Source organism: Rhinatrema bivittatum, chromosome 3 (genome assembly GCF_901001135.1).
Source record: "Rhinatrema bivittatum chromosome 3, aRhiBiv1.1, whole genome shotgun sequence".
Lineage (NCBI taxonomy): Eukaryota > Metazoa > Chordata > Amphibia > Gymnophiona > Rhinatrematidae > Rhinatrema > Rhinatrema bivittatum.
In genome coordinates this window covers 276907528-277032353 of record NC_042617.1, presented here as the reverse complement: position 1 = coordinate 277032353, position 124826 = coordinate 276907528, and the positions used below count along the sequence as shown (strand labels likewise).

General features: G+C 47.1%; 2 protein-coding genes across 3 annotated transcripts; one reads left to right on the top strand and one right to left on the bottom strand.

The window, feature by feature from the left end:
* Positions 1 to 14199: 14199 nt before the first annotated feature.
* ZC3H10 (zinc finger CCCH-type containing 10) lies at positions 14200 to 17956 on the top strand. Its single transcript, XM_029594736.1, has 2 exons — positions 14200 to 14428; positions 15713 to 17956. Exon 2 carries the CDS (start codon positions 15771 to 15773, stop codon positions 16959 to 16961), a length of 1191 nt encoding a protein of 396 aa, XP_029450596.1. The 5' UTR covers positions 14200 to 14428; positions 15713 to 15770; the 3' UTR covers positions 16962 to 17956.
* Positions 17957 to 46791: 28835 nt separating this feature from the next.
* On the bottom strand, positions 46792 to 111716 carry ESYT1 (extended synaptotagmin 1). Of its 2 annotated transcripts, XM_029594735.1 has the most exons (32): positions 100437 to 100639; positions 99580 to 99700; positions 92415 to 92456; positions 91978 to 92112; positions 91073 to 91146; positions 90646 to 90718; positions 90201 to 90290; positions 76098 to 76153; positions 74820 to 74940; positions 74551 to 74727; positions 74315 to 74397; positions 73958 to 74006; positions 73760 to 73849; positions 73412 to 73507; positions 73049 to 73117; positions 72787 to 72873; positions 72542 to 72691; positions 71831 to 71998; positions 70890 to 71060; positions 70380 to 70462; positions 67304 to 67352; positions 67112 to 67201; positions 66047 to 66142; positions 65853 to 65924; positions 65642 to 65728; positions 56096 to 56242; positions 55548 to 55714; positions 55332 to 55430; positions 50402 to 50533; positions 49483 to 49588; positions 49185 to 49234; positions 46792 to 48779 (listed from the first exon to the last, which is right to left on the bottom strand). In XM_029594735.1, the coding sequence occupies exons 2-32, from the start codon at positions 99604 to 99606 to the stop codon at positions 48746 to 48748; spliced, it is 2970 nt and encodes a 989-aa protein (XP_029450595.1). In that variant the 5' UTR covers positions 99607 to 99700; positions 100437 to 100639; the 3' UTR covers positions 46792 to 48745. The 2 variants fall into 2 exon arrangements, with proteins under 2 accessions (XP_029450595.1, XP_029450594.1); XM_029594734.1 differs by lacking the exons at positions 99580 to 99700; positions 100437 to 100639 and adding an exon at positions 111221 to 111716.
* Between the last annotated feature and the right edge of the window lie 13110 nt (positions 111717 to 124826).

Below are 124826 nucleotides of genomic sequence, written 5' to 3'. Positions count from 1 at the left end.
GTTACAGAAGCAAGGTGCGGGGCAGTGTCAGTCCCCTTGCCCCCATTTTCTAAGGGCAGGATGTATCTCATTGTTACTTCCCTGTATGTACCCGGATCAGTCCAGACTCCTGGGTTTGGGCCCCCCCCCCCCCCCCCCCCCCCTCTAGCAGATGGAGACAGAAGTTTACAAACAAAAACCACCTATATCTAGGCTGGTGCCACCTACAGTCCGGCAGTATTCTTCTGTCTCCTAGCAGGGGGGAGAGGGTGCCAAACCTACAGTCTGTACTGAGGCCTAGATTTAGGTGGGTAGTTAGTGTGTAAAAAAAAAAAAAGAGAAAGCAGTTTGAGAGTAGGAAGCCGCTGGATTGGGGTTCGGACTGCAGAGGCTTGCCTGCTGGTCACTGAGCTTGCCTCCCAGAGGGTAGTGTGGTCCTGAGGGGACCATCCCCTCTGGTTGAGGCTGCTGTTAGTGGGGGAGCTCCACTGTCAGCATCTATCAGGGCTGGGGATGACATTGGGGTGCCCGATTCCCTCCCCTCAGTTGGACCTGGACCTGATTTACTGGTAACTCTGTGTTAAAGAAAAGAAAAAAGTACTACCTGTTTTTTTTTTCTTCTGTTGTCTGTGCCTCGTCTCCTGTCCTGTTCCTGTGAAGGGGGAGGTAGAGGACCGCTGTCACCGGGGAGATCTTTTCTTTTTTTGTACTGTGCCTACCCTTTTTTCCTTGTCGGGGCCGCGATGCTGCGGAGAGCTGCATGTCAGGCCTGCGCGTCCACGGCCATGCGGCTGTCAAGGGACAGCCTGTTTTCGTCGTGTTTCCGGCGGGGAGGGGGAGTCCGTGACGCCGGCAGGGTCCCGGGGCAGCAGGCAGGTACGTGCTGGTCCCGAGGTTGGCGGGGCCAGCTTCAGGGACGCCAGGTCCAGGCGCCATTTTGTTTTCTTCGGCCGTTTTAGGTCCAAGGGAAGCCGTGGCAGGAGCGTTGCCAGCGTATGAGGGGGAGGATGACCCTCCGCTGAGGTTATCCCCGCAGCGGGGGGGGGGGGTGTCCCAAGGTGGAGTGTCGCGCTTTGCCATGGAGGCTTTCTCTCCACATCCCTCTGAGGGGGGAGGAAGAAGAGGCCTCGGACTAGTCCTTTGGGTCCATGTTTGTTCTGCTTATGCATAAGGCCTTCAAGGCCCGTAGATGGGCCAAGAAGAGGGCATGGGAGACTTCCACTCCAGATTCGGGGCCTCGGGTGAAGAAAAGGTCCAAGCCAGGTCCGGGGTCGGAGGGCCAGAGTAGGGCTCGACCACTCCGGTCCTCGGTTCCCAGGGGGGAGCTGGACCTGTCCAAAGTGTATCTTCATATTTCCATTCGACTAGAACATCAACGCTTTCTGCAGTTCTGGGATGCCATATTCAGTTTTGGGCCCTGCCTCTTGCTCTGGCCACTGCTCCCAGGACCTTTTCCAAGATAATGGCAGTAGTTGTGGCAGAATTGAGAGAGGATGGGATCCTAGTACACCTGTATTTGGATGACTGGCTGATTCGAGCCAAGTCGCTGGAAGAGCTGTCTGGTGACCCACAAGGTGATCTCCCTGTTGCAGGAGCTCAGCTGGGTTGTGAACCTGGTCAAGAGCAGTCTTCAGCCTGCTGAGTCATTGGAATACATTGAGGTTTGCTTCGACATGAAGCAGGGCAAGGTTTTCCCGCAGAAGCTCATATTCTGGTCGCCACATCTCAAAAAAGATATAGTTGCGATGGAGAAGGTACAGAGAAGGGCAACCAAAATGATAAAGGAGATGGAACAGCTCCCCTATGAGGAAAGGTTGAAGAGGTTAGGGCTGTTCAGCTTGGAGAAGAGACGGCTGAGAGGGGATATGATAGAGGTGTTTAAGATCATGAGAGGTCTTGAACGAGTAGATGTGACTCGGTTATTTACACTTTCGAATAGTAGAAGGACTAGGGGGCACTCCATGAAGTTAGCAAGTAGCACATTTAAGACTAATCAGAGAAAATTCTTTTTCACTCAACGCACAATAAAGCTCTGGAATTTGTTGCCAGAGAATGCGGTTAGTGCAGTTAGTGTAGCTGGGTTCAAAAAAGGTTTGGAGAAGTCCATTAAGTGCTATTAATCAAGTTTACTGTGGGAATAGCCACTGCTATTAATTGCATCAGTACATAAAGAACATAAGAAAATGCCATACTGGGTCAGACCAAGGGTCCAGCATCCTGTGATGGCACACCACCTGACCATATGGTCCTACCTGCAGGTACTTGGTTTAAAGGCAGTAACCCTAGAAGTGGTACTGTGGGCGAGAGTGCATATGTGTCCTCTTCAGTGCTCCCTGTTATCTCAGTGGAACCTGCAGTCTCTGGACTACTCAGTTCCCTTCTGAGGAAGGGAATTTCCTTAGCACCATTGGACTAGCTAATACTGACGACAGATGCGAGCCTCTATGGTTGAGGAGCTCACTGTCAGGATCTGACAGCACAAGGGCACTGGGATGCAGAAGAGTCTCTGGAACATCAATTGTTTGGAAGCCAGGGCAGTCTGGCTGGCATATTTGCAGTTCAGCAACAGGCTACAGGGTCGAGCAGTCCGGATAATGTCAGACAATGCAACGACTGGGGCTTACATAAATCGGCAGGGAGGAACCAAGAGCCAACAAGTGTCACAGGAGATAGACCAACTTATGGAATGGGCCAAACTACATTTCCAGATGATCTAGGCCTCGTGTATAGCAGGAAAAGACAATGTAAGAGACTTTCTCAGCAGGGAGAGCCTAGATCCAGGAGAATGGGCACTATCAAATGGGGCGATTCAGCTGATTCTGGACCGCAGGGATCTCCTGTTTCTAGACTTGTTGGCAACTTCTCGCAAGGCAAATGTTCTGCGATTCTTCAATCGCAGGAGAGATCAGAAGTTGTTGAGGACAGATGCCTTGGTGCAGGAGTAGCTGGAAGACAGGTTGCTGTATGCCTTTCCTCCATGGCCCTTGTTGGGCAGATTAGTCCAAAGGATTGGGTGCCACAGAGGGATGGTGCTCTTGGTTGCTCCAGATTGGCCCAGGAGATCGTGGTATGCGGATCTGCGGCGGCTTCTGGCAGAATCACTCCTTCAGCTTCTGGCATACAGACATGATTTTGTCTTACAGTATGGCCCTTGAAAAGGTTCGCTTACTGAAACATGGATACTCTGCGGCAGTGATTTCTTCCTTGCTAAGAGGTAGAAAGTTGTCTACTTCCTTTGCCTATGTGCAGGTTTAGCAAGTATTTGAGGCCTGGTGTGAGGATTGAAGTACTCTTCATTGTTCAATCAAGATCCCGCTCATTTTAGAATTTTTTGCAGGATGGCTTGACTAAAGGCTTGGCACTTAATTCCTTAAAGGTACAAGTAGCGGCTGTTGCCTGTTTCAGAGGTCAGGTGAATGGTGGATCTTTGTCAGTTCATCCTGAGGTGGCCCATTTCCTGAAAGTGAAAAATCTTCATCGTCCTTTGTAGTTTCCAGTGCCCTTATGAAATCTTAATTTGGTATTTGACTTCTTAGCGAGCCCTATGCTTAGACCGATGTGTACCCTGGACGTGCGGTTACTGACTTGAAAATGGTGTTTCTTGTGGCAATTTGTTCTCTGCGTAGGGTTTCCGAATTGCAGGCCTTGTCTTGCTGGGAGCCATTCCTCCAGATGATTCCAGGGGTGGTAAAGCTGTATGCTGTTCCTTCCTTTCTACCGAAGGTGGTCATTGACTTTCACTTGAATCAGGCCGTCTCTGGACAGAAAAAGAGATGAAGAGGAGTATTGTCTGTTCTGACCCTTGGATGTCAAGAGACATATTGTCCAGTATCTGGAGGCTACTGAGCCTTTGCGGAAGACTGATTACCTATTTGTCCTTCATGTCAGAACTCTGCAGGGAGAGCTGGCCTTGCAGGCTACCATAGTTCACTGGATTAAGGAGATAGTCATGGCTACATATGATGATGCTGGGAAGCTGTTACCTAGTCAGGTCAGGGCTCATTCCACTAGCACTCAAGCAGTGTCGTGGGTGGAAGTGAAATTGTCTCCCGTGGACTTTTGCTGAGCTGTGACATGGTCCTCGTTACACACTTTTTCCAGGTATTATCGTCTGGATGTGCAAGCCCAGGAGGAAGCAGCCTTTCCACGTGCAGTTTTGACTTGATTGCGGGCAGCCTCCCGCCCTATTCGGGAGTAGCTTGAGTACATCCCAGTTATTCTGGATTCATCTGACTGGATGCTAAGAAATGTGAAATTCTTTAGGACAGTCAGATGAATCCAGCTTCCCTCCCTTGGCTGCCGAATGGTTGTATTATGGTCCTCCTCCATGGCTACATGTTAGAGGGCTTACTGGTAAGTGTTTGTCCAGGGTCTAGACTAGTGTTAATGCATTGTTGTCTGAGCACAGTGTTGCCTGTTGACTGAGTATTGCAATGGTTAGTTGTTTTAAATCAAGTTTTTTGCTAGTCTGTCCACAGCTGCTTTTGAAGAGAATACGGGCAGGCTCATGTCACTGCAGGGGTATATAATCCTGTGGGGTCAGTTTGCTCCATCTCCATCTGCTGATAGAGGTGCATAACCCACGTTCTGGATTCATCTGACTGTCCTAAAGAAAAAGAAATTATCCTGTAAGTAGTAATTTCTCATTCTACTTTTTTTTTGGAGTAGTGCTGGAAGTTTGGGGATCAAAATTCAGAGGCAGACTATAGGTGCTTATCGAAAGCCTCTCCCACCACTACCAGTTCTGGTTTGGGTCAATGTAGAGGCTGCAAGCAATCTGCTGTGGCAATCCCTCTCCCTCAAGGAGGATAGTGGGTTGGGCTAGGGTGGATCACCAGGCTGCTGTGTTCAAGATTTGTTCCTCCAGCAGTGTTAGGAGTCTTCTGCACGATGCTTGGACACTGTGGTTGGATTTCCCTGTTGCTTCAGTGTAGGCCTTGGGTTGATGGTTTTAGACTGAGTCAGCCACAGGTTTTGTTCTCTCCCTACATTTAAAAGCAGTAAGGAGCATAGTATGGTTTTATTTCAGGTCTCCCAGGAAAGGCTATGAGTTCTGTTGTGTGGGTCATCATGCAGAATGGCAGCCCTCTTCTTAAACTGACCCCACATGGATTGATGTGCATTGCCTCTTATCCTCTGCAGGTGTTGTTGCTAGATATTTGTCAAATGTTATTTTGGATCCCTTACTAACAGCTACAAGACTTCCCCTTGATTTGACCATGGCCCAGATACCTCTTAGACAAGGAGCAGTGAAAGCTTCCCTGTCCAGGCTTATTTAATCGTAAACCTTGACTATTCTGGACTGAAAGAGCAGGAAAGCTTTCGGGCTGCAAGCTGGGTTATACATATGTGCTCTCCGAAAATGGAATAATAATTATATTAAACAGCAATTAGTCTTTCCCAGTCTCTGGAGCAGCGGTTCTCAACCGGTGCGTCGCGACACACCAGTGTGTCGCCAAGCACCGGCAGGTGTGTCGCGTGGCTCCCGGTCCCTCCCGCTGCTCTTTCTTCCCTGCTGCCGTTGCCGCCGGGCTATCAGCACGTTCAAGCCCAGCGGGAACGGCAGCGGTGCAAAAAACAACTGTGGCATCCGCAGCTGGCATTTTCTTCTTCCCGCGCCTGCATTCCACCCCCCGACCCGGAACAGGAAGTGATACGCGGTGCGCGGGAAGAAGAAAGGCCGTGCCGCGGGAATTCTTCCTTCTTGGCCGCCGGCGGCCGAAGAGTGGAGAGGCCCGTGCGCTGCCGCCGAAGAATGGAGAGACCCGTGCACCGCCGGCGGGACTGAAGTCAAGAACGAAGAGACCTGTGCGCCGCTGCTGGAGGCTAAGCCGGAGGGACTGAAGAGCGGAGATTCCCTGCGCACCCCCGGAAGTCAGGTCAGCGGCAGCTGATAAGCGGAGGCCAGGCTTATTGGGGAAAACAATGAGAAGAAACTCCGTGTGTGGTAGAATGTGTGCCTGGGTGCAACTTTGTGTGTGTGTGGTAGAATGGGGGTGTGTGTGTGTGGTAGAATGGGGGTGTGAGTGCAGCTTTGTGTGTGTGTGTGGTAGAATGGGGGTGTGAGTGCAGCTTTGTGTGTGTGTGTGGTAGAATGGGGGTGTGAGTGCAGCTTTGTGTGTGTGTGTGTGTGGTAGAATGGGTGCCTGAGTGGCAGCTTTGTGTGTGTGTATGGTAGAATGGGTGCCTGGGTGCATGAGTGAGAGCTTGTGTGTGTGTGGTACAATGGGTGCATGAGTGGCAGCTTTGTGGGTTGTGGTAGAATGGGTGCCAGGGTGCGTGAGTGGCAGTGCTTTGTGGGTTGTGGTAGAATGGGTGCCAGGGTGCATGAGTGGCAGCTTTTTGTGTGTGTGGTAGAATGGGTGCCTGGGTGCGTGAGTGGCAGTTTTTTGTGTGTGAGGTAGAATTGGTGCCTGGGTGCGTGAGTGGCAGCTTTGTGGGTTGTGGTAGAATGGGAGCAAGAACATTTGTATGTGATTGAGAGAGAGACTGGTCAGAGGTGGTGTGTTTCTATGAGAGAGAGACAGACTGGTCAGGAAGATGACTGGTGTGTGTGTGTGTGTGTGTGAGAGAGAGAGAGACAGACTGGTCAGGAAGATGACTGGTGTGTGTGTGTGTGAGAGAGAGAGAGACAGACTGGTCAGTGAGGTGACTGGTGTGAGTGTGAGGAAGAGATACTAGTTAGGGAGATACTGGTCTGTGTGAGACAGAGACTGGTTGTGACTGGTTGTGGGCCCTAAGGAAGAGGACTGTGAGGACAGAGCTTCAGCAGCCACTGCTGCTTCTGGTGAGTGCTATTGGTCTGCAAGGGAAAGGAGTAGGAGAGTTGCTGGAGAGGGTAAGTAAAGGCGGCTTTTTAAGTTTATTTTTCTTGATTGACTGCCATTTTAATTATTGGGTATTATGTGATGTGTCTGCTGTTTTGAAATATTTTATTGATATTTGGACAATTTTTAATAATTTTTATGAGTTTTTAATTGTTGGATGTTATTCTGTTCATCAGTTGTTTTGTAACATTTATTAGTATAGTTTTACAATTATTTCTAAGTAGGTATCTATCTATAGCAGCTTGGCTTACTCTGTTTTCCTAATAGGAGGTGTATTAGTGTTTAGGGCCTGGTTAAATATTTGTAGTGGTAAATTACTGTCTTTTCATAAGGAGGGGTATTGTGCCTGCCAGTAAAGAGAGTTTGTTTTGCTTTTACTGAGATGTCATCAGAACCAGAATATATTTTTTTGTATGGCGAGTTGTACAGGGTAATGCCCTAGATCTGCTTTGCACCCATTTTTGGGGGTGGAGGGGATTCCTGAGGATGCAGAATGTATATTTACATTTTGCCCCTTGACGGTCACATGTTCAGTGTGTCACGCATATGAGAACCATCTGTCAGGTGTGTCCCGGCCGAAAAAAGGTTGAGAACCACTGCTCTGGAGTATATGGAAGCCCAGAAAAAGAAAGTGTTCATATTGCCTTGAGCATCATGGCCTTAAGACCCTGCTTCCAGTGTCCAGCTCTTTCATTGCTGCGTCTGACCTAAACTTGATCTGTTGTGTAGGTCTTACGCTGTGGGGCAATGGATCTGATAATATTACCTTGGGTGCAAACCTACATGCATCTCACTTGTTTCACACTCCTGTCGATATTCACTGGTCCACTGTTGCAATACCTCGTTCCCTCTCTCTTTTCAAAGTTGTCTCTTGCAGAGTGTGGATTTGGAGTCTCCAGGGTTGGTTCTTTTGCACTATAGCCACAAGCCTGATAGGTTAGGAGGGGAGTTATGAGCCAGGGCAGCTGAAACAGGTACACGTCCTAGTGGAAAATCAAAGGTTCCAGGTCTAGGGTGAGGGTCAGAGCCAACTGTCCAGTACTCCACAAATCCTGGCCTCCAGCTTCGTTGAAGGCAGCTGGAGTGATGGTGGTCAATGTAATGCCATTGGCTGATGTGAGCAAGCTGAGGGAATCAAGTAGCTCTTAGGTGACTTATTAAGTCCTAGGGGAATTCTGCGCTATGGTGGAACGCAGAATTCCCCTGCTGCGCAGAATTTGGCAGGTTCCAGCATGCTGAGAGTGACGGCTGCCCCGCTCACGACGAAGATGTAGCAGGCCCCAAGGAGAAGGAGTCTGTCTGTGGGTGTGACTGCAAGCCTGGGGGATGCGAGAGTATGTGTGAGGGGGTGGGGGGTGTTATGCGCCAAACACGCTTAAGGTGCTTCTCCACGGTCACAAGAACACTGTACTTAGATTTTGTAGAAAGTATAATTTTGCTAGAGAGAGGGAGCCTATGTGAGGAGATTGTAAAGGAGTGTATATGTGTGAGAGATGGGAAGCACGTGTGTGTGTGTGTGTGTGTGTGTATGGGAGAGAGGGAGCCAATGTGAGGGTGGATGTGTATGTAAGTGTGAGAGCCTGGATGTGCAGGAGAGAGAGGGACCCTGTAGGAGGGTGGGGCGAGTGGGGGCCGTGAGGTAGGGCATCTGTAGGAAGGGGGGTTAGATGTGAAGGGGGGTGTGGGCAAGATAGGGACTGGAGGATAGCTAATGTAACCCCAATATTTAAAAACGGCTCCAGGGGCGATCCGGGAAACTACAGACCGGTTAGCCTGACTTCAGTGCCAGGAAAAATAGTGGAAAGTGTTCTAAACATCAAAATCACAGAACATATAGAAAGACATGGTTTAATGGAACAAAGTCAGCATGGCTTTACCCAAGGCAAGTCTTGCCTCACAAATCTGCTGTTGTGTCTGTCGGTCACAGACGGCTGCGACCGCTCTGTCTTACCTCTTTTCTACCCTTTTCCTCCTCCTTGGGCAAGATGGCTGTCTCCGGTGCCGAAACCTTCGGCGTCTCCAAACTCAGCATGGGCGCCCAGTCCGCCATGCTCATTCCCGTGGCCTCCTAGGGCGTGCGCGCGCACGTTGCCCTCGCTTATGTACACGTCAGGGCGGGAACCTCGGGGGCGTCCCCACCGCATGACGTCAATACCTCCGCATATTTAAGCCTCCGTTATGCTACCTACTTTGAGTTAGCAAGGACTTCGGTTTAGCTACTCTGACCGCTCTAAGCTGCTCGCTTAGATGCTTTGCTACCCTCTGGGGAAGCTCACTCCAGACGAAGCTCTAGGCACCCAGTCCTCGGGGGCCTTTCGCTTCCAACAACCCTTTGGGGGTTTCTACTAACTAGACAACCGCTCCTCGGGGGTCTCTCTCTTTATTTCAGGATCTTCTGTACTATCAGGTACTCGCTCCTCGAGGGCCTACCAGTCCAGTGTATCCTGCACCACGGACCTTCTGTCCCACCATCTACATTGCCAGGAAGACACCTGCACTATGTTCTAGTGAGTTCCTCTATGATCTAGTTCTCCAACTCCACCCACCAGGCTTGGTGTATCCCGCACCGCGGGTTCCTATCTACCTTGAACATCTGAGTGAGACTTCTACATCCGAGACTGTCTGAACGTATTGGCACCTTGCCGGACTTCAGTGCCTTTCCTTCCTGCCTCATACCATCTATCTACAACAGTACAATAAAGCTTTCCACCTACAAGTGTCTGCTCTATGAGTTTAGCCTATCGCTGTGGTTTCCCACGGGGCCCCTCCCTGTGGGAGGAGTCATCTCCACTGCGACTAAGGGTCCACACTATGCCACAAACTCAATATCTGCTTCACTTTTTTGAAGGAGTTAATAAACATGTGGATAAAGGTGAACCGGTAGATGTAGTGTACTTGGATTTTCAGAAGGCGTTTGACAAAGATCCTCATGAGAGACTTCTAGGAAAAGTAAAATGTCATGGGATAGGTGGCGATGTTCTTTCATGGGTTACAAACTGGCTAAAAGACAGGAAACAGAGAGTGGGATAAAATGGACAATTTTCTCAGTGGAAGGGAGTGGGCAGTGGGCAGTGGAGTGCCTCAGGGATCTGTATTGGGACCCTACTTTTCAATATATATATAAATGATCTGGAAAGAAATACGAGTGAGGTAATCAAATTTGCAGATGATACAAAATTGTTCAGAGTAGTTAAATCACAAGATCTTGTGAGACTGGAAAACTGGACATCGAAATGGCAGATGAAATTTAATGTGGATAAGTGCAAGGTGATGCATATAGGGAAAAATAACCCATGCTATAGTTACACAATGTTAGGTTCCATATTAGGTGCTACCACCCAAGAAAGAGATCTAGGCGTGATAGTGAATAACACATTGAAATTGTCGGTTCAGTGTGCTGCAGCAGTCAAAAAAGCAAACAGAATATTGGGAATTATTAGAAAGGGAATGGTGAATAAAACGGAAAATGTCATAATGCCTCTGTATCGCTCCATGGTGAGACCGCAGCTTGAATACTGTGTACAATTTTGGTTGCCGCATCTCAAAAAAGATATAATTGCGATGGAGAAGGTACAGAGAAGGGCGACCAAAATGATAAGGGGAATGGAACAGCTCCCCTATGAGGAAAGACTAAAGAGGTTAGGACTTTTCAGCTTGGAGAAGAGACGGCTGAGGGGGGATATGATAGAGGTGTTTTTTTTTTTTAATTCTTTATTTATCCATTATCCAATGATAGTTACATAAAACATATTGTGTAACAAGAAATAATACAGAATTTTGTTAAGTTGGAAAAAATTTGTTAAGTTGGAAAAAATATTTCCAACTTAACAAATCTCTTAGCATCTAATATTATTTCATTATCTGTATTAACACAAATATGAAACTTAGGAGTAGTACTTATATAAGGAGCATAATATAAGATTAAACTATAAAGGAAAAAAGTAGATATCCCTCCTCATTTACTTTCTTCTGCCAGGCTTTCTTTCCCCAAGATGTTCAGGAACTGTAAACACATAATTATGACCTTTATACTTAACAAAGCATTTACATGGGTATTTTAACAAAAATTGTCCCCCCCACCCTCAATTACCCTTTTCCTATAAGTTAAGAATTCCTTTCTCCTTAGTTGTGTAGATTTAACAAAATCTGGATAAATCCAGATTTTTTGCCCATAGAAATTTTTCTGTCTATTTCTAAAGAAATTTCTTAACACATTTTCCTTATCTGATATAAATGCAAAGGAAATCAATAATGTAGCCTGTTTATCAATATTTATATCTTCTTGCGATTTCATCAAGAAGTCTGTTAAATTCATTGATGTATCTACAACTCCATCTTTTGAACCCTCAGGTTCTTTACCTTTAGCCATTGTATTCAAATAGAAAGCTTTCGTTATAGTTGGTATACATTTTTCTGGTATCCCTAATATTTGTACCACATAGGATCTAAATAATTCTGTTGGACTTATTTTTTCCATTTTAGGAAAGTTCATAACCCTCAAATTACAAGCACGAATATGATTTTCTAAAAATTCAATCTTTCTATTAATTTCTCCTTCTGCTTTAATTTGAATGTTTTGAACCCTTTCAATTTGTGTGACACGCTTTTCTATATTAACAATTTGTTTCTTTTGGGTTTCTAACACTTCTGAATTTCTCTTAACCACTACATTAGTTTCCTGTACTACATCAGCAAGTTTCATTATAGACCCATCCAATTTAGCAATATATGTCCATAATGTTTCCATTGTGATGTTCCCGGGTTTTATGATGACATTTTGAGTTCTTTTTTCCAATTTATTTCCCTTCTGTTTAATGCCTTGTTCTGTCCCCTTAATGGTCTTTGGGGTACTCTCTTGATTGGGTGTAAATGGTTGAATACCAATTGCTTCTATTTCTGAAGATATTTCTGTTTCTGAAGATATTTCTGATATATGAGTACTTTCCTGAAGTTCTTGATCTTGCCTCTGCTGGGGTGTACATGGTGAAACTTGGAGGATATCACCTCTATCACCAGGTGGAGATAGACTCTCAGGCGCCCCCGGACTAAGCGAGATGTCTTCAGCCATAAGTTGAAGTTTTTGCTCCACAACTTCAACTATCGCGGCTCCCTCCACGGGGTTATCTTGGGGAGGTTTTAACCATTCCACCACTGACCTCTGAACCGAGTCAGATGAAACACTAAGAGCTGGCCTGATTTTGGCTTTTCTCTTAGTGTGCGGCACATTAAGAAGAGAAAATATCCAAAAAGGAAATGAATCTAGTTTCAGGGTAGTCAGACGGTTAATCTACCAATCAGTACTATCGCCTAGGGGGATTAGAGAGAGAAATTGAGCCTACCTGATTCTCCAGTTTCCGAGATATCTATTGGGGCCTGTCGGCGAGTCCGGTCAAAGCCGGTCAAAGCCGGATTTGCCAATATAAAGGCTCTCCGTCGGCAGCTGCGCGCCGAAGGAGAGCCTTTATATCCACCTCTTCCGGCTCCTCCTTTCAGCGTGGCAGTGGCTGATTGGCTGCTGTTACTGTCGGGGCAGACAAGCTACCCCCGGAAGTCGAAAAAACTCAGTCCTGCAATAAATTCAAAGAAATTGAAAACCACCTCGGAGTATCCAAAGGCAGGTAGGCCGACTCTCTTCTCCCCTTGATAGAGGTGTTTAAAATCATGAGAGGTCTTGAACAGGTAAATGTGAATCGGTTATTTACTCTTTCGGATAATCTAAAGACTAGGGGCCACTCCATGAAGTTAGCATATAGCACATTTAAAACTAATCAGAGAAAGTTCTTTTTCACTCAATGCACAATTAAACTCTGAAGTTTGTTGCCAGAGGATGTGGTTAGTTCAGTTAGTGTAGCTGTGTTTAAAAAAGGATTGGATAATTTTTTGGAGGAGAAGTTCATTACCTGCTATTAAGTTGCTATTACTAACAACAGTAACTTGGAATAGACTTAGTTTTTGGGTACTTGCCAGGTTCTTATGGCCTGGATTGGCCACTATTGGAAACAGGATGCTGGGCTTGATGGACCCTTGGTCTGATCCAGTATTGGCATGTTCTTATGTTCTTCTTATGTTCTTATGTTCTATCTCATGCATATTCATTACCGATATGATGAAAACCCTGAAGGGTTAGGTGTGCCTCCAGGAAAGGGTTGGGAAACAGGAAAGCACTGAGTCTACTTTGGGCTGGGATGGAGGATACTGTCATCGTATAGATAAGAGGTGGCTAATTCTGATCCTCAAGAGCCACTACCAGGCATGGTTGTCAGGATATCCACAATGAGTATGCATGCTAACTATTTGCATACAATGAAGGCAGTGCATGCAATTCTTTTTCATGCATTTTCATTGTGGCTATCCTGACAACCAGAGCTGTGTTTGGTTCTTGAGGACTGGAGTTACCTGTTCATGGAATAGAGAAATGTTTTGAGCCGCCACTAGTGTGACTCTGAAGTATAAGTACTGGCAGAAGTTGTCTTTTGCCCTGCTAGGAATCAAGTGCTACACATCTGAGTAGCCTTTGACTTTGAATGACAAAGCTCAAAGTGGAGCAAGTTCTTCAGCTGAAAAAGGAAAGCAGGAATCAAAAGATTTGGACAGCCTAATAGAACCAAGACCGGCATCCAGCCTTTTAGTCTGTATTCTTAGGATCCCTGACATTCCCTGGACTGCCCTGTGAAGGGTGCAAGTAGGGATACTCCATTTTTTCACCCCAGAGCGGAATCTTTCCTTGAAGATCCCTTGCCTGGATGATTGAATTATGAATGTGTATGAAAGATGCTTAGAGTGACAATAGCCAGCGTTAAAGCCCTGACAATTGATGCTGCTGTTCATAGGTTTCCAAATTTTCAATCCCTTTATTTGTTATTTATTTATAATTTTTTATATGCCACCTTAATGATCCATGCCTACATACTGGTATTTCTGTGTACGAAGGTATACCTGTGCTAATTTAAAAAATGACTCAGGAGTCGGGTAGTACCTAAGCTCCTTCAATAAATTGGTTAGGCTATAAGGTGCCACCCGACTCCAGTCATTTTTTTTTTTTTTTGGTACACCAGACTAACAGGATTATGCCTCTGAAGATTTGTGCTAATTAATTTCCTGTTTGTGACTGTAATACCAGAGACCACGAAAAGGTTCCCACATCGTACCGCTTGCGTAATATGTGGTGCTGCTTTAAAGTAGCAGAAACAGCACTACAGCTCCCACAATTCAAGAGACTGGGGATTCATCGGAATTGGAATTCCTACATCCGGGGCATCTGGTGAGCGACGGCAGGAGTCGCGAGAGGAACGTGTGTCTGGGCTACTTATTGGCCGGGCGGCGGCGGAAGTCCTGCCCGCCGCCGCCCCCCCCCCCCCCCCCCCCCCCCCCCCACTAGCGAGGGACCATAGAGTTGGCATAAGGGGCTAAGGTGTCCATCCGGCGCGGTCTTTATTTGTGTTCCTGCGGTGTCGTCGCTCGGCGTCCGCAGCTGCCGCCGCCGCTGAAAAAAAAAAGGACGCGCGCGTGCGTGCGCCCCTGCCCGCTCCTCCGTTTGCTTTTCCGCCGCAGCGTCTTTGTCTAACCGCCCGCTCCGCCCTCCCTCCTCAGCCGCCGGCAGCGCGCAGCGCGGGGGCTGGAAGGTCAGTGCAGGCCGCGGGGAGGGAGGGAGAGAGAGGGCCGCGGGGTGTAGCAGCCTCCCGGCCTTTTTGCTCGGTTACTGACCTGAGAAATTTAGAGGGCGGTTGAAGGAGTCTTGAGATTTTTAAATAGTGAATGAGAAGAGCGGGGCTGTCAACCTGGGTCGACATTTATGAAAATCTGGGACACGTACAGAGAAGCCTTTAGCGGCGGGGAAGCGAAGGCATAGCTGGAAGCAGAGGAGGTTTTTTTGTTTTGTTTTTGTTTTAACTATTGCCACAATGCAGGAAAAAGGGGCAGCAGGGATCTGTCAGGCTGCATTAAATGTTATTTTTCTGTAGATGCTCCCGTCACAAATCTGGTCCTGTCTCACCGGCGCCAGAATTCCAGGGATTCCCGGTCTCTTCCGATCAGCAGGCATCGAATAGTTCTCTTTTGATCCTCAAAACATCATCCTGGAGTCCCTACATCAGGGCTTCCCAAACCTGTCCTGGGGATCCCACGGCCAATTGGGCTTTCAGGATATCCACAATGAATATGCATGAGATAAATTTGCACATCATAGAGAATTGGTATATGCAAGTTTATCATATACATATTTATTGTGGGTGTCCTGAAAACTGACTGGCTGTGAGGTCCCTAGGGCAGATTTGGGAAGTTCTGCCCTACACATTTCTTGAAGTATAGGCTCTTTAATCCAAACCCCAGAACAAGTAATGGTGGGGGAGGGCACAGAAAGTTAAAACTCACATCCCAAATAATTTTGTACTATTTGCAGGTTATAGACTGATGGCCACCTAGTTAACTAGGCTAATTTAATTCAAATTAAGATTGTGGGGCAAGTAGAAATGCCTAATTTTGCAGTGTCTAGATTGTCCACAGATTGATGGTATATAAAATAAATAAATAAATGCTCCAAGTGCCACAAAAGTGTAGTCTAAATAGAACAGGTAAAACACATAACATAGACATTTTAAACATATTCTGTCTGAGAACAAGCATTTCAACTGAACAGTGAAAAAAATAAGGTGGCTGGCAAAGTGGCCAAGTCTGGTAACTTGCAGGGCTGGGATGTTGTAAGAGAGAAAATAAAACACCTGCAAGAAGCAGTGAGGAGAATTTGGACCTAGATGTGGGCTAAAATACTGCAGGACAGAGACAAACTGAATTGTGCCTAAATGTTGAGTGCTGGAGCAGTAGAGACTCTCCAGAACATTTCAGCAGCTTTATAACCACCTTGTCCTGGTGCAAGTTTTAATAGCTGTAACTGATGTTCTCTCTTACAGCTGTTCGCAGAGCGCTTCTTTTGCCGGTGCTGCGCAGATATTGAGCGTGGGGGGAAAAATGCCAGACAGGGATAACTATGTAAACAGCAGCAGCAGCGATGAAGCAGCAGCCAGCACAGAGGACATCTGCAGAGATTTCCTGCGCAATGTCTGCAAGCGCGGTAAACGTTGCCGATTCCGCCACCCTGAAGTGGCCGAGGTATCTGACCTGGGTGTGCGCAAGAATGAGTTCATCTTCTGCCATGACTTTCAGAACAAAGAGTGTGTGCGCCTGAACTGCAGGTTTATTCATGGCAGCAAGGAGGATGAGGAATACTACAAGAAGTCAGGGGAGCTCCCCCCTCGCCTCCGCCAAAAAGTAGCTGAGGGCTTAGGGCTTGACCCCACAGACCTCCCCAACAGCAAAAGTGAGGTCCCGATATGCCGGGACTTCCTGAAGGGTGACTGCCAGAGAGGTGCCAAGTGCAAGTTCCGCCACCTGCAGAGAGATTATGAGTATGGTTATGAGTATGATGCCAGAAATATGGCTATAATCAACCAAGGTGTCAGATTTGATCGCTATGACCCTTACACTGGGATGTATGAGGCTGAGCGCTATGATGAGCTTGACCCAGTTCTGAAGAGGAGGCGAGTGGACGGGATGCGCTACGAGAGCTATGAGTACAGTGTTGCAGCGCCGCGCTCTGTGGAGTACCATGCGCTGGAGGAGGAGAATGGGATGTTGCGCAAGCGTGTAGAGGACCTAAAGAAGCAGGTCTCAAATCTGGTGGCCACCAACGAAGTGCTGCTGGAGCAGAATGCTCAGTTCCGTAACCAGGCGAAAGTCCTGAGCCTGGGTTCCAGTGCCACTGCTACAGAGCAGACATTAGCACCCACTGTGGGCACGGTGTCCAACTACAACCACACTATTGCGCAAACGCATACCACTCTAAGCAGCCAGGCCTTGCAGCCACGTCCTGTTTCCCAGCAGGAACTGGTGGCTCCAACCGGAGCCCCAGCTGCGCCCCAGGCCAGTGCAGCACCCTTGATGAATCCAGAGATCACCCCACTTTCTGCTGCCCTGGCTCAGACCATTGCACAAGGAATGGCCCCTCCTGTTTCAATGGCTCCTGTAGCGGTGTCTGTGGCACCAGTGGCTGTTTCAATGGCCCAGCCACTGCCAGGAATTACCATGAGCCATGCCACCACACCCATGGTAACCTACCCAGTTGCATCTCAAGGCATGCGCATTACAGCTATGCCCCACTAATTTTTACAAGTTGTGTGTATACTAGTAGTGCAGAAGATTACATGTTAATGTTTTTTTCTTTTTGTATAGATTAAATGATAGCCACTGTGTGTGTGTGGTGATTGGGGATAATTTGGCAGAAGATGTGAAGTGGGAAAGCTATTAAGTGTAAACAGAAGTCAATATAATACTTTATGTATTGGGGGGGGGGGATGGGGGGGTGGCAGGGCTAGGATGACTTGCGATGTAGCATGAGAAGAGTGCCATCTTGTTAAGATTCCTCCCAATTCCAGGCAGTGGGATGTGCCCATCATCTTGGCAGCAGGAAGGCATGAAAGGCGTTGGATCCATCTGTCACCAGTATCCTGAGTTAGCCATTGGTATCTCCAGAGTGAAACCCTAGAATAACATATCTGCCTCCTCAAGCAAGCAATGTTCTTTGATCTCTTGATCCTATACACTGCTCCCAACCATAGTATACCTCAGACCTTTTCAGATGCTTTTGTTAACTGTCATCTAACACCCTAGATTCTCTTCCCTACAGAAAATCCTTTCACTTCATTTGTTTTGGGGCTCTAGAACTGTTTTCCATTGAGCTAAGTATAAAAGTAGAGTCTGCAAAAAGCTGCTGGTTAAGAACATCCTTGGTGATCATTTAATCTGGAACCGGAATGGGTATGCCCAAGGGGAGTCCAATTATCCAGGCTCTCCTCGTACCCTAGGAAGATTATGCTTCTTTAGTCCATTAGCACTTTTTTCATGTGAGAAACTTCCTGCATTAGAGCAGTCAAACTTCTGGATTTCCCTTGGTAGCTGCCTTGCATGATTATCCTCTCAGGAGATTACTAACTGATCCCAGGCCTTTCCCACCCCTTGCTCCCATATGTTACATCATTCTGCCCAGGGACTCTCTTATTTTGCTAGTTTCTGTAAAAAAAAAAAAAAAGCATGAGCCTAACAATGGAGTAATAGCTTAGAAGATTTCTTTTGTTTAATTTAGTTTTTCTGTGTATTACTGAGATCCTTCATCTCACTGTTAGTGCAGGGCTTTGGGACTCGGCCACAAACAGTGCATGAAGTTTAAATTATAGTAAAAGATAAAAGGTTTGCTGTTGAAGTAGTAAGGGTAATTGGGGAGTGGAAGGTTTTGTTTTGTTTTCTGGGGTGTATTTGTGTACGTGTTTTTTGGTTTGTTTTTTTTTTGTTGTACAAATTAACTTTTAAAGCCTGTAATGAAAATCCCTAGAGAATTTTACTGACCACACTGCTACTTTGCCCATTCTCTTGAATGTGAAGCTTTTCTTGCAAGTTATTTCTTTCTCCTTTGGCCCCTTGAAGCATATTATAACACCCCTTTATCCATAAACTTTGCCCAGTTTTTATTTTTAATGCTTACCATCTCAAGTTTGCTCTTGCTTTTGAAGAGTCTTATGTGTGTTATCTTTTGCTTTAAATTTGATATCTCTCCAAAAACGTTGAATTGATACATCTAGTAAAGTAGTGAATTGAATGTAAAGTTTGCAGCCATTATATAAAAAATGTCCCCTCCCAACAAAGCCTCCCTGTATGTTTCTGGATTCTACTTCTGTTTTTTGTTTTTTTTTTATTATTGAATGTGATTTAAAATGTGTATGGCAGAAACTTAGCAAAGATCATCAGAATGCCCACTGAAAAGAAGAAAATCCATGCCATTTGATTATTCAGGTTTTTTTGTTTTTTTTCCAAATTGGGGGAGGAGGGAGCATGAAAAAAATGGGATAAAACTAGCTGCAGCTTGCTTGTGTGTGGAGGGTTTTTTTTTTGTTTGTTTTGGAGTCATGTGTATAATAAAATGGTAATCAGTTTGGGCTGAGCCCAGGCAGTCTTGCATTGGTCTGTGCTATCTTTCATATCAGCTGTGTCTGATCTAGAACTGGTGTATTATCTAGATGGAGAACCAATCCAATCATGTGATAGTTGTAAATGATGGATTCAAAACAAGGGCAGCAACCACCAAAAAGTAAAGCTTCACCTCAAAGCTCACTTGCAAATATGAGGAGCATAGTCAGACCTGCTTCAGAGTATCACAGTCTCTCTTGCACATGCCCATATTTCCCATGGCCCCTGTCCATGGATCATTGTGGAACTATTCTGAGCATGAGCTTACGCAGTAGCGCACTGATGGCATAATGCCCCTGTGTCGCTCCATGGTGAGACCGCACCTTGAATACTGTGTACAATTCTGGTCGCCGCATCTCAAAAAAGATATAGTTGCGATGGAGAAGGTACAGAGAAGGGCAACCAAAATGATAAAGGGGATGGAACAGCTTCCCTATGAGGAAAGGCTGAAGAGATTAGGGCTGTTCAGCTTGGAGAAGAGACGGCTGAGGGGGGGGATATGATAGAGGTGTTTAAAATCATGAGAGGTCTTGAACAGGTAAATGTGAATCGGTTATTTACTCTTTTGGATAATCGAAAGACTAGGGGCACTCCATGAAGTTTTTAAAAAGGGTTCTGGGGTGATCCAGGAAACTACAGCCAGTGAGCCTGATATCAGTGCCAGACAACATGTTAGAAACAATAATTAAAAAGAAAATTACTGAATTTATAGATAATCTTAGTTTAATGGAAGTCTTGCCTTACCAATCTGCTACATTTTTTAAAGGTGTAAATAAACATGTGGCTAAAGGTGAGCCAATTGATATAGGGTATCTGGATTTCCAGAAAGCGTTTGATAAAGTCCCTCATGACAGACTTCTGAAGCAGTTAAAAAGAAATGGGATAGGAAGCAATGTGCTATTGTGGATTGGGAACTGGTTAAAAGTAGGGCTAAATGGTGCAGTTTAGCATACCAGGCTGAAACAGACTTGAGTAATGGATAATAATCTAATACCACTGCAAACTGGTTGAGCGGGAGGTGACAAAGGGTAGTTGTAAATGAAGTTCACTGAGGAAAGGGGCATTACTGGTGTATGCCAATTCTGTTGAACATTGTCATTGCCTATATTGTCTATTTCCTAAATCCAGTCCTGAATATCACTAATAAAAATGTTCAACAGAATTGGATGCCAGATTCTGAAAGTGCCCAAAAATGCTCCCTCTGCTGATTTCTGGGTGTGAAAACCCCCATCCCCAAACCTCTGCCTATGGGCACCATAATCTTAAATCCAGCCCTGGTGATTTTGCAGAAGGGCTATCTGGAAAAGTTGGCCTTGATGATGACAAAGTCTGCAACAGGTGTGGGAAGTGAGGGATCTAACAAAGCTTGAGGAACGGTCTAGAGTCTGGCAACTAAGATTTAATGTTAAAAATGGTAAGATCATGCGTTTGAGTTGCAAAATCCCAAAGAAGCCATGTGGCATAGGAGATGACGTTCTATGCACAAAACAAGAGCATGATTTGGAGGTCATATTTATAATTTTAAGGTGGCCAGTTAAAGCAATGGCAAAAGCCAGAAGGATGCTTGGGTGCATAGGGAGAGGAATAGCCAGCAGGAAAAAAAAAAGGTGGTATTGCCTTTGTACAAGTCATTGGTGAGACCTCTTTTGGAGTATTGTGTACAACTAGCTGAAACTTGTTGAAATTCCCCAGAAGACCCTATTCACAGTGTTCCATCTAGTGTAATCCCTGCACTTTCATCTTTCTCAGCTTGACCCCAGCACATTCTTTCCCTCTTCTCAGTCCATCCCCAGTACACTGGCATCCTCCACCCCAGCACACCCTTCCCCTTCCCCAGTCTGACCCTAGTCACTGTGACATCCCCCACACTCCAGCATGTCCTGACCTCCTGCCCAACCTCAGCCCAGAATTCTTACAATCCCTGTCCCTAACCCAACCCCAGCACACTTTGACCAACCTCTCCCAAGCTTGACACCAGCACACTGATCCCTTCACCAGACTGACTCCAGTACCCCTTTTCCCAATTCCCCACTCACTGGTCCATCCCCAGCCTAAACTCAGCACACCCTGACCCTCAGTAAAAGCTTAATTCCAGCACTTCCTTCTTTCCCGATCTGCCCAGCCCCTGCACACTCCTTAGTCACCTTGCTAACCCAAACCCAGCATGCTCTGATCTCTCTTACCTCCCTAACCTGGACCTAGCACAATTTGACCCTCCATATCCAGGCTGACTCTACATTCCTGCCCCCTCTCTGTGCTCCAGACCCAGCACACTCTGACCCTCCACTCCGCAGCCCAGCCCTGGTACACTGCCAACCTTCCTCAGTCTGCCCCCTCCAGGCCTCCTCAATGTTGCATCCTTGTACCATAGCCCCTTATCTCCATCTTGGCTGGATGGAATATATCAACTTCCCAACATCAAAACCAGTGAGTTTAGGGCTGGCACAACCCACTTTGCAAGCCATGCACTTGCACAGGGCGGCAGCTCTGAGGGGAAGCGGCCTGGGGACACCAGCATACAAAATGGAGCGGAGGCCACATGGCTACTGTACCCTAGTAGAGAAAAGGTTCTGGGCCACCCATGGCATAGAAGACCCTAAGGAAACTTGTGTGCTCAGATTTAAGCAGTGAATTGGGTGGGGGTAACCCAAACCCCTGACCAATCTGATGTAGCAACATGTGGATCCCTTGCGCGAGCCAACAGCAGCAGCAGTGTTTCAGAGAAGCCGTCTTCTACAGTTGAGGGTCTGGTCTTGCGTTAGGAGCTGCAAAATCTCACTGCTCCTTTCATGAGACTGGCTCCGTGGCAACAGGAGCCAGTCTCCTGAAACGTGGCTGCCGGCTCATGCTACATTGGATCAGGCAGGGTTTAGGGTTAACCTTGCCCAATCCTATGCCAAATCTGAGTAGGCAAACCTCACTTAGGCTCTTCTATGTCACGAGCAGCCTGGAGCCTTTTCTCTACTAAAGCTGCTGGCGGGTTGGATTCTGCCAGGCAGCCCCATGGCCTCCACTCCATTTTGACAAGGAGGAAGAGCCTGGGAAGAGAAAAGAGGCAGGAAGTGACTGGGTAAGAAGGCAGGAGAAGGAAGAAATTGGGGAAAGCATAGTAAAGGATGAGAAGGGAGGAAAGAGCAGGTGAGGGAGAGGGTGAGAAGAGTCTCTTGAAGGGAGTGGAGGAAAAGCTAGGATAATGAGAAAAGAGGGTGGGAAGAAGGAAAAGGCTGAGATAGTGACTCACTAAGGGATGAGGGAGGGAAGAAGGGGTAAAAGTGGGGGAAAGAGCCAAGATAGTGAGAGGGGAAGAAGAGCTGAGGTAGTGAGACTGTGGACTGCCCGGTGGCCCCCATCTCTCCAGCAGCCAAAGTGGAGTGGAGACCACCTTGTGATCCCGACCCAATGGAGGACATAGTGAAGAGGTGGGCCCAGGGCTGCTGGGGGAGCAAGTGGAAGAAAAGAAGATGAGGCCCATGTGTGTGTGAGAGATCATATATATATGTGTGTGTGTGTGTGTGAGACAGAAGCAGCATATGAGAGAGCTAGTTTATGTGTGTGGGGAGTATGCGAGAGAGAGCATGTGTCTGTGTGTGAGCATGTGTGTGAGATGGAGCATGTATGTATGTGTGTGTGCACGTGCATGTGTGGAAGAGAGGGATTGTGTGCATCTGAGAGAGGAAGTATGAGGGTGTGAGCATGAATATGTATAAGGGAAAGTAAGTGTGTGTGAATATATGAGAGAGAGGAGAACGTTTGTGTGTCCTCCCATGCCTACTAATCACAACAATATTAGGATGACTGGAAATTGAAATTTCACAGGTATGGAAAGTTTTATTAATCCTTATTAGTTTTAATTATTTGGTGCTATTTGATGTGTCTGCTGTTTTGGAACATTTTGCTGGTGTTTGGGAAATTAAAAAAAATCAATGTATATGAGTTTTTAATTATTGGATTTTTATTTTTATGTCTTGAAATTTTTATTTTTGTTATTAATATGGTTTTTACATTGTTGCACTGCAATCAGAGTCTGGCTTGTTGCAGATTCCAGTTCACTTTTTTCTGTATTTATACACCTATGGTCTCTTCTTTTTATTCGGTATTTCTTGATGGTCTGTCTGTGTTCTGCACGTGTGACCAAGGTGAGGTATTCAGCTAGCGTGTAGTTTCTGTATAGGGATCTATAGCTGTCTGGCTTGCTCTGTTTTCCTAATAAGAGGTGTATTGATATTTTAGGACCTGGTGTAATATTTGCAGATTATCTTTTCATAGGTAGGATTGTTTTTGATTGAGTGCTGGCAGTTAGTGCTGATTTGGCATAGGAGGTTTACTATATTGTAAGTCAGTTTATTCATGGCTTTCTGAGCGTCAAACCCACATCCAGCACGCGTTACAATAGGCCTAATACCATATGGGTATTTTTGCAGGGTTTTCTGGTTGGTGCCACAGCATGTAAACATAATTAATATACAGGTTGCTGTAGTGATATTTTACCTTAGAAGTCTGTTCTCAGAATGTTCTTTTTAATGTAAAATCTGTTGTTATAAATGCAAAATGTTTAAATGTGTGTAGAGGACTGGGGTGGAGGGAGAAGAATGAACTGGAAGACATTGGGGGGGCAGCACAGTAATTGTTCGCAAAGGACAGCAAAAAAGCTAGTACCGGAACTGAGTGAGTTGTATGCACACCACAGCTTGTAGGGCTGTTGGGGGGGCTTCTTTCTTAGGCCTGGATTCACCATTCTGTCGCAGAATGGTGAATCCAGTGAAAATGGAGGGGGGGGGGGGGCGTGGGGGCGAAGGGAGGGGCGGGCCTGCGAAAGCCGGCAGCCTTCGCACCACTGCGGTGTTTTCGCTGCTGGCTATTGGGCGCGCTATTGGTGACAATAACGTTACTAACCTTATCGCCGCCAGTGAAGACACCGCCAAGTTCGCCTCCTCGCCACCCCGACTCCTCCCCTCGCCACCCCGACTCCGCCCTCAGCATGCTAGCGCACGCGAAAAGGGCCTTTTCGCGTGCGATAGAGGCTTATCGCACGTGATAAGCTTTTGAAAATGACCCCCCTTTAGTGAGATGTACTGTTGTTTATAGGCTTGCAGGGTTGGGCTCCTTCAACAACCATTCCAGTCAGCCCTGACACTGATGTGCATTCCTCTCCCCGTGACGCGCAATGGTCAGCACAACCACTGCTGCCAGCTTGTGTCCATGAGTCTGCGGGGACTGAAACTCCACAGGCTCCCATGACCCACAGAACAGCTGCACATATGCTGGAGCTCGATTGCATCACTGGCTCATTGTAGCTAGCTATACTCAGTGTCTACACTTGCAAGGTAGCTGGATAGGGTGGTGATTGGTGGAGTGCACATGTAAGTGCTTAGGGCTGAGAGGGGGGTTGTATGGCTATGGGAGTGTGTGTGCTTCAGTGTATGTGGCTGGGCTGGGGTGTAGCTGGGTGTGCGTTATGGGCTCTGGGTGCCTACATGTGTGTGACCAGGCAGGTATGGAAGGGGTGTGTGAATGGCTGGAGGGCTGTGGTTTGGTGTGAGGGGTTGAATGGATTTGGTGTGAATGACTGGGCAGTATGGAGGCTGAGCAAGTGGCTGGGGAGGGGGTGGATGGGGCGTGGGCATCAGTGGTCATGGGGGCCTGGGTATCTGTGAAGAGCTGTGGGTTGACGTGAGGGGATGAATAGGTTTGGTTTGTAAGACTGGGGTGATACGTAGACTGTTTGTGTGTGGAGAGCTGGGGTTAAGGTGGGGGATATAGAGGGTGTGTGCATGCATAAGTGGCTGGGTTGAAGTGGTTGTGTGTGGAGCGGTTAGGTGGGATTGGTGACTAGGAAGAGGGGAAAGGAATATGGCTAGGAATTTTTATAAGTGGATATGCCTGGTTAGATGGGTTGGATTTGGATAGCCTGGGGGCATATGGAAGGAATGTGCAGTTTAGGAGGTTTTGGGGGGAGGCCATGGTACAAGGCACACAGCTAAGTTTTTGTGACAGGCTCCTCTGATCCCACTCTTCTTTCCCCTTGGCACTTACCTGGATCTGCTAATGCTGGTTGTAGCGTGCACCTCAGTGTGGTGTGCCACAGGTCCAACCTCTAGCTGGCATGCGTTTTGTGGCCAGCAGGACCTGATGTGTCTGCCTGCCACATTGCTGCATGCTGGGATTTTAGCATTGAGTGGGATGCGGAGACTGGGCTTTGCCACAGCTCCAGTGGGGGGGGGGGGGGGAGGGGGGTTCATGGTCCTGTTCCTGTGGACTACGATGATGAGGGCTACTGTGAGTCCAGCCGCCTATGGGGACCTGCACAGTGCAGGTAGTCATGGCATTCCAAGCAGATGTTCGTGGTGCTGGCAGAGGCCAGAGGCTGCCATGTGTACCTGATAAGGTGTGCATGTGCTCCCCACCAGCTATACTTAAAAAGTAGCCAATGTAGGAAGGATACGATGTAGTCAGGTACAGTGGCTGGTGAGTTGCAGATGTATGCCAAAAACACACACACACCTCTCTAACCACCATGTCTGCTCTCTCCTTTATATTCCACGGTAGCTGGATCTCTCAGGGACTGGTGGGCTACACATGCACATTGGGACACACATATGCACCCGGGGGCAGATTGCAGGAAAATATCATCCAGGGGGATTTTTTCAAAACTGGTCCATGGGATATCTGACTCTCTCATGCACTTTCCCTGCAGACCATGTGTCAACAGCTCCCAAAAGCATGTCAGGTCGACCCTGGAACCTAGCAGAATTGACTTAAAATTAGGGATGTGAATCGTGTCCTCGATCGTCTTAACGATCGATTTCGGCTGGGAGGGGGAGGGAATCGTATTGTTGCCGTTTGGGGGGGTAAAATATCGTGAAAAATCGTGAAAAATCTAAAAATCGAAAAATCGCAAAACTGGCACATTAAAACCCCCTAAAACCCACCCCCGACCCTTTAAATTAAATCCCCCACCCTCCCGAACCCCCCCCAAATGACTTAAATAACCTGCGGGTCCAGCGGCGGTCCGGAACGGCAGCGGTCCGGAACGGGCTCCTGCTCCTCAATCTTGTTGTCTTCAGCCGGCGCCATTTTCCAAAATGGCGGCGAAAAATGGCGGCGGCCATAGACGAACATGATTGGACGGCAGGAGGTCCTTCCGGACCCCCGCTGGACTTTTGGCAAGTCTCGTGGGGGTCAGGAGGCCCCCCACAAGCTGGCCAAAAGTTCCTGGAGGTCCAGCGGGGGTCAGGGAGCGATTTCCCGCCGCGAATCGTTTTCGTACGGAAAATGGCGCCGGCAGGAGATCGACTGCAGGAGGTCGTTCAGCGAGGCGCCGGAACCCTCGCTGAACGACCTCCTGCAGTCGATCTCCTGCCGGCGCCATTTTCCGTACGAAAACGATTCGCGGCGGGAAATCGCTCCCTGACCCCCGCTGGACCTCCAGGAACTTTTGGCCAGCTTGTGGGGGGCCTCCTGACCCCCACGAGACTTGCCAAAAGTCCAGCGGGGGTCCGGAAGGACCTCCTGCCGTCCAATCGTGTTCGTCTATGGCCGCCGCCATTTTTCGCCGCCATTTTGGAAAATGGCGCCGGCTGAAGACAACAAGATTGAGGAGCAGGAGCCCGTTCCGGACCGCTGCCGTTCCGGACCGCCGCTGGACCCGCAGGTTATTTAACTCATTTGGGGGGGGTTCGGGAGGGTGGGGGATTTAATTTAAAGGGTCGGGGGTGGGTTTTAGGGGGTTTTAGTGTGCCGGCTCACGATTCTAACGATTTATAACGATAAATCGTTAGAATCTCTATTGTATTGTGTTCCATAACGGTTTAAGACGATATTAAAATTATCGGACGATAATTTTAATCGTCCTAAAACGATTCACATCCCTACTTAAAATATCTCCAAAATAAACTTCACATTTTACCTAAATAACTAAGAAATAGACCACAATCTAGACCAGAGGTGAGCAAACAGAGCCCCGTTCCATCCATGCAAATCTGTTGGGCCCCACAAAAGTCTGCTTATATCTCTATGAAAGGGAAGATTAGAAGCATAGAAACATGATGGCAGAAAAAGATCATATGACCCATCCAGTCTGACCATCCGTCCAATTAATTTAGCATTACAATTCCCATCACTTTCCTAGAGATTCCCTGTATTTATCCCATGCTTTCTTGAATTCAGATACTGTTGTTGTCTGGGAGGTTGTTCTACATATCCACCACCCTCACGGTAAAGAAATATTTCCTAGGATTACTCCTGAGTCTATCCCCTTTCAATCTCATTCACTGACTGCTTTTTGTAGAGCCTCCTTTCCATTGAAAAAGGCTCACCTCCTGTGCATGGAAACCTTTGAGATATTTGAATGTCTCTGTCATATCTCTCCTATCTCTCCTTTCCTCCAGGGTATACATGTTTAGATCTTTAAGTCTATCCCCATATGCTTTAGAATGAAGACCATTGACCAATTTAGTAGCCACCATCTGGACCAACTCTATCCTGCTTATATCCTTTTGAAGGTGTGGTCTCCAGAATTGTACAAAGTATTCCAAATGAGGTTTCACCATGGACTTAACCAGGAGCAATATCACCTCTCTTTTTTCTGTTGACCATTCCTCATCCTATGCAGCCAAGCATATTTCTGGCTTTTACTGTCGCTTTATCCACCTATTTGGCCACCTTAAGATCATCCGATACAATTACCCCCAGATCCTGTTCTTCCTTTGTGCTCAGAAGAATTTTACCTCCAATACTGTACCTTTTCCTTGGTTTTTTTGCATCTTAAATGTATTACTCAGCATTTTTTAGTACTAAATCTTAGCTGCCAGATCTTAGAGCATTCCTCAAGCTTCGCTAAATCCCACCTCATGTTTTCCATACTTTCCTGGCTGTCCACCCTGTTACAGATTTTGATATCATTGGCAAAAAGACAAACCTTTTCTGACAATCTGTTATGCTCAGGCTTGTTAACCCTTGGCCGACGGGAGGATGGTATACCTTTCGGAGGATCCATGGGTTCTCTCGTCGGGTGGCGAGGCAGCGCAGAAGACGGGACCAGCTAACCCTCGGCACTGGAGACTGAGGTGACTGCGGAGGCAGATGAAGAGACGAGAAGAGATGCTGTGTCTTCACCACTGGAAGTCTGTGGTCCCCCCAGGAGGAGCCCATAGGGACCCAGACTGCTGGGACTTAGGCGGACCTTTGAGAGGTCAGGGTGTCGGTGCAAGGGCTGACTGGAGCTTCGCCCTGGAAGCCCGCGGTCCCCCCGGGAGGAGTCTGTAGGGACCCGGGCCGCTGGGACTTAGACGGGCCCTTGGAGACGGTAATCTAGAAGGAGTCCTAGGTCGAGTGCCAGAGGGTCGTCGCTCACCAGTCTGAGGCCACACACTGAAGGATCACCACTTGCCAGTTCGAAGTCACACACCTGAGAATCACCGCTTGCCAATCCGGTCGTACACCAGAGAATCACCATAAGCCAATCCGAAGTCAGGAACTGGGAACACCAAGACGAAACAGGTACAGGATCCAAAGCTCAAGGAACTCACCAAAGCAAGCAGACTAGACAGCGCTGGAGGACGTTGCCAAGTCACTGGATGAGCAGAGAAAGCTTCCTTTTATACTTCCCCTGCCTAGGCTGATCAGGAATAGGTGAAGCCAGTTAAAGGATTAGGTCCCTTTAAATCTGAAGAGGAGGCACGGCCTCGCGCCTAAGGATGGCGGCGGCCATTTTGGATTTTCCCCCGCGGAGGAGAGACGCCGCTGGACACCGCGAGGGGGGAGCAGGACGGCTCCCCCTGCAGCGAGCAGCACCGGAGGCCGCACGGGAGCGACGGCCCGTATCAGAGCCCTCCCCCGGGGCTCCTGCGGCGAGGGAACGTCGCGGACAATGTAGGGGGCCGCTGTCGTGGGGCGCCACGGCCACGGAACACAACACAATCCTTCCGTTATGTCGCTCACAAAAATGTTGAAAATAACCGGTCCAAGGATTGATTCCTGAAGCACACCACTAGTAACATCCCATTCCTCAGAGAAAACTCCATTTACTACTACCCTTTGTCACCTCCCACTCAGCCAGTCAATCACACCAGGATCCATACCAAGGGCACACAATTTGGGCCAGATCTTAAAATCTACACGCGGGCGTAGATTTGTTCGCACAACCCGGTGCGAACAAAATCTATGCCTGATTTTATAACATGCTCACGCTGCCGCGCACATGTTATAAAATCCAGGCTCGGCACAGGTGCACCTTGCGCGCGCTGAGCCCGAGGGGAGCCCCAATGGCTTCCCCCTTTCCCTCCAAGGCTGCTCCAAAATCGGAGCGGCCTTGGAGGGAACTTTTTTCCGGCGCCCCCACCTTCCCCTCCTTTCCCCTATCTAACCCACCCCCATCCCTAACTAAATCCCCCCCTACCTTTGCTCCAAAAGTTACGCCTGCCCGAGGCAGGCGTAACTTTTGGAGCAAAGGTAGCATTGAAGCATTGAAAAGGTGAGCCAGCGGAGCTGCCAGGACATCTCTTAGTACTCTCGAATGTATCCTATCCAGCCCTATTGCCTTATCTACTTAGTTTAGCTAGCGTCTCATGAACACACTGTTCTGAAAATCATTTGAGGTTTATCTCACTTCCAAAATTATTTGTGTTTGTTTTATGTGGTCCTGCTCCAGGCCCTTCCACAGTGAACATCAAACAGAAATATTTGTTAAGCACTTTTGCTTTTTTCTTATCAGCTCTTATATATACCTCCCCTTCACTTTTGAGTCTCACAATGCCACTTTTGCACATCCTTCTATCACTAACATACCTAAAAAAAAAAAGTCGTTCCCTCATTTTACCATATTTGCTATTTTTTCTGCTATTTGAATTTTTGCATTCCTGACTACTTTTCCAGCTTCTCTTAATTTTTCCAGATATTGTCGCTTATCTTCCTCGTTCTGCGATCTCTTGTAGTTTATGAATGCTAACCTTTTCTCCCTTAACTTTTCAGCTACTTCTTATAAAACTATTTCTCTTTTTCCTCTTCCCTTTTCCCTTTATTTACTTTCCTCACAAAAAGAATAGTTGCCCTCATGATATCACTTTTTAGTTTTGCCCACTCCCCTTCTACTTCCCCTATATTTTCCAATCAGCTAACGAATCCTTGAGGTTCTCCTCCCTTTTAAGAAAGTTAGTTTTTCTGAAGTCTAGGACCCTAGAATGAATTTTCATCTCTTGCATCTTAATATTGAACCACACCATCTGGTGGTCACATATCTATAAGCTATTTTATATCATATCTCTCTCTCTCTCTCTCTCTATATATATATATATATATAGAGAGAGAGAGAGAGAGAGAGAGATAGATACAGAAATTTTATTGGCACATACACAGTGAAAAACACAAAGACACACACTCTCTTTCTCAGACATTTTCTCACAGACACACCCACTCTCTCTCAGACATACCCACACATTGAACGTGAGGGTGTATGTGTGTCTGTGTCAGAGAGAAACACACACTCTCTCAGACACAAAGTGTGTGTCTCTTTCTCTGACCCAGAAACACAAGCACTCTCTCTCTGACACCAGAGTCGTAGTTAGCCTATGGCCAATATGGCCTCAGTCATAGACGCCTTTGCTGAAGGGCACCACTGGCCTACCACATGAATACCTGATCCACGGCGAAGGCCAGAAGTGCAGGAAGAATATGGGCTTGACCTTTCATACCCCAATCTGATCTAGCGGTTCCTCTTTCTTCTTCTGGCCCCGTTGAAACTTGAGCTCTGCTATTTTGAATCACAGATCTCTGAATCTACGGAGCCCTGTGCGGTTCAAAACTCAGCTGTTTGTATGTGCAGTTCAAACAGGAGTTATTTGAACAAATGGGCTCCATAGAGTCAGAGCCCCATGATTCAAATAGCTGAGATCCAGTTTCAACCACAAGGCTGAAAGAGGTGCGTGCAGAGGGCAGAAGTAGCCAACAAGCTTCTTTGAAAGGTTGGAGCAAGACAAGGAGGATATGGGGATTTGGGGGGTGAGCAGGAGAAGAACAGGGACTATGTGGGAGAGCAGGGGAAAAATGTGGGCTCAGGGATTTGGGTAGGGGGAGATCAGGTGAAGAATGAGAACTAGTGGGGATAGAGCAGGGAAAGATCAGAGCTGTTAATTGGGGATGGAGGACAGCAAGGGAAGAATGAGACCTGGGGAGAACAGAGGAATAACAGATCTTGAAAGAGAGATGGGAGCTGCATCTTGGGGATGGAGAGAACCAAGCCCAGTTTGATTGTGTATACCATGCATTTGAATGGGTGGTGGCAGCAGAAGAGGCCATGGAGCTGCCAGCAGCTGAAGAGGAAGAGAGCCGCAGGCCACTGGCAGAGTTCAACTTGCCAGCAGCCAAAATATGGAAAGGCTGTGATGTTCCCTTTAATCTGCATGCATGCTCACCCACACACAATTTTTCCCATAGATGCACACAGCTTCTACTTCCCCGCCCCCAGCTCAGAAAGGCTGGTGGGCCGTGGTGGAGCTCATCCCACTATGGCCCAAAATCAGGAAGAGGCTGTTTATGTGTGTATGTGAGTCTGTGTGTATGAGAGAGACAGCTTGTGTGCATGTGTATGTGTCTGTGTGAGAGCTTGTAAGGGGTCTGTCTGTAAGAGCCTACATGCATGTGTGTGTCTGTGTGAATCTGTATATGTGTGTGTCTGTGAGAGCCTATGTATTATGTATGTGTGTTCATGCTCTCATAGGCATGAACACACATACATAATGTGTCTGTAAGGGATAGAGAGCCTGTGTATGTGAGAACATAGGCATGTATATGACAGAGGGAATGTGTGAGAGAATGAATGTGTTATTGTGTGTGTGTGAGTGAGAGAAAGCAAATGAAGTTTGTGCGGCCCTACCTCCCCTAAACTCAACAATCTCAGGGTGACTGGAAATCAAAAGATCCTAGGTATGGAGAGCAGGAGATTTTTTAATCCTTATTAGTTTTAATTGGGTATGATTTGATATTTCTGCTGTTTTGAAATATTTTGGGTTTTTTTTTTTTTAGGAAAAATTGGAACATTTTTAATTATTGAATTTTTTATTCATCAGATATTTTGAAACATTTTATTGGTGTTTGGGAAATTTTGAATATTCTATTCATTAACTATGTTAAGATTAGTTTAGGGAGTTATTTTGCTATGGTTCAAAACAGGCCCCAATAATTGATAAATGTGGATCAAAACGTATATAGCACAGTTTAATACAGCATAAGCATAAGAATTATTAAGACCTAAAACACTGTAGCACTTTGTCTCTGGCTGGTGTTTGTAGCTCATCAGGCAAAAGACATCTGATTTCTCTAACGATTATTTTCTTAAGAGATAATACCGGTGAAAGAGTCTGGTACAGGATACCTCATTAATTGCCATAGTTTAACAAGCTCCAGATGACTAATGTCAAATTAAAACATCTAACTTGCAGACACTGGATTGAAGCCAGAGAGAATGAGATATAAGAAGCTGCAAGTGACAGCATTCTCTAGAACAAATGAAATCAGATCATACAGAAGAAGTAATTGTAGATAATAACAACTGCTACATATAGATTAAAATCTTACATGTTTCCAAAGGATCAGCCTGTGCTATCACATCCAGAAGCACACTTTCCCTCTCTCTTGCCCTGTTATTTCTCCTTAGACACTAACAGTAACATTTTCAAAACCCAGCACGCGCAAATACCAAACGATACGTGCATGGCTGGGCCGAGCGCACACCGACTACATTTTCAAAATAGCCTGGCCGGTACATGCGGAAGGGGTGGGCCGGGGGGGGCCAGCCGGGACAGCACCATTTTACACTGTCCTGGTGAAGCACGTGCTGGCAGCTGGCTAGTACGTGCAACTTACTTCTGCTGAAAGGAGCAGGCAAGTTTTGAAACAAAAAAAAAACCAAAACAGGGTAGGTAGGGTAGGTTTATGGGTTGGGGTGGAGAGGGGAAAAGGGGAGGTGAGTTAGGGAGATAGAGAACTGGGCAAAGGCCCGATCACATTGCCACTCGTGAGTTAAAAAATTCCCCCCCTGTGCGTGAGTCGGCCGATTACTGTTTTTATTTGTTTTATGAAACAATATATTTTTATTTGAGATATAATAACTGATTATCATGATGAAATATTTTTATGATACTCTTAGCTGATACCTGTTTACTTAACTTACTTGCAGATCCTATTATTTTGATTCTCACCTAGATGATAAAAGTCTGAATTGGTGCCGTCTTATTGGATCTTAGTTGCTATTCTCTTGAGTTCATGCTATCTGCGTGTCCATCCAATACTCAGGTAGTACTTTTTCTTTTTTAGAGAGAACTAGGATAGATTTTTGAAACAGGGATTTGTTTTTGTTTTTCACTTTTTGCACCACTGGGTGGGTGGAGGAGTATGTGCTACACCTAAGTTTAACTGTTCCATATACCTAAAAAAAAAAAAAAAGATTAGCAAGCTGTGCACTGCCAGTAGGAGATGTTGATAAGTAAATAGCTGAGACTATACTTCAATGCGGGGTGAAGAGACACCCAAAAACTGCACATGTGGAGCTGTTGTTATGCAGGCTACACTGAGCACAGTGAGCCTGACATTGAATACACAATGAAAGGTAGTCTATGTACTCTGATGAGTGGGTGGCCCCCAAAAAGTTAAACAGGCTGACCATGTGTACAACTTCCTGAATGGAGATCGCAACTGATGACAGAAGACACTGAGACCAAGCCGCGGAAGCTCCTGGCAGATTTAGAGGTATGCCTGCTAAGGATTTGGCAAGATTTATGGGTCAAATAAACCCCAGGTGTACTTGAGTTTAGATGGGGCTTAGGTGATATTGATAAAGGTCATGTGACCAATTACATAGCGAGAAGAATGGATTAATAGACTGCTTTTCATCTTTAGTGAAGGTATTTTGTACATTGCAGACTGAAGATGTGGAACTCTGAGGGAATGCCTGAAGGTAGCCACAGAGACAGGGAGATAGAGAGAGATTAATAATATTTAATGAGAGAATGATACAAAGAAAACTGATAGTGTTAAAGTTTGGATTTCTTCTCCTGAGTTTTATCCTTCATTATATTAGGCAGGAGTCAGTGCTGAAAGATATTGGGACATTATTAGGTCTGCTTGTCATTAGAAATTAATCCACAAGCTCTGATGCAATTAGGGATGCCAAAGAACATCTAGGATGCATATTCTTGTGTTCAACTCTATTTCCTGGACACATTTATGAACATTCTATACAAAAGACTGTTTGGTTTGATTGTTTTAATTTTTTATTGCTTTATATTGCATTTTACATGCTTAGTATTAGAATCATTCACAATATCACACAATATGATAATTATGGTAACATGCATGCACATAGTAAGTGTGAAATAGTATTCCCTCAGAATTTAACCCTTGGGATATTATTGGTCTCTCTTAATATTTCTAATTATACCATCTCATGCTTGGTATATCATAGAATGAATGCCCCATACGGCTAACTGCACACGTAGTAAATTTTCCTTGTCAAGAGAATATAAATGTAAATTATTTTCCCTGTTGACTGGACTGCCAATTTATGCTTATCTACACATTTTTTTCTTTCTTCATGCTTATTTCCAGACTTGTAGTGGGAAATGCATTATCAAGTACATTTTGAAAGCCCTGCGTGCGTGAATTACGGGGGTTACACGCGTGGCCAGGCCCTGCATGCACCATGTACATTTTCAGCAGGGCCCTGCCACACGCGTGACCCCTATTACGTGCCAAAGTGCTGGGCCTTTCAAAAGGGGCGGGCTAGGGGGCAGGGTCTGGGCGGGGTGGGGGTGGGGCAAGCCAGGACAGGGCAATTAGACACTGTCCTGGGAAAGTGCACACCAGCAGCTGGGCCAATGGAGCAGTAAGTATAAAAATAAAAAAATTGGGGCTAGGCAGTGTTAGGTTAGGGGTCAGGGAGGAGAGGGGAAGAGGGAGAAAGGATAGGGTTAGAGTTAGGGATGTTCCCTCCCTATCTGCTCTTTAATTGGAGTGGGCTGGAATGGGACTGGGAAAAAGAGCAATGGCGTCACCGCATGTAATTTGAAAATCCCCCCCCCCCCCGCGTGCACGAGTTGCGGGCCGCTCGCATGTGCATGTTCAGGTTTTAAAATCTGATGTGCATGTCCATGGACATCGTATTTTATAACATGCGCATGGCAATGCACTCAAATGTGTGGCCGATTTTAATCATCTGCGCACGCATGTGCAGGCGGGTGTCATGTCACTCCCGCAATGGGGGGATTTTAAAAAAAATACACGCGGCAATGCGAGTAGGTCTTTCCCAGTTCCCTCTCAGTCCACTCCAATTAAGGAGCGGACTATGAGGGAACTTCCCTATCCCTCTATCTACCCTTCTTATCTTTCCCCCTCTCCTCCCTGACCTCTAATCCCTACCTAGCTAACCAAGGTTTTTTTGTTTTTTTAACTTGCTGCTCCTTCCAAGCAGAAGTAACTTCCATGCGCTGGCTGGCTGCCATCGCGTGCTTCCCCGGGACAGGGCCTAATGGCTGCGGTCCCGGTCAGTCCTGCCCAAACCCTGCCCTCCAGCCCGTCCCTTTGGGATGGCCTGGCATTTTAGCGCATACCGGGAGATACGGGCTTGGCCGGGCCATTTTTTAAAATGCGCTCGGCATGTGCACGGCCCAACCATGCATGTGTCTCTCGGATTTTACACGCACAACCTTTTGAAAATGTGGCCATATAAATGTACTGGTAATTGAGCTTCTAGCCATCAAATTCCGTAGTATGGAGGTTTTTCACTAAAAAAAAAAGGAGCAGGTGAAACTAAGCATGTTTGCAAATGATGTGCTGATGTTTATTGGTTACCTGAGGAACAGCCTGTTTAGAATTTTCGAGTGCATTAAGATTTATAGTATGTTCTCTGGCCTAAAGATTAACTATGATAAATCTGTAGCTTTTCCTATTGATATGACCCTGACAGATAGATGAGAAGTAGAGTTTCCGCTTGCGTGGAGTACGGAAACCATGAAGTATTTAGGTATATGGCTGCATTACTCTCTGGAGGATATGTATCCATGTAATGTGGTGGCTGTTCTCCATAAAGCTGAAGACACCTTGGTTAGCTAGGGTTCATTCCCCTTGTCCCTGATGGGCTGGTGCGCCGCGATTAAGATGGTTATTTTACCCAGACTACTTTATTGTCTGCAAATGGTGCCATTTTGGGTTAGGGCTACAGAGCTTCGTATATTTAAGTCTATAATTAATACACTTTTATAGTGCAGCCGTCCAGCTAGAATCAAGCTGAATAGTTTGATCTGCGAGAAACTGAAAGGGGGCCTTGGTGTCCCGGATTTGAGGATCTATACTGTTGCGACATTACTGAGGCATGTGCAAGATTGGACTTTGTGGAATAGAAAGTATGGCAGGGAAGTTTTACTGGGGGATTGGGTGAGGCCTTATCATATAATTAACCTTCTTCATTCTTCTCATGCTTCCTTATGAGCTTTGAAACTCAATGCTCCCTGGCTTGATGCTTTTGTATGAGCATGGTGTTGGTTGTGCCTCAGAGAGTGTAAACTGACTAATTTTTCACATTTTTTGTTCTTTACTGGTAATAAGGAGTTTCCGGCGAGATTAAGTATCTCTGGTTTTCAGGAGTGGGAACGAAAGGTTTTGAATTGTCTGGGACAATTAGTGAACCCTGGGGCTCCTCTGATCTCTCGGGTGGGGAGACTTGGCCCAGAATGGATCCAGGAGGGTCTGAGCCCCCTGCCCTGCTGCTTCCTGAAGGTAATTATTGAGGCCCTGTGCTGTGCTGAAGGGGGAGGGGGGGCTCTGTGAAACACCAGAGCAAACATCTCAGCACAGAGCTGGGGGGTTAGGGTGGCAGCAAAGTGGAAGAAAGAGCCAAGACAAAGGGACAAAGGCAAACAGAGTTTTCTCGGCTTTCTCAGAAACTGCTTCTTGCGATTCGGTTGCAGGCTGGGACGTTCGCACAGCCTTGCTGCAAGAAGGAAGCGTTTGGGATAGTTCTCGCTTCGTGACGGTTTACGATTATTTGCCAACAGGAGCCCCTAGCAGTGAATTTTGCGGCAAATCTGTCAGTATGTTAAATTGTCAACCAGTTATACTGTTCCATATGTTATACGGTTCCATGTAAAGCTCCGCTCTCTGTTGAGCAGTTCTTCGTTTTATGTAAACCGGAGTGATTTGTAGCCCCTACAAGAACTTCGGTATATAAAAATTAAAAATAAATAAATAAATAAATAAATAAATAGATAGTACCTTGGCAGAAGATTTTCTATGGGCCTGTTCCAGCGATCACATGTTGTGAGAGATAAAAGCCCTCACACGCTGGGGGAGTGGGCTGAGGGCTCCGGCCTACAGTATCATCAAGCACTGAGGGGCCCCGGAATACCCTGCCACAGCCAGGCCACGGGGCCCCTCTGCATGGAAGCACGTGGGCTGGTCTGCACCACTCTTAGCCTCTTCTCTTTTCATTCGAGTCTGTCCAGTTCAAGATTTTTCACGATATCCTCACACAGCACGTTTTCCCTCTCTTTCTCAAATCTCAACAGAGCAATGTAAGTAGCAAAGTGCTTGTGGCCTCTCTCTTCTTATTTCCCACTACATCCCCTCCTCCGGGCCTTTGTTCGTAGGTCAGGCTGCTCTTCTCCTCCCTGGCCAACTCCTAACACTGTCTTTCCTACCTTGCTATGCTGTATGCCTGGAACATTCCCTCCTCTCTGGCCATACTGAATAGGTTAAGTCTAATCCCACCAAAAAAAAAAGAAAAACCACCACCTTTTTGAGGCTGCATTTAAATCATAAACCCAAGCTCTCCCTGATCACAGCCTTGTTGGTTTTAATCCATGGTCACAGAAATGAGCATTTCCTGAAATCTATTTGGCTTGTTTGTCTTGATTAACTTGTAAGCTCCACAGAGCAGGGAGCGTCTCTTCTGTGCATCTGTTCAGCATTAGTAGTGCTACAGAAATAGCAGTATTAGTGCTGCAGGGGTCAGTATTGGGTCTGCTACTTCCATTTGTAATAAACTTCGGGATTCACAGCGGATATAAAGTTCTGTGTTTGCAGCTGATGCAGATCAAATGTAGACAATGATTGTGGCTGGGGTTAGGCGATGACAGATGTCTCAGCTGCACCATAGCACCTGCAGCACGAGGTGCTGGGTATGAACTGTCCAGGAAGGATGCAGGAATCTGGTTGTACAAACACTCTGTCATTTGAAACCTGCACAATGTCCTGAGCACCTGCAGCTTTAGAGGCCGACGCTGTGCATTTAAACTGTGAATGGAAACTCAGAACAGTCTCCTAAAGCCCACGCTAACAAAAATTTTAACTCCTGACGCAGTAAGCTAATGGTATGCTAATGCATCAGGAGTTTTAAAAAGTGCGCAAACCCAGAAATGTACCTTAAAAAGTGCTTAGCACACATACAACCATGTTTTCTGCACATAAAATATGATTTATGCACACAATGGTGTGTTGTGTGTGTACAGAAAGCATGTTTTCTGTGTGATGGCCTCTCTGGGCACATTACCAGGAAGCCTTGGGTAACTCTTTGCTTTAGCAAGTGCAGCGTAGGTCAGTGAGCAGAGGGAGGCAGCATTCTGAGGGAGCTGGAATGGCCGTCCCCTTTGAGAGGATTTATAAGCAGGTTCTCTCCTGAGAGCTCTGGGGGGCAGTGAATTGAGGATTGGAGGAAGGCTGGAGGCTCTTTCCCTGATTTGCATTTTTGGCCCACCTGGGAACTTGGGCACCATCTGGCCTGTGCTCCTTAGGCTGGGTCAGGAACTCCACTCCTGTATCCCACTCCTTAGGTGCAGGGAGGGTGTGTCCTGGGTTGCTTTTGTGATTTGAAGATTTTTATTTGTAAGAAGATTGTGAAACCCCCAGCGTGTTTGCTTGGGAAGAGGTCTTTGGGAACCCTCTTGGATAGGGGAGACCTGTCCCAATGTGACCTTCCCATGAAGCAGAGGAAGGGTGGTGACCTTCTGCAGCATATTCTGGTGTTTTGAATGTTTTTTGGGTAATGGAGTAATTACTTACCTGATAATTTTGTTTTGCTTAGTGTAGACAGATGGACTCAGGACCAGTGGATTATGCTCCCCTCCCAGCAGATGGAGTTAGCTATCGTCACAGTATATATATACTCCTGCAGTGACACCTGCCTGCCAGTATTCTCTTCAAAAGCAACTGTGGACAGACTAGCAAAAAACTTGATTAAAAACAGTCAACCATAACTGTACTCAACCAACAGGAAACATTGAACTCAAGTAAGAACATAGGTACCCCAAGCTAGGGACTAGGTGAACACTTATCAGTATTCCCTTGGGATCCGTATCTCCCCAGGAGGACTATTGACACAATCAATGGCAGCCGAGTGCGGGAAGCTGAGTCCATCTGTCTACACTAAGAAAAACAAAACTGTCAGTAATTTCTCCATTTCCTAGCATGTAGACAGATGGACTCAGGACCAGTGGGAAGTACCAAAGCTACTCCCGAACAGGGCGGGAGGCTGCCTGTGATCCAGTCAACACTGCATGTGCAAAGGCTGCATCCTCCCGGGCCTGCACATCCAGACGATAAAACCTGGAAAAGGTGTGTAAGCAGGACCATGTCCACGTCACAGCTCGGCAAATGTTGATGGGAATCAACAACTGAACCTCCACCCATGACACTACCTGAGCCCTAGTAGAATGAGCCCTAACCTAAGTAGACAACAGCTTTTCAGCATCCATGTATGCGGCTGTGACTATCTCCTTAATCCAGCGAGCTATCATAGCCCGCACAGCTGATTCGCCCTGCTTCCTTCCACCATGAAGGACAAACAGATGATCCGACTTTCGGAAAGGTTCCGAAACCTCCAGATACTGCACAAGTCTCTTAATATCTAAGGAACGCAGGAGACAATACTCCTCCACATCCCTGACCTTATCCAGGGACAGCAAGGAAATGGACTGATTCAAATGAAACTATGAGACCACCTTATGCAAGAAGGATAGGACATTATGCAACTGTAATGCCCCTGGAGTCATCCAAAGGAACGGTTCCCAGCAAGACAAGGCTTGCAACTTGGAAATGCAACGCGCAGAACATATAGCCACCAGGAACATTGTCTTCAGTGTCAATAACCACAAGGAAAGATTACGCAGTGGTCGAAATGTAGAGCCTGCTAAAAAATCTTAGCACCAGGTTAAGACTCCACAAAGAAACTGGAAACTGCAAGGGAGGCCAAAGGTGCTTCACTCCCTTCAAGAAACAGGCTACATCAGGATGGGACGATAAGGAGACACCACTTATCGTGCTTCTGAAACATGTCGGGCGAATTTTCAAAGGGCCATGCGTGTAAAAATCGGGATTTACGCACAAGACTGGACCCTGTGTGCACCGCGCACATTTTCAAAAGGGTCTGGCCACGCGTGTAAGTCCCAAGACGTGTACAAGTGCCGGGCCCTGAAAAAGGGGTGGGCTGGGGGGGGAGGGGCGTGTGGTCTGGGTGGGATGGGATGGAGGCCAGCCAGGACAGTGACCATTAACCCTGTTCCGGGGAAGCGCACGCTGGCAACCGTCCGGTGCGCAGAAGTTGCTTCTGCTCCGATGGAGCAGTAAGTAAAAAAACGGGGATAGTTAGGGTTAGGTTAGGGGTCGGGGTGGAGAGGGGAAGAGGTAGGAAGAGTAGGCCTGATTGTGTCGCCATGCGTAATTTACTAAAATTCACCCCCCCCCTGTGCACGCCGCCCACACATGCACTCACAGATTTTAAAATCCGGTGCACATGTGCGCACAGCCAACGGATTTTATAAAATGCACATGCTAGTGCATGTGTGTTATAAAATCAGCACATCCAGGTGCATGCGCCAAGAACCATGCACACATGGATGCGCGTGCACTCCTTTTAAATCTACCCCTATAAGAGCCACAACCTGAACTTTCAAGGAATTTAGGGCCAATCCTTTATTCAACCCATCCTGCAAAAAAATATAGAATAATCAGGATCCTAAACGAACAAGGAACCTCCTCACACGAGGTCTCAAACATTAACCCATACATATGCTAGAGAAGTGGAAAACTTCCAAGTGAGGAGTAAGGTAGCAATCACTGCAAATTAATATCTACGCTTCAACAAGTGAGCCCTCTCAAGGGCCAAACAGTAAGACAGAACCAAGCCGGATCCTCGGGAAGAACCGGCCCCTGCTACAACAGATCCATGTGTGGTGGAAGACAAAGGGGGTCCTCCACCAGGAGTCTCTGCAAATCCGCATACCACGGATGCCTGGGCCAATCCGGAGCCACCAGGAGTACTAGCCCCCTGTGGATTTCGATTCTGTGAATGACCCTGCCCAGCAAGGGCCACAGAGGAAAGGCATAAAGCAACCGACCAGACTTGTACGAGAGCATCGATGCCTGGGGACCACGGATCTCTCCTGCAGATGAAGATTGGATGAGCCTTCGCATTGAGAGAAGTTGCCAGCAGGTCTAGGGACAGAAGGCCCCAGCAATCCACTATCAACTGAAATGCCTCAGCGGACAACACCCATTCTCCAGGTTCAGACTCTCCCTGCTGAGAAAGTCTGCTTGTACGTTGTCTTTTCCTGTGATGTGAGAGGTCGAGATTATCTGAAAATATCCTTCTGCCCATTCCATAAGTTGGTCTATTTCCTGTGACACTTACTGGCTCTTGGTTCCTCCCTGGGGATTGATATAGCCCACCGACATCACACAGACCACTTGACCCAATAGTGGCTGAACTGCAAGCTTGCCAACCTGACCGTCCGGGCCTCCCGGTGATTGATGTTCCAGAGAGCCTCTTTGGCCGTCCAAAGTCCCTGGGCCATCAGTTCCTGACAGTGAGCTCCCCAGCCATGGAGACTTGCATCTGTTGTGAGCACCAACCAGTTCAGGGAGGACAAGGAAACTCCATTTCTCATATGAGCCTCCTGCAACCACCACTGGAGGCAAGAGCAGATTTCCAATGGCAGGTGGAGCCGAACCAAATTGCCCTGAGACTGCGGGTTCCAACGAGATAAAAGAGAGTGCTGAAGAGGATTCGTATGCACCCTCACCCATAGCACTTCTTACAGGGTTGCTGCCATCAAACCGAGCACCTGTAGATAGCTTCCACACCGCCTTGTGAATAGTGTTCACCAATTAACGCACCTGAGACATCAACTTTTGGATCCGTGAGTCCGGTAGAGAAACCTTGCCCAGCCTCGTATCGAAGCAAACTCCCAGATACTCTAAGGACTGAGAAGGCTGGAGACTGCTCTTGGTCAGGTTCACCACTCAACTGAGCTCCTGCAGCAAGGAAATTACCTTGTTGGTCACTAGACTGCTCTCTGCCAAAGACCTGGCCCAAATCAGCCAGTCGTCCAAGTATGGGTGTACCAGGATCTCATCTTTTCTCAATGCCACTGCCACGATCACCATGACCTTGGAAAATGTTCTGGGGGCAGTGGCCAGACCAAAGGGTAGTGCCCGAAGCTGATGATGACCCAGCACCGAAAAGCATAGAAAATGTTGGTGCTCTGAATGGATGGGAATATGAAAGTAAGCCTCGGACAGATCCAGGGAGGTCAGAAATTCCCCTGAATGTACAGCCATTATCACAGATCGTAAGGTCTCCATGCGAAAATGAGTCAACCAGAGATGACACTCTTGAGGTCCAGGATGGGACGAAAGGAACCTTCCTTCTTGGGAACAACAAAATAAATGGAATAACACCTCGGATTTTCCTGAGATATAGGCACAAGAACAACAGCCCTCAGCCGGAGGAGCCTGAGAAGCGTAGACTCCACTGCCTGCTTCTTCTGCAGGGAGTGCCAAGGAGATACCATGAACATGTTCCAAAGAATGCTGCGAAATTCCAGTGCACAGCCTTCCCATATCACTTCCAAGACCTATGGATCCGTTGTGATCTCAACCCACCTTTGATAAAAGAGAGAAGGGCATCCCCCTATTTCCTCCCCCCGAAGGTGGGTCAACAAACCTTCATTGGGAAGCTCAGGATGGTCCGTCATCCAAGCCTGCTCCTCTCTTAAACTGTCAGGATGAAAAGACTGAGACCTACCAAAAGGCTGAGACCAGGGTTTCTGTAGGGATGAAAATGCTTGGAATCCCTCAGAGAAAAGGAGTGCTACAATTGCTTCTTACCCTTTGGTAACGGGGGAACTGGAGATTCGCCTCACTTACTGGCCAGCTTTTCCAACTTGCTCCCAAACAATAGTGAGCCTTTAAAGAGCATTTTTGTAAGATTAGCCTTGGAGACTGCGTCAGCTGACCAATTCCGCAACCATAGCTGACATCTGGCTGCACTACCAAAGCCACTCCTCTGGCCGAGGTATGGACCATATCACAGCCTGTGTCTGCCAAAAAGGCGGCAGCGAGTACCATAACTGCTCTGGAATTCACCCCCAAATCATCCACCTCCTGAGAGAGAAGCAGGCAGGAACATAGGATATGTCATACTGGGTCAGACCAAGGGTCCATCAAGCCCAGCATCCTGTTTCCAACAGTGGCCAATCCAAGTCAGAAGAACCTGGCAAGTACCCAAACATTAGATAGATCACAAGCTTCTGTTGCTTATTAATTACCGTAATAGCAGTTTATGGATTTATCCTCTAGGAACTTATCCAAACCTTGTTTAAACCCAGTTACACTAACTGTAACCACATCCTCTGGCAATGAATTCCAGAGCTTAACTATGCACTGAGTGAAAAAGAATTTTCTTTGATTTGTTTTAAATAAGCTACTTGCTAACTGCATGGAGTGCCCCCTAGTTCTTCTGTTATCTGAGAGAGTAAATAAACAATTTACATTAACTTGTTCAAGTCCTTTCATGATTTTGTAGACTTCTATCATATCCCCCCTCAGTCGTCTCTTCTCTAAACTGAACAGCCCTAACTTCTTTAGCCTTTCCTCATAGGGCAGCTGTTCCATGCCCTGTATCATTTTGGTCGCCCTTCTCTGCACTTTATCCAGTGCAACTCTATCTTTTTTTAGATGCGGCGACCAGAATTGCACACAAGAGCACAATAGGAAGACATCTGCAAGGTTATTGCCACTGTGTCAAAGGCCTGCTTAAGGGTAGATTTAATCTGTCTATCATGCACATCCTACAAGGCCGCTCCTCCCTCCACGAGGTGCAGACAAAAGCATCTACTTTGGAAAAACGCAAAGGTTCTCTCACAGCTGGATCCAGAGGGTACAGGCCTTCCAGTGCTCGACCCCCTTTGAAATTTGCCTCCAGAGCATCCCATTCAAGATCAATCAGTTCTTGAATGGTGTCCATAGCAGGAAAAAAGCAAGAGGTTTTACGCAAGGAGACCAAAATGGGATTCTTCTTCGGCTCTGACATAGAATCTGCCCCAGGCATTCCCAGCATCTTCAATGTCTGGGAAATTAGGGCCAGAAGTTCATCTCTATGAAAGAACCGTAGCAAGGTCCGATACGGTTCCAAACCAGAAGGAATATCACCATCTTCCAAGGAATCAGGATCCACTTCATCATCCGTGTCATCTGGATCCCCACCGGGGATACCCGTGGCGAACCGAGGTGTGCCACAGTGTTTAACCATAGGAGGGAGCCACCGGCTGAGAGTCCAACCTGACAGGAGTGGGCAAAATGGAGGACTGCGCCTGAAGAAAGGCTTGTAAACCTTAAAAAAACTCCACCCAAGAAAAAGCAGCCGGATCCTGACCAAGCCCAGAAGGTATTGGAGTAGGCCCAACTGAACTGCCATCTCCTGCAGAGAAGCCAATCAAGGAAGCACCAAGATCTGGTGCACATATCGCCGACGTCGGAACCAGGCCATCATCCAGGCTTAGCAAAATTCAAGGAAGACAACGGTCCCTGAGCATCCGAACAGTACTGAGAAGCCCCAATATGACAGGCAACACAAAGAGAAAGGCGCTTAGGCTTCTTGTTTACTGGTGCCATGAGCAGCGATAACTATGCATTCAAATGGCTCGCGCTTAAAAAAGTTGCGCACACAAATTATAGGCGCCCCAGCAATAAGCGTGACAAGGTGCACGCACTACTAGTGCGCCCTGCTGAAACGTATCACCATGCTCAAAAAGGTTATGTGCATAAAAAATGCACCTAGCGTGGTGAGCACAATGAGTGGGCAGAGCCGACACATTGCACACACCAATGTCCTTCAGAGGGCAGTAAAGCACGCACAAGAGTGCGTGAAAACACCGCCGTGGCCTACCAGACAGCATGCAGAGAATAGCCTACCACGGGGTCTAGCCCACCTGGGCTGCTCAACCCGCCAGGCTGCCCAGTTCCCCTAACCCCAACAGGAGCGGGAACAACATTGGGACAGTGCGCTGAGCACGGAGACTGAAGGAAGACCTAAAACCCCATCTCTGTAGGTAAAAAATCTTCTCTCTTTTTTTTTTTTAACCTACCAGAGCTCAATGCTTACCAGCTGAGTACAGAGACGGTCTCTGGCTGCCGGGGGATAGTGCATCTGCTGTCACTGCCGCACTCAAGCCTTCCGCACCCACTGTACAAGCAGCTAAGTCCACGCCAGGAACCGGCTACCGGACCAAGGCACACCTCTGAGGGACCACGGAAATCACCTCAGGAATTCTCAACTGGGGGAGGGACCTTTAGGCATCACCACAGGAGAGTGGTGCTTTCATTTTTCAATATAAAATTCTCCTTTTAAAATTCACAGCAATCCCCAGAGGGAGATGCACGTGCGCCATCTGCTGGAGACGGAGAATACTGGTAGGCTGGGGTCACGGCAGGGTTATTTATACTGTGACGTCAGCTTGCTCTGTCTCCATCTGCTGGCAGGGGAGCATAACCCACTGGTCCTGAGTTCATCTGTCTACACCAGGGGTGGGCAAGTCCGGTCCTCGAGGGCTGCAAACCACACGGGTTTTCAGGATACCCCTAATGAATATGCATGAAATAGATTTGCATACAACTGAGGCAGTGTGTATGCAGGTCTCTCTCATGCATATTCATTAAGGATATCCTGAAAACCCGACTGGTTTGCAGCCCTCGAGGACCGGAATTGCCCACCCCTGGTCTACACGCTAGGAAAAGGAATTTTTGGTTGAAAGTTCTGAGAGGGAGTGTTTGGTTGCCCTTCTTCCTGCCTACTGGAAGGAACATCTGGAGCTGCTTGTGCCTGAGAGGATCCTTTCCATCAGGTGATAACGTGAGAGAAGGATGAAGAACAAACAACAAACTGTTAATAAAGAGCCATTGAGGACACACATCTGGAGTCTTCACCCTGTGGAGAGAGAGGATTTGGACTCTGAGCAGAGACAGTATTGTCACCTTTTACCAGCTCTGGAAGGGGTTATCCTGCCCAGCCAAGGCTACCCTGCCCACCTGGAACTTCACATAGCCAAGTCCTGGAGGGTGGATGATCCCCTGGCCCCGGTTACCGAGACCCATTCACAAATATGAGGGAAAAGGACTGGAGCAAAAGAGAAATTCTCTGCTGCTGAGGACCGAGTTCATTGTGGCATAATGCATATGATTACCCAGCAGTAAAGACTTTCATTTTGGACACTAAATCAGTGGCTCCGGTGTATTCCTTTGGCACGCACCGCGCACATCGTTGGGGAGAAGTACACCTCTTCTGGGGGAAGAAAAGTATAAGGAGGTCTCATCCCTATCACTCTGTGCCCCTGAAAGATATCACCCCCCCCCCCCCAACAAGGTATCCCGACCCCAGGCAGGAGGGGGGAGGGGAGAGAGACTGTGAAAGAGCGAGTCAGCAGTGGTTCCAGCCTGGAAGAGACACTAAATACTTTTATGGCCCCATTGGTGCTTAGCGACCACCCCCCCCCCACCCCCTCACAACAGCTCACTTCATGGTCTCCAAGCACTACAGGTGAAACAAAAGGAGAGGCTGCAGAGAGGACCTCAGAGCGGCCTGCCCCTGCTAGAATCTCTCTCTCTCTCTCTCTCTCTGTGCCCTGCTGTGGGTATAAGGACCAGGCGGGACGTGGGGTGACAATTCACAGCAGCTTTTATTACTGAAGGCATCGGGTGTGCACAGCTTTATTCCAGAGAAGCGGCGGGAGTATATATCCGTACATACAGGCTTCTCCTGACACACGCATGATCTGATCTGAGAACGTAAAGACAATCTCTCCTTCATTAAACTGAGCCCCTTCCTGATTAACAACGAAAAGAATAAAAAAAAATAAAATAAATTCTAGGAAGTCTGCAGTGTGTGTGTGACTCCCTCCCCTACCCCCAAGCCTGGGTGTGTGATGAAAGCGAGCGTGCTCTGCAGCGCCCTGGGGCCAGGTCACTTCCCTTCGTGTACAGTATTTCCTCTTCTCCTTTTCTTTACAGCTCTGGTGCTGCTTTCTTTGTATTAAGTCAGGCTGTGGCTGAAACCTGTCCAACCAGTTGCTGCCTCCTCTGGCAGAAAACAGCCTTAACTATTGTAATAAATGGAACAGCTGCCTTCCACTTCTCAGGAGGATGGCGGCGGGAGCGCAGTTTATATTTTATTACCCGAACCAGCTGAGGTGTGGCAAAACCATTTCGTTGACTAATGGTGTTACAGAAGCTATAATATATATATAACAGAAGACTACTCTGATCCCATACACTTGCGAGATTAACGGGCAATGTCGCACTGCTCCACACATGATTTCCCTCTGGGCCAGAGGTTGGATTGGACAATAAAAACCCAAGGCCTGGAAGAAGTGGGGGGGAACCTCTTGTGAGCACGGTCCTGTGCTGCCACTGGCTCACGCGGCAGAGGGCCTGTCAGCTCTCCCATGACAGTAATCAGCCAGCATAGAAGAAGGGCTTAAAAGCAGGGTTTTATAAAAAAATTAAAAAAAAAGGCATGTCCAGATAAATAAATCAGTGTAAAAACAAGAGGAACCTGGCGGGGTTTCAGCAAATGAGAACAGTGAAAGGTGGCTGTACCTGCTCAAAAGGTCAGGGAGGGGGGCTCCTGAGGGGAAGCCTGAAGTGGGAAGGAAGCAGGTTGGCCGTGGCGGCAGGGAGCAGCACCACCGTTCCCTGCGAGTGTGCACGGCAAAACTCAGCGCGCGCAGGAAACCCCGCTATTATTTGCATTATACTGGCTCACAGCGCACAAATTTGAAGTCGGCTTATAAAAAGTTGCACAAAAAAAATACAAAAAACAAAAACGTTTGCACACTTAGCCTTTCGAAAATTAGAAGGAACGCCGAGCACCGCCAGGGAAGGGGGGCGGCGTCTTTGGCATTGATTGCGCAAATAACCTTCCACGGCAGAGGAGAAGCAGCGGCGGTGGCAACTCTCACGAGCTTGTACAGGAACATCCAGCTCTCTCCCCTAGGAGTGGGGGACTGACAAGGGGCAGCAGAGAGGACATGGGGGGGGGGGGGGCAGCATCCTTGCTCCGGTGACGGTGCACTGCTGTTGGCCAGGCGCACAGCTGTCCGTGCAAGAAGCAGGATAACCCTACGCCTACACAAATCCCTCTCTAACAGCCACACCCACACACCGCACGACTCTGGCACGCAACCCTCAGCACGCGCGGAGCGCACGAACACACGTACACTTCCACCACCCCTTATCCCCTTCCGACCCCACAGGATCCTCCAGTGGCTGGAAGGAGGAAGGGCTCTTTGGTCAATAAAATGTAGCAGGAGGAGGGGGCGAAAGGTCCCCCAGGCCTGCTGCAGGGTAAAAGCATTGGTGAAAAGCCCCCGGATCTGATTTTCCGATCACTCGCACTTGGTCTCTGGCCTTTCCATCACAGCGCGGCGGGACCGGGCGTTCAGGTAGCGCAAGGGCTGGAAAAGCACTGTTGAAACAGGAGGGCAGGTGGGGCAGATCCTGGGAAGCTGAGGAAACGGGGGCGGGGGAGGGGGTAAGCCTTGAGATCAGCTCGGCTGTCAGAGCCCCCGCTGTGCTCCCCCAGCAGGGTGCAGCAGAGGGGAGGAGACGAGAGCTTAGGAAGTGCCCTTGCTGTCCTTCAGCTCATACCTGCAAAGAAAAAAAAACAAGAAAAGGCAATGGAAGGGGTTTGGGTCCCGGGATCCTCGGGTTCTGCAGCGCATGGCGCGCGAGCTCCTTCACCTCCGTCTCCAGGACGTCGGCCCATGGTTCCTTTTGGAAATGTGCTGTGATTTCGCAGGATAATTATATGACATTCCTGGTGAGGCTCCAGGGCTCCCCCCCCCCCTTCCCGCCGCCACACGATGCAGTGCAGCCCGCATTTTTTTTTTGTTTGGGAGAGTGGCTCGGTTACGGCCTGGGTCGGCCCGGGGCGCTGTTCATTTAGCTCCGAGATCGACGCAGACCGGCGCAAAAAAAGAAGCGGGGGGAAGGGGAGCAGACGGGAGCCGAAGGCGAGGCAGGCGGGCACAGCAGCACCCAGGGAATACTCACCACTGAGTCGCTCCTGCAGACAGGTCCAGCCGAGCCAAATCAATGTAGACCTGAGAGAAAGAGACACGGCCAAGATGTCAGCTACAGCAGTCGGGGGAGGGAAGAGGGGCTGACAGAGGTGACAGTAACTTCCACCCGGCACAGTATTAACGTCTCCAACAGATTCTGAGTGACAGAAGAGCAGGGATCGAGGCGATGATATTTACAAAATCTGTACGGGGAGGTGGAAGATATGAGGGGAGTCGGGGAACATTTCCTTTGATGATCGCCTGCACGATGGCCCCAGGTCCCCCGTTACCTTTGCAAGCATCTCCCGCTCCCGGGATATAAAAGAGATGCTGTTCTTAACACAGACTTCCAGCATCTTCATCTGAGCCTCCTCCAGGGATATCTCCCAGTCAAACCTATTGACAGAAAGGGAGAGAGAGAGAGAGAGAGAGAGAGAGAGAGAGGAGTCATCAAGCTCTGCAGGGAGACTCAGCCACCCCTTAGGTCCTCCTAAACCATAGAGAGTGAGAGCCTTCAGCCCCAGTCCTCTTCCCTTCCAAGAGGGATCTGAGCGAGAATGAGCACCTGAGAGAGAGCAGCCTCCCCCGACCCCAAGCAATGATCAACCTCCCCAGACCCTCCCCCAACTTAGGCAATGATGAGACTCCCAGCCCAGACTGTGATCAGCCTCCCCTGATTCCCTCACCCCAGGCAATGATCACCCTCCGACAGGCCCCTCAGAGAGTGATTAGCCTCCACCGAACTCACCCACCCCCCGCACCAGCTCGGACAGTGATCATCCTTCTGTGAACCTCCAACCTAGGCACCGATACTTTCCCCCATGACTCCCTCAGAAAGTAATCAACCTCCCCCGACCCCCTTCCATCCCACACGGTGACCAGCCCCCCCCCCTCGACCCTCCCCGATCCTCACTTACAGGTGAATTTTCAAAGGAGTTAACGCACGTAAATGTAACATACTATCGTAGTGACTATCGTAAAGTGCACTGACGCAGGTAAATCCTACGGGCAATTCGATGGCGTATACTGTAGCAATTTTCAAAAGCCCACTTAACACGGGTAAAGCGCATTTGCCGGTGCAAAACCCAGTTTCAAGCGAGCGACTGCTTTTTAAACTCAGGGCCATAGTGATCGACTTCCTCTGACCCTCCCTCCCGCCCAGGCATGGATCGGCTTCCCCCACCCCTCCCCCAGCGCGCCCTCTCTTACTTCTCATTGTACTCTGGGCTTGCGGTTTTCTTCTTGACTGTCGTTTTTCTTTTGGTGGCCCGATTTTTGTCTGGAAGCAGAACCAGAGACACGTACGGGTCGGGGCTGTCCTTGGACGTCACCTGCAGCTTCCTGTCCCCAGAATGGGAAAGAGAAGCAAGACGTGAGGGACGGACACAGGGCAGGACGGGGTGGGGGGAGAGCGGGGACAGCCAGAGAAAGGGGGGGTGGGGGGAGGGATACAGGGCAGCATGAAAAGAAGAGGGAGGAGAAGCGGAATAAAGAAGATGTGAGCCTGGGAGGGGATTAAAAAATGGAAGAAGGATCTATCAGAAGAAAATAGGATAAAGCATAAGCATTGGCAAGTTAAATGTAAGACATTGATAAGACAGGCTAAGAGAGAATTTGAAAAGATGTTGACCATAAAAGCAAAAACTCACAATAAAACTTTTAAAAATATATCCAAAGCAGAAAGCCTGCAAGGGAGGTGGATGGACCAAAGGGTTAAAGGGGCACTTAGAGAAGATAAGGCCATCGTGGAAAGATTAAATGATTTCTTTGCTTCGGTGTTTACTGAAGAGGATGTTGGGGAGGTACCCGTAATGGAGAAGGTTTTCATGGGTAATGATTCAGATCAACTGAACCAAATCACGGTGAAGATGTGGTAGGCCTGATTGACAATCTGAAGAATAATAAATCACCTATAAATCACCCAGGGTTCTGAAAGAAATAAAAAATGAAATTTCAGACCTATTTCAATTAATTTGTAACCTATCATTAAAATCATCAGATGTACCTGAAGATTGGAAGATGGCCAATGTAACTCTGATATTTAAAAAGGGATCCAGGGGTGATCTGAGAAACTATAGAGCAGTGAGCCTGTCTTCAGTGCCAGGAAAAATTGTGGAAATTGTTATAAAGAATAAAATCACAAAACATTTAGATAGACATGGTTTGATGGGACACAGCCAGCATGGATTAGACCCAAGGCAAGTCTTGCCTCACAAATCTCCTACATTTTTTTGAAGGGGTTAATAAACATGTGGATAAAGGTGAACAGGTAGATGTAGTGTATTTGGATTTTCAGAAGGCGTTCGAGAAAGTCCCGCATGAGAGGCTTCTAAGAAAACTAAAAAGTCATGGGACAGGAGGCGATGTCCTTTCGTGGATTACAAACTGGTTAAAAGACAGGATACAGAGTAGGATTAAATGGTCAATTTTCACAGTGGAAAAGTTAAACAGTGGAGTACCTCAAGGATCTGTACTTGGAATGGTGTTTTTTATAATATTTATAAATGATCTGAAAAGGGGTACGACGAGTGAGGTGATCAAATTTGTGGATGACACAAAATTATGCAGAATAGTTAAATCTCAAGCAGACTGTGATACATTACAGGAGGACCTTGCAAGACTGGAAGATTGGGCTTCCAAATGGCAAATGAAATTTAACATGGACAAGTGCAAGGTGATGCATATAGAGAAAAATAACCCTTGCTGTAGTTACACAATGTTAGGGTCCATTTTAGGGGTTACCACCCAGGAAAGAGATCTAGGCATCATAGTAGATAATACATTGAAATCGTCGGTTCAGTGTGCTGCAGCAGTCAAAAAAGCAAACAGAATGTTAGGAATTATTAGGAAGGGAATGGTTAATACAACAGAAAATGTTACAATGCCTCTGTATCGCTCCATGGTGAGACTGCACCTTGAATACTGTGTACAATTCTGGTCGCCGCATCTCAAAAAAGATATAGCTGCACTGGAGAAAGTGCAGAGAAGGGCAACCAAAATGATAAGGGGCATGGAATTGCTGCCCTATGAGGAAAGGCTGAAGAGGTTAGGGCTGTTCAGTTTAGAGAAGAGATGACTGAGGGGGGATATGATAGAAATCTACAAAATCATGAAAAGTCTATAATAAGTTAATGTAAATCGGTTATTTACTCCCTCAGATAATAGAAGGACCAGGGGGGCACTCCATGAAGTTAGCAAGTATTTAAAACAAATCAAAGAAAATTCTTTTTCACTCAGTACATGATTAAGCTCTGGAATTCATTGCCAGAGGATGTGGTTACAGCAGTTAGTGTATCTGGGTTTAAAAAAGGTTTGCATAAGTTCCTAGAGGAAAAATCCATAAACTGCTATTATGGTAATTAATAAGCAATAGTAGCTTGTGATTTATCTAATGTTTGGGTACTTGCCAGGTTCTTATGGCCTGGATTGGCCTCTGTTGGAAACAGGATGCTGGGCTTGATGGACCCTTGGTCTGACCCAGTATGGCAGTTCTTATGTTCATAGGATAGTTGTTCAAATAAATTGTTTTATATACTCAAGTGTTGCTGCAATGGTCCCTGGGTAATTTGGGTGACTTGTAAGTCACAGTGCTGCCTGCTTGCCACCTGAGAAAGGGAAGCAATAACTTCATTTTATTTGCAAAAGTGTATATCAAAACTGCAAAAAAGGAACACATTTTTGGACCCATGATTAAGCCTGAACTGCTCAGAATGCGCCTATACAGATTTGTGATGTGCATGAGGGTGTTATGATGGACCACTGCAGCAACACTTCAGCTGTGTCTTGCAAATATAAGAAAATTGCATTTGAACAACTATCCTTTGAAGACTTACTTATTTGATGAGTGCTCTATTTTGCTTTCTTTACATCTAACTTGCCAGTGCTTATGCTCTTCCCTATTTTCCTCATTTGGGTCTACTTTCCATTTTTTGAAAGATACTCTTTTGGCTTTAATTGCCTCTTTCACCTCACTGTTAAACCATGCCAGCAGTCATTTGGTTTTCCTTCAGCCTATTTTAATGCGTGGAATACATTTTGATTGGCCTGCATAATGGCAATTTTAAACAATATCCACGTTGTTATGGCCGCCGGCTGCAGCAGTCCGCAACCGGGGTCAGGTGTCATGGCCTCTGGCTGTGGCGGTCTGCGACTGGGGCCGAGAGCTTACCCGAGGCATGGGGCCGCCTTGGGGGCTCCTGAAGAGGCAGGCAGTCCTCATTAATGATATCTTTGTGGCCGCTGCTAGGCATGGCTCCTTCTTGGCCGGGCTGACTCCTCCCCTTCTGGCTCTGCATAGAGCTGCGCGAGCAGCTGAAGATCAGATTTAAAGGGGCCACAACAGAAGTTGTCGTGGCTCCTCTAGGGGACTCCTCCCATGGTTTCAGTATATAAGGCAAGGTCTGCTCCTCAGACCTTGCCTTGGTATCGTGACTTCTGGTCTGATTGGTTCCGGTGTTCCTGATCCTCGCTGTTGGATTTCTGGTTCCTGTTCCGGTTCTTCTGTGTTCTGCTTCTCCTCTCTTGTTGGATGGATTCTTTGGGCTTGATTCTTGACTGGCTTCCGACCATTCTCCTGGATTCACCTCTTGACTGGCTTCCAACCACTCTCCTGGATACACCTCTGGACTGGCTTCCGACCATTCTCCTGGATTCACCCCTGGACTGGCTTCCGACCATTCTCCGGGATTCACCGCTGGACCGGCTTCCGACCATTCTCCTGGCTTGGAATACTGGACTGGACTACCGACCCACTGGAGGCACCAGCCATCTGGATTCTTCGACCTGCAGGAGGCGCCTGCATCCAGACTATCTTCCGTCCTCTTCAAATCACCTAAGTCCAAGCAGCCCGGGTTCCTACAGGCTCCTCCTGGGGGGACCGCAGGCTTCCAGCGGCGAAGTACTGGTGCAACTGCCATTTCTACCAGGCCTTGCCTTCCGAAGGTAGGAATCCAAGAGAGTTGACTCTCTCCTAGGTAGCGCTAACCCTACCTTGGACTAAGGGTCCACCTCTTGGTTCGTAACACATGTTTCCTGCAAGTTTTTAACCTTGTGAATTGCTCCCTTTAGGGTTTTTTTTTATAACAAATTTCCTTATTTTATCATACTCTCCTTTTTTATAATTAAATGCTACTGCAATAGTTTTTCTTAATATTCGCCCTCCAGTGATTATGCCAAATTTATTTACATTATAATCATGGTTGTCAAGAGAACCTTTAGGTCTTACACCAGGTCCTGCATTCTACTGACAACTAAATCTTATATTGTTCCCTCTCTCATTCCTTCTGTGACCAAATGCTCCATGAAGCAGTTTTATGGCATCTAGGAACTTTACCTACCTTGCATGTCCTGATGTGATAATTACCCAATCAATACTCAGATAATTAACGTTTCTCATTATTATTATGTTGCCCAGTTTGCTAGCCAGTCTAATCTCTGTTACCATTTTACAGTCTTTCCTCATCCTGGCCAGGTGGGTGGGTGATAGTATATCCCTACTACTATACTCTTCCCTTTTGCCCTTGGAATATCTATCCATAAGGATTCCAAAGTGTGGTTTGTTTCCTGCAAAACTTTTATCCTGATTGCTCTGTGCCATCTTTAACATATAATGCCACCCTTCCACCATTTTTACCTGTATTGTCATGTCGATATAATTTGTACCCTGGTATCACAGTGTCCATTGGTTATCCTCTTTCCACTAGGTCTCTGAGTTGCCTATTATGTCTACATCTTCCTTTAATGCCATACATTCTAACTCTCCAGTCTTATTTTTCAGAATTCTGGCATTCACATAAAAGACATTTTAAAGTAGATTTATTTGTATTGCTATTTTTATATGTACCCACAACTTGCTTATTATCAGATAATACAGGCAGTTTGGAGTCATTTATATCTGCATGCTCTGTATTTAAATACATCTGGGCTTTTTCAAGTTTTACAAACACCTCTCTGTCAGGACATTCTAACTTGGTTTGCCAGAATCCTTTGAAGATACCTCCTTCCGAACCATATACTGCAGAATGACTGTTGGCTTTTCCCCATCTTCTTATTTAAAAGCTGCTCTATCTCCTTTTTATCACAGCTAGTACTAAAGACATACACTTGGCTATGGTAATGATGGCATACATTTTCATGTTACCTGCAGGAATGCACAATGATTATAAGTTTCTTCTCCTCAACAGGATAATATAGCGTCAGGCGGATGTGTCCATAGGGAGAATCTGCCAGATCTGACCTACTGTAAGGAGAGAGAAAACATTTATTTCAAACTACCGAAGGCATGCCCATGCTCCCTGACAGTGAGCAGTGTGCTGGAAAGCAGAAGACCGTCTGCAGCAGCAGCGGTGGCACACACCTATCTGAGTGGACGAGTCTATGTCGCAGGTCTGAGTTGGTGCCATTGCCCAAGTCAGAGGCAGGGATGGGGCTCACAGGCTCTGGACTCGTCTTTCTCAGAGGCTCGGCGCTTGCTGCAAGGCCCAGGGCGTGGACTTCAGCACTGACTTGCTGGGATACCAGAATCTGTAAGAGGATCAAGATAAAGGCCCCAACAGCATAAAAAGGAAGCCCCCAACTCTGCAACCTGGAGGTAGGATAATGTCTCTTCCAGCACAGGGAGCAGCCCTACCTCCCATCAAGTCTGTAACCCAGGGGTAAAATAATGCCCCATCTCACTCCCAGCTCTGTAACCCAAGGGCAGGATAATTCCTCACCTTGTCTCCTGCTCTCTAACTTGGGGTTAGGATAATGCCCCAACACAGGGAGCATCACTACCTCCATCCCCCAGCTTTGCTACCTGGAGGCAAGGTAATGCCCCCACCTCTCTCCAGCTCTGTAACCCAAGGGTAGGACAATGCCCCTTCCGGCGCAGGTAGCATTAGGGTTCCCCAGTACATCATTTACCCTGAGTTGGATCTTCATCAGAATTTGGCTGTTGGGTCCAGAGTTGGTCAGCTGGAACCACTGATTGAGGGTCAGATCCTCTGCTGTCAGCAGCTGGGACAAAGGCAACTTTAGAGAGCCAAGGGTCTGTGGCCCCTCATCCTTAATCTAGGAAGATCAAGAGAAGCAAGTGGCGGTGGATGTCAAACATTCAACATAATCTCAGGCTCCTGGCAATGTCAGAGAGAGGCTGTAGAGTTTGCTCATGAATGTGCATGCATGTTTATGTATATGTCTGTATGTGTATGTGTGACTATATGGGGGGAGGCATGTTAAAATGCCTCCCCCGATATAGCTCAACAGTTAGACATCCATCATCCAAGATGGATGTCTAACTGTTGAGCTCTCTCCCACAGAACACTGAAACGATCACTTACTCAGTTCTAATCAAGCTTTTTGGAACCCCTTCACTTTATTATTACTACCTGCTTATCTACGATGGTGGCTTAAAGAAAAACAGTGGATTTGAAACATTTTTTCTTTTGGTAAGCATGCAGCGGAGCTTCTTGAGGAGGATGGCGAGCAGGCCGTGAAGGCCGCAGATGGCACGGGTGGGAAGGACTGTGAAGATGCTTCCTCTGTAATTTCTGTAATCGCCGGCTCTGCTGATTTACCATCCAGAGACGAGCGCCGAGAATGGTTTCTCAAGCTGCGATCGGACATGGGACAACATAAGGCTGAATTACTAGCTTCCATTGCTGAGGTACTGGACAACCTGGCTGCACTCGGAACTCAGGTCGATGAGTTGGATGCTCGATAGTCATGGTGACACACTAAATACTCTGTCAGCGCAACAGAAGCTGATAAATGTTGAACTCACTAATTTTACTGACAAAATTGAGGAGGTGTAATCTGCAGATCAGGGAAGACCCTGAAACTGTTTGCAAATGCCGGAGATACTGCTTTGAAGATCTGCACCTTTATACTTTCCGTGGATCAGGATGCCGCTGCGGAGCCAGAACCACCTGTACCGGTTTATCAAAAATGAATGAGCTCAGAGGGCTCTTGGTCCTTGGCTTGACAAGCATCCCCGGGACATTGTTTTTTGCCTGCACAGCTTTCTGCAAAAATCGCTAATTTATGAAGCAGCGAGGAAGAAACAAGAGTGGCTACGGGAAAAGCACACTTTGGCTATTTTTAGCGACTTAGCCCTATCAACCCTGTGTAAGCGATATGAGTGCATGAGGTGGTGGGTTTTTTTTTCGTGCAGAAGGTATTTGATATCGCTGGACCTTCCCTTTTGGACTTCAATTTGAGCTCAAAGTCTCCACTCACCGGAGTAAATCGTTCACCGAAGCGGCAGAGGCCTTCAAGCAGGCTGATCTTGCGATAAATTGTTCAGTTCTCAAGATGGTGCTGGGTGCGCAGAAGATGGACACTCATCCAAGATGGCATCAGGCAAGCAAAGGAGGCCAGAACCTGCAACACCATTCAGGTGACTCTCGCTCTGCCCTGTCTGACCAGGGATGATGGACATTACAGTTGTTAGTGTCTAAGGACATTATTCCTGTGCTGTAGTTTTTTGCTTGCAGCTTTCTCTTATTCTGGTTTAGGGGGTTATATCATGTATTGAGGCAATGGTAATTTCTTTTTCTTCTGAATGTGGTTTGGTGGGGGGAGACTCGATGGGTATTCTTCTTGGTTAGACGATTCTAGAGGAAGCACTCCCAGTTCCTCATATATGTAGAATAACTGGGCTGCCCCTACCTGATAAGGTTGTTCTCTCTAATGAACCCCTAGCAGAAGGAGATTTTTGGTTTACAGATGGGTCCTGTATAAAATCAAACCCAGGATTTGCTGCTGTTCAGTATAACTCTACAGACCAGAACAGTTCTCACTACCATCAGAAATGTCTGCATAGGGAGCAGAATTGTGTGCTGTAGCATGGGTATTCATGAATTGTGCTCTGGTTCCCCTGACAGTTTTCACTGGTTCACATTATATATTTTCAACTCTTAATGAACACCTGAGAAAATAGAATAGGAGAGGCTTTGTCTCAGCTACTGGAGAACCTCTCTCACATTTGCAGTTATGAGAACTTATTTCATCACACTTAAGGGATAGAGGAGAAAAAAGATTACCAACTGCTATATGTTGGGTGAAAGCCCACCATTCTACTGATACTTGGATTCATAGAGGTAGAGGGGTTTAGGCAGATGGAACAGCCGTTTGATCAGCCTGGTATGTTATCTCTGTTTTACCAAGCATTAAAGGTTAGATAATGTACCAGGGCTGGAACATAAGCTGTGGCTAGAAATGTTTCTCAATATTTGTCATTATAGTGATTTGTATATTAGAGAAAAGAGTAAAGTTGCTGAAGATTTAACTAAACTCCAAAATAATTTATGTTCTATGCAGATGGAGGAATTAAATAAGCGAAAAGAGGGAAAGAAATGTAAAGCTTTTCTAGATTGAACCTGATGTGAGCACAGGTGTATTGTGGGTAAATTTGGACATTTTGCAAATAAATGTAGAGCCAATCTTGAAAGAAATTCCTCATATACATTTTTAGCTTTGGCTAATGCATACTACTGTGTGCTTCTGGCTGTGCAAAGTAGGGAATTAACAGCTTACTAGTATAACATACAAACAGGCCGATACAGTACAGTGTGCTCCGATGGAGCGCACTGTTAGCCAGCATTTGGACACACGTTTTCAACGTGCTAGGTAATAGCGCATCCAAAACGCGCGTTCAACCCCCCCGAACCTAATAGCGCCCGCAACATGCAAATGCATGTTGATGGCCCTATTGGGTATTCCTGCTCGATTCAGTAAGTAAAATGTGCAGCCAAGCCGCACATTTAACTTTCAGAAATTAAGGTAGGCACTAATTTCTCCGGGCACCGGGAAAGTGCAAAGAAAAGTAGTAAAAACTGCTTTTCTGTGCACCCTCCGACTTAATATCATGATGATATTAAGTCGGAGGTCCTGAAAGTTAAAAAAAGTAAAAAAAAAAAAAAATTTGAAATAGGCCCGTGGCTCGCGGGTTGAAAACTGGACACTCAATTTTGCCAGCGTCCAGTTTCTGAACCCGTGGCTATCAGCGAGCTTGAGAACCGATGCCGGCAAAATTGAGCGTCAGCTATCAAACCCGCTGACAGCTGCCGCTCTGTCCGAAAAGAGGCGCTAGGGATGCGCTAGTGTCACTAGTGCCTCTTTTTACCGCCGGGCCTAATTTAAATAAATTTATTTATTGTATTGCACGCACAGGAGAGCAGGCGCTCGCCCGCTCTCCCGCGATTTTTACTGTATCGGCCAGAAAGCTATCAATCCCACAAGGTTTTGTAGAAAGCTTACAGTTCACACCCTACTCCCAGCTAATGCATCTGTGATTATGTAAACGATCTGTTAAGGATCTGTTTGCATGCACGCTACAGAGCTACTTTTACAAACCTTAGCATAGGAAATAAATAAAATAAATTCTAACAAAGTACAAAGTTGTCTATCACAGGTTTCATTTTCAGGAATTAAGTTAGAGGTTGATGGTAAAGTATTGGCTGTGCATTGCATGACCCATTAACAGAGGTGGCAGGTTTTCAGATTTTGAATTACAAAGCGCTAATATAAACCATTCCTCAGATATCTTAATAGACTCATTCAAGGTTTAAGGATTTTAAAAATGAACTGAAGGAGTTGTCCTCTTGTAAGAGTGAATGGAGTGAGTTATGATATGGCAATGTGTAAGAGAAGACATTAGACTAAGAATATGAGTCAATTAATTAAACAAATACCAGAAAAAAAAAGATCTACATATAATCAAGACTAAAGAAAAAATGTTGTCATATTATCACCTTAGGAAATGGAACACAAGGGGTTTTAGATTTGCAGAGGGAAAGCAGCTCACACACCACAACTTGTGGTAATGCCTCCTAGTGGCATAACAAAAGAGACAAGAAAGTAGCTTCATGACCGCTATTTGCTGAATTAAAGCATATCAGAATGTTTAGTTTCAATGCAGCTCTAATTTCACTTTAACCATTACCTTAATTTTGTTGTATGCCACATTTTATATCTTTCCAGGTTGAAAACAAAGCCTTCTCTGCCATTTGAGCTGTAATGCTTGAAGATTATATTTTTTCACAGTTTGATTTTTTTTATTTTTAAATAGATCTATTTTTATTTTGACTTTTGTTTTATTGTGGATCGATCCAAACACTTTTTGGTCTAATTTTGAGCTCAAATGTGTTAATTGTTATTTGTCTTTGTGTGTTATTTGTGTGTCATGACACCTGAAGAATGCAATGAATGAATTATGTGTCAGTTTAGTGAAATATATGTTTCTATGTAATGTTTGAGCATTTAAATTGTGTGTGGTCCTGACTATTGCATGATACCTAATAATAAAGATGGAATATTATGCAGATGTAGGGACTACTAGATGCAGGGAGTTAAGGCCATGATGGAATTTGTCTCACTGATTAATTTGAATTTGTTTTACTCTTATATTAGGCTTTAATCCATACCATATGCATCTAATAATGAGTTAAGAGTCTATCCTCCAATGTCAGAAATCCACCATGCTGAGAGAACTGCATACGTCATGTGTCATTGATTTCAGAAATCATCCCATCCTTTGCACAGAGGTCATCTTGCACCTTTCATTATATGGACCTTTATTTGATATGTGATAACTGATTGTCATAGCAAAAATATTGTTATGATACACCTAGTCAATATTTAGTTATGTACACATTTGAAAATGCCACTATTTAGATTTTAAGTTAATGACACAGTCTGAATTAATGCAGTTTTTATTAGTCCCTACAGTCCAAGCGTTTTGTAGCATTATCCAGTCCTATACCTTATAATGAATATATGCATTTACTTGCTGAGTCAGTGAGATGATTATTTGATATGTTCTCTTTTACTGAAGGGAGGCATAACCCACAGTCTGGACTGATCTGGGTACATACAGGGAAGGGGAATTGTTTCTTTCTGCAACACAATTATCACTTTTGGCTACAGGGCTTAAGGATTAGGCATCCTGTGGGCTGTTTGGCATTCTTGGTGTTTTTATTCTTGATTTCTATAAATGGTAGCACAGATAATTTCTTTGAATGTTAAGGGACTTAACACTTTTCGCAAACATCACTTGTTAGCTCAAGAGCTAGCTTCCCATAATGCTTGGAGAGCTCTGATTCAGGAAACACATTTACGGAAACGACATGAGCAATTGCTCTTTCTTCGAGATTATCCACATAGGTTTCTGTCAGCTAGTTCTAAGGAAGCGAAGTATTCTGATGTGGGTATTCTAATTTCTTGCCATCTTACTCACAAACGGGCCGATACAGTAAACCACGCGGGAGAGAGGGCAAGCGCCCGCTCTCCCAGTGCGCGCACAGGCCACTCTCCTGTGCATGTGATTCAGTAACTTAATTTATTTAAATTAGGGCCCATGGTAAAAAGAGGCGCTAGGGACACTAATGCGTCCCTAGCGCCTCTTTTTTGACGGAAGCGGCGGCTGTCAGCAAGTTTGACAGCTGACGCTCAATTTTGCGTTGGTTCTCAAACCCGCTGACAGCCACGGGTTCGGAAACCGGCAAAATTGAGCATCCGGTTTTCAACCCGCGAGCGGCGGGCCCATTTTAAATTTTTTTTTAAAATTTTTAACTTTTTTTAACTTTTGGGGCCTCCGACTTAATATTGCCATGATATTAAGTCAGAGGGTGCACAGAAAAGCAGTTTTTACTGCTTTTCTGTGCACTTTCCCGGTGCACCGGCAGAAATTAACGCCTACCTTTGGGTAGGTGCTAAATTCTGAAAGTAAAATGTGTGGCTTGGCTGCACATTTTACTTACTGTATCGCGCGGGAATGACTAATAGGGCCATCAACATGCATTTGCATGTTGCGGGCGCTATTAGCCTCGGGGGGGGGGGGGGGGTTGGACACGCTTTCTCGATGCGCTATTTCCCCTTACTGAAAAAGGGGTAAAGCTAGTGCGTCGAAAACGCACATCCAAATACCGGTTAACAGTGCGCTCCACCGGATGTATTATGAATGGGGGAAATAAGGCTGGGAGTTACTTAGCTCGGAATTTAAAGGCTTTGGTGACTCACAGCTCTATTACCAAAATCAAAAATGCTCAAGGTGAGGTACTTACCACATCCTCTGGTATACGGCCATACTATAAAGACAGGCATAAAGACTTTTATGCCTGTCTTTATAGTATGGTCAAGGATATACAGGATCCTCACATAGATGCTTATCTGGCTTCAAGTCCCTTCCTACAATTATGACCCACCAACGGCATTTTCTTGATAGTTCCATCAATACCCTTGAAGTCTTAAATGTGATCAAATTGCTCAAATCAGGGAAATCACCAGGTCTGGATGGGCTTTCCAGTGGTTATTATAACTTATCTCATGTTTGATGGACATGTTTAATTATATTAGGGATAGTGATTCCTTCTCTCTGAATTCTAATGTTGCTGGGATCACGGTTATAGTGAAGCCAAGTAGGGATCCCTCCTTTTGTGGATCCTACTGTCCGATTTCTTTGATTGATTTGGATCTTAAAATATTGACAAGGGCTCTTGCTGAGCGGCTGAATAAGATCTTACCCTCATTGGTCCATTCTGACCAAGTAGGCGTTATACCTACTCGAATGGTGGCAGATAATGTTTGCAAAATTGTTGATCTCCTTGGTAGGGCACTTTTCTGTCCATTGATGCTGAAAAAGCATTTGATATGGTGCGTTGGTCCTTTTTATTCAAAACTTTAAGGAAAATGCACTTTGGGCCTTTTTTCCTTCAATGGATAGAAAAGTTATAGCAATTCCCGAGGGCTAGAATTAAAGTTAATGGAGGTTATGGAGAAAGCTTTAGTATAGGATGGGGAGCGAGACAGGACTGCCCCTTATCCCCATTATTGTTTGAATTATTTCTGGAACCCTTTACTGCTAGAGTCCATATGTCCCCCAAGATTACAGGGGTTAGATTGGGTGATTTAGATTTTAAGTTATCTCGTTTCGTGGACGATATTCTGTTTACGCTTACTGGCCCATGCTTCTCTCCAATGGGCGTGGTGGCTGAATTGGACCAGTTTAGTAGGGTTTCTTCCTTTAAAGTTAATTTTGATAAGTCTGAGCTCTTGAATATTAATCTTGCCGTTGCTGCGTCAGCGATATTAAGCGATGGTATCCCTTTAAGTGGGCCAAACAATCTCTTAAGTACCTGGGGTCCACATTGGGGCTCATGTAGCGGACCTATTTGATCTAAAATACATCCCATTGTTGAAAGCCATTAAGAGGGAACTAGGGCAGTGGATAGGGAGAGCTTCTCCTGGCTGGGACGCCATTGTTAAAATGAAAATTATCTCCCGTTTTCTTTACTTTTTCTCTACTCTCCCTACTTTTTTGTTTCCTCGGCCCTATTATGTTTATAGCAAAAGAAGGTTTTTGATTTTATTTGGAAAAAGCGACCAACGAGAGTAGCCCGTGTGGTTTTATTTCAGTCTAAGCTGCGGGGTGGTTTAGGAGGGCCCAATCTATTGTGGTATTTTTGCTGCTGCCCAACTTAAGGGCTTTGGTGGACGTGCATAGGAAGACAGCTGTGGCCTTTGTCCGCCCTTCCTTTGCAGTCTCGGTCCACTTGGCAACCACTGAGTCATTATCCGTTTACTTGGCAGAATATTGTGCTGGCTTGGCATCAGTGGAAGTCTCGCTTGGTTGGTGACATTCTTTCATAACGCCCTCCCCTTTCCTGTTGGCTTACATTCTAGAGAGTTTGCAAAGTGGTCTGATCTTGGTATCACTCGTGTAGGTCATCTTTTCACTCAAGCTAACATTTTTAACATCAGAGTCCTAGCGGATACCTATCACATGGGAACTGTAGACTTTCTAGCTTATGCTCAAATTAAGCATTTCATAGATTCACAGAAGCGAGCTGAAACATTACGCCAGACTAGATTCCTGTTTGAAACCTACTGCGAGCGATCAGATATATTGCGGGGCCCAATATCCAAAATTTATTGCATTCTTAATGGGCGCCCTCATGAGCCATTCAGGCACATCCAAGCCTGGGATTTAGATTTAGGGAATCCCTTAAGAGATGATGACTGGGACCTAGTATTCTTGCACACTGCTAAATGCTTTGGATCCGCTAACTTGCAGGAACACTGTTATAAGATATTGTTTTTTTTGGTTTAAGCAGTTTTTTATTGGTAACTAGGAAGAACAGGTACAACAAGGAAAGGTAATAGGCACACTGAGAAATCCAGGTACCCACAATACAGAAGAGTGGTACATATTGTACTAAATGTAACAAAGAGTCACCAAAATTTTAATAATATTGAGTAACCCCACCCACCCCAGTATTCCCCCCCCCCCCCCATCCACATGGTCATATTCGCTACCGTCTTGAAGTATGGAAACTAATGATACCTTAGCCAGGATTTCAGCAGAAAAAGGAGAACACAAAAGTGATCAAAAGAGGGAATAAGAGTACAAGAGAGGTCAGATTACAACAGAACCCGATTAGGAGGTATCGCTGAGCATACCTGTGGCAAGCGATAGCAGGGACCACAAACCCCCACTGTGGGGAGGGGTTAGCAAAAATCCACAAGGGTGTACCTGAAGCAGGACCTAAATGAAAGCACACAGACAGGCTCCTGCAGTCAAGCATTGACTTAAGGCTGGGGCGGAGAGCAAACCTCACCCTGAGTCCTGTTATAAGATATTGTATTGATGGTATTTGACACTCGTCAGACTCCATAGCATTTTTTCGACTGTATCAGATAGGTGTTGGAGAAACTGTGGTCAACTAGCCACTTATTTTCACATTTTGGAAACAGATTTCAGATTGGATTTCTCAGCTCTTGGGAGGGGGTGAGGTTCATGATCCTTGCTTTAGTTTGCTTGATTTACCAGTTTCTGGCCTCAATAGGCATTCTCAGCGACTGTGCCTCCAAGAGTTTATAGCAGCCCGTTGTGAACTGGCAGGATTTTGGAAGCAAGCACATTGTCCCTTCAGTACAGCTGGTCACCTGACACTTGTACAATCATTACCGCTTAGCTTACCTAACCACTTTGCGACATGATAGATTACCCCCGTTTGAGGCGACCTAGGTCCATTTATAACTTGGTACAAAGCTTAGAGTTCGACTGCTTACTAAGCTTTGTTTTCTTTTTCTTTTTCCCACCCTCTTCATATCTCCCTCTTTTTCTCATGTCTTTAACATATTATGTGCTAGGCTGACGTCTGAACAAGTGTTCTCTGTATGTCTGAGTTTATGCAGAACCAGTACCTATTGTACAGTATGGTATTTGATTCCCAGGGCGAGGATGCCGTTATATCTTACCTTTCCCTTTGCTTGTTTTGTTATTCGACATGTGCTGCCTAATTATTTTAGCGTTTGGGGGGGGGGGGGTGGGTTTCAGGGAGGGACATACTCTGAAGCAATCTGGACGCAGGATCGTCACATCTTTTGCTGTACATGTTTGTTTCTTGGTATCATCCACTAAAATTTTCAATTATAAAAAAAAAAAAAAATGGGTGAGATGTGAGCTACCTGCAGTTCCATGGTGTCATTGTGAGGATTCTTGATGAGGAAGGAGAAACCTTCATCCCACATGGGCGAGTCTGTTTGGAGGCAAATCTGAAAAAAAGCAACATAAAATTATCAGCAGAAGTCTTGGTCTGAGACTCGCAGTTTGACATTCCACCTCTCCCCCTCCCACCGGCAAGAGCCCCTGCTGTAGACAGGAAGAGATTTATCTCACCTTAGTTTTGTAAGAAACCTTCTTCACAGATACCTCTGCCATGGGACTGGGGGGTTTGACTCCTTTCCGCAGCTAGTTTGGTGAAGAAAGAAATCAATTATGAGAAACCATGAGTGTGAGAGAGAGAGAGAGAAAGACAGAGGTCTATGAGAGAGAGGAGGATATGTGCAAAATGGGATCCTCTGAGGACTCACAGGCAGCTCGGAGGCCTGGTCCAGAAACACGGACAGGATGGCCGCTGAGAATTCCTCGCTGTTCTGAGACTGCGTTAGGCTGTTCGTCAACAGAACCTGGAAGAGGAAGAAGAGGGACCCATCAGAACTGGGCCTGTGACCCCACTACCCTAGGTGGGCAGAAGGTACTTTGTGTGGGATTCCGAGACCCCCTCGCTTCGTCCTTACTTTTAACCCATGGTCCGTTAATCCTCCACAGCTATTGCCAAAATTAATTGGTTGTTTCCCCCGAGATGGTCCTAGCAGTGGAAAAAACATGGCTGGAGAGCCCCAAACACCAAACACACAATTTTATATATATATTTTTTCTTTTTTTTTTTTACCTGGCTGAAGACAGGCTGGCTGAGGGTGAGTGAGCCGGGACCCCTGGTATCAGCCTTCGCCACGGCAGTTTCACGGTTCACAACCCTCTGCTCTCCAGCCTCGAATACCAGGGGGGGGTGGTCCCACTAGGACCTGCCAACCCCCTGGGAGGCTACTCACAACTGTCCGATCACTGCTCTAACCAAACTTTTTTTTTTTTTTAATTTAAAGGGATCCTTAAACTAAGCTTCCCTTGTAAAATCAAGTTCTAAGAGACTAAAGTCAGACCAAATCCAACCCTAAACTCAGCACCTCTATCAGACACTAGGTTTTGCACCTCCGTCATCTGCTGGAGACAGAAAAATACTGGCAGACACTAGGTGGCACCTCAGGGGTATAGGACAGAGTCCGCGTAGTCTTTTTCTGCCTCCATCTGCTCTCCATCAGTCCAGGACTGCCTCCAGCAGATGGAGGCAGTCCTGGACTGATCCGGGTACGTACAGGGAAGATTATGGCTCCCATAGATAAAGGACTGGGCGGGGCAGGGGGGAGAGTTTCGCCTCCATCCTCTCTCCCGGAAATCAAAGATCAGCAAGGGGAGTCCCAGTTTTTGGTGCCTTCAGAATTTCACACCCCTAAGCGTTTGCCTTTGGTGCCTATTGCCTAAATCCAGTTCTGCTCCTCCCGCAGCAGGAAAGGATGGATCCAGTGGAAAGCTGTTACCTGCTCCAGCTCTGCAGCACTGCTGACTGCAGACAGACACTCCAGTTTCACGTGCAGGCGGCCCGATTTCACATCCTGCAGGGGGAGCCACTACATCCAGGGCAGAAAGAGAGAACGAGAGAGTTCAGGTTAATCTCTGTCTGCTCAGCTCTTGCGGCGATGCATTGGTACAATATGATCCCACTTTCTTACTTCATCAACGAATTTGCTGTTCAGGAGCCGAGGAAGGTTGATTTTACATCTGGAGAAAAAAAAACACAAAACACCAGTGCTCAGCAATGGCTATTTTCTTTCTGACTGTTGCTGTCTCTTTCTGTCCCTGTGGTTCTCCTCTTAGTACCCAGGGAAATGGGGGGAGGGTCCAAGGGAATTTTCACATGTCAGTCCAGAGATATTGTAAAATTCACATCCCAGAATTATCAGCGAGAGAGATGCCCCTAAAATAATGCATACGGTCAATTCTGGGGAACAGGAATCAGAGGACTAGACAACCAAGCTACAGAAAAACTACAGATAAGCAGACAGAGGTCTGGAGTGCGGTGGCAACCCCTGTCATAAAGTACTGGGGTGCTGTCTTATACTAAAGACAGGCATTAAAATGGGGTTCTAATACCACTATTATACAAAACCGTTCCAGCTACCCTGCAAATAAGCAAAGAGGCAATGCTGGCTACAGATATCACACAGTACCAGGGAGGAAGAGGCGCAGTATCAGCTACAGATATCACACAGTACTAGGGAGGAGGAGGGGCAGTATCAGCTACAGATATCACACAGTACTAGGGAGGAGGAGGGGCAGTATCAGCTACAGATATCACACAGTACCAGGGAGGAAGAGGGGCAGTGCCAGCTGCAGATATCACACAATACCAGGGAGGAAGAGGTGCAGTATCAGCTGCAGATATCCCACAGTACTAGGGAGGAGGAGGGGCAGTATCAGCTACAGATATCTCACAGTACCAGGGAGGAAGAGGCGCAGTATCAGCTACAGATATCACACACTACTAGGGAGGAGGAGGGGCAGTATCAGCTACAGATATCACACAGTACTAGGAAGGAGGAGGGGCAGTATCAGCTACAGATATCACACAGTACTAGGGAGGAGGAGGGGCAGTATCAGCTACAGATATCACACAGTACCAGGGAGGAAGAGGGGCAGTGCCAGCTGCAGATATCACACAATACCAGGGAGGAAGAGGTGCAGTATCAGCTGCAGATATCCCACAGTACTAGGGAGGAGGAGGGGCAGTATCAGCTACAGATATCACACAGTACCAGGGAGGAAGAGGCGCAGTATCAGCTACAGATATCACACAGTACCAGGGAGGAAGAGGCGCAGTATCAGCTACAGATATCACACAGTACCAGGGAGGAAGAGGCGCAGTATCAGCTACAGATATCACACAGTACCAGGGAGGAAGAGGCGCAGTATCAGCTACAGATATCACACACTACTAGGGAGGAGGAGGGGCAGTATCAGCTACAGATATCACACAGTACTAGGGAGGAGGAGGGGCAGTGCCAGCTGCAGATATCACACAGTACTAGGGAGGAGGAGGGGCAGTGCCAGCTGCAGATATCACACAATACCAGGGAGGAAGAGGTGCAGTGCCAGCTACAGATATCACACAGTACCAGGGAGGAAGAGGGGCAGTGCCAGCTGCAGATATCACACAATACCAGGGAGGAAGAGGTGCAGTATCAGCTGCAGATATCCCACAGTACTAGGGAGGAGGAGGGGCAGTATCAGCTACAGATATCACACAGTACCAGGGAGAAAGAGGCGCAGTATCAGCTACAGATATCACACAGTACCAGGGAGGAAGAGGCGCAGTATCAGCTACAGATATCACACAGTACCAGGGAGGAAGAGGCGCAGTATCAGCTACAGATATCACACAGTACCAGGGAGGAAGAGGTGCAGTATCAGCTGCAGATATCCCACAGTACTAGGGAGGAGGAGGGGCAGTATCAGCTACAGATATCACACAGTACCAGGGAGGAAGAGGTGCAGTATCAGCTGCAGATATCACACAGTACTAGGGAGGAGGAGGGGCAGTATCAGCTACAGATATCACACAGTACCAGGGAGGAAGAGGCGCAGTATCAGCTGCAGATATCACACAGTACTAGGGAGGAAGAGGCGCAGTATCAGCTGCAGATATCACACAGTACTAGGGAGGAGGAGGGGCAGTATCAGCTACAGATATCACACAGTACCAGGGAGGAAGAGGGGCAGTGCCAGCTGCAGATATCACACAATACCAGGGAGGAAGAGGTGCAGTATCAGCTGCAGATATCCCACAGTACTAGGGAGGAGGAGGGGCAGTATCAGCTACAGATATCTCACAGTACCAGGGAGGAAGAGGCGCAGTATCAGCTACAGATATCACACACTACTAGGGAGGAGGAGGGGCAGTGCCAGCTGCAGATATCACACAGTACTAGGGAGGAAGAGACGCAGTATCAGCTGCAGATATCACACAGTACCAGGAGGAAGAGGAGGGGCAGTGCCAGCTGCAGATATCACACAATACCAGGGAAGAAGAGGCGCAGTATCAGCTGCAGATATCACACAGTACTAGGGAGGAGGAGGGGCAGTGCCAGCTGCAGATATCACACAGTACTAGGGAGGAAGAGGCTCAGTATCAGCTGCAGATATCTCACAGTACCAGGAGGAAGAGGAGGGGCAGTGCCAGCTGCAGATATCACACTGTTCCAGAGAGGAAGAGGAGCAGTGCCAGCTGCAGATAATACACAATACCAGGGAGGAAGAGGCGCAGTATCAGCTGCAGATATCACACAGTACTAGGGAGGAGGAGGGGCAGTGCCAGCTGCAGATATCACACAGTACTAGGGAGGAGGAGGGGCAGTGCCAGCTGCAGATATCACACAGTACTAGGGAGGAAGAGATGCAGTATCAGCTGCAGATATCACACAGTACTAGGGAGGAGGAGGGGCAGTGCCAGCTGCAGATATCACACAGTACTAGGGAGGAAGAGGCTCAGTATCAGCTGCAGATATCTCACAGTACCAGGAGGAAGAGGAAGGGCAGTGCCAGCTGCAGATATCACATGGGGAGAGGGGCAGTCTTGTCTGCAGATATCACACAGCACCAAGGGGAGGGACAATGGTTGCTGTGTGACATTGCTGTATCAAAGCTGAGGAAAAGATAGGGACCAAGGCATTTGTGTGAGAAGCAAAATATAAGACTAGTGAATAGGGATGTAAGGACACTGTCCCTCATTAAGTCTTGCTACTAACCAACCTGCCAAGGAAATCATCTTTGTCGATGTCCTTATCAAAGAGCTCAAACGCCACCTCTTGACCTGGAACGTCATTCACGATGACCTGGAAAAGGAAATACAGCCCTTGAGATGGAGATAACTAAGGGCAGCCTGGCTTTGCCACTTCTCTCCTCCCAGGACCTCTCTATATAACAGCAGATAGACATTAACCATACCATAACAATGCCAAGACCCCTGCTCATAAAATCTTAATAAGACAGGGCTCAATCCATGAAAATGTTTTCCACAGTTACAAATCCTTCTAAAAATTAGGTCAAGACTCCCTAAAATAAATAAAGTATGGATCTTACTGAAACAGAGCTGGCAGAGTAACAAAGTATATAAAATCCAGAGAGCCACGTTCCAATCCCACCACAGAGACCGTACGTCACTGAAACCTCCTAATGAACCTCTCAGGTGTCACACAGTCTCAGAGCCAGCAGTGTTATGGCTCAGTGATACCTCTGCCCTGTGGAGGGGCTCAGGCTCACCTCGTACACCTCCTGCCACTTGGGGTTCAGCTCCTCCTTGATGACTTTGCTGCGGAAGGTTTTCCCACCAACTTTGGTCACAGTGTAGGGGTCCGATTTCCCCTTCCTCATCATGAAGTTGTCTTTGGCGATCAAGTTCTCTGCCTCCAGCAAGTGAATCCGTATTGTGTGCTGAGGAGAAAAATCTCTCAGTCATGGGCCCCAGGAGACTAATGGTGAATCAGTCACAACCGGTGATGGATTCCCAATGGTTGTGAGATATACCGTATGTAGGTCAGACTGGGTAAATGAATGCCACTAGAAAGATAAGCTCTCCTTGGAATATGTCAGGAACTGTTGGGAACTTTAAGATAAGTGATGCTGTACCTGTTCTGTGGTGGGGCAGCATGTGTGCGAGGGAAGCTTGAACTGCTGCTGCCTGTGCTGTATCTGTGCTGTGGTGGGGCAGTGTGAGAGTGAGGGAAGCTTGCACTGCTGTTGCCTGTGCTGTACCTGTTCTATGGTGGGGCACTGTATGTGTGTGTGTGTGGGAAGCTTGTACTGCTGCTGCCTGTGCTGTACCTGTTATGTGGTGGGGCAGTGTATGTGTGTATGAGGGACACTTGCACTGCTGCTGCCTGTGCTGTACCTGTTCTATGGTGGGGCACTGTATGTGTGTGTGAGGGAAGCTTGCACTGCTGCTGCCTGTGCTGTACCTGTTCTGTGGTGTGACAGTGCATGTGTGAGGGAAGCTTGCAATGCCGCTGCCTGTGCTGTAACTGTTCTATGGTGGGGCACTGTATGTGTGTGTGAGGGAGGCTTGCACTGCTGCTGCCTGTGCTGTACCTGTTCTGTGGCTAAAGGAGGTCTTCTATTTCAGTATTCACAGTCTAACACTTTTAGAGCTTAGAGCAACTTGGAAAACAATAGCTGTTGTCTGAAGATCAACCAAATCCCAATACCTCAGTTCCAAACTGGGTGCCAGGGCTGGCTTTGGTGGGCTTGGGTTCTGCATCTACACTACTGCCATCGTATGCCATCGCTCTGTTCTCGGCGGCATTCCTGGAGGGCTGAGGGGCTGGGCAGGTTCGGGAAGTGAAACAGACCTCAGGGGCATCTAGAGACAAAACCTGTAAGAGAAAACAGATGAGGACACCTAGGTCAGTGTGATCGCTGGGAAAAGAGTTCTCAGAAAAGACAAGCCCTGTTCAGAGGGCGCAGAGATCATTACAGAGGTCCACGGGAGGCTGGGAATACTGTCTGAGATGATGCAGGATGGGGGCTTGATCTGTTCTGAGAATACACACACACACACACACACACACACACACACACACACACAAACACCCAGAATCAAAAACATAAACCTAGTGCTGGGAGTTTCATGTGGGTTACGCCACAATCTCATCTCTACCAGCAGAGGGCAATGCACACAAGACACAGCCAAGTACAAAAGGCAGAAGTGAAGGGGATGAACATACAGAGAGAGGAAGTAAAGAGAGAAAAAGACAGAATGTAGAGGAACTCCGGGGAAGGACAGAGAGAGAGAAAGAGAAAACAGGGATTCTGTTGTTCCCTAGGGTGGATGGACACACACCAGGTACAGAAAGGGCAGAGCACTGACTCATGTTCAGATCTCCTTGCCACCAGAGAGAAGCCCCTCCCCGCCTCACCCTCATGATGATTTTCATGTAAATACGGCTGGCTGAGCCCGAGTGCTCCAGCTGGAACCACTGGTCCAGGGTCAGTTTGTCCTCGCTCAGGAGACGGCTTAGCGGCAGGGTCAGGGAGCCCAGGGTCAGCTGTCGGTCATCGTCCTTCACCTATGGATGCAGATCAAACAGGTGGAGAGACGCTCAATGCCTTCCCCCCTCCCCCCCAATCACAAGAAGTCCTCTCAGGACACAGGAGCGAGTACCTGAATGTCCAGATCCTGCCGGCTAGGGTCCTGCAGGAAGAAACGGAAAGCCTCTTCCCACACAGGAGAATTTGAGTTCAGAACAGCCTGCAGAGGAATAAAATAATCCAGATCATAACAAAAACCCACACAAGGAGGATCAGGTGCCAGTGCAAGAATGGGGTCAGCGAGAGCTTGGGAGGTTGTGGGAATTTGTGGGAGGTTCAGGGGTCATTGAGACATTTGGGAGGGGAGGAGGACAGGGTCAGTGAGAGGTTCTTACCTTGCTCTCCCGGGTCACGTCCTGCACCGAGAGCTGCACCATTGGACTTGGCTCCTTGTTCTTCTTCAGCTGAGGGGGGAAAGAGGGACAGAGTTCAGAAAGCATGACCCAATGTTGAAGTTGTTTATTATATTACTTCAATAAAAATGATTAAATAAAAAAAAAAAAAGGAAGCATGACCCAGAGCAGGGCAAGTACACATGCAGTGGCCTGGTCCTGGCAGTAGCAGATCCCTGCCAGTACTGGGCACTTCCCCGAGCTCTCTTTCCGGGGATTCCCAGATCCACCAACCTGCCCCAAGAGCACCAACCCAAACAAACAAAAGGCCAGCAGAGGTCAGGCCTGCAACCTCCAGTCACATACTGGAAGGTCCTGTGCTTTGTCCAGGTAGACGACCAAGATGGCTGCTGAGGGCTCCTCCTGGGACTTTGAGGAGATTTCTTTGTTCATCTGGATGATCTGGAACAGAAACAGAAGCACCTCCCATAGTATCAGTACCTGCAAGAACCCTTCCCTCCCTCACTGTCCACAGGAGCCCTTACTGTTGATCCCACCTTTCAGGGCACGCTCTCACACTCTGGGTGTGATGCCCACAAGATTTGGTGAGACTGTGGGATGACACATAGAGGATCTGGGGCCTATCCCTCTAAGGTCCCCTGGGATGCTACTCAGTAAAGAGCCTGGAGTATATGGCGATAACCTAATGCCTACCTGCTCAAGCTTGGATGAAGAGGCCAAGAGTGAGAGCCACTCCAGTCTAAGGTGAACACTGCCCCTCTTCACATCTTGTAACGGGAACCACTGTAAGAGAACAAGTAAGGTCACGGCCTCCAAAAGCAACACCCCCCCCCCCCACCCCCATCCCCACGCAACACCCGTCACCCTCCCCAAACTCTTGGATGTTCTTACGTTGTCCACTACGCCAGAACTCTTCACTTCTCCAAGATCCAACTTCATCCTGAAATGGAAAGAAAGGTAAGTACGAGAAGGCAAGGAGGAGATAACATGGAATGAGAGGAGCCAAAGGGGAAGGAGGGGAGAGGTCACACGTAGTGAGAGAATACATATGTGATTGGATCAGAAGCTGTCCCAGGCAGTGGGGAACTGAAAGGAGATACTGTAAATACCCTGGAGGTGGGCACACCTGGCGGACAGGCTCCCTGTCAGACCTGAGCGTGGTGGCTACAGCCTCTTCTTAATGTCCTACCTGAACCTCACGTGCCGAGAGCCTCCAGCCCACTTTTCCCATCCCTGGAAATATCTCACCTGCCCAAGAAGTCATCCTGATCAGGATCCTTGTCAAAGATTTCTACCTCCAGTTCCTGCCCTGGGACTTCATGAACGATCACCTGAAAGAGGAGAGGCATTAGTGTCCAAACACAGTGAGCATGACAGCACAAGAGTGAACGCACGTGTGAGTGAGTAAGACACAGTGTACTAAAAGAAGTTCATGCAAGTAGGTGCTCAGGAATGGTCAGAACTCTGAACCCAGCTACTCCTACCTCATACATTTCATTCCACTTGGGGTTCTGATCCTCATCAATGACTTTGCTGGTTAAGATTTGTGTGCCCACCCGTAGGACGGCATAGGGGTCAGACTTCCCCTTCAGGACCCCTTTCACGTATGTGTCTAAAGAGAGCAGATCCCTGGCTTCTATCAGGTGAATCCGTATGATTCCCTGCAGGAGAGAGAGAAGTTGGGGGTGAGGTCAGAGGAGAGGGTAAGCAGGAGCAGCTCAGACTGGTAAAGTGTGAGTAGTGGTGTGGGTACCCTGGGCAGCGGGGAACGCAGCTCAGCTACATGCAGGCCTGGCACTAGTGGGACGATCAGACGATTGGGCAGCACCAGGTACCCCGACAGGATGTCCATAACCATGGAGTCTGACATAACGCTGAGAAAGAGAAGCAGAAACTGAATGGCACAGTTGCAAACCACATCTGCCACCACCCCACACTCCAAAAGCTCTGCTTTACAAACAGCCAATGAGAAGAGCAGCCCCCTGCCAAACTCCCGCCCCCCCCCCATCTATATACATCAGTAACAGAAGTCATGAGCAACGCTCCCTCCCCAGTCCTTCCACATCTGCATATGCCAACAAAAGGGGTCATGAGCAAGCCTCCCCAGACCCCACCACTTATATACAAGTAAGTGAAGGGGCCCATTATTCAGCTCCTTCAAGTGCTTTATAACCCAGCATGCACTTCCTGTGAGGTGAGGAGTAGAGAGCAGGTGTGGGTGGCTCCCAGTCTCATGCGATCAGGCACTGGGAGAATAGGATCCAACCCTGTGGGTGCAGTAGGTGCTTGAGCACCCCCAATATTGAGCATTCTCCTTCACTGTGTCCAGAGATGGATAATTTGTGTTGAGTTTAGCACCCTCAATCATTTGGAAAAGTTGGCTGGGAGTAGAGTTGCCACCTCATTTAGGTTAACCTGAGCAGGCTGATCCAGTCCTGGTCTTGCCCCAATGAATGCATAGAGATGTAGTCCCTACATTCTTTTTAGGGAAATCAAAACTACAACTCCGTGCATGCAGTAGGGCAAAAGCAAGACTGGATTGACCCCTTTGGGTTAACCAGGATTAGGTCGTCTTTCGAGGCAAGTCATTGTTCCACCATTCTGGAATATATTGAGACTCTACTCATGCAGCAGGAAAAGTACTCACACTCAGGTACATACTTATACTAGTACTCACACTAATACACTAGCTATTTACACCTACTGCGTATGTGTGATTCATGGTAGGCATTTTGATGTAGAATGATTAAATCTGATGTTGACTTTCTGGTTGCAGTTTACCTAGATCATAGTAATGTTTAGGCCTGTACTAAATGTTGATAAATAAATAAATACTTACACTGGCACTCAAACTGACATCCGTACTCTAGCATTCATACTCACAAACCCACACACTAGCTACTCAAACTCTTGCATACACTGGCATGTAGAACTCACACTCATACTTACACTAATATTCATACTCATGGCTACACATTCACTGGTATTTACACTCACACTCATGCTCATACTGGCACTCGCTCATACTCACTTGAGTCCTGGAATGTCCAGTAGGTTTGTGAGTCCTGTCCAGTCTAAAGTCATTGTCTGAGAAGAAAAACAAGAGAGATGGAAATGAGTCTAAGGTTACACTCTGTACCAGCATTGGGGAACAGAGGGATGGGAGTTCTAATCCCACTCAGGAGATGGGGGTACTGATCCCATGGAGTGAGGAGGTTGCTGATCTCATGGCTGATAAGGCTGATGATCCTACAGAGTGAGGGGTCTGATTATCCTATTGGTGGAAGAGGGCTGCTAACCAAAGGAGTGAGGGAAGGTGTGAGAGGGAGGTTCTGGAAGCCAAATTTAAGATTTTAGGTAGAAAGTTGAAATCCAGAATCTCCAGGGTAGCATTCTCTGAAGTGCTGCCTGCTCCATGCGCAGGAACTCAGAGGCAGGCAGAGCTCCGGAGTCTCAAGGCATAGATGAGGCAAAGGTGCAGGGAAGAGGGTTTTAGGTTTGTTAGGAAGTGGGCATCATTTTGGGGAAGGAGGGGCCTTTTCTTAAAGGATCAGCTCCACCTTAACCATGGTGGAACCAGGCTATTGGCACTAACCTTAACAAAGGAGATAGCGCAGCTTTTAAACTACATGATGGGGAAAGCCAACAGTTGCTCAGAATTGCATGGTTCAGAATGATGTATGAAGGATACTATCAAAACAGGGAAGTTAGGGCATCCTGACAGGTTGCAATAAATGCTAACGTAGCCCAGGTGCCTTTAAATAAAGAGCAGACAGATCAGAAAGATTCCAAATTATCCCTGTCAACTGATGAGCAGGTTGTTAATAAAAACAAAATACATACTTTGAAATGTCTGTACACAAATACTAGAAGTCTAAAAAATAAGATGAGAGAGAGAACAGCACTAAACAAAGAGGTAGATATAATTAGCATCTCAGAGATCTGTGACACTGGGGTAAAAATTATATCGCAATGACAGGATGGATCAGACTGTTGGAGGGGGTGGCACTGTATGTTAGAGAGAGCATTGAGTCAAACAGGATAAAAGTTCTGCAGGAAACAAAATGCACTGTAGAATTTTTACAGACAGAAATTCCATGTGAGAAAGGGAATAGAATAACAGTGGGGGTGTTCTAGCATCCACCTGACCAGAATGAACAGACAGACAATGAAATGCTAACAGAAATTAGGGAAGCTAACAAAATTAGCAGCACAGTAATGAGAGATTTCAATTACCCTGATATTAACTGGGCAAATGTCACATCAGGACATTCTAGAGAGGTAAAGTTCCTGGATGAAATAAATGACTGCTTCATGGAGCAACTGGTACAAGAACCAGCAAAAGGGGGAGCTATTCTGGACCTAGTCCTTAGTGGAACACATGATTTGATGCGAGAGGGAACAGTGTTGGGGGCCACTTGGCAATAATGACATAACATGATCAAATTTGACTTGATATCTAGAGGGAGGATACTAAGGAAATCTACTGAGATAGCATTTAACTTTCAAAAGGGGAACATGAGGAAAATGGTTTGGAAAAAACCGCAAGGAGCAGCTGCAAAGGTTAAGAGTTTACATCAGGCATGGACATTGTTTAAAAATATCATCATGGGCCCTGAAAACTTTCTGCTTTCTCTATTCCCTACTGATCTACCTACTAAAAAGGTTAAACTGCTGGCTCAGATTGTATTTGCTGCCAAAAGCAAAAGTGCAGCTTTTTTGTAGGAAACTGTCTGTCTTTGTTGTTATCTTTAACTAAGTGTGAGTGGAATGTGCATTATTTGGAGAAATTAACAGCTTTGCGGAAGGATACATTAGATTCATTTTTAAATGGGTAGAAACCATATGTCAAACGATATCATGAAAAACAGTTTGTTTCTTTGGGTATCCGTATATTCACTTCTAACTGTTGCTAGGTTATTAAAAAGCATAATAGGGGGAGGGTATGGTGTGAGGATGGGAGATGGAGTAGGTGGGAGGGATATTTAAAAAATTCTGAACCACGGTAGTGTCTGATCTTTCATTGATGTTGTTTCTGGAGAGCTAAGGCTGTTCTTGTTGTGTACTATATTTATGGTTCAATAAAAATTACAGTAAACTGGAAAGAAAATACCATCTTGGAAGCCCAGATCAGATGTATTCCATGCATTAAAAAAGGTGAAAGGGGGGGGTCACATGATGTAATGTGAGGAGGTGGACGTGATCCTTCCTTGTTCTGGGGCTCCACTCCCTTTTTAGCTTGATTTTTGTAAGTTTTTCCCTATGATTTACCCTGCATTCTGATCTCTTTCAGTGTCCCATGGCCTCCTCTCAGTTGCTAACGTGTTAAATGTTTCATTTTGACCCAGGAATGGCAACAAAAGCAAAGAAGAAAAAGAAAGATAAGCAGCGCAACGTGGAGGGTAAGACTGCCGACGCAGTGCATGATGCTGCTTTGCATGTGCTGCTGATGGTGGAGTGAACGAGATCATTTTGGCCGTGGTCGCAGCACTAACTAACAATCTAGATGACAAGTTCAAAAAAATGTATGCCAGGTTTGATGAAATGCACACCCTGCTTATGGACACCATTAAGCAATTAAATGACATGAAGTCCCACCTTACAGGGGTAAGCGCCAGAGTGCAGGCACTGGAAACCAAAGTAGTTACCGTCAAATCAGCAAAAGGACTGAAGATAAGTTGGAGGACTTGGAGAACATGTCGCAAAGGAGCAATCTGAGGCTGATCGGCTTTCTAGAGTCAGTAGCAGAACAGGATCCAGCAGGAACTCTGAAACCATGGTTTAAGAAGACCCTGGACTTTTCTGAGACCCCTTTTGCATAGAGCAAGCACATCAGCTAGAGTCAAGGGGCTCTACTCAAGATAGACCTTGGCCAGTTATCACAAAGATCCCAAACTCAATGGCCCGATACTGAAAGCACGTTCAGAACTCAATAGCTGGATAAGTAGGACTTATCTGGCTATCTGGCAATCCACTGAAAATAAGCAGCCACTAGATAAATGGATAAGTCACTTATTTTGTTATCTTTTAGCTGGTCAATTTGTGGGTGGGCAGTGGGCAGATCTGGGCAGCACTACTTATCCAATTAACTTAACCAAATAAGTAGCAATATTTGCTCTTATCCGGTTAAGTTAATCGGATAAGTTAGACCAGCTATAGAGCTGGTCTAACTTATCCGGCTAAGCAGAGCCTTGACCGTGGATATTCAGCGGCATACCCATATCTGACTAAGTTACTTAACCAGCCAGCGCTCGATATCAGGCCCCAGACATAAAGAGGAACTTCTCCGTAAGTCCCGGAGCAGCAGAGGTCTTAAGTATGAAGGTCAATCTATTCTAATTTTCATGGATTAGTCTGTTGCTATTGCTGCAAAGCAAAAATCATTTTCTTCTGTATGTGAAAGGGAACCACGGGTTCTGCTATCTGCATCTGCTGGAGACAGAGAAATACTGGAGGGACACAGGGGGAGCACTATACTGATATAGGATACCTTTCGAGTTTTTATCTGTCTCCATCTGCTGGAAAGGAGGCTCAACCCACTGTCTGGACTGATCCGGGTATGTACAGGGAACACCAGATTCGTTTCACCTTCCAATCCCCAGATAAGCTGAGAGTGATCCACAATAACATGGTAAAAATGTTTGTGTCTTTGGAAGAAGCACAAACCTTTTTATAGACTCTGGTGGCTTCCAGGGAAGAATAACAGCATGCACTGATGGATCAGTTGCTGAGATGCTTTAATTCATTTTCTTAAGAAAATCAAGTGCTTCACTGGCTTATGGCCATGCAGTCCCGAAAGCTCCAAAGCATAATATACATTGCTTTTGGTTGGACATTTATTATAACATCTTTATTTTTTGGATCACATCTGCCTATTAAGTTAACTTTACTTATAGGGATTATTGTGTACTCAGCTTTCAGCCTAGTAATTGACTGGATACTTCAATGAGGATCAGCGTGTTAGGAGCTTTAGTAACTTCTGAAGCAAGGCCTATCTCAGACTCACAGATTAATAAAAGATTTCCTTTTTTTTGGGGGGGGAGAGTGGAGTCCCACACAACAATAGTGGTTTCTAAGCCCCACACTGGGCAACTAAAAATGATACTGGGAAAGGGGGAGGTTAGAGGGAGGCGGAGTTTAGGAAGGGGAGGCGGGACTGGGACTGATGGGTAGTGGGGTTGGCAAGGTGGGGGTGGATTTGGGAGGAGAGTTTCCTCTTGTGAAACTCATGATGTTAATTGATGTATGGCTTTTTTCTCTTTTCTTGGTGCATTGTTGTATCGAGTGTGAGTTCTCTGGCTGAGACCTAGGCTGGGGAGTCTCCAGGTCACGGATACTGAGTTATAGCTTTGTTCAAGGTTTCTATTTACTGATTGGTCTGTCTAAAAAAGAGATTAGAAGGATCCACATGGAATGATTCTGGGCTTGGCTCAGTTGTTAAAAGGTTTAAAATTTTACAAATGATGTAAAGATTTAAAGCTCGGGTCACTGTTTTGCAGGAAACCGGTGCGATATGTATTTTATACAGGAACACCGGTATATAAAAATTAAAAATAAATAAATAAATAAATACACCTAGATGACATTGAACACCAAAAGCGAAAAAAGAAAGTGGGCGGGGAAGGTAGATTCCTCTCAATCAGGAAATAAAAACGCAGGAGTTGCAATATTAATTGGGAAGCAGATTCCATTCCAAGAGACTAAAGGTGATTGAGGAACCGGGGGTGGGCTCTCATAGTCGAAGGTCTTCACTATGATCAGGAAATATTGTTCTGCTCAGAATGAGGTGGATTTTAAAAGCCTTGCCTGTGCAAAAACAGCCACATACGCATGTAAGCAACCAGGGGTGGATTTTTAGACCTTAAAATCAATGAAAATTCTAACAAGATGAGTTGATTTGCACACTGCAGTCTCTGCCAGCTGCATTGTACAAATCAACATCTTTTTATCGCTCATAAGGACTAAAATTCTTTAATGATGTCAATTTTACAATGAGTACCTCTGAATGTTTCTGTAACACCACCCCGCAAACCCCCAACCCACCTCCCAAATCTCACCCCGAATCAAAGTGCCCCCTTACACTGCTGCATATATAGAGTATCAGACTGAGCCCTATAAAGCAGTTCTCTCTCTCTCTCTCTCTCACTCACTCACAGAGGCAATTTTGAGTGTGGCCATGGATAGATCTTCTAGAGTAACAGGTCTATCTAATCCCGGGTCTAAGGGAATTTTCTGTGGAGTTTGGCCCGTTGGCTACATTTTGGGGATTTTCTATTTATATAATGGCCAAGGGTTTCAGGATTTTTTTACATAAAAAGTGGGACTCCTTTTCAAATAAATATGCCGTCCACCAAGATATGCCTGCTCTTTATTGGGAAATTGCTAAGGCAGTCCTGAGGCCAGAGGTCATCTCTTAGGTGGCTGGGAAACATACAGCTGTTTTGAAAGAAATATTGGCCTTCTACAGAGGCATGCTAAGGGGGAGGCGAGGAGGGTAGTCCGCCCTGGGTGACAACAAGGAGGGGGGGGGGGGGGGTGTGTGCCAGCAACTGTATGACCAATCAATCTCTTGTCGTCACCCAGGAAGAAGAAATGTTCCAGCCAGGAGCAGCGGGCCAGCAAGGAGACCAAGCCCTGCCTGCTGAAGAGAACAGGCTTGGAATGGCGTACCTGGGAAGGCAGTGGGTCGCGGCCTCTCCTGCCGCCTGCTGCCATATGGCCCACCGATCTTCCTGCTTGGGGGGGGGGGAGACAGAGTGGAAGCTGTGTGTGGGAGTGCATGAATGACCACCTGCACATAGCTTCCACTCTGCCCCCCCCCCCCAAGCAGGAAGATCGGTGGGCCGTGCGGGCCATGGTGGAACTCATCCCGCCATGGCCTGAAGACAACAGGAGACCGTGATGTGTGTGAGCTTGTGTGAATGAGTGAGAGCCTATTTATGTGTGCATATGTGTGTATCTGTGTGAGAGCCTGTGTGAATGTGGGTGTGTGTATGAGAGAGAGTGTGTGTGTGTATGAGCGGATGCCTGTATATGTGTGTGTGTGTGTGTGTGTGTGTGTGTGTGTGTGTGTATGAGCGGATGCCTGTGCATGAATGAGATGGTAAATGTATTGAAGAGTGAGTGTGTGTGTGCCTGTGTATATATAAGAGAGGGTGCCTGTGTGGGTGCGTATGTGTGAGAGGGTGCCTGTGTGCGGGGGTGGGGGTGAGAAAGAGGAAGCATGCGCGTGTGTGCCTGGGGGAGACAGGAATCTGTGTGAGAGATACAGAGGAAGCGTGTATGTGTGAGGGAGAGAAGGAGGAAACGTGTATGTCTGTCTATTAAACACACACATACACGTCTCTTACCAAACGTGTATGTGTGTGCGAGATAGAGTAAGCATATTTTGTTTGTGTCTCTGTGTGTGTGTGTACCCCTAGTTCACAACAATCTCAGGGTGTCAGGTATGGAGAGTGGGGCATTTTTAAGATTCTTATTAGCTTGAATTACTGGGTGTTATTTGATGACTGCTGTTTTGAAATATTTTATCAGTGTGTAGAAAATTTTAACTTCCATGGCTTTTAGTAGCTGTAACAACATCCCCTCGGTTTTAATTAGTCTAGATGTTGAGAAAGCATTTGATAGGATAGATTGGGGTTTTAGGTTTGAAACTTTGTGGGCCTTTGGAATAGAGGGGTTTTTTTTTTCATGCAGTCCAAACGTTGTATAATAACCTGCGGGCATTAGTGATGGTTAATGGCATATATTCCGAGGATATCATGTTGCAGAGGGGAACCCGACAGGGGTGCACCCTTTCCCCTTTTCTTATAATTCCCCGCCTTGAACCTCTTCTTAGGCATTTCAAGGCTAATGACAGTATAGTGGGGATCACTTTGGAGCATTCTGATTTCTCGCCTTTCAAGATGATCACATTCTTTCTTCATTTGGCAGATCCAGTGACAACTTTGGCAGCCCGATTGGAAGAATTCTCTGTGCTTGAAAGTCTTGCAGATTTTTGTCTGAATCTTCATAAATCTGAGGCGCTTCCTATGACAGAGCCAGTGCAGCATCTATAGGGCCCAGATTTCCCTATGAAATGGGCAGGGGACTCACTTAAATATTTAGGGATACAATTGCATAAAGATCCATCGATAATGTATAAAATTAATTACTATTCCCTAGATAATGTATAAAATTAATTACAATTCCCTATACCACTCCCCAAAATCTTCTTTGCTTAAATGGATGGACTCTCCTTTGTCCCTAGCAGGTAGAATAAACCTATTTCAGATGACAATACTCCTGAAATAACTTTACTTGTTCCAAAGTATGCCCTTTTATTTTCTCAAGTGGAATTTACTAAAATTAGAGAGCCTTATCTGTAGATTTCTAGAGAAGAGCTAAGCCTAGGATAGCATAAATGGAATGGGGGCCTGGGACTTGCACATTTGAAATTATATAATATAGCTTGTTACCTCCAACATGTAGGCGATTGGTTACTAGGCACCGATTTTTATAGGAAAATTAGTTCTTACCTGTTAATTTTCGTTCCTGTAGTACCACGGATCAGTCCAGACCATGGGTTGAACCTCCTGTCCAGCAGATGGAGACAGACCAAAACTGAAAGGGTATCCTATATCAGGACAGAGCCTACCCTGCAGCCCTTCAATATAACCATTGTCAAGGCAGCAAAAGGCATAAGGTCAAGCAAGTAACAGATAACTATTAAAGTTGTTGAACAATCAAACAATAGAACAATTGAATGACTTGCATGACTACCCCTGATCATCTTAAGAGATGCTTCCGGTGCCTTCAATGAAAAACCAAGAGAGCCATGCAGAGACACTTCTATAATGAGGAGAAAAAGAAAAGAAAGGAGTCTGAGCGGACAGACCAAGGAAAAAACACGGGAGGGCGTCTGGACTGATCCGTGGTACTACAGGAACGAAAATTAACAGGTAAGAACTAATTTTCCTTTCCCTGTACGTACCTGGATCAGTCCAGACCATGGGATGTACCAAAGCTTCCCTACAAAGGGTGGGACCGAGACAGTCCCGCTCAAAGCACCTGCTGACTGAAGGAACCAAACACTGGCGCCTGTACGTCAAGGAGGTAATGTCGAGCAAAGATATGCAGGGATTTCCACGTACAGGCCCTGCATATCTCCTGAGGAGAGACTGATTGACTCTCTGCCCAAGAAGTAGCCTGAGAATGCAAGGAATGAGCCTTTAAGCCCTCTGGAACCGCCCGGCCTTTGCAGATATAGGCCGAGGAAATCACCTCCTTCAACCACCGAGCGATCGTAGTCTTAGGAGCTTGGTTGCCCCTATTGGGACCACTCCACAGAACAAAAAGATGATCTGAAACCCGGAAGTCATTGGTAACCTGAAGGTAACATAGGAGAACGCGTTTTACATCTAGACAGTGAAGATCACCCCCAACGGACCCTCTATATCCTCAGGAGAGAACGTGGGAAGCTCCACCGACTGATTGACATGAAAAGAAGAAAATACTTGCTTGAGCTTGCTCCACGAGAAAAAAGGAAACAGAAAAAACCCCCACAGGGAGAGGGCAAGCTAAAAGGGAACCGCAGGGTGAGCTGCCTGGCATCTGCTGGAGACAGACAAATACTGAAGGGCTGCAGGGTAGGCTCTATCCTGATATAGGATACCCTTTCTTTTTTGGTCTGTTTCCATCTGCTGGACAGGAGGCTCAGCCCACGGTCTGGACTGATCCGGATACATACAGGGAAACACCCATTGCCATGGAGCGAGCTCTGTTTTCTCCACTAGATCTTCGCTATCTCTTACATACTTTCCCGAGTAAACTGTCAATACCTCTTCAGGATAGTTTTCTGGCTATAATGTTGCTGAAATCTTGGAAGTGGCTAACTGTGAAATTACAGTTATGAAGTGAGGTCTCTAAATACTTGCCTTTTAAGGGAACTAAGAATTCTCTTCCGGGATTTCATTCAGGGGTCGTCTTATTGTGGGAAACTAAAGGCCTTCAGGTGATTGCACAATTGCTCACTGAGAAGCGAAGGATAAAATCTTTTCTAGAGGTGCAGCAAGACTTTGAGCTTGAGCGAGCTCAGTTTTTTGCTTACCTACATGAGTGAACATGATGTCTACATCATGTTCACTCATCTGTGGAGGAGTTGCAGCTTAAAACAGAGAGTGCCTTTCTGACTTTTTTGATTTAGAACACCCGGTTCACAATACAATTTCTTCCCTGTATTTCATGTTGTTAAAGATGGATGGACCTCAGACATGAGATACATTTTTTAACTCTTTGAAAAGTGAATTGGGATGGATCTTTCCAATTCCCAATATGTGTTTTGCTAAGATATGTCCTGTTACGGGTAACATCCCTTTACGGGGAAACACGACCCGAATTTCTTATGAGAGCTTATTTTTCTCAGAAACTCGCTGGCTTAACTAAGCTTTCTTCAACTGATCATTGCATAAAATGCAACTCGAGTGTTGGCACCTTAGGTCATCAGTTTTGAGTTGCCCTAAGGTTTTAACCTTCTGGGAGAAGGTACTTGGTTATATGAGAAAGGTCATAGAGGTAGCATTACCTAGGGATCCCATTAGTTCTTCTTTTCGAAGGACTATTGAACATAACATTTCGAGACTCATTTGCTAAACTTTGGACCCAAAAAGTAATTCTACTTGCAAAGAAAGCAATTTTGCAGAGTTGGCTAAGTGAGGAGCCACCCTCTCTGAAGCAATGGAGGAACTTACTTCATCAGACGTATCTTTTTGAAAAGTATGCTGAAAAGACAGGTATCTCTAGGAAGCACTGAGGGTTCCTGAAAATATGGGATCAAAAACTACAATTGCTACCGCATAAAGCAAGAAGCCTTGTTTTGAACAATTTTTGTTGATGAAGAGTTTTCCTGGCCTTCAAACTTTATGCTGCTAGTCTTTGCACCAGTGGGCTGCAGAAAACCTACTTGTCCATGAGATACTGCGGGGACTCTTGGACTAGGGTTAGGGTGCGGGGATCTGATGGTGTTTAATTGTAAAACTATTATATCTATAAAGATGGGGGTTTGGGAAGAGCAAACTAGCCCCCCATGTTTTGTTGTATTTTGTGGAATCTTAAAAAAACATTTGAATTAAAGAGGTAGAAAGAAGGCTACATGACTACCAGCATGGTTAAAAGGTAAGATGAGAGATGCTATTCTAGCCAAAAGAACATCCTTCAAAAATGGTAAAGGGGTCTGAACGAAGAAAACAGGAAACAGCATAAGCATTGGCAAGTTAGAAGCAAAGTATTGATAAGGAAGGCAAAGAGAAAATTTGAAAAGAAGCTTGCTTTGGAAGCAAAAACTCATAACAATAACTTTTTCAGGTACATTCGAAGCAAAAAGCCTGTGAGGGAGTCAGCTGGACTATTAGATAATCAAGGGGTAAAAGGGGCACAAAGTTAGGACAAGGCCATAGGAGAGAAACTAAATGAATTTTTTGCTTCAGTCTTTATTGATGAAAATGTAAACAGATAACTATGCCAGAAGGATATTTAAAGGTGATGATTCAGCAGAACTGAAACAAATTGACAAACTAAAGAGTAGCATATCCCCTGTACCAGATGGTATACATCCCAGAGTGCTGAAAGAACTGAAAAATGAAATTGCAGGCCTCCTTTTAGTAATTTGTAATCTATCATTAAAATTAGCTACAGTATCTGAAGACTGGAGGGTTGCCAATATAACGCCAATTTTTAAAAAGGGTTCCAGGGGTGAGCCAGAAAACTATAGGCCTGTGAGCCTAGTGTCAGTGTGGGGCAAAATGGTTGAAACTATTATAAAGAACAAAATGACTGAACATATAAAGTAGGCAGTCAATGTATAATCGGAGAAAACTAACATGGATTTATCCAAGGGAAGTCTTGCCTCACAAATCAGCTATATTGTTTTGGAGTGTAAATAAACAAGTGGATAAAGGTGAGTCAGTTGATTATAGTGTATCTGGATTTCCAGAAAGCATTTGACAAAGTCCCTCATGAGATACTTCTAAGGAAATTAAAAATTCATGGGATAGGGCTAAATAATCAATTTTCTCAGTGGAGAAAGGTGGTGTGTCCCAGGGATCTGTCAGGGATCATTGCTTTTCAACATATTTAGAAATGGGAACAAGTGAGGTGATCAAATGTTCTGACAATACAAAATTATTCAGTTATTAAATTACAAGCGAATTATGAAACATTGCAGAAGGGCCTTGCGAGACTGGGCATCCAAAAGACAGATGATATTTAATGTGGACAAGTGCAGAATAATGCAGAGTAACTCAAATTATAGCTACACAATACTAAGTTCCACATTGGGAGTTACCACTCAGGAAAAGGATCTAGGCGTCATCGTGGATAGTTTTTGAAATCCTCAGTTCAGTGTCGGTGGTAGCTAACTGTTAGGATCTGCTCCTCCAGAGGGGAGGAGTTAGCAATCTGTTAGGAACCTGCTAGGGAGTTAGCAATCTGTTATGAGTGAGCTCCCCAGGAGGGAGGAGTTAGCGATGTGTTAGAGGTTTGCTCCTCCAGAGGGGAGGAGTTGGCACTCTGTTATAATCTCCGTGCTAAGTTGCAATCTGTTATGGTTCTGATGTCTGATGGGCGGAGACATAGATGAGAGCTAGCACTCTGTTATGCTCAGTTCCTGAAGTGGGAGGAGTGAGCACACTGTAGTAAATAGGTGAATCCTTGGGCCGATGGCAGATGACAGCGCCCCCAAGAGGATATCCTGAGAGGGACCACCGGCTAGGCTTGAGTATGGAGACAGACACAGATAATTCTTTTATTAGACAGGTTAGTAGAACCACCAGAGGTGGCAGTAGTGAGCTGGTATGCCCGGCAGGGCTGAAGTCCCTCAGATACTGGAACTGAGATCCCAGGGTTGCTGAGCTGTAGAGAGATTATAGATAATGAGTAGACAGGGTATGCTGTATACATAGCCAGTAGTAGATGATGCACTCACATAGAATCTTAAGAAGGCTCAGTAGCTGGAAAGAGTTAGGCCCTCGAGGAGCGAGTACCTGGTTCCAAGGAAAGCTCTGAGAGAGCGGTGGCAACTCACAATTGTCTGTATTTGTAATAGCTTCCAGGAAATAGAGAATCTTCAGAGTCTTCAGGAACATGGGCCCTCGCGGAGCGAGTACCGGTTCCTATCTGTAATCTGAAATGGAGAAAAGAGAGTGAGGCCCCCAAAGAGCAGGTACCCCTGGTAAGTTCGAGGAGGCAGAGAAGCTTGGAAGAATCCATATACCAAGACCGAGTATGATTCGTAGGCCTTCGTAGTCCGTCGGAGTCTGGAGTCCGTAGTCCGTCGGAGTCCTTAGTCCTTGCTAACTTGAATAGCAAGCGCAAGTGAAGACCTTTATGTTGGAAGCGGATGACGTCAATACAGGGGGACGCCCCTGAGGTTCACGCCCTTGCTGGTACATACTTCAGAGCATGCATGCGCGCGTGCCCTACGTCATCAGGAACATGGCGGATCCACAGCATAGAGCCAGTCTGGGGACGCCAGAAAGAAGCAGCATGGAGACGCCGCGGCAGTAAGCCGTCCATCAGGCTTGGAGGGAGTTGCCTCAGAGGTAGAGAGGGTGGAGCGAGGGCGAAGAGCAGGCCCGAACGCAACACTAACAAACCAACTAGAATGCTAAGAATTATTAGGAAAGAAGTGGAGAATAAAACCGAGAATATCATAATGCCTCTGTATCGCTCCATGGTGCGACCTCTTGACTATTGTGTGCAATTCTGATCATTGCACCTCAAAAAAGAAATAGCAGAGTTAGAAAAGTTAAAGAAAAGGGTGACCAAAATAATAAAGAGCATGGAACAAATCTCGTAAGAGGAAACGCTAAAGAGAAAAGAAGAGACAGCTGAGGAGAGATATTACAGAGGCCTATAAAATAATGAGTTCATTTGAATTGGTTTTTTTATGTTTTCAAAAAGTACAAAGACACAATGAAGTTACTAGGGAATGCATTTAAAACAAACAGGAGAAAATATTTTTTTATTCAATGCATATTTAAGCTCGGAAATTCATTGCCAGAGTTAAAATCTGTTAGTGTAACTGAGTTTAAAAAAGGTTTTGACAAGTTCCTGGAAGAAAAGTCCAGAAACCATTCTTAGGGGCCGATGCAATACAGTGCGCTCAGCCGAGTGCACTGTTTAACCCGCTGTCGGATGCAGGTTAAATAGGCGCTAATCCACCCCCTAATGCAATAGAGGGATTAGCGCCTATTTAACGCGCATCCGACGCAGAGTGAATGAGTTAGCGCTCATCACATGCAAATGCACGCGAATGAGGCTGTTACTCATTCACTCCAAATGCAAAAAAATAAATGTGTGACTCAGACGCACATTTATTGCTCAGATATTAACGCCTGCCTGAGGCAGGCGTTAATAGCTGAGCACCAATAAACTTGGCGTCGGTTTTCATAACCGGCTGATTGCAGTTATAAAAACCAACGCCAAGTTTATTGGCGACGGTTAATAGCTGAGCACCAATAAACTTGGCGTCGGTTTTCATAACCGGCTGATTGCAGTTATAAAAACCGATGCCAAGTTTATTGGCGTCGGTGTTCATAACCAGCAGACTGCCGGTAACTGCAGGGTCGCGTTAGCAAGGAGGCGCTAAGGTTGTGCTAGCAACCCTAGCACCTCCTTGCTAGCGCGACCTCCTAATTTGCGTATTGCATGGCGCCCCCCCATGCGGGCACCATGCGTGCATTAAGAAAGCGGGCGCTGAAAAGTCAGCACCCGCTTTCCGTGAATAATATTGAATCGGCCCCTTAAGGTGGGGAAATCCACTGCTTATCCCCGGGGATAAGCTGCTTGGAATCTATCAACCTCTTGAGATCCTGCCAGGTACGTGTGACCTTGTTTGACCACTGTTGGAAACAGGATATGGGCAGGATGGACCTTTGGTCTGACCCAGTATGGCATATCTTATGTGCTTATGTTCTATGGGGCTGCTTATATCATGAAAGGAAGGGCTGCTGCTCCCATGGAAGGAGAGGGCTGTTGATCTCAAGGGGGATCATGTGTGGAGGATTAAGTGTACTTCCCATAAGGAAAGGTACTGCTAGAAACTCTTCAGTTGCTCCCCTCTCCCAATGCCCCCTTCCCCTACATGGACCACACTCACCGGCCGGCGGATGAAGAACAGGGTAATAGCCCCAACGATGGGCACATCGCCAATTAGAGGTTCCAATATTACACGCAGCATCCCATGCAGCTGAGAAGGCAGTGAAAAAACACTGTAAAGCCAGAAACTTATACATTCATAGGCACTGGGCTTCTCTCCAATACAATGCTTGCTACAATCTTTCCATGATCATAAACCATGATCATAAACCTGAATCTATGCCACTTCTCCAACGCCTGCTGACTCCGAAGGTCCCTGTCTTGCTCTCCTGCAGCTTTGCTGCTCCACACCCCAGTGTACTCCTACACTAGCATTCTGCACACCCCTGCCCTGCACACTTCATGTCCTCTTCGACCCATTCACCTTCCTGAGTGCTATTTCTTCAGCTCTGCCTGGTTGTCAGTGAACTGTTTGTTCTGCGTGCCTACAAAGGGCTATCACCCACCTGAACACCTTTGACTCCAGCTTTGCAAAAAAATTTCTTCACTTCCACATTGATTTCAACATCTCCGACATAACTAGAAAGAAAAGAAAGATAAACTCACACAGAAAAATATCATCAGCTCTCTTTTGCCTATGTCTTCTTATGTCTTCCCATCACTCTTCTTAACCCACCTTCCCACATTTTCTGTGATTGTCAACTAAATAAACTTTAGTGTATTGACTTTAGCAGAGCCCACCTGGTGCAGTTTCAACCTCTCCCAGCAGGAGGCGCTGTAGGGAATGGTGCAGGAGTGTCAGGTGCATGAATGGTTTAGGTAAACCCTGGAGTTTTACTTTGCATTAATAGAGCTTACAGTTTATATGAATTGTTTCAGCTGAAGGCCAGGGCACAGAGCTGGGAGAGTCATGCTTCACTGCAGGGTACTCACCTGAGATGCAGGTCCAGTAAAATCTGCTTCTTGTCCATCTCTGTGTGCACCTCCACTCCGGATACCTTTATTGGCTGAAAAACAGAAGCAGGCAGCGAGTCAGCCAGCACTGGGACAGGCTTTCTGGGGCTCACCGGGGGGGAACTGTAGCATCATCAGGCATTACACAGTCATAAAATGCTAAAGGCTGCCCAGCTCTTGCAGTGCGAACCACGGTGCAAGAGCACAACTAGAGCACGAGCTATGAGGTCTAGCTCTCATTGTCACTTTATTCACAGTTTTCCCGATTTTTTTAAAATTCTATCTTTTGCAAGCATCGCATCTTGATTGCTAACGCGAAGGACCTGCACAGGGCCTGTGCAGGTCCTTCCTCATCTTTCTCTCTTTGAACAAACAATGCTTGCACGTCTAGGCAGGGTGTGCGCCATCTCACAGAAGCATACCTCTAAGACGCCAATGCCCTTACTATCTGCAGGACTCATCATGCAAAAGGTGTGGTGAGGGCGACTGCAGCTCCAAGGCATCATTCAACTGCTGATCTGCAAATACAATGCCAGGAGCTACCCCCAGAAGATGCATAGTCAGACAGGCCAGGGGCACCGGGAGCTCAGACAGGGATGTGGGCATTGATGCTGGCACTGGCAGACAGGCCATTGGAAGGTGCTGGTCAGGCTGCAGGGGTTTGGAGGCTGTGCAGGCACCGGTCAGTCACAGAAAGGCACAAAGTGAGGTATCAAGAGAATGTATATGTGAGCCTTCCAGAAGTCAGCCTGACCGAGAGAGCCTCTGTCTTGGCAGGTGATTGATTAAGTGCCTGCAGCCTGAGGGTGGCCAGAAAAAGGGAAATGAGAATGGGGGAGGGGGGAGGGGGGGAGAAGGGGAGATGGAGGGCAAGGGCGTGTTACCTTTTCTCCCAGGTTGACCTTTGTGAAAGAGAAAGTCTGAAGATGATTGTTGGATGAGCGAATAATGGGAGCAATTTGATTGACCAGCAGTTTCTCCAGGTACTGGCCAAGGAAAGGCCACATCTGAATTAAAACCTGTAAAAAGCATAAAGGAGAGACTGTGAGATCATAAGAAATTGCCATGCTGGGTCAGACCAAGGGTCCATCAAGCCCAGCATCCTGTTTCCAACAGTGGCCAATCCAGGCCACAAGAACCTGGCACGTTCCCACAGCCAGGAACCAGTTTCTGACAGACAGAGAGGGTCCACATCACAGATCAATCCAAAAAACTGTCCAACTCTTTGGAAATATTCTGCAGAAACTCCCCCTCTGCATTTCATTAGCAAAACAAAGAACTAACCATGCAGAGAGAAACACACAGAGAGCTCAGCCCTTACCTTGTTGAGCCATTCAGCTTTCTCCACATTGCCAAGGCTGACCTGCAAGGAAATAAGAGAAACAATACAGTCATTGGCACTGCTCTTGCTGCAAGCAGATCCTGTTCTTTGCCAGGACATGGTGAAAATGTGCCTCAATGACCAGAAGGCAGCACAGAGGCCCTATGCATCAGGACCACTAACCTCCCCACTTAGCCTTCCTCCTGGGTTCAAACTGTGGCAGTGCAGCAATGTGCTAGAGTTCAGAGTAACCATTCGGGGTTCACACTGTCTCTCAAGGCTAATTCAGGCACGTAGGACTGGGTCAGAGATTAAATAAAATGCAAAGGTTCATCAATCAGACAGGCCAGGGCCTGACTGGAAATCTGAAAATTCATTATTTGTTGGCCATGCCCACTGGGAACCACTCCTGATGATCTGTATTAGCGGTAGGCAACTCCAGGCCTGGCAGCAGTAGACCTCAATAGGTCTGCTTGCCAGCAGTGTGAGTCAGAGGTCATAATCCAGACCCTGCTCCTATGTGTGAGGGCAGTGTAGTTAAGTACCATTCCCCACTGGGAGGGGTTGAAAGAGTGTATAAAACCCCTGCACCCATGTGACGCAGTCAGAGGGCCCAGGAGTTGAGAAACAGCCAAAGCACAGGGCTGAGGAAGAAGATGTCTCTTGCGGAGGAGGCCTTATCGCTCCACAGGAAAGCTCTGAGGGGAAGGAGAAATTCCGGGTTCCAGGAGAGGAAGGACCTGACGGAGTCCAGAAGGAGGAAGTTCTGGGACTCCAGCGAGCGTTGGGAGGAAGAGCTGATGAGAAAGGAGCAGGTTCTGAGGAGATCCAGGAGAGAAGGGGATTCTGCAGAATCCTGGATGAAGGTGCCGGGGGAGCCCTGAGGGAGAACGGGGCTGCCTGGGGAAACCCACAGAGAGTTTGGCTGATCAAGCAAATCAGCCAGAAGCTCACCCAAGAGGAGAGAGAGAAAGGAAACACAAGGATCTATGGACCCAAAAGGCACTGGGGAGGACCCAGGGTGGAAAGCTTCCTGTTCAGAGTGTGTGGAAGAGACAGAGCTGTACTTCGGGAGTTTTTGAACTTTTGTTTGCTGTAGCCCACTATTATCTGGTGTACTTATGTTGGGAGTTTCCTGTCACCAGTTACAGTAAGCACTTTATTTTGAATCACAGCTTTGGAGTGAAGAGTGATTTTATGTGTGTATGTGTGCAACCCGGGATGGTCATGGGGCCTGGTATGGTCCGTAGCCCTCCGCATGTGCCCCCTTGCCCAAGAGCTGACCGGAGTGGGGACTACAAATATGTAGGAAGTAGATTTGCATGCCCTGCTTCCACAGTATGGAAATGTATCTCATGCATATTCCTTGTGAATAAATCCTGAACCCCAGACCTGTTTGTGGCACTCCAGGATCGGGGCTGCCCATCCCCCAACCTGTATTTAATGTGCTTCGTGTCTTCAGTACACTCTGTACATAGCTCTGGAAGACAGAAGATCTGCATGCCGGCCATGCCTCGCAGGCAATCTTGCAGCCTCGCTGTCTGAACCGACAGCTGTCCATCCTGACAACAGGAGCGGAAACCACAGGAGATGTTGCGCTCTGAAGATAAGATCGTAACCATTTTTTCTTTGCCACGGGGCAGCAGAGAGCTACCAAGGAAAGAGACATCTGTTAGCAGATAAATGAGACTGACAGGAGACCAGGGTGTGAGCCACAGGAAGGTGAAGTACAAGCTGGGTTTGGGGAAAGGTCTGAGACCATGGGATTCATCGCTGAAGTATTGAGGAGATGGAGCCTGTGGGCTGTGTTCAGACATTAAGGATATGGTGCCTCATGGTTTGTTTTTTTCCACAGATAGTGTAAGGCAGGGCTTTGGTGAGTCAGTTCAGCTCTGCAGATGCAGGAGACCGTGCCACTGGTCTAGCAGCAGGAAACCAGAATATGTTGTGCCCACAGGGCTTCCGCTTTCCTCTGCAATCTGCTTTCTCTAATACACACATTCTGCTCACTCCAGGTCACCATCCAGGGGGGTGGGGGCATATTTGGGAGATTGGATCATCCAGCCGGGCCCCTTATATTACAGTCTGCCTCAGTCCCAGACAAAGGTGGCATTGAACAGGTGGGCATGCACTGAGGCGCTCTCACACTTGGGTAGTCTGCATTGCCCTCTCTCTCCTTCTGAAACCTTGGCTGCCTGAGAGATAGAAGGAGACAATATTAGAAGCTGAGTGTGCGGCAGCTCCTCCTGCCTCACGCTGATGCACGTAAAACGTGTATGAACAGCTGAAAAGGGCTTCAGAGGAAGAGAAATATTAGAAGACAGTGGGGCTGGGCTCAGCTGCTGGGCTGGACGAGCGCTCCCTATACCAGGCAGCACTCATGGTCCCTAGGGGAGGGACCTTCAGCTGACACCCAAGGGCCAGACTCAGTGTCCACGTTAACCGCAGATTGTCACTGGGAAGGGAATGGGAATCCCTACCACACAGCAGCTCAGAGAGCTGGATGCCCAATGGAGCAGAAAGAAAGAAAAGCAAAGAGAGGATATGACCACAAAAGGTACACAGCTTTTAATTCAACAATTGTGCAAAGGCAGGGAAAATATATTTGGGAGGGTGTGAGACTAACAGAAAACAAAATCCCACTGCCACTCCTTGTGACCTTGGGCAAGTTACTTCATCCTCCGTTGCCTCAGGCACAAACTTAGATAGTGAGCCCTCTGGGGACAAGGAAACACCTTCATTATTTGAATGTAATCCACTTTGAAGTGCCTGAAAAAATAGAATATAAACTAACTAAATAAAGAAAATCAAAGAAAACCAATGCTGTCAGAGGCAGGATGCGGGTGAGCTGCTATTCTGTGGAATCCAGCTGCTCCTGCTGCTTTAAATGATGCTGGGGGACTGTCTCCCAAAATCCAAGGCCAGACAAGGGGGTGGGGGCAGTCCTCTCGTATCTCTCAGACTATTAAAGAGACAAGAAGCAGCTACTAAACTCTGTAAAGGAGACACCACCTACAGCTGTACACATCTGCGCTGAAAAGCCTTCCGAGCCAAGGTAGCCACTCTGCTGGCTTAATGGATTTAGTCTGGGTGCCCTTCCAGCCTTGCTGTGTTACCTCACTGAGAAGCAAACATGAATTATAGAAGAGCTGCTTTCAGTTCTGGAAACTGATGGAAAAAAACCCCCATAACACTGAGCCTCAATTATTAATCTCCACCTTCCGTGTACTCTGGTTGTGAGAACATCAAACCCTAACCGAATCCTCTGCCTGTGACTTTACAGTCACTGCACTGGGACAGCTTGTGATGCCACAGACAGGACCATGACATCAGGAGGCAAAGCCATTCTAAGGAATGGGCTGATGATTTATGGAAGCCTCTCATGCAGGTGAGAGTGTAGAAAGCAATAACGTGCTTGTATATTCTGCCATCGCTGTCGCGCGCTGCTCCAGGAGCTGTAAAAGTATGCATTTTGTAAATAGATACCTGAATGAAGCCTGAGCAAACACAAACCAGCCCTGCCTGTTCTGGAGCCTGTCAGCCTGATTCACACACCACTGATTTCCAGTACAGAGCACACTTGGCACAACTCACCTCCGTCTCTCTCACTTGGTGCCACCAAAATGCTACCAGCGCTAAATCCTTCATGCTGAGGTGGAGAAGGGGGGGGGAGGGGAGGGGGATCTCTCACCCTATCCCACGGCAGAGTGTCCTGGCACGTCCTTAGCTAAGAGAACGCGGCCATTTTCTGCTTGTGACCGGAATCTGCTCAGATCTGCAGTCAGAGCAGGCCAAAAGGAGCGTGAGATGTGAACCAACTGCAGGGAAGGCCAGACCTCTGCTGCCAAGTCTGTTCCCATTCTGGAATGAGGAACAAATAGTGAACAGCGGAAGAGGCCCGAGTGAGAGCCACCAATGAGGGAGAAGGGTCATTCTCCTACTCCAGCACAGAATTAATGGATCTTCGCAGGATTTTATTTTGTCCCGCAGAATTCATGATGAGCTGTGCGGTGCCTGCTTCCGCTGCTACCCCTGTTACAGAGGCCGCATCTTTCATGTGTCTCACAAGGCTGAAACCAGGGCTTAAGATTTAGGAAGAGCTAAGTTCACCCCTCCCCCCCCCCCCCCCCCTCCATGTTGATCCTTGGTTCTGAGGCAATTCCATCCTTCCCCCTCGGTACCATCCCCTGCTGGCACAGGAGGAAAAGCTGAGCAGTGCTTCACACCGGTGCCTCCATTCGTGGTCTGAAATGTGTGATGCGCCACAGATCTCTTGGTTGCCTTGCAGGGCCTACTGCCAGCACAGCATGGTTCACACTGCCGTGATTGGACCTCCAGGGGGCGCCAGTGTGAGGCAATGCTCTCCTCCTGCTGGCTGTAAGGTGGGGGGAACTCAGGAGAGAGAGAATCTGGAGTTGGATGGAGGGAGGGAAAGAGGGAAGACCTAGGTCTGGGGTTGTGGAGAAAGGAGAAAGAACAGACCCAAGATCCAGGCGGGTTTTGGGAGGGAAAGAGGACCCAAGATTGGGGTGAGGTGGGTAGGGAGCCAGGATTGGGGTGAGGCAGGCAGAGAGATAGGACCCAGGATTCGGGTAGAATGGAGCGGGAAGGGAACAAGCTTGGGATTGGCGTGGGGATATTAGGGAGAGGGGCCCCATACAACTTAGGTCCCTGTCCTAGCTGGGGGGGGGGGGGGTTGATGTGTGTGCTGATTTTTTAAGATTTTAAAAATATTGCATGCAAACAAATTCCTCGAGAATAATTATGTTAAAAAAATAATTTGGCCTGAAACCGAGGGAGAGACAAGAAAGGAGAGTGATAAATAAGGCTCACTCTGAGTGAAGAGGAGAAGCAGAGGAGTGCCTGGGCTTGGTTCTGTTCAGTGTATCCATAAGTAATGTTGCAGAGGGATAAACAGGAACGGTTATCTTTTTGCAGGTGATACTAAGATCTACAAGATGTTGGCCACTCCAGATGGAGAGGAGAACCCCCCCCCCCCCCCACCAAGGAGTGATCCAAGAAAGCTTGAGGAATAGAGCAGAGCTTGGCAGATAAAATGCAACGCAAGAAGTTATGCGCCTGAAGCCCTGGTGCAGAAAGGGAGCAGGGCAGGGGGCTGATGCGCAGCAAACAGGAAGCGAGACCTCAGGATGGTTACATCTGATGAGCTGAGATCTGATCTCCAGGTTGCAAAAGAGCACGGCAAGGCAACGGCCACAGCCCAGAGGGGAAATGAAGACGATCATGCCTCTGTGCAAGTTATGGCTGAGACCTCATCTAGAGTATTCTGCCCCGTTCTGCTGGCCGCATCGCCTAAAAGGATATGGACGGAGCAGAGGCAGTCCAAAGAAGGGCTGGCAAAATGGCGCAGGGTCTGCCCCATAAGCTCTATGAACGTCCTCAACAAGTGCAGCCAGGGCCGCCATCAGGGCAGTATTCTTGGGCCTGCAGTATGGGGCCCCAGGATCTACTGCCACATATGGGGGCCCGCAGCCGCCAGGCGGCAGGTGCGCTTGGGGGATGTATTAGTTCATGGCAAAGAGGCCCACTGAGGCTCTCTCCGACAGTCTGTCGCCCAGGGGCCTACTGAAACCTGGAGCCGGCCCTGGGTGCGGGCCCCAGAGAAGGGAGAGAATCAATGCTATGCGTGTCTTTTAGACACGCATAGCATTGATTTACAGAGCACCGCAGACAGAGACTCGTCCGCGCGCTCTGTCCTGCCAGCGTTCACTGTCTGACGTGGCTGTGACGTCACCGCCGCGTCAGACAGTATGCGCCGGCAAAGCGCGCGGGCCGTCGCTGTCTGCTTGCTAGCTGGAGGCCGAGGAGCCGCGGAGTCCCCGGAGCGCAAAGGGTAAGTAACAAGTTTGTTTTGCCGGTGCATTATCTATTTATTACTGGGGGGACGTCTGGTGCATTATCTATTTATTACTGGGGGGAGCTGGTGCATTATCTATTTATTACTGGGGGGACATCTGGTGTATTATCTATTTATTACTGGGGGGCTGGTGCATTATCTATTTGTTGCATATACTTTATCCACTGAATGCTTGTGGCCCAGACATTTTGGCTGTATGGGGCCTCAAAATTCCTGATGGCGGCCCTGAGTGCAGCCCAAAGCTCCAATAATCCTGTAACACCCGGGGGCCGGCGGAGACCCCCACTGCGCGGTGCCAAAGGTGCAGTTGGGGCTAGAGGTTCCACGTTGCCCCCATGACACCCGGAGTGCACGGAAAACTGATGGGAAGAGCCCACAGGTCCTACCTCTCTGCGGGTTACTTAAATTTATTTATTTATTTATTTAATATATATTTCTATACCGGACTTCACGAATAGAAATTCACATCAGGCCGGTTTACATGGAACTTGGGGGAAAAACAAGTGTAACCAAGAACAAGAAGGCTGAATCAAGCAAAGTTACATAAAACAGGGGCATTGAACTTGGGGGCTAGAGTAGCCAGGAAGAAAGGTAGGGCGGAAATAAGCAACAAATAAATAATAAATAACTGGTTATGAGATTGGTAATTATCTCATTCCTTAGGCTGACTTCGAAGTGGCATTTTGACTAGGGGAATGATGGCTAATCTCACCCTGTTATGGCGCCTTCCGAAAAAGGGCCAGGACGGAAAAGCAAAGGATAAACGGATTTTGGTACTTGTTAAAAAAAGACCCAAAGGAACGAAACAAATGTATTTTCCTCCTTCCAACAGGTTGGGAGCTAAGTGTTTAGGAATAAGTCAGCTCCAAACTGCAGGTAATTCAACCGTTTTCTAGACCACAGTACTCAACCAGTAAAGAACATCTGTTCCTTCACAGTACTAGGAGCACTCAGTTCAACTGTACGACATGTGAAGGCCTGCTCTTACCGTTATTAGCAAGCATCTAAATTCTCCCCTTTGTTTTTAAGAGGTTTCCACAAAAGCTTCAGTAGCAAATAAGCGTCTAAGTTTAACTCCAACACTAGGCGCCTCCTACAGTTGCAAGGCATCACAATTCTGCTCTTAAAATCTGTCACCTGTTGGCATACTGCAGACCTTCCCGCAGGGAAGGTATTACACAGGATGAGTGCCGCTATACTAGAGTTTCAGCCTTAGAGGCTTCTCAGAAACACCCTCACTGGGCTCTTTTAAGCGTCAGTTTGTGTAGGGTAAGTGGGTGAGCTCACTCGTTCCTCTGGCCGCAGGAAGTCCATCCAGGCTGTTGCTAGCGTTGGGCCGGCTACGTGACGTTGCTCCTGCGTCGTGACCCTCCTCAGGTCTCTTGACTCTCGCCGGGTGCCTAGTAACCTGATTTAATAACATAAAAGGAGGGAAAAAAACCCCTCTCTACGTTACCACCGCCAATCTTCATCTAACGGGGGGGGGGGGGGGGGGGCAGAATTTGGCTCCGACTGGCTCTCTATGCAGCTCTGGGGTCACGAGGGATCTCGCTATCAAAAGAAAAAAAAAAACCCAAAAAACAGTTCAGATCCCTATCTAAGCACAAGAGAAAGGGTAACTTGCACACTTGCCACGCACTCCCGCATGTAAGTGTGCGTCCTTGCTCGGGAGCTGCTGCCAAGCTTGAGGGATCTGAACCTGCACTCCCTCTGGCTGGGATGGCTTCTCACTGCCCTCCCCTGCTTTTCAGGCTGCTCTCCTTCCTCTGGGTTCAACTTCAGCAGTCAGACTTCTGTTCCCCCAGCTCCCCGCTCCAGCCTTCAGCAGATATTCAGTAGTGGCACTCCCCCAGTTCTTCCATCGGGCTTGCCCCTCTGGTCTCCTCAGGATCTGCTCTCTCCACAGCGTCTCTCACCACCAGCTACTCTGCTCTGAGCACTTCCTCCTCCGTGGGCACTCACTCTGGCCTGTCTCTGCTTCCCTGCAGGCAGTCTTCCTCTCCTCAGCTCTCCTGCCTGGACCCTCTCGCTTCCTTTCTCTCCCACTTTGGGTGCCCAGCCTGGATTCTCTTCACCCTGGTTCCCTGCAGCTTTCTCAGATAGCAGGCTCACTCTCTGCACTTCGGTGCTGATCCCTCTCTCACCTCAGCTGGGCTTGAGTTCTCTCCCCAGCGTCGCTCAAGGTCCAGCTATTGTCCTGCGGTGTCTCTGCTGCAGCAGCTCCTAGGTGACTCTCTGCTCCCCTGGTCTTTTCAGCTGGCTCTTGTCATCTTCCTGCTGCAGCCAAGCTCTGAGCACTTCTGCTGCCTCTCTGGGAAGCCTTGGGTTCAGCACAGCCTCTCTTCTTCTTGGCTTCTGGTCTGGTCAACTGACACTCCCAGGTTTCAGGGCTCTTTCTTATGCCCTCTGGACTAACTCCTCCTCCTCCTCCATGTGCTTCCTGGCTTCAGCACGAGGAGCCTCGTGTTTTGTATTCAGCAACAGGATTGCTGCACAGGCTGCTTGCGTGCTGCAATTCTTCTCTGCTTCTCTGGCTTCACAGCCAGACTCCTCTCCTCCCCCAGCTGACCTTCTCCCCAGTGCTCCCCTCTCCGCAGCAAGGCTCCAATCCCTGCCTGGGCTGCCGCTGCTGTGAACAGAGCAGCTCTGCTGAGCACCAAACCTCCATGTGCTTTTCCTGCCTGCCCATTCAACTACTGCAGCACTTTTGGTTCAACTCCTGACTCTGCCTGCTCCTGGGTCCTTGAGGAATAAGTAGCATAAATATTTGTTTCAGCCCCAGACTATAATACATAAAATACTTATTATTTTTATAGTACTTCTGGACATACACATCACTGCACAATAGTGATAACTATTTGGAAACAGTTAAGTCCCTACTCCAACAAATGTACATTCTAAGTGGGCATGTGAGGCCATGGGAGATAAACAACTTGCCCAAGGTCATAAGGAGTGTCAGTGAGAGAAGCAAGATTTGAATCCTTTCCTCCCTGGTTCCCAGTCCATTGCTGTACCCATTAGGCCAACCTCCTCCCAGCCTCAAGGACCCCAAACAAACCCAGTTTTCAGGGTAACTTAAGATACAAATTAGACGCTTTTAGACCTTCAGATATATCAGATGAATATTCAGTGTAGGGAGCCCGAAAACCCGGCCTGTCAGAGGCTGTTGCTGACGCCTGCCTTAGAGAAGAAATTTAAATATTTCAAAAGTATGAATAAAGCACCAAGGGTAAACATTTTATTGATGGAAAGGAAGTTCTAGAACAAAAAAAAAAAGTCATAGTGTGAGGTTCAGTGGGGGTAGACTCAGGAGGCCCACAAACAGACAATCCAGGTTTGCAAAGGTGACTTAAGGGGAAACTGAGGGAGCAGGGAGTAGAAAGAGGGAACAATCTCCCTACTTCTGAAAAAAAAAAAAAAGAATAAAATATTCACAAAAACAGCATTTGGCATACAAGAGCTACTGAGGCCTGTTGATGCTTACCCGTGTGACCTGTGGTGTGCCCACAGGCTCTGCTCCACTTCTAGTTTTCCCAACAATTATTATTTAACCCTGCACTACATCGCTGCCCAGAATGAAACAGATATTGTACAAAAACGTCACGTTCCAGTCACTGTTTAGGAGGAGAATTATTCCCGAGACCGCACAAGTCCCTTCCTCTGAGGTGAATATGGATACCCCTGATGTAACCTCTGAAGGCCCTGTGCGGTTTTCAGAGCTCACGTAACATAGATACATAGAAATGACGGCAGAAGAAGGCCAATAGGCCCATCCAGTCTGCCCAGCAAGCGCTCACAATTATTTTCCCATACCTTTCTGTTACCCCGACAGCTGAGTTCAGGGCCCTTGTTGTTAACTTTTTGATTCTAATTTCCTTCCACCCCTGCCATCGATGCAGAGCTGTATCAAAGTGAAGTATGAGGCTTAATGTTTGAGGGTAGTATCCGTTGTATCGAGCACGTTACCCTGATGTTTGTATACTCATACTGCTCAGATCAATGCCTTGTTAGATGTTGGCTGGATGTAAATCCTATTTCTTCATTCCTCCCCCCCTGCCACTGAAGCAGTGAGCTGAGCTGGATATGCATTCAAAGTGAAATATTTGGATAAGGAAGAAAACAAGAGGCACAGAAAGAAAGAAAACACAGGCTGTTGGGATGGCCAGACCTGGTACCAGCAGGTTGCAACTCCCCGGAAATCAACCGGGTCGTTGCTGGCAGGTTGGCGGTGGCCGGATACTCTCCAGCTGGAGAGTTTGGCTACTGCTTAGATTATTATGTGGCTTAGTGGTAAAGATATGGGGTGGCTGGGTGTTGGATTAAGGGTGGAAACTTTATATGTTCATCTCTGCAGGTTGGTGAAGAACCAGTGAGGAAGAGGAAAAAAAACCCAAACTGACTCGGATAAGGAGTGAGAACCTACAAGCGGTCGCACTTATCTGGCTGGCAGCTGGGATAGACCCTTGCAGCGCAGACAGAAGTAACTGGGCAGATGGCGGGAGCCAATGGGCTCTTAGCTGCTGCTGTCTACTGCGTTGCTATTTTCTTGCATTGATCCAATAAAAGCCATCACTGCCTGCACAGGATCCAGGTCACTCCAGGAGCCAACGTGGCTTTTGGATTACTGCTCTACATTTCCTAAGCCCTGAGCTAAAAATGACAATTTTTTTTTCTGTCTTTGTTGTTCAGGGGTTCGTTTTCTAATCGCATTGCTCTCAGAATATTTTCTGCTGTCATCTCCTAACTCCTTTTCCAGACTCTCCTTTCCATTGTACTTTCCTTCTTTCCTCTTCTGTCTTCAATGCAACCTCTGAACGCCTGTCTCTGATACGGATCTTTTTTTTTTCCATTGAAACATAGAAACATAGAAATGACGGCAGAAGAAGACCAAATGGCCCATCTAGTCTGCCCAGCAAGCTTCACACATTTTTTCTCTCATACTTATCTGTTTCTCTTAGCTCTTGGTTCTATTTCCCTTCCACCCCCACCTTTAATGTAGAGAGCAGTGATGGAGCTGCATCCAAGTGAAATATCAAGCTTGATTCGTTAGGGGTAGTAGCCGCCGCAATAAGCAAGCTACACCCATGCTTATTTGTTTTACCCAGACTATGTTATACAGCCCTTATACATTGTTTTCCACTTCTCTCTTCTCTGCCTTTCTGTCTCCCTTCCATTATCATTTCTTATTGCCCTCTCTCACCATCTCTCTCACCCTTAAAATTCTCCCTTACCCAAAACTCCGCCTCCCTGTATGCCACTTTCATAGCCTTCTCTCTCCCCCTCACTCCGTCTCCCCTCCCCGTTGGCTTTTCTCCCTCATCAATCTTTCCCCTTCTTTTGTCCTCTCCCCCTTAATCACCACTGACTTTTCCACTCCCTTCCTTTGCTCTTCCCCTAACAACTCCCCCTCCCCCCAACCACCACCCAATCTCCCCCTCTCTGGCCCTTCCCCTATAAATATCCACCCCCAGCTCCCTCCTGCCCTATCACCCCCTCTGTGGCTCTTTTCCCCTCCAATCGTATCATCTCTGTCTCTCTTCCCCTCCCCTAATTTCCTCTTCTTTGGCTCTCCCTTCTCCCCTTTCCCCCTCCCTCCCCAATCATTACCTCTAGCTCCCTGCCCTTTCTCAGTCTCCCCCCCCCTGTCTTTTTCTGCCCTCTCTGGCTCCTTCTTCCCCCTCACCCCCCCCAGTGAGCGTGTCAGGAGGAGGTTGAGCAACGCAGGGGCTATGGGCCCCTGCATCCCTGCCCTGTCACTGTGCTTCCAGAGCCACCACCCACAGCAAGGAAGGCAGTAGTCAGGCTTAGGCGGCCTGCAGAGGCCCCCAGGACTGCAAGCTGGAAGTGCGTGTGGGGAGGGGGTGGGCAGCTTGGGAGGCGTCCCCGATATATCTGGAGACTTAAGGAAATGCTTCCGTACAAAAAAAGGGGTGATAGACACACAGCACGACCTCCCATCAGAGATGGTTGGGAGGCCAAACCAGTAACAAAGCCTGGGATAAGCCAGTGAGGGTCCTCAGCAGTCAGCAAGTGAGGAGGGGGGAGGGGGGGGGTGTGCCTGGGCTCGGGCAGGCTCTGCGGTGCTGCTGCCTCAGGAGCAGTCCTTATCTGCTGCCCTTCTGCCTGGCGCTAGGTTAATGCCAGACTTCTGTCAGGGTCTGGAGTTAACGCCAGGCCTCTGCTCCCACCTCCCCCTCCCTCTCGCCAGGAATGTTATCACAGTCAGAGTCCTGGCTTTAAGGAATTCAGTGGGAGTCATCCTAAGGCAGCGAGAGATTATAAAGGGGAAAAAAAAGCAAACAGAGTTGCTTGCCCGTGTTGGAGAGGTGGTGGGGAAATGCTTGTCCCTGACCTTTCAACGTCTGGGAAAATGCGGAGAGTTAAACCCCCGCTGAAGGAGAGCCATGTTGTTTTTTTTTTAGAGAAGACCACAGCCCCCCCACCAGACGAGACAGGGAGGGAACGGAGGGGGGGGGGTAAAAGTCAGACCGAGGCTCACTGCCATTTCATGAATGCGCTGCGGCTCTGGCCAGGCACGGGGGGGGGGGCAACAAACATTCAGGAGGCTTCTGGGCTCTCGTCTGGAATGGGAAAGGCACATTTTCCTGGCTGAAGGCGGCTGGAAATAACGTCACCAGCTCTCTGCTCTCATATCCTCCCCCTGCCAAGAGCCTCCCAGCTCCCAGGCGTCCTGCACTGCTTCCCTCATCAAACAGGACAGGGAACCCTTGCTATAAAGATCTTTGGGCTCAACAGGAAACAACCCTCTCCCGGGCTGCAGCACCAGGAGCCTTCATTCACGGCTCTCGCCTCTCCCAACCCACATTAGTGCAGCCATTGCAGTGCCAGTCGTCAGCCCCAGGCTCATGCACCAGGGCATGAGCCGTTAATCCGTCCACTAAGTGGATTCTCCCCCCCCACCCGTCACCTCCCAGCCTCGGGGGACTTCCATTCACAAGAAATGACGACGCTCTTTGAGGGTAGATGCTCCTGCCGGCCAGTGTTGCTTCTGCCCGACTGCCCAGGCCAGTGCTCTTCAGGCCACTGCTCCCTCTGGACCAGTGCTTCCGCCAAGCCACTACTTCCACAGACCAAATTCTGCATACAGAAATTGAAATTCTGCAGGGGAGGGGAATTTTTCGTTAATTCTGCAGGGCGCACTGCTAAAGAATCCCACCCAGGCGTAAGGTATGGGCATGACCCGGGGGGGGGGGGGGGGGGGGGTGTTTTGGAGAGGATGTGACAGTGTTTTGAGGTGACTGACACAGTCGGCTGCGTCCTTAGGGTTCTGGGGTGGTTGTGGAAAAGGAAGCAAAGAGTGAGAGGATCAAAACGTCAGATGAGACAACGTTATTCCAAGTTGTTAAAACTCAGCCAGACTGTGAAGAATTTCAGGGGGGACCTTGCAAGACTGTGGAACTGGGGGTCTCTGAATGGCAGATTTAAATGAATCATGAACAAGCACGAAGTGATGCACACAGGGGAAAAATTATCCTGTGCATGGCAGGAGCCCTAAACCAGGTCCTGGTCACTAGAGTTTTGCCTTTTGGAAGGAAAAACGGAGGGATGTCACTTAACCTCTACCTTTGGAGTTGTGGTGATGTGCATTATGTCAGAGGTTGAGGGGGATTTGGCATGTTTCTTTAAGTAGTGGTGTGAGGGATTCCTTCGGTCAATATAAGGAGGTCTCCAGAGCCAGAACTGGGGTTCTTCCTGCAGTGTTTCTAGCGTGGGGAGCTTTCCCAGCTCCTTGGAAGGTAGCTGGTCTACTCAGTCCAGCAAGGCTTAGCCCATGGGCGGCCAGTGAACTATGACTGGGTTCTGGGAGATGCCAGGTGGCAGCCTAGGAGGATTATGGACCCCGGCAGCCTTGGATAAATCCTTTGGAAAGTGAGTGAACTGTACTGATGGGACTATGACCAAGAAGGAATCTGTGTGGGATGTAAGCACTGAATACTGTCTATTGGAAGGTGGAGTGAGAAGCAATTCTGATACCTTGTGATCCCACTAAAGACTTGGAGGAAGAGTTTTTGTTGTTGTTAATGTGGCTGCTAGATTAATGCTGGAAGATCTTGTGAACCCCGATTTAAATTAGTACATTGTTTATGTCTCTGAGTGCTGGAAAGCCCAGATTTTGAAAACAAAGGTCTTGCTGTATGAAGATGCCTTTTGAGTGAGATCCTTGTTTATCGCCAGGTGTAGGTTCAGGAGAAGCATCAGTCAGCTCTTGGAAGCTGGGATGCTGCCAAAGGGTTCACAGAGGGGAACGAAGTGTCCTGTGGTGGTTTCCCTATCCAGCTTGAGAAACACATCCCTTGCCTCTGTGCCAGGTCTGCTACACCATCTCCTCGATCGTTTGTTTATTCTGAACCTACAGAGACTGGTGATCAGCCCCCAACCAGGCATCAGACCCACAATCACGCATTTTCTGTGCCCCAAAAGGGGGGGGGGGGGCCTACATATAGATACACAGTGCTGGGCTTCACATTAGGAGTCACTACCGCCCAGGAAAAGGATCTTGGAGTCACTGTGGACAACACTTTGAAATCCTCAGCTCAGCGTACGATGAGGGTCAAAAAAGCATACGGATTGTTGGGAATGCAATAGGAAGCAAAACTGAGAATATAATAATGCTTTTATATAAACCCATGGTGCAACCACATCTTGAGTATTGTGTGCAGTTCTGGTCACTAAATTAAAAAAAAAAGTCATAAAAGGACAAGAAAAGGTACAGAGAAGGGTAACAAAAATGGTTGATGGAAGAGTTCTCCTAAGAGGAAAGGCTGAAGAGGTTAGGGCTGTTCAGCCTGGAGAAGAGATGGCTGAGGGAGGGATATGATAGAGGCTTATAAAATTATATGTGGTGTGGAACAAGGTTATTTATTTTATTTTATTTATTTGCCTAATTTATGACTCCCCAGTCTGAAATGTTTGCTCCTGGAGATGACAGAAAATGCATAAATGCATTTAAATTCATGCAAATCAATAAAAGGAGAGGAACTAAAGAAATATATACATTATCAGCAAAAGACAAAACTAAGTATAAGTAAACAATACAAGGATGAACTCATACTATGGAATCCAGATTTGCTGAAAAAGGACCTGAGGCAGTCAGTTACAAGACTGGGGCCTAGCACCAAGAGCCTACGAGCTCATAAGTCCTCCAAAGGAACTTGTTTGACAGAAGGAACGTAAAGTAACCTCTGACTACTGGAGCCTGAAGGGACATAATCCTTCAAGAGCGATGTGAAGTATTCAGATCCCTCCCCATGAAGAGCTGCACAAATCGAACTCTCACACGCCGCACAATGGAAACCAATGCAGTTCCCTTAACACTGGAGAACTCAGATTGCCAGCACCGGCCTCCCCTTAATCAAACGCGCTGCCACGTTCTGGATCAGTGGTAGCATTTTCATCACTTTTGCTGGCAACCTGAGACAAAGAGCATCGCAGTAATCCACGCCTGACAGAACCAAAGCCTGCTCTGCAGTTCTAAACCCCTGAATAACAGAGACGTGAACAGGGAACGGTTATTTACACTGTCAAAGGGTTCTAGGATTAGGATCCCCTCCAGGAAACTAACTGGTAGCAGATTTAAAACAAATTTAAGAAAGTGTTTGGGGTTTTTTCCCTTTCAGTTAAGGCACAATTAAGCTGTGAAATATGTTCCTGGAGGTTGTGGTCAAGGTTGGTAGTATAGCTGGGTTTAGACAAGTCTCTCTAGAGGACAGGTCCATTAATAATTATTAGCCACCTTTTACTGTCAGGAGCAAGGATTGGATCTCTCCATTAGGATCTGCTGGGTACTTCCAGGCAGCCCAGACTGGCCTCTGTTGGAGAATGGACACTGGGCTTGATGGATTACTGGTTTTACCCAATATGGCAAGTCTTATGTTCCTACGACGCAGAAGGGATATGTTTAGGGTTTTTGCAGCAGATGTGACTATGCTTGGCTTAGGGTTTTGAAATGAGTATTGCAGAGAGAGGAAATGCATTTCGGGCGACTCAAAATAAGAATGCTTTGAGTTTTGGGATGGGTGTGACACAGAGGGGGCTTTCTGGAGGATTTAACGCAGGAAGTAAGGTTAAGATTTCGGGGAAGATATGAGAGTGATTTTTCAGTGTTTTTGGGTGAGTGCTGCAAGGGGAAACCCCTAATGAGTTTTACTAAATGAGTTTTAATAATTGTTGGCTAACAATTATTAATGAATCTTCAGGGGAAGAGGACCAGTCTCACCCCCAGCATTAATCCAAGGAGGGAGAGAGAGGAAGCAAATAAAGCTGCATTTCTTTTACAAACCCCTATGAAGCCAGTGACTAGGATGGGAGAAGGTTGACTGCACTGTAACACAACCAAGGCCTGTAAAATGTTCTAAGTATCTGGGAGTTCGCAATAACAGGGTTGATGTGAGTGGGAGCCACTGTGCACCCTGAGACACCACAGAGAAATCACTGCTGAGCAAAGTGGTTAAAAGCTGCACCGACAGACCCCGCCCTGCACCACTGCTGGCATCTGGAAAGGGATGGAGGACAGTCGGATACTGTGCTGCCGCTGCTGTTCTTGGCAGGAAAGACATGTCTGAGTGCACTGGCACACTGCACGCACAGGGGTCCCCAGGCTCCAGTTCAGGGCCCATTAAAGACCCAGACCCCTTACCGGATAGTCAGGAGATAAAGCCCCACTGGGTTCAGCCAACTCAGACAGTCCCGAGCACACAGCAGCGTGTTATTTTGTTTCAGCAGAATCTAGACACTGACACACTGACAATTATTTGGAGATTCACACATCCTGCCCTGTCTCTTGAGACACCAAAAGTACGCCTCACTCTTTCCCTCATATAGCTTTTTTGTTTATCTGTTACAGGACATCACACAGTGCCCCAGGATCCCCTTTAGTAACACCATACACTACCCAAGAACCCCCCTCACTTTAAATGACACCGCACACTGACCTAAGAAATGGGAGGAAATTGCAAACTGTTTGCTGAAAATATTTGTCCAGGTTCACGAAAACAGAACATTTCATTACAGCTGATTTCTCAGCAAATTACTGAAAGGCTGCTTCAAGCAGTCGATTAGACATAAAGTGTGTAAAATAGATGAAAATAAACTTGAGGCCTGCAGAGGGATGGGAAATGAAGAGTTCCTGATTTGCTATTTATAGTTCATCCTCTTTAGGCTTCCCAGGGCTTGGCCTTGTCTCCTGTAGGCCCCTCCCTCATGCACTTAACCGGTTGCTTTCCTTCCTAACACCTCCCTCTCCTCACCTTTATGCTTTCTTTCTCCTTGTCCTAATGGTATAGCTAGATCTCTCCAATTATCTTTTGGTCTCTTTTGGCTAAGACCCAAGCACAGGGTTTGAGTTCTGAGCTCTGGATGATTCCTTTTGGGCTGAGTTTAAGAACCTATACAATATGAGGGTTAAAGCTCACCCCTACCCCCAACCCAACATTTGACCCCCATTGGGGATGTGATGACACAACAGCCATTGCCAAAGATGCAGAGTTAAACCTCAGGCTAAAAAAAAAAAAAAAAGAGTTTAGCATTGGAAGAGCATCTCCAGACTGCAGCTCCATCAAATAAACCTATCAAAGAAAACTGAAGGACAGAAATTTTCAAAAGCAAAGCAAGCTTTAAAAAAAATGCAGAATTTGTGTTTCCTTAAAGTTTCACTTTTGCAGTGTCCCTGCCCTGCAATTGAGCACCAGCTGCAGCCTCACATCTGTGCGGAGGGACACTAAGACCCTACGATGTCCTCAGCAGCACTGCCCCCCCCCCCCCCCCCCAGGAAGGCCTGAGGAACCGCTAGTGGCTTTACATGGAAATGTTACAGAAAAAGAAGAGTTTGAGGTTTCACTGCAGCTTCCACCGTTGCCTCCTCGCAGCTGCTAAACAAAGAAAGGCATGGTGGGTAGGTGGATGGAAAGGAAGGAAAGCGAGAGCCCGGGGCTTGGAGGGGAGGAGAGAGGCTGGAAACTGAAAAGGAAAGAAAGGAGGTTCCACCGTCAAAAGGCAGAATGTGCAGCAGTAGTGGCGGGGAGAGTGAATCGCAGAGAGTGAGCACAGGGCTGTCACGGGTCGGAGGGAGAGGCCGGGGTCTCATGCAGCCAGTCCCACAGGGAGACAGACCTCAGCCCAGACCCGGCCAAGGAGCGGGATCTGCGCGGGGCGCCGACTTCCAGCAGCACTGCGGGAGGTTTGAGGCGGAAGGCACCGTATGTGACCTGGGAGGAGTTCTGTCTGCTCCCGTTTTCAAAAACTCTTTACAGATCTAAGGGAGAAATTAGGCTAGAGAAAAGTCGGACGGTGAGTGGGTGCAAATTTAATTCCCAGATCTAGAAAAAAAAACAAAAACCCACCTAAATCTGTATCCAGATGTTAAGAAGCAGTGATGGTATCGGTTCAAATTCGACACGCAGCCTCTGCCCAGGACACCCAGCTGCTGTCACACAAAGATCTAAGGGCAAGCCGGAGATCCATTGCAGGGGGTCAGCCGGGAGGTCAGGGACATTGTATTAGCCTGCTTTGTTTAGATTCCCTAAGGTGAAGCTAAGTTTTGACAGCTTGAACCTTGCCCGTGAGAAGAGGCACGCGGAGGTGTGAAGAAGAGACAGAGATCATTGCCAGTCGAGGCAAGAGACTGAAAGTGACAGCGAGAGAGAAAAATAGAGCAAGTAGCAAAAGTTAAGGCGAGACAGTGGTAAGGTGACAGGTAAGAAGGAAGAAAGGCTGTCAATGTCACCCACACTGGGGGTGGGGGGGGGGGGCGGCTCATCCGTGTCATTTTTTACCTAGGCAGAGTTAGTGCCCACCAACGAATGGCAGTGCCAGCCAGATCTATCTATTTCTGAACCCTCTGGGTGCCAAGTGTCAATGTGCGGGCAGTCAGGGTCCCATGCCAGGCCCGGGCACTCCCTCCCACACTCACCCATGCGGGCAGCTCGCTCTTGGTGCGGAAGCTGCTCTCGGCGGTGATGGTCTCCTCGGTGTCCAGGGCTCGCAGCGCCGAGCACAGGCTCAGCTCCTTGCCCCGCCGGGTCCCCTTCCAGCCCAGGTAGAGCAGCAGCCCCAGCAGCACGAAGGCCAGGCTCAGGCCCAGGTAGCCGGCCAGGTAGACGGGCAGCAGCCAGAGCAGCGACTTCAGCAGGGAGAGCAGGGCGGCCACCAGCTCCGAGCTCGAGGGGCCTTCGCCGGCGGCCGCCGCCGCCGGGGGCTGAGCATCCTCCTTCTCCGCCTGCATGCCCTGCCCTGGGGAACCGCCGCCCGTTATCGGAGCCGCACCGAAGAAGGCTGCAGAGGGGACGCTCCGGGGATGCACGGCAGGGGGCGGGGTTAATGCTCCGGTGCACGCCGCCGCCGCCCCCCTCTCCCTACCTCTCCACGCGCTGCCTGCCGCGAGCGCACACTGAGCTGGCTGTCACCGTATCCGCCAGCCCGGCCCGGCCCGGGGGAAGGGGGCGTGGCATCCACCGCTCCTTAGCGCTTATTGGCTAGGGAAGGAACCTAGTGGGCGGAGCTGCCGCTGCTGTCTAGAGAGAGCTCCAGGCAAAAGGGCGGGGCTACGGGCCGCTGGCGTGGCGCAGGGGAAGGGCGGGGCTGAAGGGCTGGTCCAGGGATGAGCATCCTCTCCGGGCTCCGGGCACGGCAACCCCCCTCCGATCGGCGTCGCTTTCTCCCTCTCCCTCGTTCTCAGGTTGCTTACGTGTTTATAAAATATAGGGCCAGAGGTAGTAAGCCTTTTTTTTACATAGACATAAAATGTTGCTGACGGGTTACTGCTAATCTGGTGCTGTTTTTATATTTTGGAGTTCTGATGGTCGTTCCCAGTTTGCATTAATTAGGATGTTATAGCTGTTATATATATATTTTTTTTTTTTACTGTTTGTGATTTATTATTTTTATGCTTCTGTTTTAATTTTTGTTATGCATGTAATTGTATTGTTTTTTTAGGATATTCGGTTTTTTACTTCAACTGACTGTTAACAAATTATATACCTGGCCCTAAATTTGTATTTCACGATATAAACATTTACTACAACATTAATACAAATAAAAACAAAACAGACTTGAACCCGTTTATAAAACGGTGCACTACAGTAGATTAAATTCTTTGGTACAAGGGAACTTCGGTTTATTTGAGGGGCTGCTCTGAAGCTGAGCACAGCACGCAGGCCTTGAGAACGCGGAATATAAAGCAGCAACACTGAGAAATCGGATGCCTTTCCCCTTTAGGTTCAAGGTCAGAAATACCCTCGAGAGTCTGCGTTCTTCTAATTGATTTTCTTGCTGCTGGCTTTCATTTCCATAGAAGCTTTCCTGGCAGAGGCAGCAGTAGTTCCCGGACACCATGCGCCAGGACAATAACTCCTGATGGCAGGGGAGGGGGGTGATGCTTATGTCACCTTTGCCCCAATAGCCTTCAAACTTATCTCTGTTTCTGAGACGTGTCTAGCGCGTTATCAAGTGCTATGCGCGCCCATTCCGATCACATCCCTCGCTCACCTTTTGACTTTGGTTAGGTTGCAGGGTCTTGCCCCCCCTGCGTTCCTGGAGCTGTCCCTGTTTTGTCCTTTACGCGTGTATTTTCTGCCGGTTTGATTTTGTAAATCTCTGGCAGACGGCACCTCCAGTTCTAGGAGCTGTGCCCTAGCCCTTGCTTTTTGCTTGTGGGGTAAGGGTGTTGCACTTTCTCGCTGGCACCATTGCTTTAGAGCGGAAGAGAGGGGGAGGATGCGGCGGAGAAGAAGGGAAGGGGAAGTGAGGGGTGGGGGGCAGAGGAAGGATAGGATTTGTGGTTAGAAATGACGTGCAGCCCGGGCTGGCAGAGACTCGGGTAATGGATAGTAAGCCATTCTTGCTCCCTTCCCAGTAAATCACACGCTGGATCTTTCTTTTTCAAGCGTGACAGAGCTTGCATCTGTCATGGGACAGCATTTCATGACCCTCCAGACCTTGTTCATAGGCATTTCTGAAAGAAGGGAACGGGAGAAGGACTTTTAAGTATCCCCCTGCCAACTAAACTACCTAAAGGTTGTCATGCCCCCCCCCCTCCCCCCACCTGAAGTTTTCCATTTATTGGGAACTGAAGTCTGCTGGAAACCTAGCCCCGTGCCTGGTTACTAGCAAGGCAGAAATAGAAACGCGGCATCCAGCGGTTTCCCGAACCTCCCCGACCCCACCCTGGGCAGCTGCTTTTTGAACGCCTGTTTTATTGCTGCTTTCTTGGCCTGGGGCCTCTAAAAATAAACCCTGCTGGTATAATAACAACACATCCCCCGCAGGGGGGCAGGATGCTGCGATCGGAGGAGGCTCGTTTACCAGGACCCTGCTGGAGACTTTCTGTTTATAACCACCCAGATCCCCTTCCGATGCAGATCTGGGGGCTTGTGCGGGGCTGCGGACACCCAACCCGCCGCTGTGCAATGTGGGCCTCCCGCGGAAGCAGCCAGAAACCTCACCGGGCCGGTGCACAGCAAGGGCTGAGCTCTTTCCGATGAGAGCTGGCCGCCCACCCCGCCGTGTTTACCTGGCAAATGCAATCAAACTCTTGGCCTGCGAGAATCTGTGGAGCTGGTGCTGTGTCAATAATTGCTCTCTACAGACTCCGGGCTGCATTGTACTTAAGCAGCATTTTCTCCATGGATACACAAATGGAAGCAGACCTGTAGTGACACCAAGACCCTTTGTTTGCTGACAGGCCAGAAGGCTTGAGGTTCTTTTCCTCTCTCTGCCACCGACTTTCTGTTCAAAGAAAATCAGCAAAAAAAAATAGCCGGGCAGACATTTTTATTTTAAGATGCAAGCTACCAGTCCTCCCGAGGTCCTCCTGGAGAGCTGCTGCTGTGTGTGTGCGGGCCCCTGGATAAATTGTTGTAGCCCACATGGCTTCAGTTTGTTCAGTAATCAGACAGTAAGGATGCCATTCCTCCTCTTGTCCTGCAGCCTGCACAGCCACCCGGTCCACACATGGCATATCCCTTTACAGCTGCCATGATTAAAAGCCCATTCGGGATCTAGTCTGGGCAAAAGGGACCCCAGAAATATGACTTTTTGGCCATCTTCTTTAATTTGTTCAGTTTGGGAAGTGTCCTAAATTCTCCTAAGGCTGACTATGTTCCAAGCAGCTTCCTAAGTTGCAGTGCAGAAATCAGGGTGAATAAACCAGCTGTAAGTGAAGCCCTTTTTACTGGATTCTCTCAGTATCTGTGCTTGGCTTTCCAGGAGCTACCTTCCCTTCATTGGATTTTGGTTAATCTTCTCTCGCCTGTTTTTGTAGGGATGCACCATGACCAAAGTCCCTAAAACACACACAAGCCCAGGACAACTTCCTCCTAGCCCAGACTAAGAATGCCCTCAACTGGACTAGGTGGAAGAAGGCACTGGCACCTTCCTGGCTCTTGTTGGAGCACTCCCCTTACCACTCCCTGGAAGAATTTCTGGCTCAGTGAGCATCGGGAGGAGTGCTCGGCTCACTGCACGGGGAAAGTGGAACATCCCTGCCCTTAGCCACCATAAATCTTGGGACTGAACCTTGGGCAAGTGGAAGCAACCTCTAAATCTTCTTGTCAGGGTTATAATGCCCCCCCCCCCCCAACCCCCTTCCCTCTCTTGTCATATTTAAGTAATTATTCACCCCTAGTAGAATATCTCTTTCCTCCCCTTTGCATTCTAAATGTTTACTCCCTTACCCTCCTCCCCCAAGTCAAGGTTCCTTGCTAGTTCATCTCACTCCCCCGTCCTGTTCAGTCTCTTGCCTAGGGAGGCAGGGCAGAGTTTCCTGTTTCCTATCTTTATTTCTTCTTCCCAGGGTTATCCTGGGGGGGGGGGGGGGGGGCAGGGAACCGGGGCAATCATCCCGGCATCCATGCATTAGGAGGGCCCTGCGCCAACTTCCAGTTAGACAGCAGATGAAACAGAGCTGCTGCAAGCAGGAGCTGCTGCCACCTCCCTCCCCTCCTCCAGTGAGGCTGTTTGTGACCGTGAGGCTTCCAGGTCAGTGGTGAGCTATCGGCCTTGCATCCGAGGGCGAGAGGGAGGAGAAACCGATGACACATCCTATCCCCACTCCTGCTCTTCCACCCGAGGGTGGCCTACTCAGGCTTATTTACCTTGAGCCCCACACGTCCCAGGATAAGCCCTGCTTCTTACCCACTCGGGTGTATCCAGTTCACCAAAAGACTAAGCCTGGCTCTGGTGAAGATCAGTCTGGTGCAGCCCCATGGGACGTGGGGCTTCAGCTCTTTTTCTCCTTTGGCCACCAATACCTGAGAAAGGAACCTATTGTGACTCTTACGTCCCATGAAAAAAAGCCAATACCCAAAGATAGTCTGTTTTCAGGAGAAAATAAAATTCATTTGAAACAAGATGCCCTCTATATGTGTGCAGCACTGGGATCCTATAGCTACAGTGCTTTTAACTATTATAGATCCTTTGGTATATGCCTTCAAACCCTTGCTGTTAAACTTGGAGACCTCATGCATACAAGTGCAGGCTGAGAGACCTTTAGTGGCGATTCTGCAGAAGCAATTTAGAGTCAGCGCCTGTTTTGCTGTGCTGCTGGTTTTTCCAGCATGAGGTTTTGATCTACTTTCCTTCTCCTAGGTTCTGGCCTACTACTAAAAAAAAAAACCCTAGAAGGATTATGCAGAATATTTGAGATTTTTTGGGTCTTCTGGGAGGTTTCACCTGACCATAAGGGACTGAGTTGAAAACTCTTATTGCATTTGCTGTAGAGTGACTGAGGGAAGGAACTGAGGAGAAAAGAAGATTATTACCAATGTGCTCAAGGTGGTAGGGAGTTGTGAAATCTTCTAACTGCTGCCAGGAATTGCTCTCCTAATTAGAATATTCTCCCATATGGACAGTGTGAGAAGGACTCCCCTGGTGCTAGTTCATTCTACACCTGCAAGCACTAACGGTGGACTTGGGCTTTGTAAATACTTTTGCTTCTGTGAATAAACATATGCTTTCGGAACCACCCGCACTTTTCTCTGGCTGATTGGTTTGTCTGGGGCTGGACCCTTGGCTCCATAACACCATCCAGTGATTTCCTTTGCCTATAAATTTAAATTCTGCAACCAAGAGTGAAGCTATTCCATCCCTCAGGGATCTGGTCAGCCCTACACAGTGACATTAGCAACTCAGCTGGTCCACTACATCACCTGTTCTCAACTTTTTTTTTATGCTGGAGCACACTTGGCCCTGGATTCACTTAGTTATGGCACACTATCACTATCAATTCCACATATCCCTGCCCTTAGCCACGATAATGGAGTTTTATTGATCAAATGCAAATATTCGGTGTAAAACAAAATAATCATTCAATGTTAACTAGTAACTTAAGAATCACACGGTGGTAATATGAACACAAGTTTCTTTTCAAACAAGACCATCATAAACACACTTCCCACAAATTACTTAGAAGATTTTTCACTTATGGCAAATTTTAGGTCCATTTTAATCACTGGACTCATTGGACAATGAGAGACATCTACTATACTATCACTATATTTTACAGAAAAGTTCCCTAAGTGTCTATATGCTTTCTGTTAATTACTTAACAAAATAAAACAGTTTATCCTGTCTTCTGCTTTCAAAAAAAAACTTAAGACATGGTTATTCAGACAAGCTTTGGTTAACGTTATAATGCTTCTGTTTCCTGTAAACTTATTTGATTTGATCTGTATCATGAAAGTCGGTATAGAAAAGCTTTAAATAAATAAATAAATAAACAAATAAATAAATAATCATTTTTACTTTTGTTCAATTTTAAAATGTATAGCTGTTATGGACCAGACAACCTGAGCAACGCTGGGCAGTTTTTGTTAGTGGCTTTATATACAGTAGGCATTGTTCTTAAGTTTCTGGTTTAACAGAGTAAATCACTCATTACAAAGATTATAAAATAGACCTTCTGTCTAGCTCAAAGTTAACTTGCACGTCTCAAAAACACTGCAAATTGACTACCCAGATTAAAGTAGTAATTTAACCAGTTATCTATCTCGTGCTCTCCAGGAGGACATAAAGATGTCATGAAAACGGTCTCAGCTTTTTCACTTTCTGCTGCACTCGGGCTATCCTACTGAAGAATCAGGATCCTGTCTCAGCATGGAGGGTAGCCAATGGGAAAATGACAGGTTAACACCACCATCTCAGGGCAGCAGACACAGAACTTACAGATGCTTTTGTAAGCTATGCAGTCAGGGAACAGAAGTGAAGATTGGCTTAGTTTAGAGCTTAGGCAAAGTTCAGATTGGTAAATATTCCAAGGTCAATAGAGCAAGGCTGGGCTGAGCAGGGAACCTGGTCTCAAAGTTTGGGCTTAAGCTTCGTGAAAAGTCTTGAATGCAGAGTTTACAGGTGTGAAGTTTGCATGGACGGCATTGAGCAGTGTGGCACAGTGCAAAATCTGCATAGAATCCAAAAGTTGATCTTGATTGGATGTTACCACAATCCACGAGCATAGGATTGGTGGGCTTCCGATATGACTTCCTCTTAGCTGGTATGTATATGCATATTCTCATGGAGATGATGGTGTGAGTCAGAAGATATCTGTTCAATAATATTGAGTCTCATAATTAAATATAACGTTTGTCGAGGTCACAAACTCAACAAGTTTGTGTTTGACAGTACCAGCAGCTTCTTCTCCTCAGCAGCAACCTCCATCATGTGTTGCTCAAGCCTGCAAAGTTTGGTTCAGTTGCACACTCTTTTTCAGGGTGACTGGCTGAATAAAATAAAAATATTTATTTTTATTTTAGCCCTCCACTTCCCTCCCTCCTGGCACAATCACTTTCCCTTCCCTCCCACCTCCTGTCATCAACACCTTCCCTTCACCCTGGCATCACCACTTTCCCTTCTCCACTCTTTGGCATCAAGCTGAGAACTAGTAAAACCAATACCTAGCTCTGCCAGATGAGCAAGCAAAATTGTTAGAATTAATGGCATCAGATGTAGTTGTGATATCAAGAAATAACATCAAATAAGAATGACCATGGTCTAACCTGGTATGCAAATAATCAATTGTCTACAATAACAAGGTCTGAGGCCCATGGTATTTATGAAATTCATATTGGTGGGGTCATCTAATAAAAATTAATCTAGAAAGCCCTAACGCTGATTCAGAACTAGCTTTTCAAGCAATTTTACCAAAAAGGGTTGACAGGAGATGGGCCTGTAATTACACGGTTGGGATGGATCCAATATAAGCTTCTTAATCTTAAGGTAAATAATAGCTTTTTTCAATAGAGGAGGAACAAAACTCTCCTGTACAGAAAACAAAATCATTGGTTAAGAGCCTGTATTTAATAATAAACTGGAACAGGCTTTGACCAACCAACCAGGTCAGGCATCTCAGTCTTAAACTCTTCAGAAGCAGAGACTGGACGAAAATTAATTCAGGGCACAACAGGAAACAACAACTCCATGTGTAGGAGGAAAGACTGCTTGCAAGTTTGCAATCTTCTCAGCATCTAGGCTAGCTGGAATATCTCGGGCAGTCAGCCCTTTTGTCAAAGACTTAACTAATGAAAATAACATGTCTGGCTAATTAGCCATCGAATGCAACTTTTGAGCACAATACATTTGTTTAAAGAGTCAATCAAAATGTATACTGTTGCAATAAATTCAGATAGAGTTGTTTATCAACACCACATGCCTCCAATGCTGCTCAGCATGTTTTAGCTTTATTTGAAATGATGCCAACTCAGGAGAAAACCGAGGATTGTTACTGTGTTTCTTAGGACTACATGGTGTAATGGGAGCTATAACATCTAAAATCTTATAATAGAGTCATACTAGAGTAATGTTAAAAAATGTGTGTGTCAATTTAATGCATCTGAAACATATTAGCATCTATTAAGCCATGCCGCGGTGGAACAGAATGAGACTATTTGGAAATGAAACCATCCTGAACTGGATGCATGAAAAGTTTGATCCGACCAAGAAACGAACATATGACAGAGATTAGACAGACGTTTCAACTCTACAGCAGATTCTCCAATAAAGGCCAAATCAAGTGTACATCCAGTCAGTTGTGTAGGGAACTGAACAGTTTGTTTTAACCAAGGAGACATTATCACTGCTGAAAATTCAGCTGCTTTCAGGCAAGAAGGTGAATCTGCCGGTAAGTTAAAATCTCTTACTAAGTGCAAGAAACTCAATTAAAGGGAACAAATCAATATTTAATAAACCAAGTGGACAATAAAATTATTGGGAAGCCCCAGGTCTGCCTTGGCATTCAAAACTAATTCACAATTTCCTATACTGCAAACACTGGACTTTTTCCTGGGAGGCTCCATCCCCAGGGGCTCAGCCGATGTGAAACCACATTCACTGGCCGATGCAATAAGCTACATCCAGCCGAGTGCATGGTTTGTTGCTGCTCAGCGCATGTTTCGTGCCTGTAATAATAACGGCTGTTGCAGCAAGGAGATTATTGTGCCTAAAATGCGCATTCCACCAGGTGCACACCAGATAGCGCCCGCGCACGTGAATGAAGACATTAAGCTATTACTCTCGGACGCAGGGAAGTGCGCTCCAATGCTGGGCACCCAACGCACAATTTTTGAACGCAGAAAACTTAACTCCAGCTCTGGAGGCGGAGTAAAGTTTGCTCACAATCTAGCAGCTAGCGCTGGTGAAGGATTCTTCGGCATTTTCAAGATGGTTTATCTGCACTTCTTTATTCTGCTCAGATTATCTCATGCGCGTGCAAATGAGAATAAGGACAGATAGAGAAGTATGAGAAAGACGGACTAGCGGTGAAGAGAACAATGAAGACAGAAGAAGGACAGAGGACCATTTGGTCCAAGCTAGAGCCATAAACTGGAGACCCTGCAGGCAGCATCACTTCTTGGCTTGTCAGAGACGGACGTGGTGCCAAGGTATCACTTAAGCTCAGGGCAATTTTGTACTTTTATGAAGACCTTCGTAAAGACACAGACCCCCTTACAGCTTGCGGCCATGCTATACCTGAGTTGGTGAAACTGCTTTACATTATTTTGCCACTGGAAGTTTCTACAATACAGCTGGTATAGCGGACGGGATGGTCCAGTCCTCTTTCTAGAGACACTTCAGTCAAGTACTAAGGGCAATGATGAAACGCATGAAGGATTATATCAGATATTGTTATGCTGCTCGACCTCAGAGACCAGGGTCGAGTGTGCTCACCCACCTCCGCGGTGGGCCGTCAGCCCCAGAAACGCCGAGGCGAGGGTGGATAGTGCGGCTATTTCCCCTCGGGCCTGCTCCGAGGCCGAGAAGACTCTCTTCACGGCAGGGACGCTGCCCCGCCCCCTGACGTCGTCTAGACGCGCGCAGCGACAACATCTCTGTTTTTAAAGGAGCCAGCGCGGGAAATACCCGGTTCCACCCCGGAAGTTCCCCACCTCTGTCCGGGTATTTAGCCTGCTCATCAATTGCTAACAAATCGAGTTAGCAAGAATTGGAATGCCTCCGGTCTAAGCTACTCTGCTGCCCTTCGGGGTTATTCATCTAACCTGGGTACCCGCTCCTCGGGGGGCCCTTTGCTTTCTTTCAGTTGCCTATCTGGGATACCAGGTACTCGTTCCTCGAGGGCCTGCACTCCCTGCCTCGGTGCCTGCAATCCAACTACTTCTGCCTGTCGGGATCTCCATCAATACAGCTACCAGCATACAGGCTGATACAGTAAAGTTCGCGGGAGAGCAGGCGAGCACCCGCTCTCCCGGCGCGCGCATAGGCCAGTGTCCCGTGCACGCGATTCAGTAAACTAAAATATTTAAATTAAGGCCGGCGGTAAAAAGAGGCGCTAGGGACACTAGCGCGTCCCTAGCGCCTCTTTTTGGCCGGAGCGGCGGCTGTCAGCAGGTTTGACAGCCGACACTCAATTTTGCCGGCGTCGGTTCTCGAGCCCACTGACAGCCATGGGTTCAGAATCCAGACGCCGGCAAAACTGAGTGTCCGGTTTTCAACCCGCGAGCCGATTTCAACATTTTTTTTTTTAACTTTCGGGACCTCTGACTTAATATTGCCATGATATTAAGTCGGAGGGTGCACAGAAAAGCAGTTTTTACTGCTTTTCTGTGCACTCTCTCGGTGCTGGCAGAAATTAAAATGTGCGGCTTGGCTGCACATTTTACTTTCTGTATCGCGCAGGAATGACTAATAGCACCCGCAACATGCATTTGCATGTTGCGGGTGCTATTAGTCTCGGGGGTGGGGGGTTTTCGACATGCTACTACCCCTTACTGAATAAGGGGTAAAGCTAGCGTGTCGAAAACACGCGTCCAAATGCAGGTTAACAGTGCGCACTGTACTGTATTGGCCCGTTAGTGAGTAATCTAACTTGTGTCAGTCTGTCTCATCTACAGCTCAGCACTGGGAACCTGCATCTGGAACTCCCTATACTACCGTGTGCTGCTAACATCTACCATTGTGAGACGGGTCTCCTCTGCTGAGGGTCCCTGGACTGCTACTACTGGATCACCTCACTACTGCCACCTCTGGTGGTATCATCCAGCTGTATAATAAAAGACAAATCTCTGTGTTTGCGTGTCTCGAGTCTAGCCTAGTACTGTGGTTCCTCATGGGGCTCCTCCCCATGGGAGTGGTCATCACCGCAGTACCCAAGAATCCACTCCAACACCTCAAAACCATAACAGGTATCTGGAGCAGCAACATTACTGGGATGCCAAATGCGCTTGGTGAGGGAGGCCTCTGGAGACCCCATTTTATTTTTTTAATCCATTTTTCGGATGTTTTTTTAAATGTCTGTTTAGTTTTTGTAAACTTAAGGAAACAAATAAACATTAAACAAAAGGAAATTCATGGGTTAAAAAAACATCCCCATTAAAAAGCGAAACATTTTTTTCCCAGTTCATCCTTATATAAATACATATATATAGCAAAGCTTATATTTTCCAAGGAATCCGTCTTTGCTATCCCATCTGGAAAACAATCTCTCTTCTTCTAGTGGTTCTCACTTTTTATATACTAATAACTGGCAACTGCTTGGGAGTGATGAGCCCTCCCTCTAGGTATTCTTTTTTTTTTCTTTTTCAAAATACCTTTTATTGACAAACAGCAAAAACATATTACAGATATTATGTCGGCCACAAGCAGACACCGAGTACAGTGAGACTGAACAGCTGAAAGACCATCCAGTACATATCTCAGCTCAAATATGTGTAACATGCATGCAGCACCTCATTATCATTCGTACATATATAGGGGGTAACCCTAGAATTCAGGGTATAGGCCCCTCATGTATTCTCAAATCCTCTCCTCGTTCCTACTTAACATTTCTACAACCAACATGTACTCCACTCTCATCTCATCAAACCCTCTCCCCTGCACACCTCCACACACATGCACATTCCATACCAGTTACCGTCATATACTCATTCATGTACCCAGGACAGCAAAGGACATCATACCATTATGCAATGTCTATCCATTTCAATTCTCCCCCCGTGGGGTGAATAACTTTAATCCAATACTTGTTGTTTTATCTCAGGTTGTAGCCCTTCAAAAAAAAACAAAAAACAAGTCTGCCATATAGGAACATAATCCTCAGTTAGTTTGTGTTTACCCCATTTTACATCTAAATGCTCCATATGTAGCAGCTCAGACATCAGAATGTGCCATAGTTGTGTAGGTGGTGCTTTTACATCAATCCATTTAATTAGTATATATTTGCAAGTATTGGAAAAGCCATAAGTATGAACTGTTCCTTCCCCTTGCCCTTCCCCTGTATGCATGACATAACCCCTAGTACCAGGGTCTCCCCTCTGCACGGTAGAAAAATCCCAGTGCGTTTGTATTTCAGAAAGTGCACTGTTCCAAAATGGGGTAATAAAAAAGCACGTTAACAGTTTATGCAATAATGTACTACATTCACAGTTGCATTTATTGCAATTTGGGGATTCATCTAACTTCATATGATACCTCCTTATATTATCCAAACAGGCATGATGCAACACTTTAAACTTCAATTTTTCATGGAAGTATCAACATTTAAGATATGAAGGGCCCTGAAACCTCTCTGTATATGCTCTGTAGGAATAACAATAACAAGTTCCATCCCCCAGTGTCTGCTCACTGTTTCTAAAACAGATGTAGAGAGACTTTGTTTACAAAGTTTGCGCCACGATGATACGGAGATTCCTCTTATCACCTATCTTCAAGCCACTTGTTTTCTCTCGACAGATCATCCTGCAACATCTTCAGCGAGAAGAAATAATATCCCACTTGTAGGAAAGCAAAAAAAAAAATAAAAAAAAATTAAAATGTAGTAAATTTTATCATTCTTTCAATTTTATCATTACCCCCCATCCTTAAAGACTTACACTGGCTCCCCATCCCATCTCGTATTCTCTACAAATCCCTCTCCATCATTCATAACTCCATCGACTGTCACAGCTCCAACTGGCTAGACGAACCCCTCAGTCTTATCCTCTCCGATCGTCCCACCAGATCAAACAATAAAGGCTCCCTCTGGGTACCCTCTCATCCACAAGAGACCATGCCATCTCCATGGAACTCACTTCCCTCCTTTCTTCACCCTGAGCCTTGTCCTGCCAAATTCAAAAAAGAAACTAAAGACTTGGCTCTTTAAACAAGCATACTCTGACTAATCCGCCCCTCCTTCTCCCTCTCTCCCCCCCCCCCCTTTCAACTTAGCCTGTATAAAGTCGTACTTTTCATTGTATAAATTATCACTGCTATCTTGTTCCTTTGTATCCACATCATTTATTTTAGTTTTATCTTGTTCCATTATTGATACATAAGTTATCAACATATACTTTATTCTCTATATGCATTTTGTTACTCTTCCGGCCCCTTCGGCCTCTCTGTTTTTGTTGTTTTTTCTCCCCTCCCCCCCTCCTGTTCATTGTCATTACCACCTGCTTGCAGTTATTATGTAAACCGGCATGATGTTCCACACTGATGTCGGTATATAAAATCTTTAAATAAATAAATAAATAAAATAAAATAAATAAATTGTGAAAAGAACATCATCCTTAAATCCTCTTGGCCGGATTTTAAATGCCCTGCAAGCGTAAATCCGGCCAGATTTACATGCGCAGGGCACTCGCGCGCCAGCGCGCCTATTTTGCATAGGCCGCCGGCGCACGCAGAGCCCCGGGACGCGCGTAAGTCCCGGGGCTTCGTAAAAGGGGCGTGTCGGGGGCGTTCTGTGAATGACGCGGCGTTTCGGGGGCGTGATGCGGTGTTTCGGGGGCTTGGTCGAGGCCTCCGGACCAGCCCCCGAGTCGGGTGATGGCGCGCCAGCAGCCTGCTGGCGCGCGCAAATTTACGTCTGCTTTCAGCAGGTGTAAATCTGCCAACAAAGGTAAGGGGGGGTTAGATAGGGCCAGGGGGTGGGTTAGGTAGGGGAAGGGAGGGGAAGGTGGGGGGAGGGCGAAGGAAAGTTCCCTCCGAGGCCGCTCCGAAATCGGAGCGGCCTCGGAGGGAACAGGCAGCGCGCGCTGGGCTCGGCACGCGCAGATTGCACAAATGTGCACCCCCTTGCGTGCGCCGACCCCGGATTT

Excerpts from the sequence above, each read along its gene's own strand:
- ZC3H10 (XM_029594736.1), top strand. The coding sequence starts at position 15,771 with ATGCCAGACAGGGATAACTATGTAAACAGCAGCAGCAGCGATGAAGCA.
- ESYT1 (XM_029594734.1), bottom strand. The coding sequence starts at position 111,532 with ATGCAGGCGGAGAAGGAGGATGCTCAGCCCCCGGCGGCGGCGGCCGCC. Across the intron at positions 67,353-70,379 it reads AAAGATGATTTCCTTGGCAG|ATGTAAAATCAACCTTCCTC; the intron begins GTTGGTTAGTAG and ends TTTTTTCTCCAG. Across the intron at positions 67,202-67,303 it reads ACAGCAAATTCGTTGATGAA|TGGCTCCCCCTGCAGGATGT; the intron begins GTAAGAAAGTGG and ends CCCTGGATGTAG.